The sequence below is a fragment of the Phoxinus phoxinus genome (genome assembly GCF_949152265.1).
Source record: "Phoxinus phoxinus genome assembly, chromosome: 14".
In the NCBI taxonomy this organism is placed as follows: domain Eukaryota; kingdom Metazoa; phylum Chordata; class Actinopteri; order Cypriniformes; family Leuciscidae; genus Phoxinus; species Phoxinus phoxinus.
Window position 1 is genome coordinate 11,995,969 of NC_136889.1, and position 144,179 is coordinate 12,140,147.

Consider the following 144,179-nt stretch of genomic DNA (forward strand, 5'->3'; position numbering starts at 1 on the left):
ACAGCCTAGTGGTCAATGCACTGACTTTAAGAGCTGATGATTTTTAGGTGAAACAGGTTCAAGTCCCGGCTTGATGACTTTTTTTTGATCCCATATTTTCCTATCACAATAAAAGGCAAAAACTCGAAAATATATTTATTTTACACTAGTGCCAGGTAAGCTCCATCCCACACAAAATAAAATAAGATTTTTTAGGCCACTACATAAACACCTCTCATAATGGAGTGGGGGAACGGATTCCGACAGCTGTTTTTTTTTACAGGGGGAACAGAATCCGACGGCAAAAAAACAGCCGTCGGAATCCGTTCCCCCTGTATTTCTTACACGAGGAGGATCTTCTAATATCTATCAAAGTGCTGAAAATGATTAGGCTTCCACAGCCTAGTGGTCAATGCACTGACTTTAAGAGTTGCCGATTTTTAGGTGAAACAAGTTCAAGTCCCGGCTAGCTGACTTTTTTTGATCCCATATTTTCCTATCACAATAAAAGGCAAAAACTCTAAAATATATTTATTTTACACTGGTGCCAGGTAAGCTTGATCCCCACACAAAATAAAATATGCATTTTTTAAGCCACTGCATCAACACCTCTCATGATGGGAGTGGGGGAACGGATTCCGAAAGCTGTTTTTTTTATAGGGGGAACAGAATCCGACGGCAAAAAAACAGCCGTCGGAATCCGTTCCCCCTGTATTTCTTACACGAGGAGGATCTTCTAATATCTATCAAAGTGCTGAAATTGATTAGGCTTCCACAGCCTAGTGGTCAATGCACTGACTTTAAGAGTTGACGATTTTTAGGTGAAACAAGTTCAAGTCCCGGCTCGCTGACTTTTTTTGATCCCATATTTTCCTATCACAATAAAAGGCAAAAACTCTAAAATATATTTATTTTACACTGGTGCCAGGTAAGCTCGATCCCCACACAAAATAAAATATGCATTTTTTAAGCCACTACATCAACACCTCTCATGATGGGAGTGGGGGAACGGATTCCGACAGCTGTTTTTTTTACAGGGGGAACAGAATCCGACGGCAAAAAACAGCCGTCGGAATCCGTTCCCCCTGTATTTCTTACACGAGGAGGATCTTCTAATATCTATCAAAGTGCTGAAAATAACTAGGCCTCCACAGCCTAGTGGTCAATGCACTGACTTTAAGAGCTGATGATTTTTAGGTGAAACAGGTTCAAGTCCCGGCTTGATGACTTTTTTTTGATCCCATATTTTCCTATCACAATAAAAGGCAAAAACTCTGAAATTTATTTATTTTACACTAGTGGCAGGTAAGCTCCATCCCCACACAAAATAAAATATGCATTTTTAAGCCACTACATCAACACTTATCATAATGGGAGTGGGGTAACAGATTCCAAAAGCTGTTTTTTTTATAGGGGGAACAGAATCCGACGGCAAAAAAACAGCCGTCGGAATCCGTTCCCCCTGTATTTCTTACACGAGGAGGATCTTCTAATATCTATCAAAGTGCTGAAAATAATTAGGCCTCCACAGCCTAGTGGTCAATGCACTGACTTTAAGAGCTGATGATTTTTAGGTGAAACAAGTTCAAATCCCTGCTCGCTGACTTTTTTTGATCCCATATTTTCCTATCACAATAAAAGGCAAAAACTCTAAAATGTATTTATTTTACACTGGTGCCAGGTAAGCCCCATCCCCACACAAAAAATATAATCAGCATTTTGTAAGCCACTAAACCAACACCTCTCATAGTTGGATTGGGGGAACAGATTGCGACAGCTGTTTTTTTGCCGTCGAATTCTGTTCCCCCTGTATTTAATACACAATGAGGTTCTAATATTTATTAAACTGTTGCTGATATATTGACCCCTATAGCCTAGTGGTCAGTGCACTGGTGTTAAGAAGTGTAGGGCTTTGGGTGACCTGAGTTCAAGTCCCAGTTTGTAATTTTTCTTGATCCTGTACTCTGCTATCATAATAAACAGCAAAAACTCCATTAAATTATTCCTTAAACTGATGCACTTATTTAAAGATCTTTCCTGTAGCTCAAACAGTAGAGCATTGGTACTTACAATGCCAAGGTCATAGGTTCGATTCCCAGGGAAAGCAGGAACTGATAAGAAAACACAATGTGTACCATGAAATTCAATCTACGTCGCTCTGGATCAAAAATATGCCAAATGCTTAAATGTAAACGATGACAGTAAACCTCCATACACAAACAAAATACTATCAACCTTTATTCAAGCCACTACATCAACACTTCTCATAATGGGAACGGATTCCAACATATGTTTTTTTGCCGTCGGATTCTTTTCCCCCTGTATTTCTTAAACAATGAGGATCTTCTAATATCTATCAAAGTGCTGTTAATTAATAAGCCCCCACAGCCTAGTGGTCAGTGCACTGACTTCAAGAGCGGATGATTTTTAGGTGAAAAATCTTAAGTTTTTTTTTTCTTAGGTTCAAGTCCTGGCTTGTGGACTTTTTTTGATCCCGTATTTTCCTATCACAATAAAAGGCAAAAACTCTAAAATATATTTATTTTACACTGGTGCCAGGTAAGCTCGATCCCCACACAAAATAAAATATGCATTTTTAAGCCACTACATCAACACCTCTCATGATGGGAGTGGGGGAACGGATTCCGACAGCTGTTTTTTTTACAGGGGGAACAGAATCCGACGGCAAAAAAACAGCCGTCGGAATCCGTTCCCCCTGTATTTCTTACACGAGGAGGATCTTCTAATATCTATCAAAGTGCTGAAAATGATTAGGCTTCCACAGCCTAGTGGTCAATGCACTGACTTTAAGAGTTGCCGATTTTTAGGTGAAACAAGTTCAAGTCCCGGCTAGCTGACTTTTTTTGATCCCATATTTTCCTATCACAATAAAAGGCAAAAACTCTAAAATATATTTATTTTACATTGGTGCCAGGTAAGCTCCATCCCACACAAAATAAAATAAGATTTTTTAGGCCACTACATAAACACCTCTCATAATGGAGTGGGGGAATGGATTCCGACAGCTGTTTTTTTTACAGGGTGAACAGAATCCGACGGCAAAAAAACAGCCTTCGGAATCCGTTCCCCCTGTATTTCTTACACGAGGAGGATCTTCTAATATCTATCAAAGTGCTGAAAATGATTAGGCTTCCACAGCCTAGTGGTCAATGCACTGACTTTAAGAGTTGCCGATTTTTAGGTGAAACAAGTTCAAGTCCCGGCTAGCTGACTTTTTTTGATCCCATATTTTCCTATCACAATAAAAGGCAAAAACTACTAAATATATTTCTATATATTGGTGCCAGGTAAGCTCCATCCACACACAAAATATAATATGCATTTTTTAAGCCACTACATCAACACTTATCATAATGGGAGTGGGGGAACGGATTCCGACAGCTGTTTTTTTTACAGGGGAACAGAATCCGACGGCAAAAAAACAGCCGTCGTAATCTGTTACCCCTGTATTTTTTACACAAGGAGGATCTTCTAATATCTATCAAAGTGCAGTTAATTAATAGGCCCCTACAGCCTAGTGGTCAGTGCACTGACTTTAAGAGCGGAATGATATTAGGTGACTAAAGTTCAAGTCCTGGCTCGTGGACTTTTTTTAATCCCATATTTTCCTATCATAATAAAAGTCAAAAACTCCTAAATATATTTCTATAGACTGGTGCCAGGTAAGCTCCATCCCCACACAAAATAAAATATGCATTTTTTAGGCCACTACATCAACACCTCTCATAATGGGAGTGGGGGAACGGATTCCGACAGATGTTTTTTTTTACAGGGGGAACAGAATCCGACGGCAAAAAAACAGTCGTCGAAATCCGTTCCCCCTGTAGTTTTTACAGAAGGAGGATCTTCTAATATCTATCAAAGTGCTTCTACTTCTTAGGCCCCCATAGCCTAGTGGTCAATTCACTGACATACAAAGCCAGTGATTTTAAGGTGAAACAAGTTCAAGTCCTGGCTCCTGAAGTTTGTTTAGGTAGGTTTGCCAGGTAAGTTCCATACCCACACAAAATAAAATATGTATTTTTAAACGCCACTACATCAACACCTATCACAATATCAGTCTGTCATCGTTTTTTCTAAGGATTCTTTGATGAATTTGATTGAATATAGCATTATTTCTATACTGTCACTTTTGATACATTTAATATAGATATATAGATATAGCCTATATATATATATATAGATCAATAAATTCACATTTATTTATATAGCACTTGTTACAATAAATACTTTTCTAAAGTTTTAGAAACAATTAGAGAGAATATTGCAGTGACATACATGTATATTTAAAACTACTTTCTCCTGACCTTTGTCACTGCAATATTCTCTCTAATTGTTTCTAACCCTTTAGAAAATTATTTATTGTAACAAGTGCTATATAAATAAATTTGAATTGAATTGAAAATACTTATCATAGGTTTATACTATAAAATGCAAAATAAATATGTACAGCAATACAAAAGTCAATTAAATAAATTTGCAAGTGACACATTTCTTCATGTAATAATCTGCTTAATATTTCTCACACAGTATAAACTTTGTTAATTACTTATTTTTTCATATTTGGATGTCCTTGGCATTAAGTTGGAAACCCTGAATAGAGTACAGTCATATTTATGTTTGTAGACCAATTAGAATGTACCACTAAATCATTAATCTGTTAGTCTCAGCAATTACATGGACACTTATTTCTTTTAAACAAAGCTGGATCAGTTGTCACATTAGTTAAACTCACATTGTCGTTTCTGAAATGTTCTGTTTAAAATCTGCAGTGACGTAGATAATTATAGAAGACTATGGAGTCCATGATGCACAAATGGGCTCACAGCACAATTCTGACACAATGAAATCAATAAATAAAAGTGAGAAGAAAGCTGTGAACGTTTCTGTAATCAGGGGTGCTAGCCTCTGCTAATGAAGTGTGTTGAAGCCTGTGTGCAGTATTGTAAATGAAAGGCATGATATTCATGGCAACTCTTTGCTAATTTGCATGTAAATAGCAGCGGGTGTTTGGCCTCCACCTACCATTGGCATGTGGTTAGCAGCTCTATGCATTTTCCCATCTGTCCTGTGTCAATACACTTGATGCGCACATGCACCCACGTGCACACACAAATCAATACACTCTCTTCTCTGCTATATGCTTTCAAGCATACTAAGCTATGATTAAATTCAAACACACCATTGCTCGCAGGACTGTTCAATGATTCATGCATATGCTACAAATGGTTAAACAGATAAATTGCCTCTGAAAACAAGACAAACATGCCTGCACTATGATTTGCCACATGCAATTTGTAAGGAATGTGCTGGTGAATAATATGCTGACACACTCTCAGCAGGTTCCTGGATGTCGGGCACTGCAGGAGCCTGACAGTCTCAGACAATGAGACTTCCTTCTGTGTGATACTCAAGCTACCATATATATCTCCCCTCATATCCAATCCAAATAAAGCAGCCAACGTCTTATTCCCACTATATCATCTGCTTCAATGGGAAACAGGATATAACCCTCTCAGCACAGTGGAAATTAGTCTAATCTATTCCTCCCACCCTCCATGTGGATCTATCTTTATAAATTAGACATCATCACCATTCTGACGTTTTCCTTTCTTCCATTCTTTCTTTCCACACACATGCACAAACAAAATGGAAACACATTAACAATGCATGATCCAATATTTTCACTGTCAGGTTTCAGCCTTGGCACGTAACTTTCACCAGTTCGCCAAGTAACAAAGTTGGGTTTACAAGGTTCACACAAAGTGCATTTGCCAAAGTTTTCCAGGTTAGTGTAATCAGATCTTTGAGTTTGGTTTGAAGTGTTTAGTAGTAGGTAGAGATACACTGATGTATCGGCCAATAATCAATATTGAATAATAAAAAAAAATGATATTTTATTATTTATATTTGTTGTTTTCTTGATTTACCATGAGTAACATCAGTTCAAGTGGCAATGCAGAGCTTGGGTCTTTTCTTCCACTTTAATACAAGTTATAGCACAAAAAACATGCATGAACATCAAAAGATGTTAAAACTTTAAGTTACAGTACAACTTACTGAAATGTATAATGTCACATATAATCGCTCAATCAGTGTTTCAACCACGGAAAGACACAGAAAGGTGGCGGTGTGTCCGTGTTGCTGTCCGTGCCAGTGTCCAAGGCGATGTCCGTGCCGGTTTGTCCGTGCCGGTGTGTCCGTTTTTCGTGCCAGTGTCCGTTTATGTGCCAGTATATCCATGCCGGTGTCCGTCTACGTGCCGGTGTTCGAACCGGTGTCCATCTATATGCCGATGTCCATGCCGGTGTGTTCATGTTGGTGCCGGTGTGTTCGTGCCGGTGTGTCAGCTTTTCGTGGCAGTGTCCCTCTGCCGATGTCGGTGTCAGTCTATGTAGTGTTTTATCTTTAGATATTTTTTTCATTTAATTTCTTTCTTAAATGCTACTGTTAAATACACCTACTGTAGCTAAAAAAATATAGCACTGTTTATTTCATTTGTATATTATATGTTGTGTATATGTAATGTGTATGTTTTCTGTCTTTGCCACTTTGGCCTAAATGTCAGCCATTCTTTTTTATTATATATTTTGTTACCTTGTAATGGTTTATTTTTAACATAGGGACATTAGTTTGCCGGTAATGCTCAGTCACTTGCAAAATAGTAAAACCAACATGAAAAAGAATCGTGATAAAATCGTGAATCACGATTTTTCTTTTAAAAAATTGTGATATGATATTTTGCCCTGTCGCCCTACTTTAGCATACTCGCTTTGAGCTACTAAGAGACAGTTAAAGAGCAAAAGAGCATGTGACAGGGAAGTAGCAGGGTAATAGAGATACGGACACCCTTGCAGTCTGAGCTTTGATTCATTCTCACAGAAGGAGCTTTAAGCTTTTATTCCTGCTACAATTCCTGCCACACTCTTTACAGAAGTAGCTGCATTCAGCCAGCTTTCGCCTGTCCAAAAATTAAACCAGGAATACAGTTTCTTAAGCAATTCATGGTGACAATTACAAAGATTTGAACTGGTGGTCTTTGACTACACTGTATACCTGAACAGTGAAGTTAACCAAATTAAATGTTTATTTCAATTAAATATTACTGAAAGTCCATTGTACTTTATATATTTTAGAAGATTATGTTTACAGCTTCAGCATATTGTGTACATGCAAATGCATAGTGATAGTCTCTTTTCTAAAAAGTAAAATATAGCTATAGCCAACATTTCAGTTAAATCGCAATTAACATGTTTGTGTAGTAGAAAACCTAAATGTTAAGTTCTACAAACTTACACTTAAAAGTGTAAGCCTGTAAATGTAGTGACTACTACAGTAAAAGAAAATCAGAGTTGATTCAATATGGTATTTGGCTAAAACATTTATATGAGAAAGTGTTCAGTTTTTTATATGCATTAATATTCACATCATGTTAAATATGATTATTAATATGTCTAGGTTTTGATTAAGATATCATCATTAAACCTGTATATATGAATCATGAAAAATCTATATATTATTACTTAAAAACAACAGTATCCATTCTTTTATCTATACTTTTTATCATAAATAAATAAAATCTCATCAAAAAATATATCAGTATACACTATTTATACAATTATTCTTCCTGGCTGTTAGTCAACAGAAGTGGCAAATGCCCTTGACTTGCATCGCTTATTTTTCGATATACATCTGAGAAGTGCAAAATTAGAATTGATCAGAACAATGAAGGGGAAACAATTACAGAACTGTCTTGAGTCATTTGAATATAAATGAAATACACAATCAATGAGTAGTAATTGCAATATACTTTTTCTGGCTGAGTCATACATGCATTGCATGACTGCTATTAGTACATTTCCAAAGCTACTAAGACTTTGCAGTCAAACGCTGTCTGCTTTAAATGCTTTTTTTCACATTCAACTTAACTGATTTTTTTTTTTTGTTCATGGTCTGACTGCTTATATTAATATATCCTTTATATGAACGTGTTAACACATTGCAACACATCCACTGCAGACTCATTCCAATCTAAAACAGAGAGGTGTTTACAAATATGACAAAATCAAAGACACATAAACAGTTTTAGAGATATTTAATATATTTGCAGATGATATAACTGAATTTGTGACTTACAGAGCTTTATAAACTTTGCAAGAACTAACTTTCCCATATGAGATGCTCTTAGTGTCACAATTTCCTCAGCTGTCTGTGCACAGCTGTGCTCTGGTGAAAACCAATGGGTTGGCTGAGAAGATAAGAAAACAAGTGTGCAATCTCTAAGTCCTCCAGCAATGGTCTTTAAATTGTTCTTAAGCGGAATCGGGTTATTTTGCTTCTTCCACTTGTTCAGCCAACCCAGACCAATCCTCCAGTTTAATTTTTGGAGTCTATATTGACGTTTTCTCGTAGATGGCATGAGCTAATTTCATGCTTCAATTGTTTCTTCTTCATAAGATCTGCCTTGAAGCGGTAATAACAAGGAATATATCAGAAACACATTACTTTATGTTTAAGAAGTACCAAGTAGCCATAGATTGTTTAAGGTCAGGAATTGTTACCAATAACAATAACAGACCTCAACTTTTAGTATTCGTTCTCATATTCAAACATAAATCTGTCGACCATGTCAACATTCAACAAATAACCAAGCACACCAAAACTGTTTAATATCTGCAGACAGAAATAAAAAGTTTTTAAAGAAATTACAAAAAAAAAAATATGGGGGGGGGGGGACTTCTCAAGCTATGTTTATCAGTCATTAACACATTTTTATAATTTACTTAATTTCTTGTTTGTTGTGAGACATAAACAGATTTTGTGTGTGTCAATGGAAGCATATAAAGTCAGATATTTGCTTCATTCCACCTGCCACAAAAAGATCAGTAAGATTTCAGAGGCTGATTTTCAGAGATTTCATTTCCAAGGAAACTAAGTAAGTGGGTGGACAGAATCTGCTAAATATGTTTTTAGATTATGAATTCTGTGCTTTTTGACATTGTATTAAGGCTACTATTCTCGGACCAGGTGAATTAATTAATTAATCATTAGGTATCTATTGAAGCCAAAAGAAAAGGGGACTCACATGACACAAAAATTCATTTATAAAAATGAATAATAACGTTAAAGCTAAACCTCAGCTCGACACCTGGCTTCAATGCCAAGGCATGCAGGCAAATCAGTACAAGTGAAAACTGTTCTCTCAAAAATCAACCACCCACAACAAACAAACGTTGTGTACCCACTACATGCACATATACTGTATCCATCCAAAGTGGTTGTTAATTAATGGAGAGCAACTCCCGTGGAACAAGGACATTAAAACTAAAGCTAATATTGGGCTATCTATAATTAGCAGAGATAAGTCAGTGAGAGGCAAAGTCATTTGTCTTATTATACATCACAGAACCCCATTAGCTCAGCCTCATCAAACAATGGCTGTGCTGGTGTCACCTGTTCTGTGAGAGACAAGCTCTTGTCAGAGTATTGAAGCCTGTTTCCTCATCCTACCACAATAAATAATAATATTAATCACTTAATAATATACTAAAAAGCTTAAAATATATAGTCTAAGTGACTAGAATTTACTACCCTGGACTGTAAGGGCCTGATTTAGAAACACAAAAACCCTTGCAAACTTGCACATTTAAGATTAGCAAAACAACAAATCTCTTAATTATTGAATTTGGGGAAATTGTTTCGGTTGCTCCCATAACATGATTTATCAAGTATGAAACTGTGTCTGCAAATGAAAACAACTGAAAGACAAGAATCAATCTGATTTGTGTTGTACACTATGGCTAATGTCACAGAGAATACAAAAAGATGTATCAATGCTGCTGGACTGCTGACATGCAATAATGATGTGAAATTATGAAAATCATCACAATAATGAGGAAAATATTTCTCATGAGCTTATGGTATGTTGCTCTATTTAATTGGTGAATATTTTGTTTTAAAAAAAGAAGAAAAAGACAAGAAAGAAGACTAGCCTACAATTAATACATGTGATCTTCTTGTCCTGAAATGGGTTAAGTGTCATACGTATTCATTTGGTACATTTGGTATTACGAATAATGTACATGCCAGAAGCGCATACGTAATTTGGACAAGCAAATTATTACTTTGTATTTGCTGGGATGTTAATAAATCAGGGCCCAAAACTGCTACACTCTTAGAAAAAAAGGTTAAATGGGGTTCTGTTCTACTCAATTTTAAAGGACCCTTTATGCCAAAAAGGTTCTTTTAGACATTGTATTGGTTCCAGATCAGTTTAGTCAGGTGCAATGCACAATGAGATGCAATATGTTTTTATGGAAAGGAAAATAAAAAAATTGTCTTTCTAAATTATTGATTTGAATAATTCTGATTCTGAACATGAGACAAACAAACTTGAAAAGATCTTCTTCTTGTCATTGTTCATTCAGAACGAAGTCTCGTTTTGCCAGAAGTAACCGAACACAGTTAAGAGACTGAGTGGGATGATTCAGAGTTCAAACAATCAAACCGGCTATTTGAGAAAGAGTATGAAAAATGAAGGACATGGATTTGCCTTGATGTTTCAAAGAACACACTGAACGCTGAGGATGAAGCTCGAACTAAAGCTTTTCATCATAATCACAGGGTGACACTTACTGTAGTGAAGCACACCTGGAAGGATCATAGTCTCTATACTTCATTTGGCTGTACAGTTTTCGACCATGAAATCCACATCCTGTGGGCAACATCTCACCTTGAGGGAATCAAAGGATTTATGGATGGAACCTTGAGGACCAAAGAAACAAGACACGTTCATCAAAGTCCTTTAAAGTTGCATTCAGACAAGATTTAAAAGTCCTCTCTTTTGAGTGAATGCCTGAGTGCTCTGTGGTTTCTGTTATTACTATGACAATTGTGAATAAATTAAAATCTAAATAATAATTATATTTATCCTCCAGCAAAATGGTACTGAATGGATGTCAAAAAATGAAAATAAAAGATTGATGCTTAAGTGAATGAAAGCATCACAACACTATGTACATTATGAATTTTGGATAACTGTTAATTTGGAGATTAATTATCAAACGCAAATCAAATAATTCCCTACTGTATAGTATGCAAAAAACATTATTCGGAAAACAGCTAGTCGAAGAGTCCTGATTACTTGCTACTGATTCGGAAGTGTGCATTCAATGGATACTTTACTATCCCACGAGGCCCCGGGAAGGGATTTATAAATGGAACTTTAAGCAATGCAACTGACTCTGGTGGTAGGTCACATGATGGCAAATGTAGTACATACAAATTTGATAAAATCTACCCATATTCATACTGCAAAGAGCGTAAATTCCAATTAAAATGTAGTACCTATTAGTATGCGATTTTGGACGCAGCAAAAGAGAAAGTTGAATTATTTATAAAGTTGCTATATAAATATAGGAATGCACTCTTCTAAAAAAAAATTGGAAATAAGTGTTAAATATTCAATATTGTCAAAACCGATAAATAAATAAAAATGAAAATAATAAAATTATACTGTTTCAACCAAAAACCGATATGCAAAAACCACTAACTCAGCACTTTGAATGTATGCTTGTGTGTGACTCTGACTCATTGCATCTTTTGCTTACCACTGCTCAGAGGAAGGCCATCCTTCAGGCCAGACGCAGAAGCACGTCAGAGCGGAGCCATCAATTGACCGATTTCCTGACAGTGAAACTCATCTAAAATCCTAAGTGCCATCCCCATTCTCCTTTTCCTGAATCACAGGATCAGCCATAGGATAACAGCAAAGAGAGACATAATGCACAGCGAGTGACAGGAATACAGAGCAGACTGAACGCGTAGAGACACGGAGGAGGAAACATCAAAAGCTTTTAAGCGAGAACTCGTTCCAGTTTTTGCCTTTTATTTTCGGGGCTGATTAATTTCTCATACTTCTGATTAAAACAGGTCCTTCCTGGAATGCAATCACCACACAAAAATCCATTGATCAAAGGCTCGTTTACAATCGCAGCTACAATCATTTACGACAGAGAAATGGGAGATGAAGTGCCATCTGAGAAGTGCCAAGGGTAGTGGAGCGGCTGCATGTGAAATTTACTGAAAATAATCAAACGGCTCTGACCTATTGAATTCTCAATTCTCTCTACACATTGAAGTCACAACTAGGAATAGTTATGTACTGTAGTGTAACCGTGTAGCTTGTGTTACTTGTATTCATGATTTGTAGCTGAATCTCATAGGAGACTAACTGAGAGAAATTCAGTACCTGTATTCATACATTCATATTTTAGATGGGACAACTACAACGCAAAGGCAACTGTTTATACGTCTTTAATACCTAAATTGTATAAAAGTGTAATATTTTCCCAAGAGCACTTACGTATGTCAACAAAGAGAGACCCTGTCCATGGTGTGATGCAAGATAAATGAAAGTTGTGTTAAAGTTACCGTATGAGCTGACTAATTTACAACGTTGCTATGGACAATGGGAAATATAAGGAAATAGCCCACTTTGGTGCAGGAAGTATTTTTCCCATTTAAAAGTTATAAAAAAGACAAAGGTACAAGACTGTACTTAACGACTTTAATGTGGGAAAGAACTTTAACCCCACAAAGCAAACCGCAAATTACAAATTAAATCAAATTAAAAACAATGGAAAATATAAAACTACATAATAATATCAAATATCTAGATTGACTATACATAATTCACAGTGCTTCATGCGAGTGACAGTGGGCAGACATTAAAAATATATTTTGGCGTGAATTGCTTGTCACGATTCTCTGATTAGTGGAGATTTTTTTGGTTGCAGAATCATGGATAATGTAGTTTTCCACCAGGAATTCCACTTTTAAACAAAATGATTTTAAGATAAGTTCAAATAACACAGGATTACGTGTATAGCTTCACTAAAAGCATATAACATCATTGATTTACAACCTCATAGCTCATAGTAGGTCTGTCTTTAAAAGTTTATAAGATATTGTTCAAAATCAATGGGATTTTTACTTCCACAACCTGACTTGGAAACAAGTATTCCAGAGAGCAATGTAACAAGTTCCTATAATCCAGTTTTTGCAATGTGGTTGCAAATGTTTGTTCAACATCTTGCATTTTGAGTTAGTGTGATTTAGTGTGTTGCTGCAGCTGGTAATTCAATAACGCTCATTACCATGCATCACCACATACTTTCGTTTATAGAACTAGCACCATTTTGTGATCTTCCTCCACGGTTCCAAGTCTGACTAATTATAAGTTCTCTTAAACTGAATTATTACATGATATGGCTGAGCCACTGTGCCTGCGGTGACAAGTAGGGGGTCTCTGCCCTCCCAGCGCCTCCACTGCCTCATTTTCCGCCTCTAATTATGAAGGTGGGAAGGAAGGTTGCTCATACACCCTGCTGCTCTCATGTGCTGATGTTCACATAATAACCTTCTCTCCAAAGAGTGCAGGTTTCCACACAGCAACAGGGTAAATAAAGATGTCCTCTTTTAGTAAGCACACTGTGGCATTCATGTTGGATACAGGCAGTTGGTGAGCCAACATAATTGGAAATCATTTTGAATCAACTTGAATCAACACAATTTTTACATGTTAAATCACTCATAATATCAGGTTGTTAGATGCAAACAGAGCCAGATATCACAAATGGCACTAGCTACCGCATAATTATGACAAAAAGGGCTACTTCAAGTCATATCAAGGAGCTAACTGTTCTGTGTCCTATCCAAGACATCAAGGTGGAACCAGTTTCTTTAAAACCTTTAAGAGGTCATACCATGAGGAATCTTTTTAAGCAAAAAAAACCTAATGCGCTATATTGTAACATTATTTAAATCTTCCTCCTCAATCCAAAAAGAGTATTTTTTGAAACCTCAAACGACTTATTCTGTACGTTGCAACTATAAGTAATACATTTTGTTGTTCGCTAGGTTTCAATTTCTACTTGTAACCCGTAGCCCGTCCACACAGGAAATCCACTGGAGCAAAATCCTGCTTTTAAAGTGTTCAAAATCAAACATGGATGTGAAGAGATTGTCGGGGAAAATGGATGTGAAGAAAGCTGCAACAATGTTAGGACATTGTGTAAAGGTCAAAGAAGTTGGAAAATGCTCAAAAAAATATGGAAAAAAATCACACAAAAAAAGGGACTTAATTTCTAAATTTCTAAATCTCATATATTTTTATAAATTGCATTCTATAAAAAGGGGAAAAAAACGTATGAAATGACCTCTTTAATATTCAAAGCATAATTCAGCTCTCCTCTCTGTTATCACCGTTTTATACGCAAGACATCAAAGGCTGTTGATCACAAGACAAAATGAAGGGAGCCTGATTTGAATACACAGAAATGAGTTCAAATGGACCGCAATTGTTGAATACTGCATGAGATTAAGAGGCTCAGTACAGAGTAAAACCCAGAGCGAAAGAGATCAGATTAAAGGTTGCCAGATCAGTTCATTACAGTCACTTTTCCATGTGAGTGGGAGGACACTCAAAATGCACATCAGCTCAACATGATGCCAGTGCATGTATTACTGGACCATCATCCCTCATCTACAGACAGAGAGAGAGAGAGAGTCAGTGTCCTGAAGATAAAGAGCGTTCGGGAGTGAGAAAAACAAGCATGCAGACATGTGGGGAACATTCAATTAAGTTTATTCACAACCACCAACAGGCTCGTTAATCAAGAGGAGATAAATATTACAGCACATTAGCTCCATTTATTCTACAAAATCAATTCTTCTCTAGACTGTTTTCCTTCCCTTTCTGCTCCAAGCTAAAAGAGAAGACAAATCACTACTTTTTAATACAAGCCCTTAATTCAGATGAATGGAAGTGTCCATCTTTACACAATTCTTCTGTCAGCCCGCTTCTCCATAAACCGCTAGCTGCACCAGAAACCTCCTATCTCTACAGAAATTCAATCTATCAAACACCACCACAAAAGCATACACACTAATGACTATTCGCACACATAACTACATATGCATACGGGGGGGAGACTAAAGGCTGGCCCACACGAAAAGATGTTTTACCTTATCAGATTTTCTAAATGTGAGAGACCATAAACATGACAATAAAAAAAATAGATTTTGTGAGTGCCTCGATGTAACCAAGAAAGCACACTATACACTAACAGATTCCATTCACAAACAACCAGATTCCCAAATGTGAACACAGGAAATCTAGCAAAATCTCTCACGGTCAAACATGACTTTAGAGAAAACAAACATGGCGGACGAGGGGCAAGAAGACACGGTGATAATAGTATTTGGACTGTTTTTTACAGAATATTCACAAAAAAAAGATCCATCAGCTCGATTTCAATCACTCTTAATAATCAGGACTTTACCTAGGGAAATTGGGCCCAAAATCAGCCCGATAATCCAGCATTGCGGGATAGGGGTAAATTGGGCCCAAAATCAGCCCGATTATCACCCGTGTGTGTGTGGGTTCCATAACCTTTAATGCTAACGCTACTCACTTAACTGCATTTGCATTACTGACGACTATATGCTACTTTTTTTTAATGAACATTTAACCTTTTTCCAAACTTATTCTTCTCCCTTTCCCATCACATATCAGCTTGGAAAGTTGTTTACTTTAAATAAAGGTTAAGAAAATATTTGAAAAGAGGAAATCAAAAGTGCCTAATAGGGTGAATAAAGTGTTTAACGGGTAGGGTTAGGGTTAGGGTTAAGGTTAGGGGTAGGGGTAGGGGTAGGGGTAGGGGTAGGTGTAAGGGTGGGCTTTACGAACAGGGGCAAGTTATGTCCCAATAAAGGCAGCATATGATTATATATTTCTTCATTGTATAATCAATACACTGAGGTGCAAATAGTATTTGCACTAAGTATAAATAACATCTAACTACTATTTCCAGTAAGTGCAAAGAAAATACTGCCATTTTCACTAAGTGTAAATACCATTTAACGTACTCTGTGCAAATAGCCACAGCCTATTTCAAACTGTAATAATATTTAATAATATTGCTGTTTTTACTGTAGTTTTGAACAAATAAATGTAGCCTGGGTGAGCATAAGAGCCTTTTTTTTAAAACATTCATGTTCACCATGTGACTACTAAAAATTTAGTTTGCATTCACTTATTTAATCTCATAATGTTTTCAAATTTAATTATTCCTAGCTGTTTTTTTCAAATGACAGAGCAGGGTCTTATGTTGGCTTCTCAGAAAGGAAGATGGGAACAGTAAGGCAAACAGAAGAAATGGTAATGACATAATAGACAGAGAGCTGATGTTCGAGTCTAATTCCCTGCCCCATTAGCCAGGTAATGGCTGATTAAAATGAAGAGGGGTTAGATGCATTGAGTTCTCCCTAGTCATCGGGGCACTGCACTCCCAAAGGTTTACAGCAACTATTGATGGAAAGTCATTACACTGGGATGTGGTGAAATCCATAGTCACCTGAAGGCTCATGAGATCATCTCATCATCAGGACTTAACCGAAGAGCATTTTCTAGTACCATTTTATTTTCAACAATCTGTCTCATTTATTTTGTGTTCCATAAAATAAAACAAAATAAACAATATGGGTTTGGAATTTTCATTTTTGGGTGAATAAACCCTTGTCTGTCTTCTGGCTTGGGACAAATTACGTAATATCTAAAATCTTACTATAAAAAAATAAAGAAAAACAGATCAGAGCAGAGCTTCTCATTACCAACAAAAACTTGTTCAACATTTGGTTCACCTTCTAGAAGCTTCTTTGAGGGAATTTCTGTATAAATCATAAACTCAATTCGAACAGTCACTCACTTTCATCAGTCAGAGAACTTTTAAATGAAGTGTAAAGGTGCTCAGCCTCAAAAAGAAGGTGCAGACACCCTGACGATTCCACATATTCAGTTATAACATCAACATCAAAGAGATTTCAGATAGTCTGCACCTCAAGCATGTTGCTTTTAAACGGCTCATTGAATCGAACACAGGTGGATTGAAAATGAAAAAGTTAGACATTTTATATTGATAAAAAAGAAAAGGAGAAAAAAAGACATAATTTACAAACCAAATGTAGATAATGTATATATATTCCATATGTGATTGTGCACCTTTGAAAGTGTATTAATTTATCCTTCAGCGTCTCGAGGACATCTTCTTCAGTTTTTCTATATAAAAATCCTTTCTATTACTGTCCCACTCTTTCAATGTGGGCTTTTTGTCTCAATTAAATTTACGGAAATTCATCAATGTTGAGCCTTCGAGAGTGATGATGTACACCTGCTTGATATTTGTAAACCTGACAGCACTCTGCTTTGGCAGTTTCACAGCAATCAACAGCAGATGTCATAATAACTAAAAGTGACTGTCTCTGCTGTACTAAATAAACTGTTCAATGTGCAGTTACGGAAAGATGTCATTATGCAGCTACTTTCATAATCCATCATCTTATTCATGATCCTTCATCTTAATCAACACTGGTTACAACAGATGAATGCATTTTAAATGTTGATACTAAAGCTACATTCAATAATATTTCACATGTTGACATTAACAGTAAAGAGTTATTGCAATGCACAAAATCAAAGATTATTGAATATGTTTGCAACGCTATCTCACGACCAATTCATACGAATTTGTACGAGTGATTCAAAGGTGGCAAATTCGTACGATTAGTCTAAACCCACGTGATGGGTAGGTTTAGGGGCGGGGGTCAGGGGTAGGTCATTCGTACGAATTCATACGAATTTGGCAACTCGTAAAATATGTACGATTTAGCAAAAAACGAGTGAGGTCGTATGAATTGGTACGAATTAGCCACCTCATAAAATTTGTATGAATTGCCATGAGATCGGGTTGGTACATGCTGTATATATATGTTTCCCATCACAATGTCTCTTTCCGTAAAAAAAAAAAACTAGGCATACCAGGAACCTTTTTGTTGTTGTTGTTGTTGTTGTTGTTGTTTATTTCATTTCATTATTTATGATAAGAGAACACTTTTAACTGACCATTCCATTTGACATTCAAATCAGTGCTCTCAGAAGGCTCGATGCTGAAATTTGTTTTATCGTGCTATGCATCGCATTTAGCTATGTCCACACTTCTTTAGTTCTGTTCTAGATAACAGAAGAGTATATGCTCAAGTAATATGTCAACCCGATCACACTAAATGTGTCTCTATAGCATGCAGTGTTTTAATCGTGCAATTTATACGCGAAAATTAGTTTTTACGTGCATAGGATACGCATGGGTTGGTTAGGGTAGGTTTAGAAGTGGTGTGGGGTGCGTGTGTATTATACGTTTGGGTAGAATTAGTGGTGTGGGGTGCGTGTGTAATACACGCAATGAAGTGCGTATCAAATGCACATGAAAACTGCGTGTCATATGCACGTAAAATTGCACTATAAACACAATGTGTGCTATAGAGACGCATTTACGTGAGAACAGGCTGGATATACTGACTTCACAGTTCACACCATACATGATCCATACTTGTGTGTTTTTATTTTTTCATTTACAAAAAGGTTATTAATCCAAAAAGTTTGATTCAGGATTTTCAAAGTTATAATAGAATTGCATTGTGCATTTGTGAATGTCTTTTTCTGTCCATAATACAAAATGATCAGAAACTAATATTATTAATTTATTGACTAATTAAGTAAAAATGACACAGATATGCAGACAAATGAATACCCAAATAACATAACTGGGCTACGTTTCCATTTCCAATGGTCTATACGATCAACTTTGGCTTACGATGCTTTTGGGAAATGCAATGCAGCCCTGGGGAGTAAAAATATATGTCTGGATATAGTGTATTGTGCCTGTTGAAATGTAAATCTGATAACTTTATTTTCCTCATTAACTTTCCTAATCTGCTGGCTAAAATATCCCCCATTATTTCAGCAGGGTGTCTGTTGTCTTTCAGTTAAATGGAAGGCTTGTCTGTAAGACTGTAATGCGAGCTATACGTCAACCATCTTTGAGTTCCATTATGGTCATAATCACACTTCAATGGCTTATTCTCTGTAACAGATGTTATTAAGTGTTGCATCTAAGTGTTGTAAGAGAGTTGATATCATCCCAATTATACTGTTAGGCCGTGTCATCATTTCAATCTGTTATTACGAATGAAACATGAGAACACAGAAAATTGCACTTGGAGTTCTCAAGCAAAGATATGAACGTCTCAACAAAAATCATCCCCAGCAGGAATTTCCAATAATGCTCTCAAGCTCCAAGTGGAAATAACAACAGAGATTTTGCTTGTCACAGTGCTGACAATATTAGTATTCGTTTTTCGTGGAGTCAAGTAAGTTACTTTCGAGTACTGTGATCATCCGAGTGAATGTTTCGCGTAAATTGATACTTTTAACTGAAGGGGCACACATCAGATGGATTCTCCCCCTTTATTCTCTCAGATGGCTTAATCAATAAAATTACCGCTGACAGTTAAGATGAAAAAAGTGTCTTGTGCAAGTTGAATAGGGCAAAAAAGCAATCAGTTAAAAACCAGCATAGACACTTAATCACAGACGTTTGCATCCTGTTAACATAAACATTCAACTATGCTTAATTAAGATGAATTGTGCGTTGCTACTTCATTTGAAAGATATTCTCTAATATGGTGGCTCTCAAAATCAGCTTTTTTGCTAAATTTATTCTTTCCTCTAATGAAACTGTCAATGCAGCACAAATCATTCTTTTCAAATATCTAATTAAAGATAAATACATAACTATAGATACAGTATACTGTTTAGAGAGAGAGAGAGAGAGAGAGAGAGAGAGAGAGAGAGAGAGAGAGAGAGAGAGAGAGAGAGAGAGAGAGAGAGAGAGAGAGAGAGAGAGAGAGACTCACAGTAAAACCGTCATGCTTGCAAGTCAACATCAAAAGATGTATTACTGCTCAGGTTGTAAATTAACATTGCAAAGGCAAAAGGTTTTTTGGGGGGTAATTGGAGTAATCTCTGAATGAATGCAGTGAATCTCTTGTTTATACACATTCTAGACATGCTTCGACTTAATGCTTTCTTTTCCTTTCATCTAACTGGAGCACGATTTACAATTTCTCCTTTTACTGAAGAAAGGAGAAAGACTCCGAAAGTGATCATGAAGGATTCAGAATTGGGGGTTTGGACAGACCAATAGTGTGTTGTTCATGTTTGACAATAATCAGCCTATTTCACTGGTCTGATTTACAGTGTATACAATGCATTATAAAGCAAAATATTAAACCATGTGGTATTTTAGAAAGCACAAGCTTAGTTTTCAATTGAAAGTAATAAAAAGATATGTAAAATTAAAAATGAATGTCAATAGAACAATTTGAAAAACATTTCAAAATGAAGATAAAACAATTTGGACACTGGTTGCAAACTTCAAATTTAACGTGTGAATTTGAGGGGAACTGACTTCGTACATCCACTAAATGTCACCTTGAGACTGAGCTTGGATTTGGTTAATCCTAATTGCAAAACTGTCAAAGAAAGGGGAAGTTAGTTCTGAGAAAAGGTCAAGCATCATTTGTTTGCAGATGGCACTTGGTTTGATATATTCAAGAGTGACTTAAGAGTCCAAATACATTTGTAGGGCCATATAAAGAAAGATAAAAAAACAAGTATTCTTGTTTGCTGTGTTCTTGAATATTCTGCAAGCATTTCAAAGTATCAGCAAAGCTCTTTTCAAGGAATGTCCGTATACTCAGCAGCCATATTTGCAACCCCTCCGGGCAACTATTTCGGGCATTCAAGACCAAGTCGAAAGGGGGAATCCTGAAATCTCACAATTAAATAACATATTTCAAATCAACAACAAAATCTGACCTAAATGTTGCTCAAATAAAGCTTATTTTCAGGCTAGACCAGCCAATGTGCATGTGCAGTCCTAAGCGCGATACAGGTTTTTACCTGTATTTATAACGGCAGTTGCAGTGACTTTATTAGTGATTGGCTCTTTTATTTAGAAGGCGGGACTTATTCCACCATATGGTCTCCCATTCATTCAGTCGTTGTATATCTATAGTCTTAGTATCAGCTAGAAAAACCCTTTAAAGTTTATGAACAAGAAGTCTATTTAGGAGAGCTCATTTTTGTAACTCTTTCCATTGAAGTTCCCTGCGGTTCAAAAACAGCAGGTTTAGAGTAGTTGTACAGAAAGCCAGCTCTGCCTGGGGTTTAAAACATACCTTTCTATATGGTCCCGCTCCAGTCCAGCTTCCACTAGCAAATGTGCAGCCACTGCAGTGGCACAGCTGGCACATTACTGCTGTTGGAAGAACACAGTGAACTACAACCAAATGTCCTCCAGCCAACCTGGTGCTCATATGACTGTTCTCGTATTATTCTGCATTTGTGTAAAATGGTTGAATGACCATTTCACTTGCCACCTGTCATGGTCTCTAAAAGGCTTCAATAACTATCTGCATTTGGTTGTGAAACCGGTGATCAAGTGCAGCGTTATTGTATATGTTTTTATTTACAGTGATCACAGGTAAATCATTCTGTGAGAAAACCAAACAAGTTTATTTACAAATTACAAGCTATATAGATTTATATATATGTTTTGTAGAAACTGGAACAGAAATATGTTTGGTTATGGTTTTGTGACTTTATGTGGACAAACACTATATCTGTATGTGCTTGTTGAACATTCAATTCCAAAACTATAAGCATTAATAGGGGGTTGGATTTCCCTTTTGTTGCTATCAAAGCTTCACTCTCTTAAGGGAAAGGTTTTCCACTAGGTACTGGAAAATAGATGTAGCGATTTGCTCCCATTCAGACACATAAGCATCATTGAGGTCAGACGTTAAGTTCTAGCTCCCAGTTAGTGTTTCAATTCATCCCAAAGGAGTTCAGTGAGGTTTAGGTTAGTGCTTTGTGCAGTCTAGTCAAGCACTTCCACACCATTTTACTTTCAAAACACTAAGCTCTTTCTAATGCGCTCCATTTTGCTAAAAAAAATAAAAAAAATAAGCCTAAGTAGAAAATGCCTAGTCTTTCATTAGAATACATTTTTGATCAGTTATTTTTGGGAGTTGTACCCACAAGTCTTCTCTATTTTTAAATAATGGTGTGGTTGCCATGTGGAAAAGAATGTTGGGCCCTATTGGAGTTCAGATTAGGAGAACTGTCCTTCCCTGTCAAGTCCAAGGACTCCACCAGAAGGGCCATCTCAGACAATTAATAAAAAAAAGTGAGTAAAAAAAAAAAAGAAGAGTGTGTACGAGAGAAAAAGAGGTTGAGAAAATCTTCAAAACACCACCTGATTCTGACATGCTGCACAACATGCATACACTCCTATCAAAACAGTATGCTCAGTTATGAGTTACGTTGCATGATGACACAATGTTAATTAATTATAGAACATTTACATTATACAAAATGCATGAGAATAGCATGGAATTAGCCACTAGCTGTAGCATGAACTCACCCCACACCTGCCAAAGCAGTGAAACAGTGACCTCTGGTGGCAAACACCTTGAACTGCGCAATTTTTCCGCTTGATGGTTCAAGGTTTTATCAATTGCACATCTACAGTGTACAGCAGTTGTTGACTATATTTAAATATTAATCATTTTTTATCCACATTTTTTGTCTAATCACAAAACAAATGTATATGTATAAGGATTACAAATGCCAATATTTGAACATAAAAAAGGCATTTGCAGCCTTCCCAGTCTACATCATTTTGTTTGATCACTTTATTGACACTCCCATGCTGATATACTTAAAATATTCATAGATCAAATTGATTATTTGTTCCAGTGTCTCATCTTTTAACTTTTTTCCCCCTTAAATGCTTTTTATATGGGTATCTTATAAATTAATCATATTTGCTGTTAATGTTGTATGCATTCTTATTTTTAAATGATTGAATCTACCAACATGCCCCTGTAACTATACAGGCAATATTATGAAAAGTATTTTTGTGTCTGTGAATGGAACAGGATAACATCCTTTAAATCTTCAATAGCTTTCTTCATTGCCAGTAGTTTTTGGTCTCGAATTTGAACTTGAACAATGGTTAAAGTTATGAGAGGGAGGATATGCGCAGGCTAAACAGATTCCATTTCCGTCATCCACCGCGGTTGCTAATTGCATGAGTCATTGTGACTGAGAGCCTCAAAGCATCCATTCAGCTTTCTGAAATGGTCTACCCAAACAAAAAGGACTCGTCTATATAAAACCTTCAGCAAAAAAAAAAACATACTGTCGAATCAGAAATTACGTAAACTTCTGACACTGTTCGCTTTGAAGCAAAATGATATCCAGCCACAGTCGTGGCAAAAATGCAGCATTCAGCAATCTGCCATTGGTGCCGTGCGTAAGTGATGCCTGAGATGTGAAGGGTAAATTCTTCCCCTCACAAAGCCACTAGAGCCCCATCCACTCCTACCACATCTTCTTGAAGATGATTGCCTGCATATCTCATGTGAGGTCTATTTTACATGTGTGAGCGCAGGATCAAGGATGTATTTTGTTGTTTCTATTTGAATGGAATACTCTTTAAACTATACTGTTAATGAGGCCAAGATGTGTGTTGATGATTATTAATCAGTTCTCCTACATTTAGCAAATAAAAAACAACTCATGGTAGGTGTAGAGATGTGTTAAACATATTTAAAATAACTATTTAACTTAAATATTTATTTTGGAAAAAGTTGAGCAACAAGAAGACTGGCAGTATGGCAATGTTTTAAAATAGTAAATGAAAGGTTTTAAAAAGCCAGTGGAATGTAATTATAATATAATATAATATATTATATTATATTATATTATATACTCACAGGCCACTTTATGTACACCTGTTCAACTGCTCGTTAATGCAAATATCTAATCAGCCAATCACATGGCAGCAAAGACATGATCAAGAAGACAATCTGCTGAAGTTCAAACTAAGCATCAGAATAGGGAATAAATGTGATTGAAGTCATGAAGTGACGTCGAACGTGGCACGGTTGTTGGTGACAGGCTGGTCTGAGTATTTTAGAATCTGATGATCTACTGGGATTTTCACACAACCATCTCTAGGGTTTAGAGAGAATGGCCCAAAAAAGAGAAGATATCCAATGAGCAGCAGTTCTGTGGGCGAAAATGCCTTGTTGATGCCAGAGGTCAGAAGAGAATGGCCAGACTGGATTGAGTCTGATACAGTAACTACTCAAATAACCACTCGTTACAACCGAGGTATATGCAGAAGTGCAATATTGAAGCAGATTGGCTACAGCAGAAGACCACATTGGGTGCCAATATTGACAGCAAAAAACAGGAGACTGAGGCTGCAATTTGCACAGGCTCTAAATGCGTCTCAATTTCTGCTGCGACATTCAGATATGGTCAGAGTTTGGCATAAACCACATGAAAGAATGGATCCATCCTGCCTATAAACGGTTCATGGCACAACAAAAACATTTGAATAGCAAAAATAATTTCATTCAAAGTCTTGGTATAGATGCACAGAGACACTAAACTACGTTATTCATATGTGTGACCATTCACTCATTCGCCATTAATTCTGCCTTTACCATTGTCCAGACAATTTCTCCACTTACAGCAGTTACATGAACGTCTTTTACCCTGGGTCACAATTACCACACAAGCCTTTGGTTCCAAGGCAGAGTCATATGTCAAGCCCATTATGAGGCCCGTGATTGAGGTTTTCATTTTTTGCATCAAATTCAAAAGTGTGCCTTGGAGAAGCGCTGGCAATTTGAGTTGTAATTGTAGTCAAGATCCGTTTAGTCACCAGAAAACTGCAATTACCCTCGAGATGTATCCATCTGTGTGAATCTGTCTGCTCTTTCTGAGGCATTCTGTGACCATAGGAGGCTTGTGTCAGAGCTGATGCACACGCCGTTATCACTCTCTGTTTAGTTGTAAACATACAAATACACATAATGACTGAAATATTTTATTGCCAAAAGTCATCAATCCTTCTTGTTCTTGTCTGTTTATCCAGCAGCTTTTTGTGGTAAATTTTGTTTGCTACGTGATGTTGTGAATGCACACACTAACAGCAAGAGTCAGTCTCTTGGTTCAGAAGTGCTTCTTTCCATTTTAAAAAGACAGAAAAAATTTTTTGTGAAATGAAAGCAGTAAAAAGAGGGACGCGAGAAAGAAAGAATACCATACAAAACCATCACAAACTACCTACAGAGCCTGTTTGTAAGTTTGTAAGACTTGATGGGACTTTGTGCTGCCCTGTCTGAAAGGGTGAAATTGCACTATTCCTCCCATAGTTCCTGCTTTCACAAATACATTTTTGTCGAGGGAAGATTAAACTCATTTTCACAATTGTTCCATTGAAAAAGTAACAAACAGACGTACTCAAGCGGCACTCCTTTTTAACATTTTATAAGACATCATAATGCGACGTGTTGGAAATTTGCTTGGCCCATAAATGAATGTAGTGTAACGCCATTAAAGTCATTAAAACAATAAACCACATAAAATAATGTATACATTAATGATTAAAATGATTGAATTCATAATGAACGTGTTAACGAACGCTGCCAGATGTCCATGCAAAGCTTCAGGACTGTACGCGTTATAAGCCGAGTAATTGAAGAATGTACTCCATACTTCATTTTTAAGATTTCATCATTTGCTTCAGAAACATAGACAAGCACTAATAGACATCTCGCAAGCCTTATAGAGAGCTGTCAGAAGAAATATGCCCCTTCATTACCCTCTTCCAATAATCCGTTCTACCACCTGTTAGGTGCCAGCCATGTACAGTACATTAATATTCCTTGTCTCGGTTTTAGTTACTGGCTGAATTATACACCAGACATCTCATCCAATGAAGTCCACCCACTGGCGGTCTGCCATGCTTATGAAATCAGTTCATTAAAAAAATGAATTAATTACAAAATGAATTAAAATAAAATAAAATAAACACTTGTAAATGGTGCTAGCCTGACCTCCTGAAACCATCATTTGATTCAAGCTGTTCCTTCGCTCATTTTGGTAGGAATAGTGCAACCAACATCTCTCAATCTCACAGAGTCTCTTGAACCTATAGTGGGATGCATACAACGAAGTGACCCCATACCATGTGTTTTGCTGAGCTGTCACTAACAGTAATGACTGAAAGTGCTTACTCAAAGAAAGTGATCCGGTGCTCTCAATCCACCTCAACGAAAGCTCCTGTGGAATCTGGAATTGTGGCTTTCCACCGGGGATATTCACTACCATTCAAAAGATTGGGGTCAGTAAGATGTGTTTTATGTTTTTGGAAGAAGTCTCTTATGCTTACCAAGGCTGCATTTATTTAAAACAAAAACAAAACAAAAACAGTAATATTGTGGATTATTACTGTCTATTTAAATAACTTTTCTATTTTCATATATTTTAAACATGATTCTTCAGAAAACATTTTAATATGCTGATTTGGTGCTCAAGAAACATTTATATGATTATCACTGTTGGAAAAAGAAGTGCTGCTTGGTATATTAGAAACTGTAATGCAGTTAAGTTTTTTAAGGATTCTTTCATGAATAGAAAGTTAAAAAGAACAGCATTTATTTGAAATAGAAATTTCATATATTCATATATTAACTGTCCTTTTCAATACATTTGTTAAACCCTTGTGGAATAAATATATTAATTACTTTAAAAATATTTTTGAACAGTAGTGTTATATTGCGTTATACTTCAGATTTATACTTAAATTGTAACAATTGCTGAAAATGATAGAAAAATCACAAGCAAAAGAAAAATGATTAGTGACAAAAAGTGAAAACAAATAGCACAAGCAGACACTGTACTGCAGTGCAAATGCAAAAATGTACACATTTAGTCAAAATTTTATTTTAGACTATAATCGTTTCTGTGTCAGAAGGGCTCAACTACAGAGAAAACGGAGTGTGGAAATTTATATCACTCGAATCGAAATTTGAAGCCATATCTCTTAGTTTAAATTGAAGTTATATGTTCTGCTCTATCTAAAAGTACTTTTTTTATTCCCCATAGATCTGTATTGAATGTAGTCAGAGGTCACTACCACTACTATAGATTTAAGCTGACCAATATTACTTTCTCTGATAGTAGCTTTGGTTATCCCAAGGTTTCCCTTGAACATTTAGCTAGTAACATTACATTAAACAGAGGTTCACCCTACTTAGGTTGGTCGATCAACATTTTGTTGTCCTAAATGGAAATTCCCCTTTTTAGTCTGTACAATTGAACCAGTGCCAAGTAATAGCCGGAGTTCTAAAATCTCAGTTGGCTTGCCCTATGCTCCACTCAAAACTGGACTTTAGTCCATTACTAACCTGAATGCAGATTTGTGGTAACCATGGATGCAACGTAATCTACTAGAGTTAATTATTTCAGAGAAAGTCAGAATAAATTCAAATTTAACTATTTATTTTAGATGGGTAAATGTATCATGCCAATTACATAATTAATTAAAAGAAAATCAATACAAAACATCAAAGATGCATACCTGACATCAGAAAAATTCATAATGCTAAGTGTCTGGAGGACTTGGAGGAGTGTCTTGTCATTTGGTGTTTTCTCTCTCGTGTGTCTGTCATCGGCCTAATTGTTCCTTTGGATTATCAGGCAGTTTGAATGTGCTTTACAAAGCATAAATATAAAAGTATACATTTTAGCAAAACAAGCTAACCAAATAGTATAAGACAAACAATATAAGAACAAACACAATATAAATAGACAAACCAACCGAGCCAGAGTTGACAGCAAAGGTATGAATCAGAGGTGTTGGGATCAGAATGTGTGCGACCCAACAGGCAGTCCAAATAGAATGAGAGCAATTGGAAAAACAAATGTCCAAATGACAGATTAAAGATAAACACAAACTGCCTCAAAACACAAAATTCCTCTGTCCGGGACAACCGTGACAGGGAGAGAGAGCCTGTGTCACTCCAGTCATGGTGCAATGAAGCAGAAGAATAAAATACTAGCAAAAAATCCTAGTCATTATGATTTTTTTTTTTTAAAATTAATCATTAAACAATGTGCAATTTATTATAGTGCATTCTTACGACAAAATCTCTTTCAAAAAGATTGGCGTATAGATTTCAGTGCTCATCCATAAATCACACATGATTTTTATTAAAGTGGTAAATTTCATTTCTCACCAAATATTAGCATATATGTATCATACGAAGAGGAGTTAGCTGCAGCATTATGCAGTTGATGTCTTTATACCCTTAGAATAAATATTTGTGCTTATTGCAAATTTGCAGATACGTGAGCACTGATCAATGACCAAGTGAAAATGTACATGCAGGTGAGAACCAGAATAAATGAGCACCATTATGAGCAGAATATTAAGGTGTCTGTTGCAGTCAGGCTGAATAAGGATGAGCAGTGAGTGCATTTGAAAGGACAGTGGCCCTGGGGGTGACCCTATTAAAATGGCAATCATGCAGACATGTCCTCAATTCCCTCTGCTGGTTTCTCCTCTGAGAAGATAACACTTCCAGTTCATATCAGTCAAGAGTGAGCAGGGACTGCGTCATATTAAATAATTATTCGTCTGTATAAGAATCAGTGTTATATAATAGCTTTTTAAATGGAGGAAGTAGTGCCTCTCTTAGTTTAAGATGGGTGGGAATTAATATCACCATTCTGCCATTTTTAGCTCTACTAAAAAAAAAATCTGTCTGTTTTAATGGTTATAAGCTCTCAGAGGATTATGGTCAATTGCCTGGAAATCTCTTCGAATGAGCTGACCTAGGTATATTTCACAACGGTGAAACGATGACGACCCGATCAATGACCTACTCGCACTTGCATAAGGCTGAAACCACTGTCAGTATTTTGGTCGATGACTTCTATAATGATTTTTTCATCATTTTGCCTCTCCAACTTGGGATTAAACTCCGGTGGATGTAAGTGAATCTTGACACAGTCTACCTTACTGACAAGTGGCAGTTCATGATGCCCCAGACTTGTGTGCCTGAGATGATGTAGTGAATACAGCAGAGTACCACAGGGTTCTGTCCTGGCCCCTTTTCCATTCACCCACTATGTGCCATCAACTCATGGTTTCTGCAGAAGTTCAACATCATCAGTACAATTTAATCAAAAGTAAAGCATTTCTGATACAATAAAAACACCACAAAGACCACAGTCTTCTCAAATGATTCTCATTATTTGATAAATGTAATGAAAGTATGCTACTTTTTATTAAAAAAACTTTTTATTTTTACATTTGGCAGATGCAAAGTATAAGTTTATGCAAATTAACTTACAGTACATACATTATCTTTTCAGTATTTGTTCCCTAGAAATTGAGTCCATAGTCTTAGCACTTTTAGATGTTGAACTACAGTAACACTGAGAGTATTGACCCAGAGCATTTATTTGCTTAAAAAGAGTCTCTAAACCATGTTTTTAATTTAAAAACAACAACAAAAAGTTTACGTGTGCATTACACGCTATTATGTAACTCTAGCATGTAGTTGAATAATTTGCAAGTGGCAAGCAGTGATAATTTGGTAGTGGCACAACTTTTCCTTTTGAAGGAAAAAATATGTCTATGTCTCACATTTTGGCTGGCCACAACCTTCTTCCTACGAGACAGACATTTCTATTGTGCCGACTACTGATGGTCAAGATAAGAACTGTCAAACAGAGCATCATAAGCACTAATTATCCTCCTGCATACTGGGGCTGTGATAACTGGCATGATAGTTACTCTTAACATACTAACTTTGTGCCCCAGATGGATTGTAATAACAGCTTTGATGTTGTTTATCTTTCTGCCTTTAAAACAGAGAGAATAAATAGTGTACTGTGGAGAGTTGCAGGCCTTGTCCTTTCCCTAATGTCTATTTTGTTAATTGAGCCAAATGACAAGAAAGAAGACAATAGGCTTTGCCTATTACATGCCACTTCAAGGTTTATAGAAGCCAGTAATATGGCATCCAGAGCATTTTATGTTCAGAATTAGGGCACCTCTGTGGTTTCATTAGAGGAGGGGACAAGATGAGCTGCTCTGGTGAGACTTCAAATAACAAAAATGAACAGAAGCCCAGTCGTACCATTATGAAAGCATGTCAAATCTCTGAAGCGTACTGCATTGCTATTCGAAGAGGAAATGTCAGGGATACAGCAATACATGAACGAAATTGTCTGAAGACAACAAGGTTTAGTTTGTATGTTATAGGTTAGCCCTCGTGTTCTTCAACTATTAAATTCACACACCAATTAGTATTTGGTTCAGTTTTCCTTCAAACTTCTTTCGGAAGAACACTAAAATTGACCTTCTGATACATCATTTATTTATATATTTTTAAAAAATGTGTGTGTGTGTGTGTGTGTGTGTGTGTGTGTGTGTGTGTGTGTGTGTGTGTGTGTGTGTGTGTGTGTGTGTGTGTGTGTGTGTGTGTGTGTGTGTGTGTGCGTGCGTGCGTGCGTGCGTGCGTGCGTGCGTGCGTGCGTGCGTGCGTGCGTGCGTGCGTGTGTGTGTGTGTGTGTGTGTGTTTTATTATTTCATACATAAAATAAAAAACAATGAAAAAGAAAAGACCGTATTAGCCAGAAAAAAAAAGAACAAAAAAAACAGAATATTTAAAAAATATAGATATTTAAAAAAATAAAAAATCTGTCCATGATTGAGAATATCTTTAATCATGCAGAGTTAAAGATCAGTCAACTTCATACGCCTTCTTTGACAATTAAAGCAAAATGTGCAGAGATTAAGATTTTCTACTGTTCATGTGTGGGTGTTTGGCAGCACACACACCTCTCAAAATGTACAGCAGCTGTACAGATTAATATAGAATTCATAAACTGTACAAACCTTACTGGAGCCTATAGTAATAGTTTATCTTGTGATCAACATTGAGAAGTAAGTACTGATATGATCAAACAAACACATTTCTGGGGCGAAAATTCAGACGCAGATTGCTATGATTGAGGAAAAACAACCTCCAGTAATGTGGCTTCTTGTACCACACAAACAGCAGGAGGACTTTTTTTTTTTTTTCTGTGGAAGGGAATTTACTTTGACTCAAATTACAGGCACCCCTGCTGTTTGGCTTGATCGTCTGAGGCTATATTTATGAACATTACATAAATGTGTGTGTGTATACACACATACCCCTCACAAATACATATCATTTTATGGTGAATATGGCGTCTGCTTAGAAAGATGTTTTAGCACTTCTCCACCCAAGGCAATGCATCTCTCTGACACTCACACAAATCTCAATGTCAATCCGCATGTCTCCACACATCCACTTAAGCTTCTGTAATAGAGCTATAATGCTGCATGGAGAAAGAGAAAGAGATCACACAACTGGGACACCTGTCATAATCCCAGCAAATCTATCTGGACCATTAAAGAGCGTTTTAAACAGCCAGATTGATTGCTGGCTTCCTATATCGCTGCATGTTTGATCCAGTGCTTAAATTCCCTCTACTTGTTGTATCTGATCCATACAGCCTTCATCTCTCTGCCCAGTGCGCAACAGATGCGCTCACTGAAGACGCTCGTTGTTGTGTTAATTTATGTGCTGCTGTGCGTAGCCCAAGGCAACGTGGGCATTGCAGGTGGGCTGTGTGTGTCTCTAAACATGGAGGAGATTGTGTCCATGAGACGGTCTGAGGGAGGATATATTTCTTCTGCACTTCACCATTGAGCTTTCCCACTCATCTCTAATTCCTTAATTACAAAAAAAGCTGGGATTTTATTACCATCGGTTACATAAATTAGCACTAGAAAGGAATAAAAATAGAAATTTAAGTAGGAAGACAGAGAGAGAGGTGGATGAAAATGTGCTTTCGGTGGTGGTAGGGTGACGAGTCACTGAAGGGAAGAAATGATGTTTTATAAACAAAGTTCGGGAGGAGCACGATCAGATAATCAATCCAATTACTTGTCATCAAACAATCACGTCTACCCTAATCAGCATGACAAGAAGCATATATATATCCATTCTGTCAACTCACCTAACATTCCTTGACAGTTTCCAGCATTTGGTCCCGCCCATTTGTTGCAATGTCAGAAATCGAAGTCGAACTCTTTCCGTCTGACGACGACGACGCCTTCGCTGCCCAGGACCCATCGCAGATTCCCAGCACGGCAACGAGCTCCCATGCTCAACAGGACAGCACAACCGAACCTCCAGCAAAATCACGAGGCCGCCGGCCCAGCCGAGCCGCTTCCCGTACCCCGAGGCGCCGCGGCTTGCCCTCACCCCCACCATCAAGGGTTCCACCGCCATCTCCAGCATCCTCCTACACTTCAGCACAACCCACCATTCCTGCGATTGAAAAATGGACAGTTCTGGGGTTGAGACAAGCGCTAATCAGCGCCGACGTTTATTTTTCCAGGAGAATGAATAAAGCACAGCTTTACAACCTGTACGTTTCTCTCCAGTCAGCTCTTCCGTCTCCAAAATCCACTCCGCCTGCAAAATCAGCAAAAAAGGCAAGTAACGTCAGAGCCCCGAACTCACGTTCCCAGAAAACTCCGACCTCCTCCTTCGCAGGGCCCAGTTCTTCCCAAGCGTCAGGCTGCAGCAGGCCTTCAGCTAGCCCGCGCCGCGCCCCAGTTTCCGCCGCTGCCGGCAGGCCCCAGCCTCCTCTCCGCTCCGCCGAGCTACAGACCGCGGCTTTCGCCAGCACCACGCCTCTCGTTCCAATGCCGTTTCTAAACGAAATAGGCCCCTCTTTTAGCGCGAGTAGGCCCCCACCAATGGCGCAGGCTCAGCTACCATATAACTATCCCGTCACTTTTTCCAACCCGTTCCCCTGTCCGTGGCCAGCTCCACCTCCAGACTCTAGCGCGAGGCTGCCTCAGCTAGAAGAGCAGGCCCGGACTCCCTTTCCGCCTACCCAGCTCCCTTCCTTTCCCACTTTTCCTGTTCCTCCACAAGCTCCAGGGGCCGGCCTAAGTGCGAGGTTGCCTCCACAAACGGTCTCGGCCCCGGGATTTTTTCCTCCTATTTTTCCCCAGAATCGTCCTCCGTTTACACTGTTTTCCGCAGCGCCGATGCCCATCCCGCCGAACGCTACAGCCATGGAACCGCCCCCCGTCGCCAGTAACATCAGAGCCCAGATCCTCACAGGTGCAGACATCGATTTATCTTCCCTTCTCTCTTTACTCCCTCCCTCCGTCTCAAATCGTCAAATCGACTGTGGCGATTTTGAAGTTACCCTAAAAAACCCAGTTAATAATTCATCTCGCATTCTTTCGTTCGCCGAATTTACTATTGCTTTCAGCCGGTATAGCGAAATTATTTGCGCCGAGCTACCCCACAGGAGAAGAGAGCTAAATGATTATCTCGCGATAATCGCAGAGCTCGCGCTATCATACGGAGGAACCCATTTCTATACTTACCATAAATTGTTCTCAGCAAAATGCGCAGTCCGCATAGCCCAGTGGAACCAGTGCCCATACTGGGGTGCCCTGGACACAGAATTGCACAATAGAGTGTTCCTAGGCTGCCGTAACATATCCTGCGCCGTTTGCAGATCCGTCTCCCACTCCACCACAGCCTGTCCCTTGATTAATCCTCCCCGCCCAGATTCAGCACCAGCTGGGAAATCAACTAGCTACGTTCCACGGCCAGCAAACGCACATTTCAACGACTCGGATTCCAAAAGGAGAAAGTTCCCATCCAACAGTCAAGTTTGCCACAACTTCAACACAGGTTTTTGCTCACGGCAACGCTGCCGTTTTTTACATATTTGCAGCTACTGTGGCGGTGCTCACGCCCACACCATATGCCCTGTCAAAAGGTCCGTGAATAAAGATTCAAAAAATTACTTGTCGACTCCTGTGAATATTTCTCGTCTGTCCACTGAATTGTCCCACCACCCTAACACCGACTTCACCGACTATTTACTGTCTGGTCTCGAGCACGGCTTCGAACCCGGCGTTGAAAGCCTCCCCACCCAAATCATCATATGCGATAATCTCCAGTCCGCGCTCGCTGAACCCGACACAGTCGACATCCTGATTAAAAAAGAAATCGATTCAGGCTTCATGATTGGTCCTTTCAAAAATCCTCCTTTCGAGTGTTTCCGCATCAGTCCCATCGGCGTGGCTACCAGAAAATTTTCAGGCAAAAAACGCTTGATAATCGATCTCTCAGCCCCACACAATTCCCCGTTTCCAAGCATAAACAGCCTTATCTCGCTCGAACAATTTTCTCTGAATTACCACACCATTGACCAGGCTATAACTTTGATTAAAGATGCAGGTTACGGCGCTTGGCTTGCTAAAGTTGACATCACTTCTGCTTTTAAAGTGATGCCCATTCACCCAGATTCATGGCATTTGTTCGGCGTACGCTGGCAAGGTTTATTTTATTTTGCCGTCCGTCTAACTTTTGGCTGCAAAAGCAGCCCCAAGATTTTCGACATGTTATCAGAAGCCATTTGTTGGATCCTTTCCAATAATTACTCAATACCATACTTAATCCACCTGCTAGACGATTTTCTAATCATCTCACCGCCCGACGCCATCCCAGCCGCACATCTCCTCACAGTCCAAAAAGTCTTCGCTGAGCTCGGGATTCCAATCGCTCAGGACAAAACCCTGGGCCCAGCCACATCCATCGAATTTCTAGGCATCAACGTGGACTCAGTTAACTTCCAAGCCTCTCTACCCAAGGAAAAAATCGACAGGATCATTCTGGTAGCTTCCAACCTCCTAGAAAATTCAAATTGTTCTAAACGAGAGTTACTATCTCTGCTCGGCCATTTAAACTTTGCGATGCGCATCATCCCGCAAGGCCGCCCTTTCATCTCGCATCTCCTCTTCCTCGCATCATCAGTTCACGCGCTGGAGGATCAAATCTCCCTGACTACTTCATGTCGCAACGAGCTCAGTTTATGGATAACTTTCCTTAAACAATGGAACGGCCTGTCTTTTTTCTATAACGACCTGATTTCTCTCCCCGAGGATATCCAACTGTTTACCGACGCAGCTCCCTCCATCGGTTTCGGGGGGTATTACCAAGGCCGTTGGTTCGCATCTACATGGCCCGCCCAGCTGTTAGACTCACCGCAGTCACTAACATCCTCAGCGCTGTTCGAATTGTATCCTTTAGTGGTAGCAGCTTTCCTGTGGGGTAAAGAATGGTCAACTAACAGCATCATGGTACACTGCGACAACGAAGCAACAGTGCAGTGCATCAATAAAGGCCGCTCAAATTCCCCCGCGCTAATGCCTCTCCTAAGACGCCTCATCTGGATTGCAGCTTGCGATCAGTTCATTCTAACTGCAAAGCACATTCCCGGTTCCAGAAATCAAATAGCTGACTCCCTCTCCCGCTTTGCTTTTCAGAAATTCAGGCTGCTGGCACCGGATGCGGACCCATTTCCAACTCCAGTACCTCACTATTCAGAGCTGATATTCCCATAAACCACCCATTGAAACCACTTCTCGACGCCTCCCTTAATTCCATTCTTCAAGCTGTTTCACCCAGCACCCTCCAATCCTACCTAACCGCATGGAAGTGCTTCAAGTCTTTTCACTCCACTTACATCCTGCCTTTTCCCAATTTTTCTCTGCTCACCATCACTTCATTCATTTCCTATCTCAACAGCACCAAGAACCTCAAAGCCTGCTCCATCAAAGGTTATCTAAGCGGAATCCAATTCTTCCACAAACTCCTTTTTGGTTCACCTTCCTCAAATATAGCAAATTCTCAGACTTCAATGCTCATCAAAGGTATCCAAAAAACCCAACCAACCCGCCCAGATGCCAGACAACCAATAACATTAGATATACTCACGAAATGCATCTCCACCCTCCGCAGAGGTTACCACTCCACCAATACTGCCCGCACACTGGACGCCATGTTCATATTGGCTTTTTTCGGTTTTCTAAGATGCTCAGAACTCACCGTCACTTCCAGCTTTAACCCAAAAATCCACCCCACAACCACAGATCTATCAGTGCTAGACAACGAAACCATCTCCTACTTCATCAAGAAAAGTAAAACAGACCAAATCAGGAAAGGCCATTTCATATATATTTTCAATCTCTTATCACCAATCCAACCATACCAAACTCTCTCAGCCTATTTGCTTTTCAGAAACTCACGGACTAAATCCCCTTCCGACCCACTCTTCGCAGATGACTCCAACCGCCCCGTCACACGTTTTTGGTTCCAAAAACACCTCAAATCCGTTTTGCACCTTTCAGGCATCCCAGCAGAACACTTTTCCAGCCATTCATTCCGCATAGGCGCAGCAACCACAGCTGCTCAAAAAGGCCTCTCCCAGCAGCAGATCCAATCTCTTGGCCGCTGGTCTTCGGAAGCTTTCAAGACTTACATCCGCTCAAACCGCTTCCATATCAAAGAAGCCCAACAAACCCTCATCAGTTAACTACTTTGCAACTCCTCTTCCACCCAACTTTACAGACCACCACTCCCGCAGGAGTTCCACTCCACATTCTACCTCGCTTCTCCGCCACAGCAACGCTTTTCAGTGCCAACCGGAGCTCAGATCTCCGTTACTCCATCCAAACTCATCCACTGCCGCAGCAGTGCCATTTACTCCGCTCCCGCAGGAGCTCCGTTACTCTGTCCAAACTCATCCACTGCCGCAGCAGTGTCAACTACTCCGCTCCCGCAGGAGCCACGTTACTCCGTTCAAACTCGCCCACTGCCGCAGCAGTATCATCTACGCCGCTCCCGCAGGAGCTCCGTTACTCCGTCCAAACTTGCCCACTGCCGCAGCAGTGTCATCTACTCCGCTCCCGCAGGAGCTCAGTTCTATGTCCAAATTGTTTGGATATTTAAAAGCAAGTTTGGTCCACTGCCGCAGCAGTGTCATCTACTCCGCTCCCGCAGGAGCTCCGTTACTCCGTCCAAACTTGCCCACTGCCGCAGCAGTGTCATCTACTCCGCTCCCGCAGGAGCTCAGCTCTATGTCCAAATTGTTTGGATATTTAAAAGCAAATTGAAAGCAAGTTTGGTCCACTGCCGCAGCAGTGTCATCTACTCCGCTCCCGCAGGAGCTCAACTCTATGTCCAAATTGTTTGGATATTCAAAAGCAATTGAAAGCAAGTTTGGTCCACTGCCGCAGCAGTGTCATCTACTCCGCTCCCGCAGGAGCTCCGTTACTCCGTCCAAACTTGCCCACTGCCGCAGCAGTGTCATCTACTCCGCTCCCGCAGGAGCTCAGCTCTATGTCCAAATTGTTTGGATATTTAAAAGCAAATTGAAAGCAAGTTTGGTCCACTGCCGCAGCAGTGTCATCTACTCCGCTCCCGCAGGAGCTCAACTCTATGTCCAAATTGTTTGGATATTCAAAGCAATTGAAAGCAAGTTTGGTCCACTGCCGCAGCAGTGTCATCTACTCCGCTCCCGCAGGAGCTCCGTTACTCCGTCCAAACTTGCCCACTGCCGCAGCAGTGTCATCTACTCCGCTCCCGCAGGAGCTCAGTCCTATGTCCAAATTGTTTGGATATTTAAAAGCAAGTTTGGTCCACTGCCGCAGCAGTGTCATCTACTCCGCTCCCGCAGGAGCTCCGTTACTCCGTCCAAACTTGCCCACTGCCACAGCAGTGTCATCTACTCCGCTCCCGCAGGAGCTCAGTTCTACGTCCAAATTGTTTGGATATTTAAAAGCAATTGAAAGCAAGTTTGTTCCACTGCCGCAGCAGTGTCATCTACTCCGCTCCCGCAGGAGCTCAGTTCTACGTCCAAATAGTTGGATTTTTAAAGTACACCATATCACCATCCCCAGTCTACCACCGCAGAGGCCCACCCATCTGACGTCATGACAATCAACTCCCATCCGATGTCACAAGGAGGCTTCCAGCGACTTACCCCTTCCTATTCCGATACCTCAAGCTGCACCCTGCAAGTTTTTGGGGGGGTCATCAACATCATGGCGGCTGTCCTGCATTTATTTTGCAGCTTTTTGGGGGGAGTACTCTGGGTTCGGGCCGAATACCGAGCCCGGAGCCCTCTCCTCGGACAGCACGCCAAATACGCATACTATTTATTCCATCTGACTTATTTGTGAGTGTGAACTCGTGAAATGATGTTTTATAAACAAAGTTCGGGAGGAGCACGATCAGATAATCAATCCAATTACTTGTCATCAAACAATCACGTCTACCCTAATCAGCATGACAAGAAGCATATATATATCCATTCTGTCAACTCACCTAACATTCCTTGACAGTTTCCAGCATCCCTCCACCACCCCGACTCCTCACCCTTGGCTCTCTTTTACAGCCAGGTATACGGGGGGAGTACTCTGGGTTCGGGCCGAATACCGAGCCCGGAGCCCTCTCCTCGGACAGCACGCCAAATACGCATACTATTTATTCCATCTGACTTATTTGTGAGTGTGAACTCGTGAAAGAAACATAAAGGAGAAAGAATAGAGTCAGGAAGGCAGTGTGAGAAAGAGAGAGCGTGAATACGAGACTGGCAGACACCATTAGTCAAAACCTGACAGCAGACTGTGACCGACAGGTAGACCAGTGCCAAGCAGGCTGCGACAGCCTTGGCTCTGATTGGTCCTTCTTGTTTGGAAGCCTTGTTCTTGATTAGTGTTGTTTTGAGAGACCAACTAATCTCTAACAGCCGTTCAACTTTAGCTCAACACTGCCCCCTGTCTGTATATATATATATATTTCACATAAATGTAGTGTGTTCAAAAGCATGAAGAAAATACTGAAGGGATGACGTATTTTTGTAGGCTAAAACCTAGAAACAATTTTAGCTCTTCCAGTTCCATTGTCCTGAAGTCATTGAGTTGTTTGAATGGATTTTTCGTTAAATGGGTCTGTGGTTAACACAAGCTCAAGATGTTTCCACGTTTTATTCTACAACATAAAATACATCAGAATATCTTAATCAATCAAAGCATTTCAATCTTCTGTTTATTCAGCTACAGCGATAGGGATTTCCTGGAATGTGCGTTATTGTACTTCTGCTTTATCGTGCCTGTGTGAGAGCGCCCTCTTGCGCTCAAATTGAGCAGTATTTACTACCGGTCAGCCGCACTGCACTGAAAAGCTGTGCATAAAATAATTGCAGCCTTTGCCAAATCGTGTGCGGTTTTATTGCGATTAATCGTGCAGCCCTAGTTGGGAACATTAAACAAGAAAATTCATCTACTCACTAGTTTGCTTTTACTGCCTTATTGTGTTTATAATCCCACTCATGCAAACTATTTTAACCCAAATAGAGACTTTGGGCCCTATTTTAACAATCTTAGACGCAAGTATCAAACAGGAAACGCAAGTAACTTTGTGGGCGGATCGACGCAAATCTAAAATGGGTTGGTCTGAAGTAGCTACATTACTCACTGGTGTGGTTGTTGGCGTAACGTGCAATAAACCAATCAGAGCGTCATCTCACATTCCCTTTAAGAGCAGGCGCGCTTGTTCCATGGCGGATTGCTATTATAACGGCGATTTGCCAGGCGCACACAATTTACATGAGGATAAAGGTGATTTCGCAGTCTTCAGAATTTTGTTTGACGGACAACCCACTTTGTCAGATGTCCTTATATACCTATGTGCCCTGCCACTATTGATCAAACAGGTTTGATCCGTCATTACTACAATTAGCCTGAATGATTTGGGTATATGTGTAAGCTAAATTTATGCCTATTTTTTTCACATCTTCATGGACACCACAATGATCTTCCTCGTGTGGTCATATTTTTCCTTGTATTTATGTATGGTTTGCAAAAATATGAACTGCTCCGTCTGTGTAGATAAGAGAAGCAAAGTGCATGCACGTTGTGCACACGCTAAATTATGGCCAAGCATGCGCCGTTAAAATAGCATCTGACTAAGCTCTGACTTTAGACTAGGTTTTTCCTGGTCTGTGGCGGAATTGTTTTCTCAAACTGCAAAATAGCACCAGGGAACGTTTGCGCCGGAACACGCCTCCTCTTTTCGCTGAACCGTGTATATAGTCTACATTTAGCTTTGTACGCGATTGTATTTACGCTTTAAAATTCTTAAACATTGTGTTCATTTGTGATTATAACAAGGAGCAAAACATAATCATAAACTACAGTGGCCCGGTAGTGCACAACACAACGAAATTTAAAAAGCAAACATAAGTTCACAACACATGAATCTAAAACACAATGAAAATGAGCCACAACACAACGGAAAATGTACAACACAACATAAATAAGCCACATCACAACGAAATAAAGCCACAACACAACGGAAATGCTCCCGACCACAAGAGGGCTCTAGGAGCGCAGTAAAGTTAGTTTCCCTTGTCATTGTTCTATAGAGTCGTCAGTCTTAAGATATCAATACCACGATTCGTTTTAACAGTATGTAACCATTGTATATCGACATAAAATAGTACATGAATTATAGCTGTGCATTTATACTCGAGAATGCTTGGACGCGCTAGCGCATGATCCCCAAGGGAACATCTGGCAATTCCACCAAGTGGCTAAAACATATAATTTATTAAAATATAATTTGATAAATAAAAATAAAACTGTTTGGTGAATTGCAGAGTTACAGGAAGATATTGGCACAATTTCACATGTAAGTCAGTCTGGTGGTCACTAGGAACCTACCACAAGCTTTGGATGGAACATGAAAAAAACCTTTAGGTGAATTACAGAAATGTTTTTTTTATTTAAAAGAAAAAAACAATTGTGTAGTGCAAACAGGGAGCTATTGGCACAATTTCCCCTGTAGTACATCAGTCTGGTTACTAGGACCATACTACAAACATACTACATACTTTGAAACATGATGAAAGAAAAAAAAACTTTTGTTATATTACAGAAATGTTGTTTTCTAAAAATAATTGTCTACTGTAAATACATGAAGGGAGATATTGGAAAGAAAAGTCACCTGTAGTAAGTCAGTCTAATACAATAAAGCTTTGGATTTTGGATCATGCGCTGTGGTAGCACGTCAAAGCATTCTAGATTATAAATATGTAAGGGTTAATGCCCGACGAGGTGTCCATTGTCAGGTTTTAATGGACGACGGCGAGGTGTGAACCGGCCGACGCGCAGCGGAGACGGTTGCCTCCGCCGAAGTCCATTAAAACCTGACAATGGACACCTCGAAGGGCATTAACCCGCTTATACCATGGTCACTTGCCAAATAACACATTTTTAAAACATTAGTTTATATTTTAATTCGTTTTACAATCGAAATCTAAAGTTACAAGTTACAAACAATAACTTGGTTTCCTTGGTTACGCCTGACGGTTTATTTAGGTGTATTCTATCACTTTTTAACGGACACCCTGCAGCCAATCAGAATCGAGTATTCACCCAGACCATGGTATAAGCAGCTATAATGCACACAACCTATAGGTTCTAAGCAGAAAGGGCTGGAGGAACTCTATCAGAATCAAATGCTAAGAAGGGTTGAATCTATCCTGCCAGACAGTTTGCATCCCTTGCAGCCTGAATTTCAGATGTTGCCATCTGGATCACGCTTTAAACTCCCAAAATCAAGAACAAATAGATACAAACACTCTTTTTTACCTGCAGCAATTCTATAAAGAAGCGTAGAACATATCAATTTACTATTTATGGATTGTTTATTGTGTTTTATTGTTTTTTAACTATGCCTGCAAGGTAGGCAATTGTGTTTGTGATTGTGTGTTTTGTATTATACTATTTGCTGCACAACAAATTGCCCCCATGGGAGACAATAAAGAATTTGAACTTGATAATGCATGAGAGTGATTTTGAATGGATAAATGTCGATATAAAATTGGTTAGCTATACTGTTAAAACTAATCGTGGTGTTAATATATTTTTTAGACTGCCGACTCTATAGAACAATGGCAAGGAAAACTAACTTTACCGCGTTCCGAGAGCCCTCTTTATTTCGTTGTGTTGTGGCTTATTTCCTATTTTTGTTTCAGATCAACCTACAGAATTAAACCCATCAATTCAGACAAGATACTGTAATAATGGGAGTTTCATGAAACCTCTCAAGGAGAAACAAGAAGGCTTAGACATAAATCCCTGAGTCCAAGGGGTCGTACTTGTACTGAGAACTTCTGGTGCCAGTGGCCCACAAGTCTAGTAGCACTTGATCGATTTTGTCCACTCCCATCTAGCGATACACACACATACACAATTACACAGATGGTGTAACACACTCACCCACACATTCAATTCTGCTAGTCCATATCTCATGTGTCATTATAGCTGAGCAAGGAGGTAAAACAATCTGTCTTAATGCCTGGGGCTTAAGCTTGCTGGGAGATAAATTGACTTTTTAAAAAGTACTGAAGTGGAAAGCGTTAGTGTGGAAGTCTGAATTTTTTTCGCCAGCCAGAAAGTATTGGTATTGTTTTAAAGTTGTCTGTATTTATAACACCCATAAAGATGAAAAAGGAAAAGTATGGAATGTACACATATATGATTCAAAATGTCATGACATTTCTGTTTATATGTACATTAACTAATAATAATCAATTGTTAGAATGTTTAATCCAATTAATTTGATTATAGCAGTCGGCCATTGCTTTGCCGAAAAAAAACTTGAAAGTAGACAGTCTGATTAAAATAAAATGTAATTCAATATTAATTCATTTAAAAAAAAATGTGAAATATTTTTATGTTAGGGGAGTTTCAAAGGAGAAATACACTTATATTGTTATCTGAATACAATAAAAATATAGATATTATTTGAAAAAAAATCAAAGCTAAATACTTGCATAAACATGCACAACACTATTTAACATTCACTGAGGCTGTACAAAAAAACTCTCAAGGTTCTTTTGAAATGGAACGATAACCTTGAGACAGAAAGAAAAAGGACAGAGAGAAAGAGAATTATGCACCATGTGGTTGTTTGTGGTGCCCAGCTGAGAACATTAAAACACTAAGACATAATTCAAATACACCATCACACCTGCATACATTCCCAGATTTACAGATATTAGCTTAAAGTCACAAGGATTTGCTTTGTTTGGTCTGTGTTTAAGGGGATTAAAGACAGAGAAAATATAACATAAAGATACAAATTACTAATTTATACCAAACAGATCATCTCAGTGAACTTAACAGCATTAAATTTGCTTAAATAGCTTAAAGAATAATTCAGTTCTCTCTAGCAAAAGCATTAGCATTGTACCACAGGAGGACAGACTTAATGAAGAGAGCAATGGGCTCAGATGAACCCTAGATAGGACAACAGAGAGGTTTCTAATTACATTAGCAGTATCTCTCTCTCTCTCTCTCTCTGTGTGTGTGTGTGTGTGTGTGTGTGTGTGTGTGTGTGTGTGTGTGTGTGTGTGTGTGTGTGTGTGTGTGTGTGTGTGTGTGTGTGTGTGTGTGTGTGTGTGTGTGTGTGTGTGTGTGTGTGTGTGTGTGTGTGTGTGTGTGTGTACCGAGGTGAGACCAAAAGAAAGCGAGCAAGGGAGATCTAGTTGCATTATAGGTTGACAACAGCCCTTGTCCATTCACCTGTGGGAAACTTCTGACCTTCAGTGCACACATCATAACAGAGACCCGTCACAACATAGATGCAACCATACAAACCCTCATCATGGATCTGATGGGACACAATACTGCACCGCTGTATTCATCAGCTATCACCTGCTTGTGCTCGACTCTTCAATGACACAGCGAGAAGCTCCATGCTGGCAGGACACCGAGCGATCTGAAGGAGCCAGAGCAGGTCAGTAAGATGAATAATGTAGAAAAGAGTGACCAAGGAACAGACAGCAGAGTGTTGATGAATGCTAGTTATGGCATTTTCTGTTAAGAGTTTATAACATGAGACAAACTTGTATTCGTTTTGGGGGTGCTTGTATTATAAGAGTGTGAGATACTTGTATTCTGATATTGAACAATTAAAAAAATAGAGTGGAATGAGCTCCTTAAAAATACACTACTGTTCAAAAGTTTGGAATCACTAAGACATAATGTAGGCCTATTTGAAGGAAACTGGTATGTTATTTTTAATTAATCGAAAACAGTAAAAAGTGGTAATGTTTTACAATTGTATATGTCAATATAACTTTTACAGCATTTATTAGAGTTTAACTTAAAATGAATTCATTTATTTTGAATTCATAAAATGTTCAAAATACACCTTATTTTTCACATATTTTACATTGTTGCAGCACCTGTGGGTTTTTTCATGCTGTGTAAGAATTTTTTTAGAATTCTAAGGGGGAAAAAAATTGTAGTCTACTATTTTAAGAAAGAAAGCCTCTTAAATATATCATGAAAGAAGAAAAGAAACTGGATCAAAGCAGAAAAGAACAAGAAGAGAATGGCCCAGATGCACATCAACAAGAGGACAAGCACATCGGACTCTCTAATTTGAGAAAGAGACCCCTGACTGGAGCTCAGCTGGCAGCCTCATTGAACAGACAATCTACAGACCAGCTTTATCTGCATTAGTGAAGAGAAGACTCTGAGAAATGGGCTTTTTAGAGTAAATACAACATCTGACAATGAGAAATAAAAATAAAAGGGTAGAATATGCGAAAGAACTGGGTGGCAAATGATGGTAAAATTAACCAATCAGATTTGAGGGACAAGTTTAAAGCTTTTGTCAAGTTTAGGCTTACAACCAAGGTGCTTCATCAGTGTTATTCACCTACACTCTAAAAAAAAGTGGTTCTTCAGCTGTTCTTCAGGGGTTCTTTGCAGTGCTAATGGTGCTATATAGCACCACTGCCATTTTAAGAACCTGTTAAGCCCAGTTTGGTTCTTCAGCGGTTCTTCAGCAGTTCTTCAGCGGTTCTTCACCGGTTCTTTGGGGTGGTTAAGGTGCTCTTATGGTTCTATATAGCACCATTTGACAAAGGTGAGGTGCTATATGGCACTTAAAGTGGTTCCCATATGATTACAAGCCAATGAACCACTTTTAGTGCTATATAGCACCATTTGTGTTTAGAGTGTATAATTTCCCACTAATTTTAGGGATAACTTATGGGTAGGGTTAGGTTTAGGACAACATTTTTGGACAGGAATGTTGTTCCACAATCACCAACATGTTTTGACCTTGAAATGTGTCTAACTCAAAAAATCAAGACGCGCAACGAAATAGTTAGGATTACATTTTCATACAGGAATGTTGTTCCAGGATCAACAAAATATGTTGTTTCAGGAATGTGTCTAATTCACATATAGAAACCGTCATCAGCCATAATTTTAAATGTCTTTACTTTCATTTGGATCAATTTTATTTCATTACATTTTATAGTGATTCCAAACTTTTGAACAGTATATTTGTGACTTGTATTCTGTACACAACCTCCAAAATGTTTTGCCACAACTACCTAAGAAATTCTTCTAAAACCAACAGTGCCTAACACATAAAAGTCAATATAAATAAGGTGGGAACTGTGTTACTGTCTCAGGGTATTTGCTGTTGAAGAATCAGTTGCATTTTATAGGTGTAAAACGTTGCAGGCTGTTCCAGGCAAGCATGCTGATAGTTAACGCTTCACCTTGTTTGACTCAAAGAATTCTGCTGCAAATATATCTGGCAGTTCTCCCAGCGTGTTCCTGGAGAGGAGATTCTGGCAGTTCAGAATGATGCAACAGATCTTGAGAGACATGTTTGTAGATCCAGAGCTTCTGGCTGAACTTAATGAGGAGCAGAGGCAGATTCTTTTCTACAAAATACGTCAGGAGCAGGTGCGACGATGGACGGAGTGTGAGGGCAAAGAGGGAAGCTGGGAAAGTCCCCTGACCGAGGAGAGAGACGGTGGGTCTGGCAAAGAAATCTTTCCTAGCCCTATACGTAATCATATTAAGTTTGACGTTTCCGGGTCCAAACACTCTATCAAATCCCAAAAACAAACAAGAAACGGTGCTAATACACACTCAGGGTGTGCTGTAGCTGAGAATTTGTGATTCTAATCTATATACATAATGAAATTTCAGTTACAGTGATGAATTTTAGTCCATATCGTTAAAACATTGGTGTCCGGGATAGTCCTGAGACTGGAGTGTATACCGTGAGGTTTTAAGGCTTATCTTAAATGTTTGCTATTCTCAATTGAAACGTAGAGGTTTGGACCGAAAACATTCACTACCTCACAACTTAACAGGTGGATAGTTTTGTTATATTTCATCATATTTCATCATCATTAGTTTTCAATATACTTTGTCAAATCCTTAGCGGAAAAGGCAATTTCAGTATGTACTGTGACATTATTTTTTCTTCATCATTATCCATAAAACTGATATCGTAAATATTATATAAATCAAGCGGTTTCATCAAGTCTTCTGAAAAGACACCTGTTTATCATATAAAGAGTCTTTTTTCCATATATAAACAGATTTCATTTACGCTTTAATTTACATATAACATTAACCAATAGCATCTTCATCTCTGGGTGAACTGTCTTTTGAAAGAGTTCATCTGGGCTGGTTTTCACATCTGCCTTTATCGCGGTTTCCAGAAAACAGGAAGAGTGTTCAGTGGCTGCAGGGCAAAGATGGTGAGGTGTGGGTCTGGGTTATGGGGGACGCCCCTGGAGACAAACCATACGAGGTGATTGTCAAAGAGCTGATGGAGGAGAGAGCCAGGCGACAGGCTCAGCTAGAAGCCCAGGAGCTGTGGTGAGGATTGTGAGCAATTGGATGATGTTTATCTGTATCTTTCGACTAGATTAGAAACTGATTTCATGTCCAAAGAAAATCTTTTGCTGTACATATTTAGAAATCAGGCATCCTGCTTTAGGATGCAACATGGAAACATAAGGTTTATTTTGTTTATACAGAAATGATTCTGAAAAAGATTTTGCACCTAATTTTGTGGCTTTTTCCAAGGCGAAAAAAAGAAGAAGAAATAAAGCAAAAGTTCAGAGATGCCATTGCAAAGGAAAAAGCACGTTTAGTTGCAGGAAAGTGGAAGGAAGAAGCCGAGGACAGAAAGGCAGCCAAACAGGAAGAGGAAGGTATACGAGAAAAACTAAAGGTGATTGATCAACAAACCCCTCAAACTTCTAACTGTGCTGCAAAATGAGAATGCACTAATTGGCTTCAGCAGGACGAAAATGGTTGCCCGTGTTCCACAAGGATCCAAACTATCTGCTAGAGAGTCAGGGGACTAACTTAGCAGTGGGAGTCACAAAACAATCCAAGTGATCAATTACTTGTTGGAGACCTGCACTGATGTACACCTTTAGGGCCCAACATTCGTTTGGTGGATGTTGTTTTCCACCAATCTCTCTGTAAATTATTTAGGTAAGTGTGTGGAACGACTGCTGAGGTTGGCCCTCTGTACTTCTATTCTCTGTATCTCCCTTTGAAAGACAGAGAACAATGAGGAAAACAACCAGGCAATCAATACTCAATCTGAAACCAACAGGAGAGCAACTTGCTGCATCAACGACAAAAACTAGGGCTGAGTGCTTTTCTAGTTCTCCAGAACAGTCCATGTATGTACTTTTGTTTGTCATGTTAGTCTTAGTTGCTTCCCACTTTTAGGCTAAATGGAACAGAAAATGTATTACACAGAGCTGATGCTGTTTTTAGTTGATGTTGTGAAAAGTAGAAGTCGTGTTATAGTGTAAAAGGGGTCAATGACAAATAAGAGTGCTTAGGAAAATGAAAATGTTGCCTATTGTTAATTCTTTTGCACTTTAATCTGTACTCTTAAAAATAAAGGTTCTAAAGGGTATTTTTCACAGCTGTGCTAGAGAACCTTTCAGTGAACAGTACTTAAAATAATGTTTTTCTTACATTTTAATAATCTAAAGATTGTTTTCCACTATAAAGAACCTTTTGTGAATTTTGAAAAGGTTATGTGGTTATTAAAGGTTCTTCATTGTGTTGACATCGATGCCAATAAAGAACCTTTATTTTTAAGAGTGCATTTGATTACTTTTATATATTTTTTATGCATTGTTTTATTGTATTTAAATGTTCAGGGCTGTTTTTGTTATAAGAAAAAAAATGTTAAATCTGTATTAGAATGACAACACTTTTTTGCAAATCGTGATAGTACTTTATATGAAAATTTGATACCATTACATGCCTGCCTATTGTATAAATGAATATGCATTTAAAATGATGTCATTGACCCAAAATCTAGATGCTTAATAATTCTACAAGCCAAAAAGCATGTCAACTTAATAAGAACGAGAATTTGTTTGGCTGCAAGAAAGTGAGAAGCAATTAATTTTAAAAAGAAGATTACATCCTAAAGGCATCTTTAATACTGCAAGGCTGGTTATACAGAAATTGCACTGATTGCATTATCTTTTCAAAGAGGAAGAAAAATAAAACGGCAGTACGTAGGAGGAGTCAGGGCAGACAAAGGTGGAGGCATGACCATTTTTCAAATTATTACAGCAGATTCCAAAAGAGGCCTTGATGGTTATCCTTGATTTGTGGCCTGGTAATGAGACCTTCTAAAGAAACTTGTCAAATATTAAAGAGCTCATTTATCATAGCCCACATATCATCCCTCTAACTGGAAAGTGCTGAGTCATTCAACTTTGAAGTGTTTCTCTCACAATACTCCTTAAGAAATCTTTTAAAAGACTGTCGAGGCACGACAGAAAAGTGGAGAAATGTGAAAAGAAAAGGGTAGTTGTCTAGCTTTTAGTAAGATGTGCTTCAGCTATATGAAAAGGCACTTTAATATAGAGTAACCATGTCAGCAAACTCAAAGAAAACAAACTCTGTAGGCCTACTAAACAGAATGAACAATAACTGCACTCAAGTTTTTGGACTCCAGTGGTCTAGTCAAGGGGTGTCTATTTTCTGATAACGCCTCATTGGTAATTACCTTATGTCAATAATTACACAGCTTAAGTATCTCAAACAACCATGCTGCAACATGTTATAGTGTCCTCGAGGATTAATTATTCAACCAAATGATTTCCATTTCAACACAGCTAATGAGCCACTGGTGCTAATTCATTAGTGCTGCAAGACTTAGAACAACACACTGAGGCTAAGTAAAGACTGAGGTGCATATGATTTGACAACACTCTCCCTCTCTCTCTATCTCACAAAAAAAACTTTCTATATTACTCTCATGCAGAAACAAGAGGAAGAGGAGAGGCAGAGGGAAGAGGAGGAGATACGACGTGCAGAGGAAAAAAGAGCGAAGGAGCTATATATGTCCCTTGAGCATGAACAAAAAAAAAATGAACAACGTGACAAAGAGTGGGAGGAACAATGTGAGTGAAGATGTTATTTCTTCATGTATGCATTTTCATCTGTCAAACCCTTTTTCTGTTTATTATTTATGTTTCTTCTTAGCATCTACAAAATTTGAATCTCTTTACCTCTCTGAGCTTCAGCCTGTTGTGTAAATGTGTAAAATAGATAGATAGATAGATAGATAGATAGATAGATAGATAGATAGATAGATAGATAGATAGATAGATAGATAGATAGATAGATAGATAGATAGATAGATAGATAGATAGAGATTAAATAAATAAGCTACCATGTTTAAAAAAAACTGTTTTGGTAAAACCAACGACAAGCTAATTTGTTGCTTACCTTAGACCAGCTAGAAACCAGCTACCATGTTTCCAAGCACACTTACCAGGATTATAAAAGCTGGATTTTGTATCCAATCTATCTGTCCTTTCTAATCTAACCATCTACTCTTTCTTCTTCATCCTCTTTAGTACGTCGCTCCAAAGCAGCTGATGAGGAGATGACAAGGAAGGCTCGCTGGGCAAGAGATGAGTATAAGCGTCAGTCACTACGGGCCATAGAGAAAGGCCACGTGGCTGGCCTGAGTGGCCACTTCCAGAAACAATCCCACCGGAGACACAGTACATTCATTGAACCATCTGCTAGTCCTGTCTCAAGCAATGAAGTCAAACCCAGGCCCGGCATTCAACGTGCAGAACCTCCTTTGTCCCGCCGCAGACAAAGCCGCAGGCATAGTACAACCACAACACAACCACTAATGGACAGGTAACCATTATGTAGAGAAATAACAGTATGTTACATTAAATATAGATTATACTATACTTTAAGGACATTCATTTTAAATTCTAAAAGTGAAATTAGGCATTAGAAATTATAATGGACAGCATTATTTTATTTATTTTGAGATTTGCAAAAGATTACATTTAACAGTATTTATAATCAACTGATATCAAAATGTAAAAAATGTCTGATCATACAACAACCGTTATGGTACCAATATAATCCATAACACGTGTGTGCAACACTTCCCTACCAAGGAAACACTTCAGACCAGCCAAGTTGGTTTAAGCTAGTCTAGCTGGCCAAGATGGTGCTCAGCTGGTTCAGCTGCTCTGTCAAAACCTGGCATTTTTAGGCAGGCTGGGAGACCAGGAAACCATCTTAGGCTGGATTAAGCTGTATTTTTAAAGGTTTATGCACCATATTAAGAACTGTGTGGTTCTGTAAATTAGCGCTCTCCTTTCCCATTAGCCCTGCATGGTTGCGGACACCACGACCCAGTTCCAGGGAGTTGGTTATTCTCTGGTTTACTGAAGAGCAGAAACCAAAACAGGCGGGACATGAAAGGAACGGCAATACTATCGCCCCATGGTTCCATGGTAAGGTTTCATAATGACCTCTCTGGTGTCTCCGGTTATACGATACATTAAAATCCATTATCACCTGATAAACTGTATGGAACATGAATAGCTTGCCAATGTCGACATTAATTGCAGAACATGGCTGAAGATTACTGTGCCGTAAGCAAGTGGGAAACATGAGTAGTTTTAGCAACCCAGACAGATGCTAGCACCACTCAAGCAGATAACAGAGCTCTGCCCTTTTACCCTCTTGTACACACTGTCACCCAGATCCACAAGGAGAGAGAAATGGAGTATGGAATATGCAGCCTTGTTTTGAAACCAGAAACTGGCAGGCCAACAGATGGAGAGCAGTTGTGTCTGCGTCTTCTTGTACACGGACAGACAGAGAGAAATTGAAGGGAGTACTCAATAATTCAAAGGTTTTGCTAGGCTAATTACTGGCGTTGTGAGTCCTGCAGCTTTGTCATGTTTGATTGGGTTACAGTGTGTGACTCCTGGTTAAATGACAAGAGAGCATATTATTAGGCTTGTGAGTGTCGGAAATTCCAACGGAATGTGGGCCGCACATCAGTCTGTGTGATTCTGAATAGATGCATATCTAGATAAGAGATCCCATGCACACTCATTCATACCCTTACTGACACACATACACAAGCCATGGTGTAGATTTACACCAACAATGCTGGTACAGATACATGGAAAAACATACTATACCACTTTCTACCTGGCACCTGGTGACTCTATTACAGAGATAACAAGATTACAATGGAAACAATGCTGAAATACCTAAACAACTCCTCTTTAAAAGTCATTACCTTTGTGAAAAAGAAGTGTGCTCATCGAATGTGCATTTGTGGTGCACACATGAAATAAAATAAAAAGGCCACTTAAAAATAGTACACTTTCATGGCTGTTTCTTAACACACTTGAGTACACTTTTGAAAAGTGCAATTTGTAATAATGTCAAGTGAAACGTTTTACTTTAACACATTTTAAATAATTGCTTTAGTAATTTTTTTATCATGCTTAAACAAGTACACTTAATTTGATGTGTTCACTAACATACTAAAGCACAAGTAGCCTACTTGGTTATAGATTATATATTTTAACTGTAGTGTGTCATTTAATATTACATTCAACGTCATTACAAATGTGTAATTACAATTAAAAACATGATTAGAAACTAGAAATTACATTAAATGTATTTTCCCATTAATGCTTTTCAGTACATTCGGCTGTACACTTTAACCATATTTCAAAGACAACAGAAGTAATGATGAAATTACATAAAAAGATGTAATACTCTTAAGATCAATTAGCATTAAATTAAAATGATAAATAATACATTTCAATTAATTGCAAATAACATGCAATTAAAACTCAGTTATCGGGTATATTATTTTAAAGTATATTATTTCCATAATAAGGTCTCTTTTTAAAAGTATGCTAAAGTGTATTTCTTTTACACAAGGGTAAACAAGCCAGGATCTTTGAGGTGCTTCAGTTGACAAAAAACTATGTGAATGTTTTGCGGAGTTTGAATTATAATTGACTCTACACTGACAGTTGACTGGTATGTTTATCCTGAAGGTATCATTTCTCGAGAGGACTCAGAAAGACTGCTTATGAATTCTGCTAAGGGCTCTTTCTTGGTACGGGTCAGTGAAAGGATATGGGGCTACACACTGTCCTATCGCACAGCCAGCGGTTTCAAGCATTTCCTTATCGATGCTTCTGGGGACTATTACAGCTTTCTGGGTGTGGACCAAAACCGTCATGCCACCCTTGCTGACCTCATTGACTTCCACAAGGTAAGAGAGCAGAATAGCAACTTTAGAACGCTATTGTGAGACATAAGGGTAAATGGAATTTTACTTCAAGAATGCAAAAGATTTAAAAAAAAATGTAGACCAACCAAAAGAATAGAAAAATAATTTTCATATTATTTGATAAATCATTCACAATAAGGCCTAGCAAGAGTTTAGAAAATAGAGCCAGTGTCCCAATTCAGAGGCTACATTCTTTGAAGGCAGAATTCGAAGGCAGACTGTGTCACAGCGGCGTGACAAAGGCTGTCCCAATTTGAAGGCTCCTTCAAATGCGGCCTAGAAATACATCCTTCGTTTCCTGGGCAATGAAGGATAAAACAGATGGATCCTTTGCAGCGTAGACTTCCCCAGAATTCATTGCGTGTCTGTGACAACAGGATTTTTTTGAGAGAAAATCCCAGATTACACTTTTAAATCTTAGTTTTTGGCTCTCAACATATATGATACAAATGTGAGTTTATACACTCTTAATTATGTACAGAAATGGACCTATGTCAACATATTTTGATAGGCTGTGAACCCTGTTTTGTTTTCAGACAGATGAATATAACTTTTTTTTAAAAAGTCCATTACAAACGTTACTGCCCCTTGTTAACAGTAGCTGTTACAGTTCCTGCTATAGTGACAAGAACAATTCTCCAGACTAGACCGTCTCATTTAACAATGCTCGATTTGACCTTCACAGCCTTTGAAGGTGTGTCCTTTCAAGGATGCGGCCTCTGAATAGAGTGGTGCAGGTATGACGTTACTTTGTAGGCAAACCCGCAATTAGCATCACACTGGTTCAATCGACAAAAACAGGGTTATTCCATAGGCTTTTGGATTATCGCAAAAAAACAAGCTATGTGATCAACAAAAATATATGATACTTGCACGTTTTGTCCATCAAGATCATTTTAACAGATGAACACAACTTTTATGAATTGTGAAGCCTAAATGCAGCTGCCAGAAGTAAAAAAAAAAAAAATTGGCTTTTGACAAATGTTTGTTGGTACTGCGGTAAATTAATGTTTGACATTACATTCTGAGCATTTCTTATAAACAAATGTCCTTTGATTTGCATACGGAATATTAAGAAAAAATTACATTTCATAGCATGACTCTGTTTAATGATAATTTTAAAATGTTAAATGTATGTAGCCTAATACATAGTCTAAATCTATTAAATTCAGGGACACTGAATAAGGTCTTCATCGAAAGACTGGAAACCGATGGAACCAGAAGTGTTCAAATGCAAACTCGTTTTTGCCTACAAAGTAGGCTAATGTCATAACTGCACGCTAGAGTGATTTTCATGCTGCTGCCACAAGTTTGTGCCTTCATCGCCCCATTTCCTAATCCTGATCTCTCCTCTTCACTTTTCGGGATAGTTCACCAAAAACTGAAAATTCTGTCATTATTTACTCACATGATGTTCCATGACTTCTTCTGTGGGACAGGAAAGATGTTTTGATGAATGTCCACACTTCTCTTATAATTGAATATGAATGGATGAATGTCTGTCTTTTGTTTAGATTCACAACTTGCGATGCTCGATTCGTGAATTAATGAACGAATCACTCTTTTAAATCGGTTCTTTTTTTAATGAATCGATCAAACGGATCTTTTTGTTTTGAAGCGCTCGAAACAATATATAAGAGCTCGAAACACATGCTGATGACACCTGCTGGTCAAAATGTGTTACATTACAACATTTCAGTAGTCATCTCATTAATTATGAAGTGTGTAATTTGAGTTTCAATGTCCAGTGCTTGTTTTATATGTTTTAGGAAGGACTTGACTAATACACATTAAACCATTATCACTCTCCCTTTTTTTGTAGCCTACACACGTTTTTAGGCCTAGCCTATATACAATTCATTCAATTTATTAGCCTAACACTGAACTGAACCTGCAAAACTTACCAGATATTACTTAAAGTCATTGGACACATGATTTCTCTACATCAGTGCCATATAGTGACAAACCATCGGAAATCTAAATGTTTCGAAGCTTTGAGTCTCGTTTGCAATTATTTACTTGACAAGTTCAGAATGCTCTCACTGATTCAAAACAAAAAAAACATCAATGTCTTGTTTCGAACAAAGCTTCAGCAGTGTTTCTAAAGCGCCCATCACAACACTATGCCAAATGTCTGTCATGCGCGTTTATAAGTTGTGAAGCGTGTGTGACAGTTTGAAAAAGTTACAAATATTAGTATTTTTATTCCCCAGAAGAATGTTTTCACTGAGTGAGGAGATGATGCCCAGATACATGACAGCATGTGCAGGATTAAAGTTTGGTCAGTCTTAAAGTCTCTAGATCTCTAAATGATGTTTTATTAACAAAGTTCGGGAGGAGCACGTTCAGATAAACACACAAGTGGAGAGCACTCAGCAATCAATGATAAGCGGTATATAGATTCAGCAGTCTTACCTCAATCCATTGACAGTTTAGCAGCATCCCTCCACCACCTCTTCTCCACACTTCTAGTCCTAACCACTTACATACGGGGGAGTAGGCCTACTCTGGGTTCGGGGGCCGAACTCGGAGCCCTTCCCCAGGACAGCACGCCAAATATGCATTAAACTTTACCCCTCTAATTGGATGTAAGTGTGAACTTGTGAAATGTGCTGTAACATCACAATATTTGAGAAATGGATTCTTAACCTAATCTGTAGGGGAACGTTCAGTAACTAAGAGCTTACCTTCACATATCTCTTCAGCTTACCCTCCCCTATGTAACCATGGATACATATTTCACTGTCTGGAATGCTGTCAAAGTTGGAGTCACAAGCTGTGAAATCTCTGACATTAGTTACATGCAAATGCAGGCGACGTTGTACAACTGTCAACAAGCGTTCCTGCTTCACGCCTCTGCAATATGGTAAAAATAAATTTAAAAACGCTGTAGCGAACCTGTCAACATATATATGAAAATTACAACGGGTTTAGCTCAGCTAGAAAAACAAGCAGAATTCAATAGCAATCACAGAATGAATACAAAAGCAACTCAGATTTATCCTGACCTGAAACATAGCAGTGCTGGAAACAAGGCTGCCCTCACTATTTCAGGACACATTTGACACATTTTTGAATATGTAAAATAAATGACACAGCATGCGATGATTTCAGGCATTAAGTGCATAAGAAATGTTGTACTCTCGCTAGAGTGCACAGCACTCTGGATAATGGCAACATCTGTCGATTCTCAGGAGGAAGTCATCACAACTACAGGGAAAGAGCTGCTGCTGGAGGCCTGCGTGCGGACCGGGCCCTCTGCGGACTTCGGAGGGCTTTTCCCTTGACTCCTCACACGATAAAGACTTCAAAGGCGAATCTCTGCAGGGCAGCTAATGTAGCAGTGTGTTCGTAGCATTTCAAAGAACACGGTCAAAAATAAACAAGACTTCTGGTCCTCATGTTCTGCCTCTGGTTTACAGTGTCTTATGAACGGGCCCCAGACTTTTTCTTTGCATTTTCTGTGCTTGATCTTTGAGGAAAAGATGTGGAATTCTTGTTTCAAACATGGTCAAATATGTTACATAAAGCTGAGAGTAGGCTACTGTACTCTTGTTGGTAGCTGACAGCTTTATCGAATATTTCAGAGATTTATGATAAGTCTCCATATGATCATGGCAATTGAAAGAGTTGACACTAATGTTGTGTTTTACATGTGGTCTTTGTGGTTGAAAAGCCATTATTGTTCCATTTTTTGTGTCTTTTTTGTGATTATTAATGTATGTAAGTCAAATGCATTCATGTAGTGCAACTGCAAGTAGCCTATAAATATATGTGAAACAGAACTATTATTTTCTGTTCTTTAGAATAGGATGTGATGCAAATAGCTATAGTGACCCATTGTAAGCACTGGAAGAGAAAGAAATCAAAAGAATACCTTACTGTGACTGGGGAAGGTCTGATTGAACAACAACAGGAAAAGACAGTTTCCTCTGTCCATCCTTTAGTCGTACTGTAGCTTTTTCCATGAGGGAGATAGTTGTTCTGTAACTTCCGGTGAAAGAAATCAGGTATTTTACACTTCTGACCCAGAAAAATATGTGCACATCACCCTACAGAGGGGTAATGGTCTTTTTTTATTTAATAATACATTTTATTTATAATGCGCTTTTCTAAAACCCAAAACACTACAGACAATAAAACAAGTAAAATACAGAAGTAAAAGAGTAATACAGCATAATCATTACAGTGCAACCCAGTAAAAATACTAATCATGACAGTCTATGTAAGCAATTTTAAAAAGATGTGTTTTTAACAACTTCTTGAAACTGGCTAATGTAGGAGCATCTCTAACAGTAAGAGGAAGTGCATTCCATAACCTGGGTGCCGCAACAGAGAAAGCTCTCTCCCCCATAGATTTTAATCTACAGGGAGGCTGCTGAAGAGTAAGAGAATCCGTAGACCGAAGGGAACGAGAAGGCCCGTACAGGCTGACTAAGTCACAGATATAATAAGGAGCTTTTCATGTGTAGCTTTGTATGTTAGTGTGAGAGTTTTAAAAGCAATATGTGACAGGTAGCCAATGCAAACTATAAAGCACACCTGTAATGTGCTGACGGGGTGAAGTGTATGTGAGCACACGTGCTGCTGAATTCTGAATGTACTGCAGGCGTTTTATAGATTTAGCAGGTAAACCAACAAAAAGTGCATTACAATAATCAATCCTGGAAGTAACAAATGCATGAATAAGCCTTTCAGCATCAGGTAGAGTAAAATAGGGCCTAATTCTTGCAATGTTTCTTAGATGATGGAATGCAGATTTTGTAATACTATATTAATATGAGAGTCTAGTGTTAGGTGGGCGTCAAAAATCACACCAAGGTTACGAGCACAAGAAGATGGAGATACACTATCATCCATGATCAAATTAAAATGTCTCCCTTTGTGAGTAGCCACAGGTGTGCCAATGAGTAGAATCTCTGTCTTAGAGGAGTTCAATTAAAAAAATGATGATGCATCCACATTTTTATTTCCTGCACACATTCCGAGAGAATTTTGGAGGTGACAGTAGGATCAGATTTATAGCTGATGTAAATTTGAGTATCATCAGCATAAAAATGATTTTTTTTAAATATATATTTGTTTTCAGTATGTTCCCACTCCATCTGCCCTGCCAGAAAAGCCAATAATGGGACTTTTTATCAGCACTGATTGTCAAAGGTGTTCAATCTAATGTAGAGGTGACTGTGAAAAGGCAAAACCCAGTCTTGCTTGATCACAAATTGAGCAAGACAATTGTGCTGTGCTATAAGTCATTTTGAAAATACCACTGCTACTATATAGTAAAGATGCTTTAGTTGTATGGGCAGAAAAAGTAACAAAAAAGTTCTAGAGTTGTGGCTAATGTACCGCACTGCAGGCTTGCTCAAGAAGTGAACCTTTCTGACCGGACCGCCTGGAGCTCAGATGTCATAACACACAGCAAAGTCTGAATTTTAAAGGCCTATTTTATGTTACATTGTTCAGGTTGTTTATTTGTTGTTTTTTCCCTGCTCCCCTGCCAAAGTCCATCCAGGATTAAAGGTATAGGCGATTTTCTGTAACTGAACCCTCGGGAAGTTTCTACTTTTAATTTGCTCCAGTCACAATGCAACAAACACTTTAATTAATTCTTTCTTTATGAAGACAACAAATCTTTATCAGAAGTTTTGTTACTTCCATATTCTGATTTCCAAAAATAAAAAAAATAAAAAATGGGTAGGACAGGTTTTTGAAAGTGGACATTACTAGAAAAAAAGAGGGATTCTCAGCCTCAAATGAATGTTGTTTCTGAAGTAGAAAAGTTATTACATTTCGATAAAAGTTGTTTTAAATTTTCACTGATTAACTGTTCACAAAAAGACCAAAATTACATTTTCAAATAAATTAAAATAGAACAGTTTATTTAAATTGTATTATTTCACAATATTACTGTTTACTGTATTTTTGGTGAGCATAAGACAGAATTAATTATTTTGTTTTTTACTGACAAGTCCTCACTTAGTTCCCTGTATAATGTGTTTTGCAAAAATAAGATCCTTATATAAAATCCAACTTTGAGATTTGCAGCATATGAACTTCATAAACCAGCGTATTTTCTTTAAAAGATAAACAGCAATGAGGCTGATAGCTAACAAACTTTTTATTGAATATAAAAACAATGAAAAGAAAATATTTACAAAGACAACACACATTCAAAAACAAACGACAAATCCAACAAAAAAAACATCCCTTCATTAAAAAGGAGGCTCTTGCAGTAAAACTGCATTTTAGTAAATACTAAATACTCAAATCAAGCTTTAACACTACACAGTGGCACAGACAGACACCCCAAAAAAAGACAAAATAGAGCTCTCTGAATTGAAAAGATGAACAATTTCTAAGTTATTAACATAAATTCCTTTTTGCATTATTGTAAATTTCAGGTCATATTACACAAGTATACTATCATAGAACTGTGAAAAGGACAAATAACAGTAAAAGTCTTTGGGCTAAGAGTGAAGTTAATGTTATGTTAATGTTATGGATTTTAGTTTGTGCTATAATGGCAGTTAAGTTTTCAATTGAAAATACAAAAAGTAAATATTATTCGATGTGTAGCACATGGTTAGACAGAACACTACATTTGATAAAACCTTCAACGCGAGAGAAAAGGCACAACCTGATTTTTTGAATAAAGTCACCAGGTAAGAATAGAAGGAGGTAATTGTTGGCATCTCAAAGGCAATGTTGACATCAGTATTAGAAACCATGTGGTGATTTGCATCAGACTCCAGTGACTCCTAAAGGTCTGCACAAGTCCAGGGTTGCACATTCAAATGCAAGACAATCAGATAAAATGATCATTAACGGAACAGAAATGTAAAAGCATAAATGCGTAAAAACACAGGACGCACACTGATGCTTAAAACCTGTGTGATGTAAGACCCTTCTCTTCTAGACTCGCAGGGATTTTATTTCTACCCAACTGCGCTCAATATGTTCTGTTTGTACGCGAGTCTAGTCAGATCTTGGTATATTTCTTCTGCACTCTTTGCAGTTAACATTAAATGCAGAGCCTCTGTCTGCATAAATATGAATAGTTGAACTCAATGAACTAAGAAAATGGAATGTATTTACTGCAGTTAAACAGAGTATGTGTAAGAGGATACCGATACATCGGTATAATTACATACCGATACATTTCAATTATTAAAACTTGGTTGACTAGGCTGCTTCTTCTCATGATTAGAATTACAATTCAGGTTGTTAGTTTAAAGGTTATGGTCCCACCCTGTGGTCAGTATGTATATCAAATGTTACAAATGTTAATGTTGGTCATATATAAAATAAAAAAAGAATAAAATACACAATGGGAGTGGGCTGCTGGAGGTAAACTTGAAGAAGAGAGAAGGCACACATGTGACAGTATCCAAATGAACTTAGGCAGCTGCATATTCAATATGTGGTCTTTAGAAATGCTGAAAATGTGGTCCAAGTGAATGGTCCAGAGTCCTCTTTTCCACAAATGGTCTTGTCCTCCATGAAAAAAAAGGATAACTGGAGGTCCACATATCGTTCCATACATTGCCCTTCGCTCGCTTCCAGTTACATGAGATCAGTAATAATTAAACTTTACTTTTTCTATGTCTCCAATCAGCGTCCTTGCCAAGAAGATTCCCACCATCTAATAGCAAAGTGACAAGACACAACATTAGATTCAGATTCACTTCAAAACTGAGTTTTAAAAAGACATACTTTACATGCAGAAGAGTATTTCTTTTCAGGGCCTACAATTTGTATTCATTCTGATGACAGAATCTGAAATTCTTCAACCATTTGTTATGTGTGGGTGACATCTAGCTGTAAAACATATTTTCCATGCAAACAGTTTTTTTTTTTTTTTCAAGCACATCCAATACCTGTAACAATGATATGACTATGAAGACTCCAGCCACAATGTACAGATTGCGTGGAAGCCACTCCTCTAAAGCCATCATACATCCTTTGACATAAATGGAGTTGCTCCATTGAGACTGAAAAATAAAACAGCGTGTTGTTTATTCACAAAAAAATAAGTGACAGTAAAATGTATGCAGTTAATTAAAAAGCATTTTATTACATCTACATAGCAGCATATGACACATAACTATAGGAGCAATATGATGTTTTTGACATATTACAGTACATAGCACAAAAAAAGTGTTTCATAAATTATGAAAAAATAAATGTTTTAGCAAATAACTCAGCACAGTTGATCAACGCAGTAATTTTGAACATTATGATTATTAATGTTTCCATAGCTAGGTGGCGACCGCCAGCGGTACACTCCATTTTAGAATGACTGCTCAGCACTCGTTAGGAGTTAAGAATTGATTTGTTTAATTCCATTCAGTGGTTGCTTAGTAATTTTATTATGAATTTGTTTCACTTGGTGTACCGTCGGTGTTACACTTCGGGTTTATAGGGTTAAAGCAGAACTTTTGTCAACAATGGCAAAGAACAAAATTGCCTAGTAAAACTGTACAATATGCACTCACCGCTGTGCCAGTTGATCTAACATCATATCCACACTGCGTGTTCAACACTGTATCCTGTAAAGAAAAGTCACAGGTTCATGAAAATGAGGCCTATAATTACTGTAAAGTCATTTACGATAGAAATAAATGACCATGCACTAAGTAATTTAAACCAAAGCCTGTGCCTAGAAGAAAAAAACTTTAGGGTCAGTATTCGGGGTGGGAAGAGATCTTGTGCCACAAGATCTTACGATATTAAAACATAATGATATTTCTCGTCAAGGTGAAAAGCTGTCTCGTGATATCAACACCTTTTACAGTGCTCACATTATATTGTTCTGTCTTTTACTGCATATGATAATTCATACCCAGAAAGTAGAACTGAAGTGACAATAATCATAAGATGATTAGTGTAGGGCTGTCACAATTCCTCAATTAAACCCTCGCTCTAAGTTAGCATGTTCTGATGTCCATATGTTCTTGTTCAAGAAATTACAATGACTTTAGCATTTCTATCGTGAAGTGGCCAAACATTAAAGATTAGGTGGACACTTGAAATAAAAGTTTTTGGCCAATATTAAACAAGGATTTGATTATGTTGCACAGTGTAACAACAATGAAACGGCCATCGCCGCCTTCTGCAGGCATTTGTTATAAATGTGCACAAGTTGATTGTTATAATGCATAATGTAATATGCATAATATAATAAAGTGTCCTTCAATAAAACCATAAAATTACTTGCTTTTAATACTTTTTTAAAAACAATATATTGTTATTATATATGAATTTTAAGTCATTATAACCGCTATTCTCCACAAAAATATTATCCAATTACTCTATTAAATCATGACTTTCTGACTTTCAGTTTTTCCCAGTCATATTTTGTCATTGAAGATTTCTTAAATATAGTGTTTCTAAAAAAATAAAAAGTCTTATCTCATTCTCGTGAACCCAATTTCGTATATCGTCTCGTCTTGTGAGCTAAGTGTATCATCACACCCCTAGTCAGTATCCTAAAAACAAATAAAACCTAGCCCTTCTAAGATGAATTCCCTACTAGCACAGTGAAAGTGAATTAAATTGGTTGCCATTTAAGGAGCATGTAATGATGTTTACAAAGTAACAGTAAGAGTAGTAGTAACCAACTAGGCATATTGGCTTGATGCACTAAGAAATAAAAATATGTTTTTTTGGGAAACAGTTTTCAGTTTCATTGGCTTTTCAAGGGATAGTTCACCCATAAATGTTGCTCTCCCTCATGTTGTTCCAAATCCACATTCCTTTTTTCCCCATAAAATGTGGAATAATGTTTTGAACCATGCAATTACAAAGTACATTCTGCAAAGTTTCTCAGACAAAGAAGTATGGGTTTGGAATGACATGACATGAGGTTAAACTATTCTTTGAAACATTTCAAGGCCACAGCAAGCAAAGGAAGTCTTCAACGTGCTTGGCCTTTGACTTGAAAGCACAATGTGTTCTTTTAAACAGTATTTTTTATGATGAAAAGAACTCTTTTTTTTCTGTGGAGTGCTGCTGTGAAGGAGAAAGGAACCTACAGCAGGGTCGCTGATGCAGCAGGAAAAGGGCACTCCACATTTCTCTCTGCTGTGCTGACTCTGTGAGCAGTTAAAATACACATTCAGATTCCAGTCATTGGGGTCTTTAGCTCCACAGCAATGGTTCTGTGAATAAAACAAAATGTACATTCAGGATGTTTTTAATCAAACCCTGCAATAGGCAAGGTGAGTAAGCACAGTCAAAATTGTGCTATCATAATTCCCCAAATTACATTAACAATAATGTTAAATATTATTTGAGAAAACAGATATAAATTCAAAACCAAGACATATGTGTTAAAGGAGAACTCCGGTCAATTTTAACATTGAGCTCAATTTTTAGTAAATTTGGAGTGCTGTCAATACAGAGAACAACGACAAAAATCGGTGTTGCCTACACCGTGTTATCCTCTTTTTAAAATTTGCACCCTATTGACTTGAATGGGGTCTAATTTTAAACCTGCTTTTATTTCTCTTATCATCCTTGATGTGTCATACAAGTGCCCAGCCATGTTGAGTGATTCCTTCAGAGTGAACACAAGTGAATCTGACTGCAGTAGATGTGAAAGATATGAATAAAAATGATGTTATATCAGCCAGCGCACATACCTGTATTTAGTTCCTGTTTTCGGTCTAAGTCCAAAGTAGTCGATTGTCGAATTCACGCACGTGATCATAGGTAACTAAACCTATCCGCGTGAACTCGACAATCGACTACTTCGGACTTTGACCGAAAACAGGAACTAAATACAGGTATGTGCACTGGCTGATATAACATCATTTTTATTCATATCTTTCACATCTACTGCAGTCAGATTCACTCGTGTTCACTCTGAAGGACTCACTCAACACTCAACACTCAACATGGATTCAGGTTCAATCAGGCTTGTTAATTTAGCATTGATTTAATTAAAGAAGAATTGGCGAAGACACAGAAGAGTGAATAGCGAAGCACAAAGTTTGTTTTTAACAGTTTCACCTCTAATAAGTATGTGGTGGTTAGCATGTTGAGTAAACAGAAAGCATTAATTTTTAATGTAAAAGCATTCATTTAGGATTGATTTTAAAGAATTATTATTGGTGTATAAATCACTCAATGGCCAAGGACCTCAATACATTGCAGATATGCTCACTAAATATAAACCTAACAGATCACTCAGATCATTAGGATCACATCAGCTAGAAATAGGGTTCACTCTAAGCATGGCGAGTCCGCTTTTAGCTACTATGCCAGCCGCAGCTGGAACCACAAGAGATCAGATGTGCTCCTACAGTAGTCACATTCAAATCCAGACTCAAAACACATCTGTTTAGCTGTGCATTTACTGAATGAGCACTGTGCCACTGCACGTCCAACTGATTACACTGTATTTTATTTTGCATCCTCCTTTTTATTCTAAACTGAACTCAAATGGCACTGAGAATTGGGTAAGAGAGATGAAACTATGCTGATGACCTGGGTCTGTGGTGGAGTAGTGAGTTTGATGAGATTAAACTCGAGGTTCTGTGGGGTGCTGACTGGATTGATTCCATTCCTAGAGTTTCCGAACAAATGGGTTTTTGGGGTGCAGACTGATGGGACAGGTTATCCCGTGAGTCAGTCCTAGAGCTCATCCTGTCCGATTTTAGGGGAAAATCGGGTCCATCGGAGACGTCCAATAGATTTCTTAGGCGTGCCGATAGAACACTACAGACACAGTGTAATCACCATGGGAGTAAAACTGGGAGTTGTGAAAAATATGATACACCGGTGTTTTGCCAGATGACAAGTGTATCTATGTACAGGCGTGCACATAACTGGTACGCTGGTACGCAGGTACGCATGCGTGACAATAATCAGGAATGCGTAATGCCACTTGTGTTACTACGCGCCTTTTTAGGGTAACTGTCGCCAAAATGCAACCTAGGCAGTGTTAATAAAAAAATTTCACAGACTAAAACAAAATAAAAACCCGTTTTAAATGACGACCACGTCAACGAATAAATACAAACTAGATGGAAATGTTAGGGAGGGACGATTGGGGAAGAGATCCGGTCAGAACTGATTTGTGTTTGTGGTAGATGCACACATTTGAATTGTAACGCCCTGATCTACCGACGGCACACGAGTTGGCATGCGCTTGATGCATATCTCAAATCGTTAAAAAATGTAAACATCTCGGAGAAAGAGAAGAGCAGACATATGGATAGATGAATAAGAGTGACGACGCGAAAGAGAGCTTTATTCGGTATGTTTTTCTGTGCGAACACACACACACACACACAAACACACGACCCGAAGCGTGCAACCCTGCACTGACAGCTAGGACGCAAGGACTGAATTGAGCTCTCTTTCGAGTCTGAATGGACAAAATAAATACACACAACATTATGTCTAAATGTCCGTTTTGGAGAGTATTCACGTAAACACAGTCGGTAACGGTTATGTCTTTACAGAACGTATAGTGCATCAGTGCAATTGGCTACACACTTGGTCTTAAAGTGACAGTGCGTAATAAACCTAATGCCCTCTGTACACTTAATATTGATCAAACAACAAAATAAAAAGAGAAAATGCACAGCTTTTTAATATCTTTAATAAGGATTCATTATATTTAATTTATACAAATAAATATATCTGAACAATCAAATAATACTTTTTTTCACGCTGAAGTAAATTTAAGTGTTCGTTTTTTTTTTATTCGTTTGGTTTTAGTTAGTTATTTTATGCTATAAAAACGGGAATGTGACGTCATGATTGACAGCTGTGGCCACGCTACATATGGGGTGAGTACCAAACACCATCTCCTGGTACTCACCTGAGTAACTCACTGAAAAAGTTATGTGCACCCCTGTCTATGTATCATCTTTATACTCTTTTAATTCATTTTATAACTATAGAATATATCTCTTTTAATTTCTGTTATAACCGTTTAAATTTTCCTTGCTTTTATTTTGTGATTATTTTAATTCCTTTCTGTAAAGCACTTTGAATTGCCATGGTGTATGAAAAGTTCTATATAAATAAACGTGCCTTGCCTAATGAATGCGAATTGGTATATATTTCAAAACTCTCTCAAACTTACCAGCTTCTGAAGAGAGTCGATCAGATTCTGCAGGTCAATGTCTTCCCTGTAGGCCTTCACATTGGCCAAGAAGAATTCGTTGATCCACTCCCTAACTTGGCCCTGGAACACAAATGCCAACACCGCAGCTGTCAGCTCCAGGAAGAAGATGAAGCCAATGACTCCAGAGAACTGAAAGAAAAAGTCAAGAAGCAAGGTGAAAATTCAAAGAGTAGCTTTTGACAGTGTAAATAATATTTGTAAATTTTTATGTCTGAGAAGTACATTTAACACATTATAAAGTGCCTATCTTATGCAGGTCAGGCACTGCAAGGCCACAATGATAACTTACAAATTTAAGGAGGCAGATGTTTTCCCGGAGTGCTCCTACACAACCAGCAAATCCCAAAACGAAAGTGACTGTGCCCACAACAAGCACCCCCCAAACTGGGTCGAAACCATGTAGACGTGTGACTTGCGTCAGATCTGATAAAACACCCTGTGGGAAAATCAAGGAATAAACCATTTTCACTAGTTGTTTTTCCCTGAGCCACTAAAACACATTTACAGCCATATAAACTCATTTTTAGAAAGTTATAATAAAAAGTTTTTAAGGGTGTGTTCACACTTGGCAGATTTGGTTTGATTAAAACGAACTCTGGAGCGATTGCTCTGTTAGTGCAGTTCATTTGAGTACCGTAAGTGTGAACGCTGGGTGTTTTTTCCACAACCTTTTCTAACCCTGGTGCACACCAAATAAGCGGTCCACTTTCAAACAAACTCTGGTATGGTAAGGCTGAAATATGAGTGCAACACAGACCAAAGACATGTAAACTAAACAAAAACAGGACATGATGTAACAAGATGCGACCCTAAAAAGGACAGAATGCTCAAGCATACCTGTTTTTTCTCATCATAGTCGCAATGTTGCCCATCACAGTTCGGTACAGGCATCAGAACCGTGTCTCCTAACATCAGATTTCCGTTTGTGTGTGTGACGGAAAGATTCTTGCCAGTGTTTTGACTCCTTCGCTCATTTTATAAACTCCTCACAAGTCAGCTCCATCATTTTCCATTTGTATGCACATAAAGCAACGCAGTCAGCCTGGCACACACTGCATTGTTTTGTGTGTAACTGTGTAAAGTTCAGTCACAAAATATATGTCATAAAAGCTTCTTCTTTTTTTTATTATTATTAGGTTCGGTGTTTGAAAATAACAGTGTGACTGTGAACACTAAGCAAACCAGGGCTAAATGGTTTTTTTTTTCTTTTTGGGTCCAGACCAAAAGATCCAAACTACAAGTGTGAACACCCCCTAAAAGAGTAGACAAAAAAAACCTTTCACAGACACATAACTCACCTTTTCACTCCAGGCCCAGAAGCCAATTGCAATGAATGCTGTTCCTGCTAGCTGAAAAGCAGAAGAGGTTTAGGAGACATTAAGACATGTTGCATTAGAATGGTCAAGTTCAGACAAAGATAAGACCTGAAATGACGTGTGTGGTTATAACATATGACGCATTAATATGACTAAACGTGACTAAACTCTAGAATACCAAGCAACTAGACACTTCTACTTGGAATTTTAAAAAAAAGTTTTAAAACAGTTCAAATGTTGAGGTCTGTAAGATGTTATTTATTTATTTCTTTTTAAAAGAAAGTCTCTTATACTTACAAGGCTGCATTTATTTGATCAAAAATACAGTCTGTACAAAAATACAAAATAGGAATATTGTGAAATATAATTAAGTTTAAAATAACTTTTCTGTTTTAATATATTTTAAAATGTAATTTATTCATGTGATGACAAAGCTGAACTTTTTTAGCATCATTACTCCAGTCCTCAGTGTCACATGATCCTTCAGAAATCATTCTAATATGCTGATTTGGTGAAAACCGTTGTTCTGCTTAGCAAATTTGTGAAATTGTTTTTCTATTTATTCTTGATGAATATAACATTCAAAAGAACAGCATTTATTTGATGTTGAAGTTTTTGTAACATTTTACTCTCACTTTTGATGAAATGAATAGGTCCTCTTTAATAAATACGTTTAAAAAATATATATATTACTGACCTGACCCCAAACTTTTAAACGGTAGAGTATAAAATGTATGAACATGCTAAAAATACAAATTATTTAGCTTTATTTAAAAGTATGGAAAATTAAGTGTCGATTAATGGTCACAAACGGCATGAAATATGCATAACAGGGTGCAGTAACAACAAAACTTGTTCTCTCAAAACTCTCAGGAGCCATGTTTTAAATTGAAAACAGGAAAACGGGTTAGAAGCTGTTATCTGGTATGAACTCCTCCCATGCTTCCTTATACAGGACACCACAAACTACTGCAATAGTATGTCAGTGTAAATCTGTTTCCTGTTGACGTATATGGAAACCTGACATCATTAGGCTGACTTTTTCTCTTGATATATAAAGGTTCAGCTGTGGGTGTTAACATGCTGTGATGAAAATGCAGTCAGAAAGTGTGAAACATCTGTGCACAATGTGTAAAATTAAGTGGAACGAATAAACATGAAATGTGGTGCTGGTCTGCAGATTATGTTATCTGAGCGAGAGTGGCATAAAAGATAGGCAGGGCAGACGCAGTACTAGATGTTATCTAATGTCAGAACTAGAAGGGCTGCCCATTTAAACACGATTTGCAGATGAGGGCATGTTTGTGTGTTTGTGTGTAATTGTGCATGGGTTTACACGGAAACAAAACATTGTCAATAACTTACCCAAAAGATAATGTTGTAGCTGAACATGAGGTATTTGTAGCAACAGCTGACCTCTGCATTTTCATATCTGTAATAGTGCATCTTCTTCTGTAGAATAAAGGAAAATGACATTTGAGATTACTAAAAGAAAAAAAAATGAGAGAGCTTTATCATATATTGTCAACTTAAAATGTACCCTACCAGAAGTTGAAATACACAGGAATGCATAGAAGTGTTAAAACTAATGCAAATCTGATAAATTCACCTAAATTATGTCACATCCTCAGGATTAATCAATTGCACAAGAATTGAATTACAAAATTCACCCTCAGCTGTTGGTAATACAGGGTATTGCATGGTATTGCATTTCATGTCATGACATTTCCAACAGAATGCATTTACAGAAAGAAAGAAAACTTCCCTTTTTTTAATGCAAGCAGACCCACCCTTGCTGACTTAAATGGATTTTTAACTAAATGATGTTCAAGATTAAATTAACTTTTCAATTCCAATCAAATTTAACATACTTTACTTTCTTGTAGACCCCAAATTGGGGATTTGTGAGTTGATAAAAAGCGATTAAGTAATTAAATCAAAACAAGTACAATTAAAATATATGATTTAAAAAATAAATAAAACAATACAAATAAATAAATAAAAAAAAGGGAGAAAATTATTTGTTTACCTGCATGTTATATGATGTGACCATTAATAGAGAACTGAGAAAACTCAAATGTGTTGTTAGATTGTTAAATAAATTATTTTTATTAAAATAATTATCTTGAGTGGCTGGATCAAGCTAATGTTTTAGGTCAAAGGGTTCTGCTGACAAAAATGTTTGGGAAATTCTGCATCTACCTTATACATTCACATCCAAAAATCGTCATCATTAAAAAAGTACTACTTAATGATCAATAAAACATTATTGTATTAACTGCCATGATACTAATCTGCAGTAAACAGACAAACTAAATGAGAATCTGCTTCAAAGATTTGTAAACACGTCTGACACATGACAACAACAACAAAAACTCTAACCATTTAAAAAAACAGCTGGATAAAAATCTCGGGTTAAAGTGTAATGTTATCATAATTATTCCAATTTGGATCAGCAGCAGACAGTTCATTGGAAAACCACTGACGATTTTCAGCTAACATTTCGTGTGTATGTTTGTGTTTTCTTTTTATTATCACATCAGATATGATCACAAAATATTTTAGTGCTCCAGAAGCAACTCATAAGTTAACATATCCGTCCAATAATCATAAATCAGTAATTACACACACAAAAGATGGCTCACAAACTCTTCCCCACTAACGTTACTTCCTCTTACTAGTTAGCTAAGTTGCTAACGTTAGTTGATTAGCAAAGTTGTCACAGTTCACACTTTAAAACCAGCTGCCAAGGCAAATCTCGGTCTTCCACAACAATTAATGTTGCCGTTTAGAATATTTTGTAAACGTAATGCAGTGAACACTGTCAGTACAATAAATATATAATATTTTTGTTTTGTTTCTGTGGTAAAAACAAGAACAATGCTAAGAGCTAGATATCTCAACATAGCTAACCAACTGTATCACCAAACCCTACTATTTACTCACATTTACATACTAAATATATAAACACTATAGGCTACCAAGATATAAAATCTTTACAACGACTGGCTAAAAATGCAGCCACAGTTTAATTTATTTACGTTAACTTACTTGGGAGAGTGCGCGAGCGCGCTGTGGGTGAAACGAAACGCTCGAGAGCTTATGTCTGTTTAAAGTATTTACAATTTAAACGTACAAAGCAGAGCGGTTTATTAGCGATTTTACAACAACAACAAAAACGTTATTCAATGTTAAGACATATAAGAAAATAAGAAGTTATAATATGTAATCTTAAAGCGCTCACCTCTTTGTTTATGTCACACAACGCCTCCGCCTGGTAGAGTTTGAAAACGAAAAAGAAAAGCTAACACCCACCCCACACATGAATGCAGGACTTTGTGAGTGAGTGTGAGAATATTACGGCCGCCCGAGTAATGATCACTCAAAAACACAACCAAATCTGCCACGGTGATTTACCAGAGATCCACTTATAATTTAATTATGCAACTATATAAAATAGAAGCGATCAGGCTAAGATCTAGGCTATTTTATTTATATTGTTTAGCCTAAATATGAATAATAATTATAACACACACACACACAGTATTTTCTAATATTTTTTATATATTTCATATTATTCATAGTTTAAACAATAAATTAAATATATTATAAATATTAAATTAATTAAGGTTCAGGCAAATTCTGCCACATCTGCTACTGTAGGCTACTATGAATTGTGTAAACAGGAAGAGATTTTCTTGGTTTGCTAGTGCTCATATATATATATATATAATGTATCACTCACACACATTCTCTCTATCACGTTTTATATATATATATATATATATATATATATATATCACTCACACACACACATTCTCTCTATCACGTTTTATCTATTTCCATATAAAACACACCTCTTTGCTATAATAACTGTTGACAGCAGTATGAGTCACATCCGCTGCATGTTTCATCCAATAGGGACAGAATAACCACTAGCTTCCTCCTTCTTGTTTTTTTTTTTTGTTTTTTGTTTTTTTGAAAGAAAATGTTGAGGAAAAAATGCCAAACATCCCCAAAATCAAACATCCTGCTGTATTGTGCATTGTAAGCACAACATAGCAAAAAATGAGATCCCAGAACACACAATGGAATAGAGAACAGACCAGTAGGCCTACATATTTAACTGGGTTCAAATACACTTTCAGTCCTTTATAAAAGCTCAGTCACACTGCAGACGCCGGCACATTCACTTCGGCAGATACCCTTGTCACCGTCTGTCTGGCATTGGTCAGATCATGTTCAATCACGGTTTGTCTGGTCGTGGAACGTCTAAGAAGTGACATAGGCCTACAGTAATTTGGTGATTTTCCGCATCTATTGGTGCAGTGTGAACTGCATGGCATTAAAAGATTAAGGGTTTAATGAACGTACACACACATACATAATTGGCCTACAAACAATTTGCAACAGCACATAAAACCCCCTACTAGTCCATTCTTACACATTGTGTATAAGAAGTGAGGATTTTAAGTTTGTAATGCTTGTGCACCAGACATTTGGAAAATACTTCTTGTCCAAAATGTCCACCTGGCCACCATCCAGTTGCACTGTGACTTATTTTGTTCTGAGAGAGGCAGGAATGCTTATAAAGAAGCGAGTAGAGTCATGAAGACCTATGGGAAGAGCACATGCTGTTGGCAGGCGTATAGATGGGAAAAGAGCGTGGAGACATTTCTAACAGATAGGAGACATATTTCAGTTACCACCAGCCCCAGGGTACCATGAAAGCACATCAAAAGCTTTTCATCATACTCCTGCAATCCAGATGTGAAACCATGGAGATTACCTTCACCTTGTCACCTTATATTGTTATTGGGTCATGTTGTATTGTATAGTTCCAGAGCTTTCTTATTTATAGTCTAACAATCCAAAAGTACAATATATTTCATGAAAGTTTCTACTAAAACCCATTAGTGCTGGTTCCACCACCCTTCTTCAAACGAATCGCTCCTGTTGATCAAAGGAGCTGCAAGCAGAAGGCCTTACAGTTTATGCAAACACTTATCTCCTCTTCCTGTTTCATCACTGTTTCTAAAAACACCCCCACCACACGCTCACAAAAAAAGTAACAATGTAAAAGCAGCTGGTGCAGGTAGATTACACCAGAAACATTTAAAAACTTGTATACCAACCCCAGACTTTTGAATGGTTGAGTATACTTTTTGATTCAGATCATAAAAGGGATGGAAAGTATCGTGCACAAATATTTCACCGTATGGATGACAGAAACACTGTGTTATGCATATTAATGATTATCATGTTTTTTTTGGCATTGAGGTTATCCATGCATTAAAGAATAAGTACAAAAAGCTATAGCAATATACAGAACAATTGTATAAAATCTGATATTTGAGAGAGCATTAGGGGGAAACACATCTTTATTTAAATACAAGTGCAGCAATTAAATGAAGTCGATAAAAAATGTCTGTACACACGGCTGCATGATTACACTTTTACAGAGACTATTAAATAAATAGCAAAAATGAAGATAAATAAGGTTAAAGCCCATTTAATTAGTCTGAAAACATCTGAAATCTCTCACGTTGTTACTTTCAGATCAGATAAATAATAAATTTTTGTTTAAGCATATCCTTATAGTCAATAAATACATTGAATAAATAGTCATAGATACATTGCACACAGCAAAATTCAGCCATACATATGGTTGTCCTCAGAGGACGAGTGGCTGTTTAGTCCTTCTCCCTGCCACCAGTCTCCTTGCAGTTCTCCCAGGATCTCCTGCAGCGACAGGGCCGGCAGCTCAGGCAGAGGCCCGTGGTGAATCCCGCTTTCCTGTTGGCTCTCCATCCTCGGAACTTCCGGGTTGTCTACACGAAAAGAGCTGGAAGCTGGAGGAGTGCCCTCCCAGCAACCCGAGTCTGGGGTAACAGGGGTCAGTGGCTGAAGGCTGTTGTGTTTTTCAGATGGAGAGTAAAAAAAGGTCTGGATGGAGCTTGTTTTGCAGGCATAGGCATCAAGATGATATGGACTCCACATGGAGGTTATAGGTGACCTCCTCTCGTACCTCGTAGCCCAGTTAGGGGGCATCTGATGCTCTGGGCTTAGAAGAGGAGGGCTGCAGTGAGCGTTCATGGCTCTGGCCTGATGGTGTCCGTATGAAGGGGTGCAGTAGCCGGAATCATCACCGATAGACATGGAAGATGGTGTGTGACATCCATAGTGGCCATCCCTTTCCATCTCTTCCTTAATATGATCTGGGTGCACAGTTGGCGAAGTGCATAAAGGCCCAGTGACCGCACCAGACTTGCCGCCCTCCCTGTTAGAAGAGTGAATCTGCACCGGTGAATTCTGCATGGCACTGTAGGCTGGCAATGGTGAGTCAGATCGCCACAATGGTTTCTTTCCGCCCTTGCATTTCAACGTGCGAGCCCTCCTATTCTGGAACCATACCTATTGCAAGTGGAGACATCAAGACATAGAGGGTCAGTCTCATAAGAATACAGTTGATAGATTAGACTCAACCATCTAGTGCATCCAGATAAGAGCTTCCCTGTCAAAAGATTCAGGTTAATCATTGTGAGATGACATCCAGCTATGGTGGCATAAAGTCAGGATGGTTATCTATGCCTGGTATGTCTATTGTTTACAGGCCGTATGGTCTCTAAACTAAACAGCAGATAAACACAAAGACGCTTACGTCATGTCAGATATTGATAGTGGTATCAAGACAGCAAACAGTATGTTTCACATAAGGCCTTATTAGCATATCACTTCACCTGTTTTTATGCGTAGCTGGTGAATTTGTAAATGCGTAAGAGATACAGAGAAAGAGAAGAAGAAGGGGTTGTTTCCTTATTTACATAATTAAAGAATTAGTTCACCCAAAAAGGGGTGTCCATAGAATGAAAGTCAATGGGGCCAAAAGTTGTTTTCGACCCTGCTGACTTTAATTATATAGATAAAAAATAATGGAAAAAAATCTGTTTCACATGCAGCGGAACGAAAGGTTTAGGTTTGGAACGACATGATGGTGATTAAATGATGACAGGATTTCATTTTTGGGGGGTGAGCAACCCCTTTAAATTTCAGTGAATTCAGTGTGCTATTGTACATAACGTGCCATACAACATCGTGACCCACCTGTATGCGAGACTCTGGTAGTCCAGTAGTTTGGGAGAGACTTTCTCTGAGGCTGATTCCTGGGTAAGGATCTGTCTCAAATGTGGCACGCAGAAGCTCAACGTGTTCCTTTGAGAAACTTGTCCTTTTCCTGCGGCTTGCACTTCTTGATACAGTACTGCCTCCAGATATTTTAGCAGATGCATCTGAAAAATAAGATAAAAATTAGTGCAAAGCCTAGTGTTATCATGAATGTCACAACCTTACAGTAAAAAAAAAATACTATATTACAAGCAAACAATATCAATGCAATGTATGCAGAAGAACAGTAACAGTATATGACTTTTGGATATGACTTTTGGTTTGAGATGGAGAAGATTGGCTTTTCTTATTACATCTTATATGTTGATATCTATCAATAATAAAAAAAAAAATCACCATTCAGTAGTGCTTACCAATACTGTTGTCTTTCCACATGTTGAGTCACCACTGGTTGAATCCTGAAGGGTCTGGAGAAGTATAAAGGTCTGTCTGGTTTGATACTCCTCAGGGATTTGATTTCTGACCCCTACAGCACTGTTTTATACCTGTACCTATCCCATGACCCCCCTTTCACCCACACCTCCCCCATTAGAAGTGCTTATTATGGGTGAAATAGGAATAAGATGAGGGACAAAGCCAGCCCAAGCCAGTACTTAAGTGTTTAAAAACGTCTTTCTCAATAATATAATGTTTTGTCTCTTTAAATTGGATTTTATAACATTTAAAAGTTTTCTTTGAGATCTTTAAAAAGCCAAATACATGAAGAGCATTAGTCGCTTTCATATTATGTTTATAAGCTTTTAGTCAGATCTTTGAATGTTATTTATCTATGTATATCTATGTATTTATTTTATTATTTGGTTGGTATGTATATTGCATTTTCTATTTTAAACATATATAAATATTCTTAAAAAAAATATATAAATATATAAAAAAAATATATATATTTATTCTTAATATACATCATAAAGATAGTTTGGATATTCTCGTAATGACCATTAGCTGTAAATCATTAAATAAATAAAAATACCACACACTTAAAACAGCAGAAAGTAATTTGAGAATTCAATGACATGTTAATTTGTTGTTTAAAAATCTATTTTTATATTGATATTATATTCCTGTATACAAATGCTAAAAATAAACACAGACTGTACCAAATAATATATTTATATTCTTAATATTTTTTTTAAATAAAAAAACGAATAAGGTTTTCAGCTTTAGATTTTATATATTCTAAAAATCCCCATTATCTTTAAGTCATTAAACAATATCACTTAAAACAGCTTTTAAAAAATTGAGAATGCAATAAAAATTTTACATGTCTGTTTCAAAACTATTTTTGTATTATGTTCCTATTTACAAAGGTTAAAAATAAACAGACTGTATGTTAATACAGAAGGCTTGTTGCACATTAATCAAACATATAGAATTACACTTCTGTAAGTGTGTAAATATGGTATCTTTTGCTGTAATTGCTCTTCATTCAAGCATTGTAATCAATAAAACAATAGACTCAATAAAATATTAACTAACAACGTGCTTAACATACGTTTAAGCAAAAGGCTGTGAATGGATATCTCTTGTGTCATCTGATCTCTTTTCAAAAGAAACATGTTTTGGAAGCCAAGGAAAACAAGGAGGGTGATTTGTGAAATGATTAATAGGAGAGTTTACATGTGTGAGGATTGTCACTCCCTCTCTCTCTCTCTGCTCCAGAGGATCCCGAGAGGATAACGGTCATTTCAAAGTCAAGGTTCTTGCCAAGCTTGTCAATGCAGATGAGCTGTTTAGATGTGCTGTTGAGACTAAAGCAAACTGAACACATGGACCTATCAGCCCAAGACATAAAATGGATAGGTAGGTAATGGATGGATAGAACGGATCAATAAATAATGTCCATATCTGACAAGATAAATATTTCCATTCAAACAAGTACAAATAAATGATGGTATCTGGTTAGCAACCATAAATTAAGTGATGTTTGGACTGATTTTTATGAAGTCCAGGTTCATCTTGTCATCTCATCTTAGTGCTTTTGTTATGATTATTAAATGAAATGACCATGTAAAGCATGTAGAACCTCAAAGTGTTTTATTAAGTAGTTTGGCAAGCATGCATTAAATAGGCTATAAAGTTATTTTTTCTTACAAAATGTAGAGCGTGACATCCCCCCATTCATCAAACATACTTGGCTGATACTGCAGTTTAAATCCAATCAGTTTGTTATTTTAAGATAAATGTGCAAATTACAGATAGTTTTCAATTATTTGTTTTGTAAATTACCTTGCAACATTACTATTGTATAGAAACAAATATAGAGAGTAACTTTAATTTCCCATCGTTTCTGTATAGCTTTTTTTTCATATTTGAAATTGTACCTTTTTGTCTTTAAAATTCCTAGTCCAGCTGTCCTATCGACATAACACTGGCAGTATTGAACTTTAACAGCTTTGAGATTATGGCACGATTTTCCCCTGATTCACAGCTCTAAAATCATCAGATGCATACAAACATGTTCAATGCAATAGTTGTTGATTTTAGGGGGATAAAATAATTATATACTTTTTTTGCCTGTACAATGAGGGTATTTTTGTACCTCTGATCTAACCAAATGAACCACTGAGATGTAATGAACATGTACATACTGGCAATTGAGCTGCAGGGATGTATTTTTTAGGCCGAAAAACCCAGAAACGAGTTAGCATATTAGTGCTTATGTCTAAGTCAATGGGTTTTAAGTTCAAAGCATGAAATACTGTATGTGGTTAAACAAGCTCAAGATATTTTAATGTTTTATTATACAATAAAATCCACTCGCAGTCATTTTTACTTGTCCTTAAAAAGGTGGCAAATTTGTTGGTGTTATGTTGGGGAAAGTAAAAGCAGTGGGGAATAACAGGCACTGAAGTATCTCTGTATCACACCACTGCTGTACCCTTGAGCAAGTCACTTAACCTCTGGTTCCAGCAGGGCGATGAGAAGTGTCACGTAAATGGCAAGTTACTGACTGTTCATGAAAAATGCTGGGGTTAATGCACGGCAGCTTAATTCCTAACCACATTTTTGCCTGCTAGGGGAGAAGAGCACCCAGAATATTCCAGAAAGTGTTTTTGCCATTAGTTATTACATATTAAAATCTCTGAAACTAAAGGATGTGATGAAGAAATCAGGTTTCTGAAGAGGCTTCCAGAGTGATATCCAAACACAAGATGATGCTATATCATCATAAAAAAAAGTGACTGGCCCAACTGAACAGATAATGAAAGGAAATTACATCAACCTTAAGGTTTATGTCTGTCAGAGCTGGAAATATGTAAAACTTCCTGTTCACAACTAAAGTATGTGTATGAATGCGTAAAATATTCCAGCTCAGCAAACCTGTCAGCTGACACCCTTTGTCCATGAAAAATTGAACAGAACATAAGACATAATAATACAGAAATAACTTTAATGACAATAAACAATCATAATTACTTCACATTGGCTAGGAACTTGTACAGACAATCAGGTAGAAAAGAAATTTACATTTGACACCTTCATTACATCACATTTCACTCCTTTATTAAAATATAGGAGTTGTAAACCTGTTACTTTGCTGTAAATGTTTTGTAAAGTAAACTAGTGCCACTATACATTCAACTTTACAATAAGTTCCTACAAACACAATGTTATCTCTAACATTAAGACAGTCATAAAATTTCTTTAAAACAAATCAAAATGTCCTTTAAGTGGAAATTTGCAAATACAGAAACTTTCAGTCTTAAAATAAAGTGAATCTAAAGGAACAGACAGGGGAAACCAGAGTACAGCGAGACAAAAAAAATAAAAAAAACATCTTGGACAGTAGCAGCAACATTTCAGAAATAAATTTGAATGCATATTTAGTCCCAAAGGCTTGTTCTCTACCAGTACATAATACACTTTTTTTTTTTTTTTTAAATGATCATAGGTGGAAACCTCATCATGGTAATTTCAGTGGAAAACCTAATTCCCCCACAACCATAAACTGAACAATCTCCCAAATGTGACCACGTGTGACGTACATGATAAATATATAAACGGTGCACTTTCCTAATGACTCAAGTAACAAACCATTATAGGGACAGCTAAAGTTTAAACGCTCTGTCAGACACCCAATTCAATACTCGCATACAGAAAACCAGAAAGGAACCATTTCATACTGACTCTACATGTGTCATTCAAGGGTGAATGAGTCTAGATCAATCATTCCTCAGCTAGTACATACTGCAACTTCAGTGCATGAGGGCTGCAGTGAACTAATGGCAGAAACATGCACAGAATGAGAGCGAGAACATGGGTGTTGTCCTTCTGGAGAATTCCAGCCTTAAAAATGCCCATTTTAATCTTCTAGGAACCTGTCCAACCAGTCAGCACAGATAATTCAAGTTTCTGTAACATCACGGAGAAACAGAACTATCATGCAGCAATACCAACACACCCAGAAGACCATACAAAAATGGATTACATTTTAATGGTGTGGCCATTTAAACTAGGTTCTACAAATATGCACATTTAACAAGGACTCTTTTGACAAATTCTTCACTTGTTCTCAAACTACAAACACAGATCTTGGATCTCAGCACACGCTACAACGTACACCATGTGTCTTAGCTGGGTTCAGGGCATGTTACCAAGTCTGCAAGGAGTAAACAAACATGGACTTTTGAAGATTAGAAACTGTGACCTGCGAGACAAAGCGGTCTTATAACACAGAAAATTCACAATCACCCTCCAAAAAAAATGTCTGGATGTTCTTCAAAATCATTGAAGTTCTCAACGACAACATAAAAAGCTGCTTTTGAATAATACCAGAATAGAACGAACAGACACAGCCCTGAAACAGCTTGAGGCACAGCCAGACTATAATAGCAGTTGACATCTTCATTGTTCACCTTGCTTTAAAAACATGAAATAAATAATATAACAATAATAATATTTTTTTTTTTATCAAGGTAAACTATCAAAAATAAAACCTGTATATAAATCTTAGTCCTGCAGATCACTCAGTTTTGATGCCCGTGGGTTTTGAACCCTTCATGTAAGACTGATAAAAGAAAGAAGAGAAGAGGAGCAGATAGCTGAGATACATGAGTGAAGCCCACACTATGTTATCCACATAAGAGGGACAATCGCCATCCTGCATCCACCGGTACACTAGTGCACTTACTGCCAGCCCCATGGCCATCTGCGCAATCTGGGTGCAAGTGATGATGATGGCACAGGGTTTCGGCACACGGAGTCCTGCAGCTCGAGCAGCGTAGTAGCTGTACATGAGCGCATGCACGGTGTAATTCATGGTCATGAACCAGCCACCACCAGCAACCTGGTCTTTGTAGGAATACCAGGAGTACACCAGCACGGTAATGTGATGATACCAGTGCAGGAAGATCAGCCGTTGCTTACGCAGGACGATGAATATGGTGTCCCCTGAAAAGATTACAAGTGCAAAATAAGCAATTAAAGAGAGAATTAACCAAGAAATTAAAATAATTTAGTCACAAAACATTTTTTTGGACATACAATGAAAGTCAATGGGGTCCAATGTTGTTGCGGACTTCACTGACTTTCATTACATATGCAAACCAATTGGAACATTCTTCAAAATATCTTCCGTTGTGTTCCACAGAGTAAGTTACAACAAAAGGGTATTTTCAATGAATTATCCCTTTAAAAAAAAATAAAAAATAAAACCTCACCTAGCTCTGGGGCTTTGCTCAGCACAAAAGCACAAGCCCAGAACTTGCTAATCGGCCCATTGTAGAAGCTCTGATCACAAACAGACTGTTTAAACCCATTGGTGCTGAGAATGTACAACATGAAGCAACCGGTTCTCACCGCTCCAATGATACTGAAAGAAAAAAAAAAAAGAAATGAATATTTGATATATGAAGATTTGTTTATGAATATTGTCTGCCATGGCTGCGAAACCATTGCATCCAAGATAAACAACTCAGGCCTCTTAACTTTAGGGGTGGGGGAGAAACCCCCCAGGAACATTGCTAGCAGGCAGTTTCTGTGTTAAACTGCAATCAATATCCAAACATTCATTATAGTGGTGAAAGTCCAGTTGCTAAGGGAGATCTAAAGAGCATGTGACCAGAGGTCACTGCTCCCATCCAATCACAATATTCCATTGTTCTTTCCACAAGCATGCACACAATTACTTTGTGCTTGCTGTCATTTTTTTGAGATGGGACCAAGACAAGTGAAATCCCCACCCAAGTGAAACCAAATCCAACTTTAAACAACAGCACTGAAGATTTAAAAGCCACACGAAGTGGTAAATATCACAAACATGTCACTCGCATGCATTTTGGCACTCTCACATTTCAAGCAGTAAGTATGCAGGGCAACAATATGTAACAATGTCCAAGAGTGAAAGTGAGAGTCTCGTTAAAAATACAATGAACAGTATCATTAAAATGTCAAAAGTTCAGGGCATTTGACATACTTTAAAATAGGCCTACTATGGAAGTCAATGGTGCCCCCACAACTGTTTGGTTATAAAAAAAAATTAAATAAAAACCTTCCCTTTGTGTTCAGCAGAAGGAAGACATTTAAACCGGCTTGGAACCACTTGAGGGGCAGTAAACAACATAATTTATTTTGGGGTACTATCCCTTTAAATAAACGTGTTAATTGCGGTTCCTCAAACATGTAAAAAATAAAATAAAAATCATTTTACCCAGAAGTGGGCTAAATATATCAAAACCTATTTTTAAGGATGTCTTAATGTGTAAAATAACGTGGTTATTTAGACAGCCAAGTAAGTGTGCACGCTATTAAACACTAGTTTTTAACTTACCTAAAGATGGCCAAACTGAGGGACCACAGCAGTAACACTCTTCTCAGATCAAGTCTTCGTCTTTCCTTCATGAAGTGCTGCCCACCAAACACGACCACTACATACACAGCACCAAACAAAAACGACTTTTTCCTGAAAGGGACAACATAGAACACCAGATAACTAAGTTATACTGGACCTCAAAGCAAAGATGGCAAGTGTATTCAATGAAATTCTTATTCAGTCAAAGACAGTTCTTACCAGTTGTCCTGCATCCATTCAATTGCAAACCTCTCATCAAAGTGTCGCTCGAAATCATACTCAGTGAGAGGCAGCGCAAATTCAGTGCCATTCATTTTGAGTCACCTTCAAAAAATTGCGCTATAAAAGTGAGGATAATTCGGGTAAAAATAAATAAAACGCTGTGGTTACTGTCCGCTCGGCAGGGCGGCCACCAGTTATACTAAGCAGCCTCAGACACACACCTGTGCACACACCTGGCCTATGCAAATCAGGGTGGAGTTTATAGTGGAGTTTAGGGAGTGACTCTCGGGCAAAAGTCTGGTTTTGTATTTCCTGAAACGAATACTAGTTTCTGCGAAGCAGCCAAAGAACACTTTATTATGTTAAAACGAATAGTTGTTTCTATCCACAATATAGCTACACAGATGGAGAAAGAAGTCGATTGAGAGTATTTTTAAATAACTCAGAGCTGTGATAAGACAATTACAGTTAAGTATGACTTATGCAAATAATAGTGACATTATCGCCAAAATGATCTCAGTAGTGTTTCATTTCTTAACTTCAAAATCGTATAGGCTATTTCATGAAAAATAGCCAATAATATTTATAAAAATATATATTTAAAAAACGGCCGCGACCCGGCCCCGGATAAGTGGAAGAAGATGGATGGATGGATGGATGGATGGATATATTTTTTAAAAAGTAGCCTTGTGATGTAATAAACCGGTAAAAAAAAGAAATAAAGAAGAAGAAAAAAGAACAGAGCGTTTCTGTTAAAGGTGACCGACGTAAAATACAATTAGCCTATCAGATCATGTTTAATTGATAGGCCTATGCCATTCATTTAGCCTATTTATTTAATTTGTTTATTTGTTTGGATTTTATGGATTATGGATAGGCTACATAAAAATTAATGTATTTTACTCTTAATTAGAATGCTCCAATTATGTATGATAATTAGGTTACAGGATCTTTTTAAACAAACAAACAAATGTTTTTAATAGGCCTATAACAACTGTTAAAATATTGTTGTAGCCAAGTTTATTATTTTTAGTGTAGGGCTATTAAATATGTAGGCTATAGCCTAATTGTAAGAAGGTCATTAAAGTCAATCAAAAGACAAAATTAAAATGTATAGGCCTATAATTATTATTATATTCTATCATTTATTTTTCTGATGTTTCTTGATGTTCTTTGAGTTATAATTCAACTCGAATTCCTGCCGTTCCTATTCAAATTCCATACGAACATTCTGTGAGTATGGCAAATTCCATTCTAGTGAACTGAACTGGCAACACGTGACGTAAAAGTGCGTTCTGTTTTTACTAATCAACTTTAAATGTTGACACGTGAGGGCGCCATTTCACGAAAATAATTCAGGAAATGTATTCAATGTTCAATGATGCAGCAACTGAAATCAGTAGAAATAAGATACTTAAAATAAAGGGTAATTGGAATCAGATTTACGTTACAAGACTTGTTAAAAATATGCTTTATTAACCCTTTTATTAAAGGAAAACTAGGGAAGAAACAAATTTATTTTGGCCCAAATTTCATTCATAATCCCACTCTCAGATATTTTAAACTCAAGCGTAAAAATAGTGAAAACTTTTCATAACGAGAATGAATTCATATAGAGTTTCGCAAAGTATTATCCCTACTAAAGATATGGCAGAGAATCTGGACCATGATCTGGACAGTTATGCGCTCTGTAGTTCCCTTGTCAATCCTGTAGGTGGCGATGATTGAGTTTCTTTCTGTACAGTCACTCGAAGCACAGAAGAAGTATGACATCTGTTGGAGAGTGATGTTTACTACAGTGTTTTAAATTTAATCGTTTAGAATTAGAAGCATTTAGTTGTACGATTTTTTTTTTTCACAAGCAGCGGTCTTAGTCTTGCAAATACATTCTACAATCAGACGAACCGAGTGGCCACGATGAGAATTTATCATTCTTTACTCAATGCTACCAAGTTTAGGAGAGTGTTTGACTTTGGTGAGCGAGATGTGGCGCATTGGTTCCCTGGACATATGGCTAAAGGTGTGTGCCACATACTAGAAATCACTATATCTGGCTTATCTGGCTAATTTGTTGCTACACGTGGGCCAAAAGTTAACATAGAACAGGGGCATTTCAATCATTCAGCATACTTTAGTTACTGATCTTATTTATGGCGATCAGATAAAAACCAGGTGTCTTAAAATTTCAAAATTGTCATGCCATTCCTTCAGAATTATGCTCAACGTTGTGACTTTTTCTTTTTAGGACTCAAGCAGATGAAAGCCAGTCTAAGGAAGGTTGACTGCATTATAGAGATCCATGATGCTAGAATATCCTTTTTATGGCAGATAATGTACATTTTGAATGATTAAACTTCAGTTAAACCCTCTTTAACTGGCCAACATACCCTTTTCTGGAAGAAATCCTTCATTTCAAGAAAGCCTTGATGTCCGGCCACATTTACTTGTACTGAACAAGATGGATTTGGCAGACACATCCAAAAAGCAGGTGTCATAATCGTATACATGTCATTATTGCTTTGAATTTAAACTGCCTTAATAGATGCAAGAACAGAAAGTACTTAAATAACGTGCAAATCAGATATAAAGTTTTTTTATTCCACTAGTGCATTGTGAAGCAGCTTGAGAGAGAAGGTGTGAGGAATGTTTTATTCACAGACTGCTTAAGACAGCGAGATGAAAACCTAAGAAAGGTGAGAGGTTTTACATTTTACATCAGAAATGTCTAAATTAAAGCTTGACTGGAGAACCTGACACCTTATAAATTTAAACATTCTGTCTTTCACTGACGTTCCAGATCATTCCTCTCGTGACAGAGTTGATAGAAAGTGGGTCACGTTTTCACAGAGAAGAGGTGGGTTTCAATTATTTCAGTGGCTTACATTTTGCTGTGAAGTTTTCTGACTTTGTTATTCATCTATGTGTAGGACAGAAGTTACTGTCTGATGGTCATTGGTGTGCCAAATGTGGGGAAATCATCACTGATTAATGCTGTAAGAAGAACATATTTGAAAAAAGGTATTTAGTTTATGTTTGGTAAATACTCTTCTGCTTGCTGTAAGAAATTCCAGTCTATTAATTAAGTCAGCATGAAACTGAAGTTGTTTGTTTGACTTTGAAACAAACCGGAGGCCTAGACATTTGATATTTGTATGTTCTTGCTTTCAGGGAAAGCTTCAAAAGTTGGAGGCGAACCAGGAATTACAAAAGCTGTCCTGACCAAAATTCAGGTTTGCTGTATTCATTAATAATTAATAGGCGGATAACAGATTCAATTGAGTTGATGTGTTCTCCCGTAGCACTAAATTCAATTTTGTTTTAATAGGTCTGTGACCGACCCATAATTCATTTACTGGACACCCCAGGAGTCCTGCCACCTAAAATAGAGAACGTAGAGACTGGAATGAAACTTGCTTTATGTGGTAAAGTCCACAAATTTCAGTTGAAAAATCATCAATTAGGATGATTATGGCTTACAGCTATGAAAACCTTTTCAAAATATTCTAATTTTGAATTTGGGGTTTTCATAACCTGTAAACCATAATAATCAAAATTATAACAAATAAATGCTTGAAATATCTCACTTTGTATGTAATGAGTCTATATAATATATTAGTTTCAACTTTTGTTTCGATATTATAATTTTTCGAGTTTCACCTGTAGTAGCTTTGTAGTTGTAATGTCACAATTGTAAGGTAATGAAGGCGTTTTCTTTTCAAACAGGTACCATTTTGGACCATTTAGTTGGTGAGGATATCATTGCAGATTATCTGCTTTTTTCACTGAACAGACTGGAAAGATTTAGGTAGGTTTTGCATTTATTCTCAGTGAGTTTTGAGCAAATCTACAATTTTATAGCAGTAAACAATCATCTGTTGCATATTTTATAAAGCAAGTAATCAATAATGATTGTGACAATTTCTTCTTTAGCTACGTTGAGAAGTATAAACTGGAAGAGCCTTGCGATGATATTCAGCACGTGCTGAAGTGTATAGCAGTAAAGCTCGGCAAGATAAAGCGTGTGAAGGCCATCACTGGAGTTGGTGAGCTAGTTCATTCAGGCCACTCAATTTTTTTAATTTTAGTGAATTAACACAATAAATCAACCTCACTTACACTTCTTTAATAATTGAAGCATTCGGTTGTTCGTGAAACAACTTATCCGATCTATTTAACCAATAACACATTAACTCTTTAGGCAACATCACTGTCCAAATGCCAGACTACAGTGCAGCAGCCTACGATTTCATCAGAGCATTCCGGAAAGGAGAACTTGGAAAGGTGATGCTCGACTAAGCTTGACTTGACTGTATTTACGTTCAAGACTGGACAGGACACTGAGCACATAAGTGAACCACTTATTACTTTTAATGTTTTAATTAAAAGGTGGTGCAAAGGGTATTTTGGACATGTCTTGTTTTTATTGTAGTTGTGAGGTCAAAGGTGCAGTGAATGCACTATTTTTCATCACTGCAATTGAAGCAATAAATTACTCTGTTTAATTTAACAGCATTGGTATCTTGAGTGCATAAGTTTGTATGTGAAAAGCAAAGATTACAACCAAACGTCAGTTGCCAACACAAAAGTACTTATAACAATTAGATTGTCTACTTTCACATCAGATGTTTTTCCTTATATGTCCCTCTTATAAAATATTTGCCATGTAATTGCTTTGATTTCTAAAAATTATATTCTATTAAATGTATCTAACAGCTGGCAAACAGTGCTTGTGTAGTGTTATATTACAAAAACATCTTTAATTTCACTGCCTTTTTTAAACACTTGTGTACTTAATACATACTGCATTATCAAAAATTTCTACTAGAAATAGCATGACTAAAGTAGAAATTTAAAAACAGGACATTTTGACACCCACAGCAATGGAAGTACAGATACAGATAGATAACAGTTTTCATATTCTAAACATGTTACAGCATACCTCTTCAATCTACACACAATTATTAGTTAAATGTGAACATAAATATTGATAAAGAGACAAAGGTTCGTAAAAAAAGGTTCACGTTTGTGTAAATCTCAAGTACAGTGGTGTTTCTCCAGCCGTTCAGCAGCACAACAATAACACAGTATTTTTGCCATCCAGTACATGATGTAACCAGCATAATTTAAGTAATCTATAGTTGTATAGTTACTAATGCTCCTGTTGAAGCAAACTATGCAGTCTAACTTCAGATCCTATTCCTAAAATGTCTACTAAACTAAATAAAATCTTTCTTTTGTTTTCATATCCTCATTGCTGTGCAACAGACACATTATTAAACATATGTGTTGCACAGTAACATACATAAGCAGCTTATTAAGCTGTGCTTCTGTGTCTTAAACTGCCTCAAGGGGCAAAGTACATGACAAGGTTTATTGGTAGGAGCAGAGCGGAAAGTTTAGTGGTAGTGGAGTCATACACTATTGCGCTTGATGTCCTGGCGAGATAAAGCTCCCAGTCTGTTCTGTTACTGTAGTAATCATCTCCATGCTCTGCGCTGTTATCCGGTCGGCGCTGGGCCGACGCGTACCATCCTCCGGCTCCCAGCGCCACCACAGCCCCGGCCGCCGCTGCCCCTGCCACCCGCACAGCGGGGGAGCCTCGGGTGCGGGACGTCCGGCCGCCTCGGGCGCTGCCCCGCGCTGAGCCCCTAGCACCTCCTCTGCCACCCTTGGACATCACCTGATCGCAGAGGAATGCTGAAAGCAGGAGAAATATCCAGCAGGTGGCGGCAGCCCTGTTCATTCTGGATCACCCTGGGGATGGAAGAAAAACATGAAGATGACTCTGAGAGAGAAAAAAAATTACAAAAGCTTCTAGCTATTTTCCCAATATTAGAGTGGCCTCTAATTGTATGTAGACACTTTCCCCCAGTTTTACAGACAAGGCTTAAGCCTAGTTTGAGCTGTTTTAACTGAAAGCAACATATCTTAAAATATGTCAGTGCCATTGTATTGTCTCAAGATTCTCAAACGGCTTCAGCAAGCCTCCAATAACTTAATTGCCAATGATTTTAAATGAGCCAAAGCAACTAAAAATCAATTGCCTGGTTTCACAGATTATGCCTTAGTTCAATTAGGACTTTTAAGTAGCATTTATAAACGTGCCTTAGAAAGAAAAAAAAACATTGTTGGTGTGCATCTTGAGACAAAACAATGGCACTGACATATTTTAAGATATCAGTGCAAGTTGCAAATGCTTTCTCCCACAGTATTTGGAGACTTTCTTGTTGTCAAACTTTGTGGAATGTGCATAGTTCATGTGATGAATTACACCTGCTAGGACACCAGTAAACTTGAGGGGAATGATCCAATGTAAAAAAAGATTTAGTCATTTTGACTGGGTTGAAATTTTTTTTTTTTTTAACTATAAGATAAAAACCTTAACTTGGTTAATTTTGATTGACCTTACTATTGCATTGCATGTTTTACTGTTTTTACTGTCTTACTGTTTTTATTGCATTTTCTTAAACTTGCATTGCATGTAATTTTAATGTAAAACATTGTTTACTTGTTTAAATCTGGTCATCACCAGAATTCCCTGTGCAAACTATCACATTTATTTTATATGTTGTTAATAATGTTGTTAAATGTAAAATGTGCATGGGAGTTTTTTTTTATTTTTATTTTTATTTTATTTCATGCATATTGCATTATGTTTGTCATATGTTTTATCCTGATGTGTTTTGCAGGGATAATTATTGCAGGGGTATTTATATTGTCATGTCACTGCATATATATATTTTTTATGATAAAGTTCTGGCAACCACATCTGCCAGTTTTTTTAACCATAAATGTAACAGTGGATCCAAGCTACTTCAGTGTCCAAATACGGTTGGGAACACTGCACCTGCAAAGTATGTAACTTTTTAAAAATGGTTTAAAATTTTGTTATGCCCGTTCAGATTAAGTTTGCTCGGTGATGTTGTCTCCATATGTGAATAGATTGCTTTAATATAGGCCTAATATAAAGAAAGACTAGAGAAAAGCATACTGATGGTGACTAATGGTCTCATATTCGTAACACATAATGCATTAAGCTGTCTTCGTTTTAATGCATTTGGCTTCAAATGTGGTAGGCTATTCACTGTCGTGTGTTTAATTAAGTGATGAATGGTAATAAATCTAATCTCCAATTAGGTCACTAGAAATTCAGTCATTTAGGCTACGGCTCACAATAACTGCTAGAGATAGCAGAAGACTAGGCTATATTATCCTAACCTTGTGTTATTCTGATAAAGTAATACAATTCATGACACTCAATACAATATATGAGGTGAAAAAATACGCTTTACACACATCGTTCGCCTGGTCACAAATTCAAAATGGTCACGATATTAATAATTCATTTATTTTTTTAGAACACGATAATGCGACCCATTATCATTGTCAGCCTCTATGAGAATAGGCAGATATGAGAATGCTATGCCTGATAATATGACATTATGCATGCGAAGTCGACTGATGTTCGCTCAAACCCAAGGCGTTTCTGTGGTCTCGACGGTGTCTATAGAATTGGTTAAATGGATGATACACCTCTGCAACAACCCTTCATTATACATATTCATTCATTTAAATCCTTTTATCTTTGGTCATATCGAGGCACTTACCTCCGTTTGTGTCCGTGTCCACAGAATAACCCGCGATATCTCACTATCATGTGTGAGATCAAATCAAATGCAGCGTTATGTAAGGCAGCACTGCTCGTGGATGCTGCTGCTGGAGATGATGAATTAACAAATGGCAGGTGTAGTCTGTGCAATAGAAGAGCAGCGGAATGTATAAATGCATAATTTTGCAACTGTACTTTAAAATACAATTTATAAATGCTTGAAGACAAGTGGAAATCCTGTCTATGGAAATTAGCAAATGTATTAACTGTCTGTGGCAATAACTCTTGGTGCATTTATTCATGTATGGATATTTATGTCATGGAAATGGCTAGACAATATTCTTGAATGGCCCATTACAACCATAGCTTTAAACCGTTTATGTCTATGCTTTAAACGCAATAACATCCAATAATATCTGTGCATCAGTGAATATGCTTGCTTTAAACACAATAACAAAATAACTACCAAATAATTCTGGAAAAAAGTGTACATAACTGTGTTTCAACATTGATGATGATAATAATAATACACTTTTCTTGAGCAGCAAATCAGCATATTATAATGATTTCTGAAGGATCATGTTACACTGAAGAGTGGAGTAATGATGCAGGAAGTTCAGCTTTGCATCACAGGAATAAATTACATATTAAAATATAATCTAATAGAATACAGTTATTTTAAATCTTAATATTTCACAATATTACTGTTGTTGTTGTGGGGTTGTTGTTTTTTCTTTAATCAAATAAATGCAGCCTTGGTGAGCATAAGAGACTTCTTTTAAAAAATATAAAAAATCTTTACCACTCCCAAACTTTTGAACGGCAGTGTATATATATTAATAGGCTACTATTATTCATTATTAATATAGGCCTACACAGAGTGCTACTCGTAGGAGTGAGTGTGAGTGTGGCAGGGCATCCTGCGTAAAACATGTGCCAAATCAAATGTGTGTGTGAAGTGGATGGATGGATGGATAAATTCATTAAAGTGATCCAAAGTGACCATAAGGACATTTAAAATGTAAAAATAATAATAATAATAATAAAATGATCATGATTTCCACAAAAATATTAATAATAATAAATTAATTTTTAGAACCAAATAAGGGTCATGTGACACTAAAGTCTGGAGTAATGGCAGCTGAAAATTCAGCTTTGCCATCACAGGAATAAGTTTAATTTTAAAATATAACAAAATAAGAAACATTTATTTTAAATACTGTTTTTACTGTATTTTTAATAAATAAATGCGGCCTTGGTGAGCAAAAGTGACTCTAAATTATCTTACAGACCCACAACTTTTGAATGGTAGTGTATTGTAAATAGTATTTTTCACTTTTAAAAGCAGTTACACATATTGTAAACAAATTGTGATACCATATCTTACTGTCATGCTTTGACCAGCAGGGAGCGCCACAGTTACTGTATTCTCTTACCTCCATCACAGTGCTGCCACAGAATTGAACAATAAAGGTTTTTAATTGAATGGACACGATTCAACATAGACTAATGCAAGACAGGAACATAGTCATAATCATTATGTTTTACTGATGGAAAGCATTCAAAGAGCAGTTAACTATTACAAAATAAAGTTTTTAATATACTGAGCAAATTACTACAGCAATTAAGTGAGGTGTTAAAAACTAAAGGAAGACATGATTTTATCTTTCTGAAATGTATTACGGTTGGCTGTCGCTATAGTACTGTTGCTAAAAAATACCCTATTTTGAACCTGTTCTTTACATGGCTGTCAAATCTATACCCAAGAAGAGTATTATAAATTTGGGGTCTCAGTCAGATTGGTTCTTTAGTCCACAGCACCAGTGGTGCGAGAACAGCATCCCGGGCGTCGCAGAGATCCCAATAACCCTTTTTTTCTTCTCTGGGTCGATCCTGAGCTGTGCTGGGATGTTGTCGTGTTCTGGCGCGAGAGCTTCGCCGCTATTCCCTTAGTCTCTTTGATCTGTATCTCCAGATGTTTCTGAATCGCAAGTCCGAGTTCCTCAGGGTCGGCCGAGGCCCCGTACACCTCCCAGGTCATGCCCTCGGCATCCCATTTCACCTCCTTCACAGGAGACTTTTGACTCTTTGACAGCGTTTTTACATTCGTCTTCTCCTCAACCAGACACACTTCTGGGAACACGTGCTGTTGATGTTCCTCAGAGTCCTGACCCACTTGCACTCCTACATCTCTCAGTTCATTTTGTGAAGTCATGGTCTCCGCTTCCCTTGTGGTCTTTTGATCCACCCACCGCTGGGCACCAACTGGACGCAACGGACCAGGCCAAGAGCAGTCCAGATTGCAGCAGTGGATGAGTCGCTTACCATCCAATCTGGTCTCGCTGATGGAGGAGATGAGCCGAGGAAGAGCAAGCAGGCTGCTTGCTGATACTCGACCCTTGTAATCCTCCTCCATTCCCACTAAGTGCGGAAGCAGCTGCGCTGGGGAAGGAATGGGCTGCGGGTGGCAATATGCCGCAAAAGTGTCTTCGACGGCTCCATGGTGGAAGTGTGAGTTACAACAAGCAGCCTCTTCGAATTTGGGGCAGGTGGATTCTGGAATGACTTCACAGATCTGAATGAAGCCATGTTTGGCTGGTTGAGTGGGGCTGCCTGACCCGCTACTTCCTGCTCTGGTGGACGTGGTCACCGTATTGCTCTGCTGAAGCGGCATGGCCTGTTTACACACTAAAGAAGGAAACGACTGCGCACAAACATCCTGGTCTCGTCTTTGGCAAAAAGAATCGCCCGTTTCACAGTAGAGAGGAGAAGCTGTGGCCTCTTTGAAAATCTGCAAGCTGTCTGAGTGGCTTCTCTGTATTGATAACAGACTGTGCTCATTTAAGTCCTTGTGAGGGGATAAGGCATGTTCCCTGTGTACTGTCCGTGAACATGAGTGTTTATTCTGATGTTGGTCATTCAAGCTGCTGTCTTTAAGGTCTTTTGAAGAGAATGATGGTTCATTGGAGCTCTTCAGGAGTACATCTTCAGGCGTCACCTCTGCTGAACTGCACTCAACAGTGATGACAGGCTCTGATTGGATGAGGCCCCCTGGTGGGAATGACACTGTGTGCCCAGTCTCCGCCATCTGATATATGCTGGAAATGAATGGAGAAAAAAGGTCTTTAATGTGAAAAGCCTTGAAAACAATATGGGTTTGATTAACTGAATAGCTACTCTAATCAGATTTGTATTTATTTTTTGTAAAGAAATTAAGAAAAAAAATGAACGCTTTGAATCGCAAATATAGCTTTCTATAGTAACCTCCTATCCCCCACACACCTGTCCCACCCACTTTTCCTCCACCACTCTTTTCCTGCCAATGACAAGTTTTTACGGCTTTCCGTGTTTTCACTGTAATAAGGTAGGGGGCGCTATTACACATATCCTGAACGAGTACAGTATCTCCAGATCAAAACACAAGCAAAAAAGAAACAGAAACGAGCGATCTCATGTAAGCAGATGCATATGAAAAATAATGGGATCATCAACAAAAAACACTTTTTACAGTTTTTTTATTGAATAAATTAAGCTTTGTGAGCATAAAATACTTTCAAATACTTTCAAATCCCAACCATTTGAAAAGCACTTAGAGTATGGCATTTGTCTTGTGGGAACTGGGAAGCCAGTTGTTTCTAAGGCTACATTCATCCGGAGACATTTGAAAATGGCGTTTTCGGTCTCAATCCAGTCGTTGTTTTCTCACTCTACAGTCCCTATGTGCATTAGAATAGCCTATATGCATGTTGTTATTAGACATTGCATAGACATTGTGAAAAACCAGCCAAAACAAGACTGTTTGGTACTTTTGTAGAGCTTTCTTAAAATGGTCCAAACGCTGTTTTTTTCCCATGCACTATTCCACACTTTGATTTGGTTTTCAGTGATATATCTTGTGATATATTAACAGATGAGGAAAAAAACATCTATAGTCTAGCAACAAATTATTTGCATTAAACATTTGAAATAACAATAAAATATGCTTAGTATTTATATTTAATTCCAATTATAACCCAAAACAAGTTTCTTTTTACTTTAAGAGTCTTTCATAAATTTCATAAATAAGTTGAATATCACACATGAAAAGAATGTGCTACTTGGGCACAGTGTGATGAAACAGCCTGACATTATCAATTCATTTAAGGCCCGAGTGCATTTCTCTTCCATTAAATCTGAAAATACCTGGCTGGCAAGGTGAGAACATCCTGTGCATCTAACCCCATCCACACACATATATCAAAAAATGACGGCAGACAGTTTTTTCAAAAGAAAAGCTTCCCTTGTGTCCCACTCACAGATGAAGCTTCCTTTTAATGACTTCTCTGCTCTGTCTTTACCTGTCCACTCTCTCTTTAATGGTCTCTGCGGTCATCCCAGACTCCCAAGGGTGCAACGTCAGTCCAGGTCCTTATAAAGGCAGAATCCGTCGCATAGATCTCTCCATCACACGTCACCCATCCTGGCCCTTGTCCTCTCCTTCAGCATCCCACTCCAGCAGTGAAAAAGATGGAGAGAGCTTCGGGATTATACTCGTCTTTCATCTGATTACAAACCAGCCTCAGTCACATCTTCAAATCCCCCAGCTCGGAGGGCGCGTACGTGTGTGTGTGTGTGTGTGTGTGTGTGTGTGTGTGTGTGTGTGTGTGTGTGTGTGTGTGTGTGTGTGTGTGTTTGTGTAAGAGAGAGAGAGAGAGAGAGAGAGAGAGAGAGAGAGAGAGAGAGAGAGAGAGAGAGAGAGAGAGAGAGAGAGAGAGAGAGAGAGAGAGAGAGAGATGTGTGGGTATTGTGGGGACAGACTGTGTGTGTGTGATGTGGTGGAGGGCTGAAGGAGATTGGATACTAGGAGGAGAATATGGAGATGAGGAGGTTCAGCAGTGGTTAAGCCGCTGCCACTTCATGCATCTGACAGAAAATAAAAGGGAAACACATGAATGAATGAAAAGGAAATCAATGGATGGACAGTTAAATGATCTCTCCCTCACTCACTCCCCCTCGTCTTCAAATGCCCTCACTATCTCTTATGAACAAGCGTACACGCACAAACACAGTGGAAATGTATTTTTGTCTTTCACCTCTTTCTTTAAAAAGAAGTGACACTCCCTCTCTAGGTCTCTGTGGCTTAACCATCATTCTCCCCCTGTTGCTATGGAAACAACATTTCTCAATGGGGCTGAGATGAATCTTGGTAATACTGTGATATTACATATTGTCTCTCTCTATGTACACAAACTATTATAGGATCACCAAAATGAAGTGTGTATAATGAACAATTTGTGCCTCAGAGTAATTTGTGAGCAAACAGGTCATTTAACAGTTCATTCACCAGTTTATTACTTGTGTGCTCTAGGCAACAAAGGAAATATTGGATAAATATTTATACCTTTTAAAAAAAAATCTCTCTCTCTCGCTCTCTCTCTCTCTCTCTCTCGTTGTTGCAGAGAGAGAGAAGCCCCAAGACTCAACATCTGGAGAGGAGTGTGATCAGAAGCGCACAGATTAAATAAACAGACGAAGAGAGAGAAAGCAAGCCACGATGCAGCCGACAACTATCATCAGTCTTGTATAAGGACTGATGCTTTCTTTTGTCAGTGTGTTAAAGATGAATGTGGCCACTTTTGATCTGGCCCCTTTTCAAAACGAAATTGAACTTTGCTTGTGCTGCTGACACAATTTTGGGTTTTTTTCTGACAGAAAAAAGATACAAAAAAAGTTTATAGAACAACATCACAATATTGTGACAAAATAGGTGATTTATCCTTATTTACATCCTTATAAAATGCAGGGGGGGAAACTGCTACGTGCTCAGAGAGTGCATTCTGAGCTGAATTGTTGATAAGAAAGCACTGCTGGCCATGCAGGCAATGGAGGGCAGCAGGAACAAGGTTAAGCAGCTGTGTATAATAAACACAAGAACTGCTGACACCCATTCAGTGACTCAGTATGAGGAAAGAAAATGACTTCTTAATGATAAAAACAAGACAGGAAGAGAAAGAGTAGCAAAAATACTTATATATTATTATATATTTTATTATTAGATAAAATTATATATATGGTGCAACAAAATTCTACAGTGTGTGGTGTCAAACATCTAGCAGGAGAAAACACAAAAAACCTCACTTCATCCATATTTTGCACAGTAAAATGACCTACCCCATCATTTTTATTTTACATGTGTGATCTTTGTACTTAAGTGCACATTTCACACAAATATGCAAATTAACAGAGAGTGTGCACTTAAATGCTTTTCTTTTGGCATCATACAGGCCAGATGTTTTTTAGAGAAACAATTTTTTTATTCAGCAAAGGTGCATTAAACTGATCAAACGTTAAAGAAAATATATTTTACAGTGTTACTGATTTCTATTTTAAATAAATGCTGTACATTTGAACCTTCTATTCTAAAATAATTCTGGGAAAAAAATATCAGTTTCCACAAAAATGTATAATAATGTAAATAAATACAGTCTTAAGCAATTTATAGCTCTAGCAGAAAGTATCAACATAATCAGAAACACTTCAAAATCACATTTATATTGAAACTATTATTCAGACTGGACCAATCACCAAAATTATTCGAACTAAAGCAGACCCAGCAGTAAAACAGTTAAATATGATACACATTGTCATTTTTTATTTTGGTGAATAATCATTTACGTCAACCTTGATAATTTTCTACTGACCTTGCATAGATGAGTTCAGTCCTTTGCTGGTCCTGGATCCTTTTGCCTTTCTCAGACTTCGTTTAATGGGACTCTGAACTTTCTCTTAAAGATAGTCCTTCAAGCATGAGTCATGGCTGTTCCAAAGGGCACTATTGTTCCATGTCTCTTCACCTGGAGCACTTTTCCCGTCCACTGTTCACACAACTACCTGAAGTCCAGCCACACCCACACCGGCATGTTTACATTCTCACCTTCAGATGTTAAAAGTGTAAATATCGACCTTTAGCTCAATTTATTCAGGACTGCCGCTCCCTACATATTCAGTTTCAGAAACATTAGGTTTTTTTACAATTGCTAAGACACATTTCTTAATAGCCTAAAGTCCCTTTTTCAAAACTCTTCAGTTCTCCTTACCAACTCTCAACTTGGCACAGCAGTTAATTTCACATTCAAAATGCATTAAATCTACTAAAACACTTCATACATGTCTAAAATCAAGCCATTTAACACCAGCTTCTCAGCACATAGCATTATACAATGTTTTCTTTTGTAACATTTCTTTACAAAACAAAATATGACAGTTCTCTACTCTTTAGAATTCACTGCAGTATATGTTACTGTCAGGGTTATGTTTCTGTTAGTTTTTGTGTGTTTTACTTTGGTATCCCTGTTCCAGATTTGCCTGTGTTCTCATTCATTTTTAGTGGTTGCTAATCAAGTTACACACCTGTCCTGTTCCATGCTAGGTTAATTAGCTCATTGTATATATAAGCCCTTAGATTTACCAGTTTTCTGTTATTTGTGTTGTTCCTCTGTTAAATCTCAGTGTTTATTAGTCTCTCCAGTATCCTGTTATTCCTGCGGTTTACTCCTCTTTGGATTTAACACAGCCTACATGTGATGTGACTGTTACATGGTTCACGATTACATTACAGTACAAATGTATTCCTAAATGGTCCCCTTCAGTATATGGTAATGACTAATTGAAAGACTAACATCTGTGTGGGAGTTAGCTACATCTAATTGCTTTGATAACATTTATTTTTTTAGCGTCTTTAATTAATTTCAGTATGGTATTACTTACGAAATTGCTATCCTATTCAGTTTTGTATTATGTTATTGTTTTGAACTTAACTTTAACATTTATGAAAAGAATATGTAAAGTGAAGAATGTGCAAAGTGGCCTGTTGCAATTTATAGTATGCTATAAAAGGTTAATGCAGAAATATGCCCTTTAAGAACAGGCACTTAAACTCTATTATAAAATAAACAGTAGGCCAATTGGATGGAAATAATGAGGACAGAAAAGTACACTGTATGTTAAGTATTGCAATTGTGAAATATTTTAACATTAATAGGCTGGTTGGGTTCAAATGTTTATTAAAATGGCACTGTATTTACTTTGGGCATTCTCTTGTTCTGATCAAATAAATACGATCAGATTTCCATCTTCAAATATATTCAAGTGTATGATGGCTACATGAAAATGTACTGCACAACAGGAATGACTCACTTGTGATTTCCTCCTGTGAGGTTATTGAGCTATTGCTGTTATGTAGGAGGTGGAGGTCCTCTCAGTGGATGATGGAGGGACACACTGATTTGGCTCGGCTGGGTGCTGTGGCTTGTGTAATGTGGACAGATGAGAGTGGATGAACTCTGGGCATGTGGCCTGTTGTACCAATCACCTGCAGAGACTACCCATATGTTTCACTCGGCACAGCTCCTGCATAACATGCCCACCGTTTGTTTAATGCAAACATGTACACAAAACTTCAAAGATAGTGGTTCCCTCAGCCGTCATAATAATTTGTCACGTGATTCAACAGCCTGACAGGTTGAGTAAACTGTCAGAATGTTCGTTACACAGATAATATATACATCAAACAGAGCTTCAACAAAGGGAAAAAAACAAAGGAACACAGTAACTGGGTAGCTACTCAGTTAATTAAAAATATTAGGTTACCATGAATGACAAATAATCCGATTGCAGATAGTAATTGCCATGAAATTAGACAGCAAATACTTACTGAACTGGTTTCTCAGCTTTTTCTTTATTAAGATAATGAAGGTTTGCTCCCTAAGGCCATTGAAAGAGCCATGCAGACAAACACTAAAATCTGCAATGAAAGCATGCCTTCTGGTCAAAGAAGTGTTTCAATTATCTCCATCTAGTGGTCATGTCCAACCAGTCATGCCTTTGTGGAAAAAAAAAAAAAAAACTAAATAAACGAATACAAATTTATTTTAAGTAGGCTATAATAAATAAAACATAAAAAGCAAAAGCAGATCAGAACATTTAATGAACAAAACCGGGTTCTGAAGAGATGAATTCTTGTTATCAAATTAATTAAGAATTATTTGCTTAATCTGGTGTTTTGTTTCTTTTCTGGATCAGGGAATTGAAGTGACCATCAGTTTTTTTCATTATATTTTTCATCATTATTTATCTTAATTTACAATAATTGTTACATCCTCTCCTACCCCTAGACAAATGGAGAGGTCACATATACACACACATACACACACATATACACACACACACACACACATATATAATCATGGTTGTTTCCTGTCTAAATATCATTATATAAATAAAACCAGGCATTCTCTGCTGTATTTCCACTTTATTGCCAGAAGCAAGCTGTTCTGGTAAACCGTACACTTTACACACAAAAATAGTCTATTTATTCAAAAAGGTAATCAACACCCATTAGCGCAGCAGCTATGAAGGACGGATGGATATTGTGCTATTTATCAAGCTGTGAAAAGCCTTGTGATCTTCAGTGCTGCATGAAGCCTTCTTGGCCATGTCGCAGCAGAGCAACCTCACATATTCAGCTTGTTAAATCTGAAAAGTCTGACGTTCCCCTTGGGCCATTTGTTTCCGGGAAATATACACACACACTCATAGACACAGTTCAAAACATTACATCCTCTGACACAGTAGTCACTAAGATTGTTCTGTTTTGTCGATTGTCTGACCTTGACCGAAACAGCGAGTTTTTAAGACATGGATACAAAGATGCAAACACAACAACAGCATTTACACAACACTGCTAGAGGTATCAATGACAATTGCTTTTTATTTAGACTTAGGAAGCTCAAGAACTGTTCTTGATATGTTTCTGGCTATTGCTTTCACGATATGGAGATTCAGTTTTGTGCTCATGGCTAGCTAGAAATAAATGATCAACATGATCAAAGAATCTGCATTAAAAAGCCCTACACAAGAAAACTTAAATAGTAAGGCCAGCTATGATATGAAAATAGACATTACAACCCGAGACATTCTATTTTCTAAACAATTTTGTTTCATTCCACATTTTATAACTTTAAGATGAAATATTAATCAGCTCTGTTAACATACTCTGATAAAAGAAACCACAAGACAAGTATAACAGTACTCATATAAACAGCAGTGTAGTACATTGGTACGCAACATAAAATGATATGTTTGTTATTAATTCATTTCCATGGACAGACAGCAAGCTTATAGATAGATACAGCTGCTTTGCTAGATCTAGTGCTCTTACAATGGAAGTCCATGGCGAATATAATTGCATGTTTGTATGCAGATATTTGCCAAGTTATTTTCCACTGAACACTCCTCATAAATTTAAAGAGTTGTTTCTGTTTCTTGTATAGTAGGGCAGAAGGCTCATTACTGATGTCTGATGGATAGTCTGTCTCCCAAGTGTTCCTGTCCCTGGGATAGCTGACAACAAATGACATCAATCATGGACAAACTGACTTCTTCCTACTATAGATGATTAAATCGCACGAAGTGTGCTGGGGTAAACTTATATTGCTTTGGTCTGACTATATGCCAAGCTGGGAGTAACTTTTTTGTTTTACTATCCTTATGGGGATGAACTGTCTGAAAATATGCCCACAAGGATGACTATGCAAGACGTGTTAGTCTAGGCAGTTTCAGAAAGAACAGCCATCACCGTGTCGGCCTGCTTAGCCAGCTTTGTGCTGGTGTGAGTGGACAGTTTGGACAGGGTATCCCTCAGGTTTAGAGATGTTATCTGATCCCTTAACATGCCTGTAAGAGAGAAAGAGAAGGCAAATGATGAGAAGAGGTAAATAGAAAGATATAGTTTAGTTCAAAACAAGGGCTTTCTATATTGTATATGCCTGTTGTTATACCCAATGAAAACATCAGTTAGGTAGACACATAAGTACCCCATAAGTAAGAGTAATGAGAGATAACAAGGTATATTGGAAGGACCATATTTATAGACAGTATATGTAAAAAGACAATGTGGAGAATATATGTGGAGCCGTCTCAGGTCTTTTGTGGCAAATTCAGCCGCCTGACGGAGAAAATGCATTTGGGTAATTTTTGGGCAACTTTTGATTGGCCATTTGGCTACTTTTATTGGCAACCCTGAGGTTGACTAATAATATTGTCTTAGAACAAAATCATGTACTGCATAATTAATCTGTATTCTTACCATCTATCGGCGGTATACGTTTTTGAGATATTATCAAGTCAGACTAAAGCATTCTTTTGTACATCAAGCTGTATTGAAACTGAATAAGGTACATAAGAAATCAAATGACACTAATTCTAAGTAACTCTTTGTCATGTTGTTTCTATGAGATTGTATTGTTGATTGTACTGTATTGTATTGTTGACTGGTGATTGTTAAGGTTTGGGGATTTATGGGTAATGATTGTGAATGAGTATACTGTCATGCAAGAAAAAATTATATTCATGCATCAGTATTTGCCCTTTCCATAGTGTGTTCATTTTGCGGTACTGACTGGAGTTGGCTAGGCTGCAAATGAGGCCTAAAGCACTGAATTTGACCTCCACAGCCACAACAGGGTCATCTAGCATCTTCTGCAAGGTGGGAAGTAGATCTGCATCCAGAAATGGTTCTTGGACTGCTTCTGCACAGAGAAAGTGGCACGCATATACCAAGATTAGTGATGGTATGAGCAGGAGTAACGCATTACAAAAGTAATGCCATTACAGTAATATATAATTTTTTGCTGTAACACAGTAATATAACGCATTACTAATAACATTTTAGTAATATTATCCCGGCTACAATCTCAGTGACGTACGTTACAACAACGCATTTTAACCCAAAATGAAGTGGTGTTTTTTTAAGAATTTACCAACACTGTGAGACATTCCAGCACCAGAGAAAAAAATTCTAATTCGATGGTTGAGATGACTGCAGAGACAGATTCTACATTTGTGATATGGACTTTATTTATTTTTAGTTCGTCAGAGAAAAGAACAAGAACATAATAGTCAAGTACAATATATAGACACCAATGGAACTCTCTACATAGAGAAAGTAACTTGAAGAAACACCTGGACCAGTGCCACGCTAGCACTAAACTAACCGAGAGAGAGAAGGGTCGGAGAAGAGAAAGAATGCGGCGGACGAGAGTGCGGGGCAAGACAAAGCAACAGAAATGAATTTTTTCTCGGTCAGCCATGCTACTTGAACCTCGAGAAGTGAAGAGACTTGTTGTGAAAGATATGCATGCCAGGTTTGTGCTATAAACTTGAAAGAAAAGAAAAGAATAGAAACTAAACGAAAAAGAGGTTGTGCGTCTTGCCATGTCATTAGGCTATATGTTGCATTATAGCGGGCTCTAGCTCTATTGTGTCTATGGTATCACTACCATAATTTACCAGACTTTGGTTGCTTGTCTACTTTTGTGATTCTGACAGTGGTTGTTACTTATTGTATTGTGCCATGAGCCTTCACTGTGCCTATTACATTATGGGCCAGATTTACTAAACCGGGCAAATTAGTGTGAGAGCGCAAATCCAAAAAAGCACAGATTGGAGTGGAAAGTTTAGTGCGTGAATACTGACGACGTGCAAATTAAAGAACACAGACGCAACCGTATCATTTCCATAATGACCAACGCAATCTACTGAGAGCAGCGCAAATTAGTGTCTGATTTAAGACATGCATTTTTTGGACGGTAAATAATGGCGCAAATACCAGTAAATTGACTAGCTTAAAAACCTTAGTAAATCACATTGCATGATCAATTTAAAGTCCCCCTGTGGTCAAAATCAAGGTTTTAATGTTGTTTTATGTCTATGTGGTGTTTTTAATATACTACCATGTGCAAATGCATAAGTCAACACCATTGCTGAGTGTTTCCCCCTAAAACTGCAGTAAATCTATGTTGTTAGGCTTGTGGCCTACACAGTCATCATACTACACCACATCGCCCTCCACTGGATGTATAATGAGCAGCAATAAACAACATTTTAACATTTGAGAATGCCTAGTCATATTTCTGTGGTTATTTTGGTAAAAGTAACTTAAAAGCCACGCAAAAGTAGTCTAATGCATTACAATTCAGAGACTGTAAAATTGTAATGTAACTAATTACTTTCAAATGATAGTAACTAGTATATATATCAGTTTATGTTGCAGTCTGTCGGTGCCATGTGAAATGGCCTAAAGACTGGGAAGACCTGTTCACTTCACATCAAGGTTGATAACTACAAAGATAAAGTTTTAAAAATCATTCTAAATTTAAAAGAATAGCAAAGCCCAAACCACAACTATAATGATATCACTGGACTCTCATTTTTAGAACGATTTGTATATTTCAGTATAAGTGTGGAATGTTGGACACATGCACTCAACTGTCTCGGCTTTCCTTTAGTAGTGGAGGGGGAGGGGCAATTAGACACAAATAACCTCTTAAAATTTATACACTAGTATGAATAGTGTGTATAGTATAAAGTGTATATTGTATAATTTGTCTTATGGGACACAACCATAATCTCACCTATGTCTATTGCAGAGGCAATGGCCAAAGCAACTAAAGCCTCATTCTGCATGATGACGTGCTCACTGGTTGCCATTGAGATGAGATGTTGGACTCCATCTGCTTTAATGACAGTTTGGATGACTTCCTTTAAAGACAAGAGAGGGTTCTATTTTAGACAGCCATAATGACAGCAGTTACACATATTGTGTGTGTCTAAAACTCACAGGGTTTCGGCTGTGCCGTATGAGAGCTGCTAAAAGGCGATTGGCCTCTCCTCTGACACCGGCGTGATCTTTAGCCTCGCACCACTCCATTACTCGTGCTAACAAAGCTGTATCCTTCCCTAAAACTGAAGCTGCTTCTTCTACGAGACGGGAAGTACAGTAGAAATGAAGAGAGAAAACATCCCAAAAATATATGTTGATACATATAATGATACATTACAAATGTCAAAGAGATACTGTGGCAGCACTTTATGGTTTGTTTACCTCTATTTAGTTACTCAGTTCACTTTTGTCAAGGGAAATAATCACTGGAGTGCAGACAATAATTTAGTGCGTCAAAGCCCTTGCAGGCCTATTGTCTGCATACTGATGTGTCTAAGGGCTCCCTCTAAAATAACACACTTTACTGAAGGGCTGGAAATTACAGCCTCTATGTTCCCTACATTTGAACAACAGTTTAAAGTTGTAAGGAGAAATGTTAATTCATCAGCCATTATAGTCATTTGGCAGGTAATTGTATAGTTTAACAAATCTTTTGTCTAAAAATTACAACCTGTCTATTGTCATGTCCTCCTTTTCAACGGCCAAATTCATATACTTTTTTCTACCACCAGGACTGTCACACTTATTCAGTTTTTTCATTGTATGCATTTAAGAGTAATTTTAAAAAGAGTAAAAAGTGACATTGCATTCAATATATTTTATCGGTTCATGCATTACCAGGGAATCAAACCCATGACTTTGGCGATGCTGGCACCCCAACTAACGGGGAACGTTCTCAGAACTTTGTCTAATGTTCTGGCAAGGTTCTCTCAAAGTTTTGAACAAACATTATTCCAGTAATGTTAATAGAACGTTTGTTCAAATATATATGGTCTTTAATAATGTTCTCAAAATGTTAGCACAAAAATATAATTTTTCTTGACCCGTTACCTTGGCCGTCCACCATCATGCGCAAAGTGCCCAGCAGTTTGAATTGGACAGGGGGCATGTCAGAGCGCAGAAGGGTCCTGATCCTTTCCGTGACTCCATCCTCCAACATACGCACCTTATTGGAGGCTACATCAGGGAAATAGAGAGAGTAAGACTACAGAGCAAAGCTGAAACTAAGAATGATTGTGGTAGCTGGTTATGGCAGGACATACTTCCCCAGTTGATTAATCACTGTACATTATGCCAATTCGTTTTATATTACAACAAGTTTATTACAAAACTTTGTTTAAATAAGCATTAAATAAAGCCAAGTTCAAAATTGTTTCATATTGTTGACATTAGTTAAAGGATTTTAGATATCTTTATTCATAAAATACTGTAAACAGCCAGAAAAAAAGAAGGCAGTTTGATGATATTGAATTATATGGAAAAGAAGAGAACCGAAGAACCTGGAATGGCGAGATTTCTAAGTGCACTGAGGCCAGCGTGCTGCACAGATACATCTCCCTCTGCTACATGTTGCTCCAACAGGTCCAGAATATGAGGAACAACTCCTAATTCCAACATCTTCACACAGTTGCTGTCTAAGAGCAAAAAAAGAGGAAACTTTTCTTATAAATCTGATATACTTGAGAAAGTTGGAGTGATTCAGACAAAACCTTCACTAAAAAAAACGATATTCATCTCCTCACCATTTCTGGCAAAGTTAGCAATGGCCAGAGCTCCTGACAACTGCAGCTCAGTGTTTGATGACTGCAGCCAGGAGAGAACATCCTGATACACCATCCCTGTCCCTTCCCCAAAACACTTCTGCATTGATTCATCTGTAATGGAAGGCAGATGCTAAAGGCCTTCATTAAATAAAGGATGCTGAATCTCTCATCCATCCATTTTGGTTAATAAAGCAAGCAATATAAAATAAAACAGAACAGTTCTTGCATATTTATTGACATATTCATGAGACTCTGTTGGTGATGGTCTACAAGTGGATTAAAACTCAAAGTTAGTGGTGGTAAGTACTGTTTATATACTACTATAGTTTTTTATTAATATTTTGAATGAGCTTTTATTTTTAGATTTTCGTTTGTTTCGTTTTAATTTTGGTAATGTTGTTTTAACATTTCTAATGTTCAAGTTTTTAGTTCAGTTTATTCCAACAAACAAATTTTTTAACAGTTTTAGTTTATGATAACAACCCAAGTGGTGAAGTACTGGAGAGCCATACCTCCCAATAGGAGGGACACTATGAGGTTTGAAGCCACTTTGATGCTGCAGAGGTCATGAGTGTCAGAGCCACCCTGAAGAGTTCGAATCATTTCAGAGAGAGCCTCAGGCACGCCTGCTTCCACAAACTGCAGCTTCAGAGCATCTAAGAGACATGAACATGCGGTCACACAGGGATTTGCAAGGACACGCACAAGTACATTTTTATTTCACTTCTAGACACAGTGACTGAGGTGCAAGACAGATCATATTTCAACCAAAGTACTCAATACAATTAATGTTTTGTACAATTCATGTTTTGTCTGGTTTAAATATTCGTCTCACCACTCTCTGCCAGTGAACCAAGAACCTCTAGTATGAGATGCCGGCGTTCAGCGTCCGGTGCCCGCTTCAACTGATATGTCAAAACCTCCGCCACACCCACTTCTGCCAGAGCCTCTCGTGCAGCATCTGAACACAGAGGCATACCTCAGAATAAATCACTAGATCTTGTAGAGATACAAGAGATACTATGAGTAAAAATACCTGAATATTTATGTAAATAAGAGTAACTGAGAATTGGATGGCTATTAAAAACAGTGTTATGGATGCACGATATATTGGTGGCATACTGGCATGCTAATTTTCCCTATTTTTACTTTTAAATTAACTTTGACCTCATCTAATAACACCTACTTATAGTTAATCTTAAATTAATATGAATAAAGTTATCAAAATGAATATCCATGTTTCATATATAAAAAAAATGCAATATTATATAAAATATTAAATATAATATTATATATAAACTCATATAATTATTTTATTAGAAATAATTTTTAGTTTATTCAAACAAAATTATATAAAATGTAAACATCGGTTATTTATCGGTTATGCAAAAAAAAGTAATTATAATTATAATAACATAAAAATTATTTTTTTTAAAAGTATATAAATAAATAATATCATATAAAAAATGATAGCCCAGAATATCAACCCTGGTCATATATTGGTTAAATAAATAAATACATCAATAAATAAATCACCCAGAATGTTAGCCCATAGTAGTCTAATGGTTATGGGAAGAAAGAAAGAATCAGTATTGCCAGAATAAAAAAAAAAACAGTGTATCCCTACCAAGTGTGACAATGTCCAGACAGCTAGTGTTTTCATTATATATGATTTTAGAGCTTCTCTGCTCTCTATTTTTGTCTTACCCACATCAGCAAGGTTGCAGAGTGCCAGCAGGCAGACATTTACCAGCGGGTCATTCTCAGGATACTGCTGCATTATGGCCACCAGCCTAGGGATTACTCCATTCTCCACCAGCTGCATCTGCTGAGCAGCTGAGAGAGAGAGACATGGGGCGGATGGGTGAGTGGGCACACAGGGACAGACAGCCAAGAGAGGGATGGGCATTGAGAGCTATAGAAGATGTGAGAATAATCATGGAGAGAAGAGCACAGAGAATGAATGGTGGTTTATTTTATTCTGAATGTGCGTAATGAATGCTCAGCATGAACAGGTTGTCGCAAACCAAGCCTCAACAAAACAAGAGCAGAATATACATTATACTTAAAGCATCTTTTTAGCTAGGAAGTTTTTACTTTTGGACTAATCACAAACTGCATAACCAACCTGAGGAACAGCAAGCAGCCTTTAGAATATGAAATTCAACATAGACCTGGACAGAAGTGCTGGTACTTTAGAAGAAACTTTTGTGTCAACACAAAGGCAGAGAAAACTAGGCCAGGATATGTTGACAAAACAGAAAGTCAATCCAAGGACTTAGAAAGGATCAAAGAATCACTCCACACACGTGTCAGGGTTCTGTCACTTCTGTCAAGTCTATTTCTTGGTTTTGTGACAGAGCCCTGACACTCCTGTTTTCCTTTGTCTGTGCCTTGTTTCATGTGCTTTCAAGTCATGTTTTGTCTTGTGCTGTGTAGCACACAGCTTGTGTTTTACACTAGCTGTGTGCTTTCAATTTGTCATGTTTTGTATGAACACGTGGCTTATGAGTTCTCATTGGCTGCGTGTTCATGTCTCGTTTTGTGTGGGCACATGGTTTGTGATTTATTTTACTGGCCATGTGCTTGTGTTTTTTGTCATGTTTGGTATGAGCACATGGCTTGTCATGTGTTTTCCTTGTGCCGTGTGCTCTCCTGTCGATTGTCTAGCTAACGTGGGCTTGAGCTTCTCGTTACACTGCCACCTACAGGTTTGGCATGCTCTTGACGGCATATACACAGGTTCGTGTAAACGAACACTTTTCTGAAAACTGACAGGTGTGCACAATGTTATTTTTGAAAACGGAGAGGCGTGAAATGCCCATTTATGAAAATAGCCACCACGTGTAAACGTAGCCTAAGGCTAAGGTACCCTCATGTTTCCTGTTCCGGCCCAGTCCATTTCATGTAAAGTCTAGCTGCCTGTCTTGTTTCCCCCACGGGGTAGTTTTTGTTTGTATTTTGTTTTATTTTATTATTATTAAAAGCCCATTAACTCTGCACTTGAGACCTCGCTCCTTTCGTCACCTGAAACCCTGACAGAAAGAACCAGCCATCAGAGGACTCAGCAGAAAGATGGGCATCTCCCTTTTCCCATCTCCCTGCCCCTCCGCTCAACAGATGGATCAACTCAGCAAACTCCTTTCTCTTCAACAAGGGGGAGCCAGTGTGAAGGAGTTTGCTCACCAGTTCGTGTTAGTAGCGGAGGGGCTCAACATCAGCGACGCAGTGCTCAATAACATTTTCAACAACAGCCTTAATGAGCCTGTCCTTGCCTGGGAGATGGAAATGCTGGGGATACTGTCATTTTGGCAGTTTGTGGAGCATGTGTACAACCGTGGAGAGGAGGGTGGCCTTCCCCCTCTTGGCCCACCTCCCATTCACCTCACAAACTCATCAGGTCCGCCTCATCTACCTCTTATCCAGAGTCGACCGAAGAGGCTGCAGCGCCCCCAGTGGCGGCCGAAGAGGCTGCAGCGCCCCCAGTGGCGGCCGAAGAGGCTGCAGCACCCCCAGGGGCAACCGAAGAGGCGGTAAGCTCCTTCCCGCTGCCTCACACTCGCAAGCGAAAGAGGAGGAAGAAGGATTTTTCACTTAGTCCGGTGGTCCAGGAGGACCTTACTTTGGTGGTCCCAAGTCCGGTGGTCCAGGAGAACCCAACTTTGGTGGTCTCAAGTCCGGTGGTCCAGGAGGACCAGACTTCTGGGGTCCCAAGCTCAGTAGTCCAGTAGGGACCGGCTTCAGTGGTGCCGGAGGACCCAACTGCGGTGCTCCCTAGCCTGGTGGTCCCAGAGTCGGCCACTGTTTCTGTCAAGTCCACAGAGGCTTACCCTGTCAGCCCTGCCATGGCCCAGAGAGCTGTATTTTTGTTTTATGTTTTGGCTGTCCTGCGTGCCTGGAAGATGCACAGGGCTACTTCTGACTCGGGACCAGCCTGCCACCCAGAGCAGCCCACTGTCATCCTGGAATCTGTCCCAGAGCCCGCTGCCAGTCCAGAGGCCATCACCGAACAGCCCGTTCTCCCTGATACGGCCAAGGAGGCCATTGAAGCCACTCTCTCCTGCTATGCCTTTGCCATTTTGTGTGTCTGGGCCACACACACATCCCTCCTGGCTTCCTCAGTTCCAGCCCCGCAGTTCCCTGATTCAGCCACAATCACAGAGGCCGTCCCAGAGCCGTCTGCTCTCTCTGCCAGAGACCATTGAGCCCAGTGCCCACTACCCTGGCCGTGCTTCCCTGGGAGCAGTCATCTTGGTGTCCAGCCTGCCCTGCCATGACGTGTCTGCCTCCCTTTCCCTGGCGGTGATCCTTCTGTCTAAGATCTCCCCCCTGGATCCATCGGTACCTCCTTGGTCTGTCCCGCCCTGGCCCTCAGCCAGGATTCCAGATACTGTATGGCGGTGCCTCCCTGGTCCGTTCCTCCGGTCCCACCCTGGCCGTCTGCTGGGGTTCCTGATTTGATCGGAGACCCCCTGGTCTGTCCCTCCGGTTCCACCCTGGTCTTCTGCCAGGACTCCAGACCCGCCTGAGTCTCCCTGGCTCAACCCTCCCGTCCCTCCCTGGACACTGTCTACGACTTCCTGGGCTGTCATGCTGGCTCTGACTTGGCTCCCCTCCCGCTCTCGTCTCTGTCTCTGTGTTTTGATCTTCCTGTCTTGTGTATTCTGTTGCCAGGTGGCGTCCCTTTAGAGGAGGGGTAGTGTCAGGGTTCTGTCACTTCTGTCTAGTCTATTTCTTGGTTTTGTGCCAGAGCCCCGACACTCCTGTTTTCCCTTGTCTGTGCCTTGTTTCATGTGCTTTCATGTCATGTTTTGTCTTGTGCTGTGTAGCACACAGCTTGTGTTTTACACTAGCTGTGTGCTTTCATGTTGTCATGTTTTGTATGAACACGTGGCTTATGAGTTCTCATTGGCTGTGTGTTCATGTCTCTTTGGTGTAAGCACATTGCTTGTCATGTGTTTTCCTTGTGCCATGTGCTCTCCTGTCGATTGTCTAGCCCCTCCCACCTTGTTACCCGATTATTGATTAATTTGCCCCACCTGTCCTCCCTCGTCACCTGCTTTGTTTGTTCTCCCTCTTTATTCCCCTTGTGTTTTCAGTCCTGCGCTGGTTCGTTGTCTAAGGTACCCTCATGTTTCCTGTTCCTGCCCAGTCCAGTTCATGTAAAGTCTTGCAGTCTTGTTTCCCCCACGGGGTAGTTTTTGTTTGTATTTTTTTTTAAATTATTATTATTAAAAGCCCATCAACTCTGCACTTGAGTCCTCACTCCTTTCATCACCCGAAACCCTGACAACACGTCTTTATAACAGATGCAGATGCCGAACCATAATATCAGGACAACTACAGGTGAAACTCCAAATGAAACTGTGGTAAGAAAACTGTGTTAGAACCGAAGCAAAGAAGCTGAATGGAACTGTGGGACCCAATTGGAGACGCATCAAGTCAAGGAGCTTCTCTGTCACTCCGAACGCACTCAGGCAGCCCTACCCTCAAACGTTAATTCAGAGACATCCAGGAATAGTTTTACTCACCATTTTCAAAGCAGATCCGTCCAATTGCACGGCCCGTGTGCAGCAGCTGGTCCTGGTCTGTGCTTTTCAGTAAAGGGACTAATACGGTCACCAGACCTGCTTCAATACAGCGCTCCCTCACACTAGCTAACACACACAAATGCACAAACGTCATGTTTTACATAATGGTGGAAACCTCACATTGCTTTCTATTGAACTTTGTATTCTATTAAGTTTTAAATAATTACCTGAGTTGGAAATTATTTTGCTAATCTTACCCATTACAAACACCTTTTTTGCCAAAGAACCATTTTGGGATCCAAAGAACATTTCAGTGAACAGTTCTTAGATGAACCTTTCTTTTTTTCTTAGTGAAGAACAATTCGAAGAACATTTTTCAACTATAAAGAATGTTTTGTGCAATATAAAGTTTCCGTGGATGTTAAAGGTTATTCATGCAACCACTGATGTTAATAAATAATCTTTATTTTTAAGATTGTGCATGTGAAAACAGACATTATTTAGTCCATCTATTGAGCTGTATAAGTTTTATTGTCATTGCGGGGACATTTGTCAATTGACATTTGGACATTATCATTTCATCATACATGGACAAATAAAAGGTTTTATCTACAGGAACTTTCGGCCCTTTTCTGAAATTTTTTACTGAAAGTCATGAAAATTCCCACCACAGTATAATTTCCAGCACATCTTAAATCAAATGTTTTTAATGACAGTAAATTATATTTGTAACTTTTTTGTAATAAAATGACAGACTTCTCTATCTTGCTAATGCTAATTTCATAGCTAGAATTTGATGTACCCTAAATACAATTAAACAGTATTCTCATACTCGTTACATAATTTGAAAAAATAGTGGCTTTGTGAGAAATAACACAAAAAATATTCAGTTCACAAGTGAAATTCATTGATAAGAATCATTTCACACAATGAATATTGAATTTGTTTATGTTTATTTCCCACTTTGTTTAGATTATCATAGTTTTTTAATGAAAATAATTAGTTGTATTTTAATGGCAGATGTCAGTTTTATAATGAGTCTGGGGCAAAAGTAAAACCTAATTAGTTATTAGTAAACATTAGTTATTAGTTTGTTATAGTTAACTAACTATAAGCAATACCCTTTTACAGCTTTTATTAATCATTGTTAGTGTTGTTAGTTGTTATTATGTTAGTGCATTAATGTTAACAGATACAACTTTCAATTTTAATAATGTATAAGTAAATGTAGAAATTAACTAAGATGAATAAATGCTGTAGAAGTAGTGTTTATCTTGACATGAACATAGTTCATGTTGTCTAATGTAGCCAAATAACGTTATCAAACGAAACCTAGTGTTACCATAAATAAAAGGCATTTGAAAAGTAGTAATAAATGAAGGGTAAAAAGCTTCTAAGAATGTGATGGCTAAAAGGCTGAAGTTGATGAAACACCCATGTAAGTAACAGACTCTAATATAAATCTCATTTACCTTCTCTGCCCATCTCTGCCACCAGTAAGGTGACCTGAGAGGTGAGGGGACTCTTCTTCCTCAGGACTTGAGCCAGAATGGGCAGAACACCACTGGACACTATTTTCTCTGCTGTTCCTTTCTCTGGGGATAGAAATAGATTTGATTATTTTCTTTGCATGTTTGTTATATCTATATCATGTCTAATACACACAAACATATGTGAATGGGTCATATATAAATATGCGTGTGTGTTTATTTTAGGTCATATATTTTACAGGCGTGTTTTCCATTTTTGTAGACTGGATATTGTCAGGGTTTATCTGTGTTTGGTTTGTTTTGCCTGTATTTAGTTCAGTTTCTTGTGTTTCTGTTAGTTACCTTGGTTATTCCTTGTTTAATAATCTTTTCCACATGATGTTCATTTGGTTAATTAGTTTGGTCTGTGTATTTAAGCCCTGTGTTTCTTTCTGTTCATTGTCAGTTATGGCGGTTGTTTTTTCAATACTACTGCAAATAGATCCTTTCTCACCTTTATTGCAACCGAACATGACAGATATCCCCATTGAATAAAACCAACTGAATATTTTAACAAAGCTTCCCTATTTTTTTTACTGATGTCAAATCAATTTCAAACCACCCTTTTTTCTTGATTGCTCATCCTGTTGCTTTACTTTTTCTTTTATCTCCTCCCTCAGGTTTTGTTCTGTGCACTTCAGAGATGCTCTGACAGCAAGGCTGAGTAATTCACAGTAGTTGACAAGGATCTGCCCTGGAGACAGAGATACTAACAGGAGGAAATCTGTCATTAAAGCATGTTCTCCTCAATAAAGATATCCACAAGAGCCACGGTGGCAGGTCAAGCTGTCAGAGGAAGCCTAGCTGCTATGGTAACATCTACTTTGTGTTCTTTTGCGGGGGCTGCTTTTACATTTTTAAATTTTAGCATTTGCGATCCGAAAGCACAAGGAATGTGCCAAGAAGGGCCAGCTGGTGCAAACTAATTTGTGAGAATGAGCAGAAGATGGGGAGTGAAGTGGTGAAAAGAAGAGAACGATTAATGAGATTAACCCTTTCTCTGCTTCGCCTTCCCTCTCTCAAATGTAAATGCGGATTACTTGTCTACTTGTGCCCCAAATCTGCTAGCAGGAAGATAAGCTGACCCTCTGCTGCCCCCTACATTGGATTGTCTTCCCACACACACACACACACACACACACACACAACTTCAATGAGGCAGAGGCAAATAGCAGCTCACAGCAGGGTGAGTATGTAATGAGTGTGACGCTAAATGATGCCCTCACTCAGTAGGGCATCTGGCAAAAACACACGTCACTTTCACATGTGATCATGGCTTTTTAGTCTCTTGTATGGATCATGGCACCAGGACTGGATGTTGCAATAAATATACATACAAATATGGATGAAAAGACGGATCTATGGATTGATGTGCTGATATATACACAGAGATTTATAAATAGTATTTAATTAGCACATTGGTGTAAACTCACTCTTCTCTAATAGGAGGGTAAGCAGAACATCCAGATGAGGCTTCAGCTCCTCCTCCACCAGCTCTGTGCTCACAGTGATGGCTTTCAGGGCCTCGCTGAGAGATTCTGAAACACAATCATGAGCGTCACCACATCACGATCCCTACCGCACAACATTTCAAAATAACAAGCAGATTTAAGTGTCTCTGAGACATTTTTCATGATGATTCGTAACCATCTCAGTGATATAGATATAGTTGAGTTTATCCATGCATTCGGTGAATTTCCCACGTACATTATCATAAAAAATTATAATGAAGTAAACTAAATATATGTATAATGATGTTAAAAAAAATTATGTTATTGGTTATTTATTTGTGCATGCCCACATGCTTCATTTAGATTACCTTTAATGCTCACTTAAATGTAATCTTTAAAAACACTAATAATTGAATAACACTGTTACATTAACTTGTAATAAAAATAAACTGCATCTTCAAAACTAAATGTGATTTTAGCTAAATTAATTATTTAGCATAAATAAATAAATATTACATTTTCATTCTGTACATCAAATTTTTACTAAATGATGTGCATGGATACACTATTTCAAGAAAATACACAGCAATGAATGAAGATGCCTGTGGACAAACATGTCAATGTGATTTAATTTCAATCTGCTGTGACATTCTTCACACCATGAACATGTATACATGTATGTGTGCCTATATTATATCACTAATATATTAATTAAAGGTCGAACACTATGCATTTGCACACTTTGATGATCAGGAAGCAAACAGGACCAGAAAGAGAAACAGAGACGATTCTGTATCTCTTCTGTAAGTAATCACCCTGATAATCCCTGGTAAGCAGAGTGAAAATAGACACAGAGGAGGTCTATCATACCTTTCCCTTCCCCAAACTCCCTGTGATCCATTCATAGACACAATAGAAATGTTCTGCGATACTAGCCCTCTCCATTATAGGTGTAAAGGGCAGGGATGGAAAGCAGCAGTGCGTATGAGAGCTGGGCGGGGTTGAGGATACCCTGGGGCTCTCATTAACTCTGGGTGTCTGCTCCCAGCATGCCCTTATTTTAACACCCACACGCTGAGGATACACCTCACAAACAATGGGGTTCGGCTCACCAGGAGGGTTAATCACAATTCGATTTCACCGCACCTATAGAAAGTGTGACCTTTAGAGGCAGAAAGTGTGTATGTTCAAAGTTAAACCACATATTGGGGTTAAAAAACTTGGAGAATAACGTAAATAGGATTTACAGAGAACATATCTGAATCACTCACCTATGTCTGCCATGACCACGGGTCCTCTGAATCTCCCTCTGAGCCTCCGTGCGTGTCTCGGCGGCGTGTGGTTAGAGACAGCCCTCCTCAAGGCAGGATGGAAGGCTCCAGCCCTGAGAATGCCTGAAGTCAGTAAAGCAACCTAGCCTCTCCTCTGCTCGGCTCCTCACCCTTCCCGTTTGTGCTGATCACACATGCGTATTCCTTCGGTCCCGCTGTCATTCGCTCCCTCACTTTCACTCTGTGCCTCTAGTCTCAGTGACGCTGCATCCACTTTGGCTAATTCACATGCCCTATTATTTCAGTGTGTGTGTGTGTGTGTCTCTCTCTCGCCGATGCAATCCTCCCCACCCTGGTCCTCGGCTCTCTGGCAGTATTCTTGCTGCCTCTCCCTCCCTCCCTCCTCATAATACACCCTAAATCCTAAAGCTGCTCAAAGCTCATCAGTTGACAATTAGCCTGAGGAAGACGCTGAGGCTAACACACAACACTCAGTGCTTTGCACTGCAGTTCTACCCCTCCATCTTTGGGTAGCCTATTATTGCAGAGCAAACGTGAAATTTGAACACTGGGATCTGTGGTCCAGGGGGTCTGGCAGCTATTTATTATCAATATATTAGTAGAGCTGTCTCAGTGGGGGAGACTCATTTAAAGGGACAGTTCACACACAAAATATTTTTTTTTTCCTGGTCACTAAGCAAAATGTCCAAGCTGCTGTCTTTCTTTATAATGAAAGTGGATGAGGACCAGCAGAGACTGCAATGCAGCTTGAACCACGCAAAAAAGAAAAAGAAAAAAAAAGAGTGAGGGAGGGTAAAGGATGTTCTCACAGAGAACAATGTGTCCACACCAATGGACCATAACATTATGTTTATTATAAGCACACTACAGTTATGTCATCTGCTGCTCTAAATGCTTGAGTGCTTTAAAATGGGATAGATTCTGATTGGATGTCAGTCATTTAGCAGAAAATTGTGATCCCAGAAAAAAAAACATTTCTGTCCAAAGAGTCCTAACCCTACCCACAACTAAGCCTATGCCTAAAATCAGAGGGAAGTTATAGGTGAAGAATGGTGTAGAAGCTCCTAACCCTTGTTGTAAGCCTAAACTTGAGATTAACTCTCAAATCTGATTGGTTGATTGAAACATTGAAACATGTTCTACTTGTTGAATGAAGTTCCCCATTGTACCTCTGCGTCGTTATCATTATAGTTGTGGTAAACTTCCATATTCTTATAATGATTAGTATTATAGCATGTAACTTTAAAAACTACAAGTTACTTGAGGAGGAACATTATTTTGGTAATTCCATGAGTTGTACTGACCTAAATTCTTTTATTTATGGATGTGATGTAAACTCACATGGACAAATGATAGAAGTATAAAATCTCTAAAAAATAAATAATTATTATAGGCTTAATTGCTATGAATGAATGAATGAATGAATGAATGAATGAATGAATGAATGAATGAATGAATGAATGAATGAATGAATGAGGCGCTTTTCATATGTACTACTACACCCATCACTTTATTACAATCATGTTGGGATCTCTCCTCAACCACCACCAGTGTGATTTATAGCTATAGTGATTTAAGGTATAAGGCAATAACATGTTTTTTTTTATTTTTTATTATGTACTCATTTATTATTTATTTATTTTATTTATTTATTTATTTATTTGGGGGGGGGGGGGAATAACAGTGTAGCTTTTTTTAAATGTTTCACTAAAATGTTATTTATATTGTCCTCTAGGCTATATGAACAGCCCTTACGTAAATTATGGCAGAATATTAATTTTCTGGTAAATAGTCTCTTTAAATCTAGTCATGGACCTGTGAAATGTATGTGTGAGTGTTAATTGACAGTAATACAATATTATTACAAAGGGAAATAACATCTGAATTAAAATTGATGACCCTTAGGACAAATGATGCAAATGTTGCTAAGACTACAAGGAGAGGGTTTACATTTAATTACGAAGCTTCAACCCTTATAGAAAAGTTTTTTCTGAATATAACAATTATTTCCTTATTTTAATGTACAGGCCCAACCTGCAGTGCCATGACTTGCATGGGAATGTAACAATAGAATAGCAAGCATCAGAGTGCAGCAACAACCATCAGAAAAAATAGCAATTTAGCAGTAATATAGAAACAAAAAAATACAGAAAATCAAAATAACACATTAAAACATTACAAAACCAAGTCTAATAGTCTGCTATGTTCCATGGTCTGTTATGTTTTAGATTTTAGATGCCATAATACTTTGATTTACCATGTCGATTACCATATCCGTGGTGTATGCAAATAATATCATGCTAGCATGTTACATGTTCAATAACATGTCAGTTCCATGGTACTTAAAAAAAATATATTTACTTAAAAATTTAAAAACCAAAACAACCTATATATTTTGCATATGTGTGGCAGCAGCACCTAAGTGAGCGCTTCAATTCAGACCAACAAAGACTCACAAAGTCATTTGTTCTGTCATTTCCATCTAATGGTTTGTAGCAGCAGGTGGCAGTATTGGGCCGTCATTCAGTTGAGAAGAAATTGTAGCTCTGTCTATATATATATAGGCCTACTGTATACAATAGAGTAGGCCACTAAAACGAAACTGCAGGTTGTCATGAGGGGAGTGAAAAAAGTGCAGCCAAGACGGACAGTTCTCTCTATAGTGGATCAGACATCTGCCAGATCAAAGGCGGATATCGCAGGATTCACACCCACGACGTTGCTAATAAACTGGATTTAAGTTCTGATGCCTTTATATGAAAATAAATATTATGAACAAGACACCCAAAGTACTTAATTCCTTTCGAAAGACGTGCTTATTAATCATTTTTACTTTAATGCAGACATGTTTTAGCATATATATATTCAGAAATAGGCCTACAACAACAATCACATTTACCTGTAGAGAGATCGCACTGCTAGAGTGGGAATATTCACACATAATTTGTACACTTATAAAAACATGAAATCAGAGTTACAATACATTAATACATTGAACAACATCACTGTTGTTTAAACTAATGAGCCTTAAACTGTGTCTAGCCTACTCAGTGGTCAACCAGTGGTCTCTCTGGTTTACACCATAGACAGTATATAAGAGGTTTACACTGGTAAACATTAAACTTTGCTGAAATTAAGCGTCTCACTTTGGTCTACACCGGAAGTGTTCTGTTTGCTCTGCTAAACTATAATTACTAAACTGAAACTAAATAAAATAAAAACTAAATAGAAAAAAAATATTGTGAATATTTATTTTATAAAAAAATAAATAAAGTGTTTGCAAAATAAAAACTAAAACAAAACCATTAATGAAAGTAACTAAAACTGATACTTAAAGCAAAATTGAAAACGATATTAAAATAAAACTACCGGTAATTTAAAAAAAGCAAAACTAGAACAAGCACTCGGTTTGTATGAGAAAGAAAAAAAGCATGTCGATCGCCCCCTGGAGGAGAAAGAAAGAATGACCAGGCTGAGCTGTCCTTTGCCACACCGAAAGCAGACAGAAGCAGAGAGAAAACAAAATGAAAGAAAAATAAACGAGGCAATTGAATATAAAAGTATAAAGGAACAACCGTCAGAGCCGAGCCATAAAGTGTATTAGTGAAAATAAAGCAAAAGCTTACAGCACCTGGTATTCCAAGGCGGTCTCTCATTCAAGTAGGCCTACTCCAGGCCCGACCCTGCTTAGCTTCCGAGATCGGACGTGCTTTTTTTCATTTTATTATTTTATTTTTTATTAAGAAATTTCAATCAATAAAATACAATAAAAATAAATACAATAAAAAAATACAGATTTTCTTCTACAAACCATCTCTACATCACACATCTTTAATTTACATAGGCTACATCATTTAAAAAATCTCCTTCACTTCCCTGCAGCTTCCACATTAAATCTTTTAAAACACAACTAACTTTTGGGGTAAAAACAAACAGCATAAAAAGCATCCAACATATTTTAACCTTTAAAATACACATACAATATTTCAATATATAATTCCGCTTTCCTTTTACTCTTTAGACTTTAGTATGCATTTAAATTGACCATAGTGAACATTTTTAGACATTTTAGAACATTTCAACCCCGTTTTTTAAGGTCTCATGCCTGGACCCACCAGGACCTCCTGCTCAGCTCAATAAAAGTCTACAGAAAAATGTTTTCTTCATATCTGTTTTATGTACTGTTAATATTAACTTTTATTTAGTTTTTCTTATCTTAAACATAACTTAGCTATCTTGTAAATAGTTGTAAAAAGTACTGTAAGTAAAAATGTATAGAACTATTTATTTTGTATCAAATGTACACATTAATTGACATGACAAATATAAATGTACCGAATCATTTCTTTATTACATTTAGTTATAACTTGCATTACAAAAATAAACAATGCACAGAAATAATTTTTTGTTTCATTTACAAATTATGACTTTGTAACAAAGTTATTACCTTATAACAAAAAAAAATTGATTGGGATGATGAGCTCGTAATCACGACATCAGAAGTGGGAAGTACATTTCTGATAGCATGTGAAGGCAGCATCAGAACATGGAATGGCTGGAAAATGCTCTCAGCCAATCATATCATATCATGTGTAAAATTATAAAAAAAAATTATATTTATAACATTATATATAGGCCTACGTATATATAGTATATATTTTCAAAAGTATTATTATTACTATTTCACTAAACAAGATGAAACTCGGGCCTCATGATGTTGGCATTCAATGCACTGGAATATCATTAGTGTCAAAGGCCTCTACAGACTTGTTTGTGCCCAGTGAATGATTTGATATTGCTCTTATTTCAGCCTCTAACCCGAAACCAACCAGACAAAACGACAGCAGAAAATAAGGTTCACATCTGCTTAAACAAAGGGTCTACTGACACTCCTGAGACCTTTCCTGCTAACAAATCTGAGTCAGGAGATCAAGGGTTGGGGCAAAAAGTCAAATGTCACTATATACATCCATTCTGAGTGACCATTCACTTCTTGTGCTGTTTAACCACTATTGGCCAGTTCAAGAAGAAACCTTCTCCAGTATATGAAGACTTCAGATGCAAAAGCCTCTAAGTGCCATCTGAAATGTTCTTCTAAAATTAGCATTTTTATCAGTAATTTCACTTTAATGACAATTAATAGGTCATTTTCATTGCCATTCATGTAAAATAACTGAACATGAACATACAAGCTTGATAAAAATTATCATTTCAGAAATTGAAATTCAAAATTTCAGATGGCACGTAGAGGCTTTTGCATCTGAAGTCTTCATAAAACCATTTAAAGTTTAGGGTCAGTCAGATTTTTTATTTGTATTCAACAGGAACACATTAAATTGATCAAAAGTGACAATGAAGACCTTTGTTTGTCATTTAAAATGACAAAAGTTTTCTATTTTAAATAAATGCCGTTCCTTTGAACTTTCTATACATTAAAGATTTCAAAAAAATTATCACAGTTTCCACAAAAATGTTAAGCGGCACAACTGTTTTCAACCTAATAACAAGAAATGTTTCTTGAGCAGCAAATCATCATATTAGAATGATTTCTAAAGGCTGGAGTAATGGCTGTTGAAAATTCCGCTTTCCGATCAAATAAACTACCTTTTAAAATACATTTAAAAAGAAAAGTTTCACAAAATTACTGTCTTTACTGTATTTGATCAAATAAATGCAGCCTTGGTGAGCAGAAGAGACCTGTTTTAAAAACATAAAAAATGTAGTAATGTAATGTATAGAAGTAGGCCTATAGAAATATATGGAAATATAAATAAAAAAAAGTCAAAAAGTTCTTCCTCTAAACAAATTTACACAAACTAATACTTTACGACAACACTTAGTTACCCACCAGACTATCATCATAGTAAATTAAAGCAATCATATGGGGAACACAATTACTGCCTTCCTGGAACAGCTGGCACCCCGTTTACAGAAGTTTGCTATATTTACGTATACGTCACATTTATAAACACATTTGCAATGCATCAACCTGCTTTCTCTTCTCACAGTAATGGAAGTTCATGTAAAATCTTACAGGCTATTGGCCATAATGATATCCAATAGCAATCATTTAATAATTAATTAAAACAAATAAATAATACCAATCACTGATGCAAGAGCCTTGCAATACACCGTGACGGAACAAAGTCAAAAGACGCATGACAGAGGTGAAGTAATTGCTCTACAGAATGCACTGTTGACCAGACAGACTTCATTAGCTAATGGATCTGCCTTGCATTAATCAATTCACAATTCCAGACAGTCCTCGGAGAGACCAGACTGTCTCTCCTTTCTGTTTCTCTCTCTCTCTATTACAAACACAGACACGCTTTTGTCCTATTTCATTTTTGTCTATTCCCCATGGACAAACCCTCAATATCTTCTCAGCCACATATTGTCTCACAAAGTCTGTCTACTGTGCAAGTGTGAAATTAAATGCAGGGGATAATTAAATTAATGAATCATATAGGGACAATAAGAACACACATAGGAGACCGTTGAATTAATACCTCAGAGATGCTAAACAGTCCTCTTTATGTATAGTGTATTTGAATAATAGTGTATATTTACATGTAGTTTTCAGTATACATTTGTGTGCATGTCTCTGAGCCTCTGAATGTCCTGTTTTTGGCAGATGGGGTGTCATGACTGTGTTCTACAGGGGGTCTGGACAGAGAACCCCCGTGTCTGTGCCACTATGTGCCATCTGAGGAAAAAGGCCAGCACCATGACATCTCATCAAAAATTCATCATATTCATACACTCACAAGGCTCCTTCTACTCCCCCGGGGATGTCTCCCATTATCATAACATTGAATATAAAAGACTTAAGGAGAAGACTATGAAACCCATTTTACAAAAAAAAAAGGTAGGGATAAATAAAATCAGATTATAATAAATTAAGAATTAACAGCAGGCCGGAGGAACTGTCACGCTATGGGTCCGAAGACGAAGGAGGATGATGAAGATCAAAATAGTTTATTTAAACAAAGATAACTTGATAACTAAGGCAGGCAAAACTGAATCACAATGAAAAAGAAATCAAAACTGAGCATAACGGTCACAGGTCACTAAGAGGAATTAAAATAAATCAGTAAAAATAATTAAGAGAAAGACAGATAAAAATATTATCAGACTTAATTAGTAAACTATTACACGTTGGTCACAATTTTTTTTTTTAATCAAAATTCTATAAAGCAGAAAATGATTACTTAACTTTGCTTCATTCCTCTATGGGCAAATAAAACTTAAGCCTTAAAGTGTTCGTTAATTCCTTTTCCCCTGACTGTAAGTTATACAGAGTTTAATGATATATTAAGCCTTCCATTCTTCCTTCACATCACGTTACACAACCGCTGACAAAACTCGTTCTAAAATGAGAGTGAGGGATTATTATCGAATTATAGCCAAGAAACTTTAATAGCAAGAATCCCACAGTAACCTTGATATTCTTTTTCATATTATCACTGAATATATGAGAAAATGTGTTACATTATCACTTTGACTTGACTTATGGGCTTAGGTTAAACAATTAAGTTCATTCTTCAAATATGCCAATATGTTTGAACTAATGTGGTAGTTCAGATTTTTGGTGGGATCATGTGATGAAAGAGGGTCTCAAAGGAGATCTAGCTGCATTCTTACAGGTTACAGGGTCACCTTACCAAGCAGTGAGCTACAGGCACAAACACTCAGTGCAACAATGAGGGAGCAGAATGTCATGACTTCAGTTGGTCTGGTATGTTTGTGCAGTGTATGCAACTCATTGGGCAAGCACAGCTGACTAAAAAGAGGAAAATAGATAAGGGAAACATGGTAATGTGAGACAAATATGGTTAAATTGAATTCTTGGTTGAGAAAAGTAGAGAAATATTCTAATATAAATTTGAAAACAGATTCATGTGGTCAAAGATTATCCTTTTAGTTTTAAAAGGGCCCCATTTGTATTTACAGTTTAGATTTTAGTATTTAATGGTGCAAAAACATAATTCTTCCAGGGTCTACATTTATAGACTAACTCACTAACTTTTTCTAAAAGCAATTCGATGAGACGGATTTTCCTGAAAGAGCAAAAGACAATCCTGATTCAAAACCGACTAGTCCAATAGCTCTATAGTCTAAGAGAAAAAAAGCTACATTGTCAGGCTTGTTGAATGAAGTTTGAAATATATTGTTTCGGGGAATGATTTATAATTGAGAGCAGAGAAAACCCAACCTCACCAAAAAGAAGAAGAAGAAAAAACTTTGGCAAAACTTCGTTGTACAGGCCATTGAATTTAGCTCAGTCAAGCAAACAAGCAGGAGAGGTCAGAGTTCATGGAGGGGTAGTCTTTGTTTCTTAGGTATTGTCCATGTCAACCTATTCTGCTGGCGCATGAAAACCCGATATAAAAAACACAACGGCTGAAATCAGCTTGGAGCTACACTTACATGCACTGCGCTGCAATTTTATTTAATAAAAACCAAATTTTCTACAGTCCACACGTGTCAGCTCATAATATGTAACTTACCATGGAGTTGAACTTTGCTAATATAAAATTCTGAAATGGAATTTACTCATAAACAGTCCTGAACATTCCAGAAACACTTCCCAATCTAAGCATATATGCAGAAATTGTAATAAGTGGTTTATGGTTCTGATAGTTGTTCCAGCTGGCTGAAAACTAGTAGTAGGAAGCCCTGATATAAACAAGCAGAGACACAGTCTGAATACCAGAACAGATCTGAGTACAAGCTGCCATTTCATGGAATGCATGCAGTTCATCGTCTGTTTATACCCTGAAGGAAACGTGGTGGGGAAAGACAGGTGAAAAACTATCCAAATAGTGAGAAAATATTTGCCTTATCTTACTATTCAATGTAATTTGAATTATTTACATTTGGACAGAAACCTTGCCACACAAATCTTATCTAATCTCTCCACGGCATGACTTGTAGTTATCCAACGCATAAAAAAATAATTCAGAGCTTCCTGGTATGATTTTACAAGGAAGAGCAAAAAACAACATCACTGAAACTTTGTCTCTTCATGTTTAGGATATAACTGAGCTGCATATGAAGGAAGTTTCTGTTTGATAGGCCTCATTTATTAAGAGTAAAGTACTTTTCATGTAAGCAGCTATTAACAGGATCAGGATGGGAAGCATTTTTATGGTGTTACATTAGGTAAAATCCATGTGAAAATGTTTCTGAATCAGCTTAATATAAAATCTGCATGCCCTGTTTTCTGGTGATGAAAGAAAAACTTTGGTTTGTCTTAAATAGATAAATAGAGATTTTGTTTAAAAAATATATATTTGAAATGTATTTAATTGTTTATTAAAGTACTAGGAATTTAAATATATAAACATTGTTAGGCCTATATTGAGAACACTGAGTTTTAACTTCATTTAAAAAAAGTTATTTAAAAGTAAAAAATCAAGTTTGTTGGTTTGTCTTGTGCTCTCACAGGACCCTGCTGTCATAATATGTCCTGAGTAAAACTTTTATTGGAAAACCTGCATCACCTAAAGGCATCCTGTCCTGATGTTTACAATTAAGCACATGTCCAGTTCTTGTTAAAAGGAGAGTTAATCCTTACATTTAATTAATTCGATTCATGGGTTGAACCCTAACCCAAATTCCAGGTGAACAAGCCAGAACACCTAAAAATCTCTGAACTGCACTAGATTTTAGGCTACCACGGCTACCTGCATTCCCCAGTGTAATTAATTGGCCATGGATTATTGATTAAATTCGTTTTTCGAATATTACAAAAATCAACTGATGAAAAAAAAATATATATAACTTTATGTGCATCCAAATAATGTCTGAACAGTGAACAATGAACAATATGTGGTTGTATGACAGCCATAGATGACAGGCATGAAAAGAATCAGCTCATGATACTTTTACGACAGTGTCAGCAGCGGTAACCATGAAAACAAGCCGAGAACGCTTTCCGACACAAAATGGCGACTTACATATGAAGACGAAAAGCAAGAAGTTGTCGGCAATGACATTTAAGTTATTAGTAGGTTAATGTTGTATTGTTAGACTACGTTTCAGTCTTATTTTGAATTTAAATTGTTTACCGTATCGAGAGGAGACATTATAGAAAGGCCATGAGTGGATCTGCGATTCAAGAGAAGGTTGCTAGATTGTTGAGCAGGCAGAATGGGAAACCCGCCATGAAAGCCGTCAAACCTCTGGCTCTCAAGAATGAGGTCGCTAATCGCAAGCCGAAGAAAGGAGGTTAGGACTTTTTCATTTAACATATGTGTACATAAACTCTTAGATGTCTATTTTTAGTCTAATTCTGTTTGTCCTTTAGGCTAGTTCAATGGGTGTGTGCACTAAAGTGTGACTGTCCTCTTCTCACGTTGTGTTTATTCGCTTGCATGTAACGTTATTAATTTATCCTTTGTCGAAGTTAATACTTGTTGTGAATAATACTTGTAAATATACATATGAAAGAATAATAATAATCATCTAATCTTTTTAAATGGAACAGTTATTTACCCTTTATACAAAATCTAAATGAAAATCAAAAAGTTTGCATAATTGTTCTATGTCTTGTATCATATTTGATACATCAGGCTTTATCTCCCATATAGCCTAGGCCTAGTGATAGTGAGAATATGGAGCACACGTTTGAAGAGGGAAAAAAATATATCCCAAATCAACAAGATTTTGTGTTGCGGACTACTTTCATAAAATGAATAAATATCAGTTATCACTTTCTCCCAATAGTATGTCATAGTAATATTGTATTTAAATGCTTAGTTTGATGATAAAATCTCTTTAGTTAGTGAAATGTAGTAGTAGTAGTAGTAGTAGTAGTAGTAGTAGTAGTAGTAGTAGTAGTAGTAGTAGCCTTTATTGTCACTTAGTCACAAGTACCAGTGAAATTAGCCATCAACCTGTCCATACACAAACATACATACAATATGACAATGGGGTAGACAAGACAGGAAGACAGAGCATTGAGGAAAATAATACAGCATGACATGAGGATAGGTGAGGAAAAAAAGGCAACTCCCAGACTATGCTCCTGTGAGGAGTACAGTCTGGGAACAGGAAAAAAAACACCTCAGCAACATTAGCACATAATCAGTACGACATGAATCCACAAGACTTGCAACAGTGGAGGGGAGTGGGGGATGGAGGTCACCCAGCACAGGCAAGCAGCCATCCGGTCCTGCAGCCATATTCGGCGCTGGTCACAGACCCGCCCGCCAGGCTGGGGGGTACAAAGCGGCGAAGGCGAGGGATGTGGGGTGGGGGGTGATTGCATATCTGTATATATATATGTAAGAGTTTGTGTATGTGTAGGCCTGGAGATTCGCTCCGCCTGGCATCCAAATCTCGGTGCCTCTGTCCGCAGGATGTTATAGCGTTAACACAGCAAGTTGCCATGGAGACAACCTTGATTAGGTCCCAAACAGAGTCAACAATCAGCAGGTGTCTGTGAGAAATGGGGGAAGGAGCAAGAGCGGCTCACTGCAGTGCTCTTCCGGGGGAGTTGTTGTTCCAACAGCGGCCTTGGCCGAGGCCAGTGCTGGTTGAGGGGGGCCGAAAGCAGATAAGATTGGGATTATTTGGTCTTGGGGCGAGTAGCCGCATTCCTTTGCGCGACTACTCTCTTAGTCCATTCTGGTCCATCAGCTTTTGCAAAGGCGTGAGCTTCTCCATGATGTTATCCATATTTCGGGTCACCTCCCTGTTGTTATCCATAATGCGGTTAATAGTCCCAGCCTGAGTGCTGACCGCTCTGCCCACTCCTTCAATCATGCCGGGCAGCATTGTGGGGCTTTGGACAGCTGTCACCGTCTTCTTAATTTCTTGATAAACCAGGGCAATGCCTAATCCAGTCAGCAAAAGACCTGTTATCATGGTTCCGAATAGATAGATATCTTCAATGTCCTCCACGGAAAGAGCCGCCAGACACACGACCCGCCACCTCTCCCACGCGTCCATCGTGTAGCCAGCTGCGAACGTTCCGGCAGGGCAGTCAGGTTCCCCCGAACCCAAGCTTCTCGTCAAGAAGATGGTGTCAATTGCGTTGAGAGACCAGTTGATCAAATCCATGATTTTTAGTTTGTAGAGCAGTGCGGAGAGAGTCTCTCAAAGTTAAGACATAAGACTAGACGAGAGGAGCGAAGCAGGGAAGGTCAGGGGGAGGAGAGGGAGAGAAAATGCGACCGCCTTCGTTGAGAGCCAGAAGAGAAGATACTATATAGTATATAGCTAATGGTAATTAAGAAATATGTTAAATGTTCAGTCAAGTAATTTGAGTCCAGATGTTCATCTTAAAATATTAATACAAATATAGTTATTCATACGTTTACTTAATAGGAATCATTAAAGATTTCAAGATGTTAATATTTTAATATCAACTTAAAGCTGCAGTCCGGCACTTTTTTTGGGTTTAAAAATATCAAAAAAGACATTTTTGAAAAAAAACGTAACCAGCCAGTGTTCAAAACGATCTGCTTGCCTTACCTCGATTCAAAACGGTAAGCTTGTAATAATGATTTTAATTCCAGTGGTACTGGTGGATTTCCGCGGGAATTTCGAGCATGTCTTTGCGTCATTACGTCACTTCTGTACACATAGAGAAGGAGTCTCGGCTAGCGTGTGTGGATGATGGAGGTGGAGATTTAGCTTAGCACTTGGTATGGCGGATCCCGAAAGTTTAAAGCGACAATCACCAGGGACAACTGGAGATTCACCAGTTGTAAAACCCAAAGACTTCGGACTTCAGAGTGGCTACAGAAAAAATATATTTTTCACGTTTTGACGTGATATAAGCAATCGTTAGATTTAATCAGCATGATATAGCTCCTGCAATGCTTCCCCCCACCCCCCGAATTTGGTCAGAATAAAAGTGAACGTTACTTACTTGTTCAGATGACATTTTCCGATGAAAATTCTAATGTTGACACTTTCAAAAAGTATACTCTGAGATTGCTGATGACAGTAGCGACGCGGCAGCCTCAATACATTGTGTTCATCCGCGCTGTTTCATGCCAATTTACTACCCACGCACAGTTAATAATTCCGCGAATAACTGCAATTGCAGATTTCTAACAGAGATGGCGACAAAGAGGAAAAACGACGGACTGCAGCTTTAAATCAGCTGTAGTTCAATTCAAAAAGTGTTTTGTATTATTTGAAGGGGTGCTCAAGTATGATTTCTCTTTTTTAACTATAGTTCAACTTAAAACTTAGTAAGGTGTTTAGTTAGTGTGTAATGTTGCTGTTTAATCATAAAATCATCTGCAAAGTTACGATGCTCAAAGTTCAATGCATAGGGAGATATTTTCCTTTACACAAATCGCTTTTTAAGGACTACAACAAACGGCTGGTAGGGACTACAACAAACTTCTTCCTGGGTTGGTGACAACTCAAACCCTTAAATGTACATAAAATGTACACCGGGAACATGCAACAAAGGTAGTGAGGCCATGTTGGGCTGCTTTAGAGAAGAGGAGGAGTGTTGTCACTGTTTTTTACACCCCGGGAAAAGGGAAAAGCTGACTAACTTAGAGAAGTTAATTTATTTTTAACACATTTTCCTGAACATTATAACCATAACGTTTATCTGTCCTTCACATTTTACGGAGAACAGCCTCCAGAAGAGGCCATGCAGGCTATACCAACAAACTCTTGTCCTAAAAAGACGTATCCATTCCCATTTTGTTGGGACAATCTGTTGTTTATGGATCACAACCTGTCTTATTATTTGTAGTTGTGTTTTCTATTAAAAGCTTTTTGTAGTTGCTATGATAGCTATGATGTAGACGAAGGGCAATGCTTTGCCTCTGCTAGCCTGCTAACTAACATTACAGTATTGATGTAGTGTTTACTTTAGCTTTTGTAAGCTCTTGCTTTTGTAACTGTTCACCGCCTATTAGGAAAATTATCCATGATTTTGTGATCGATTACGGTTTGTATTAACATATTTTTCCTACAAAAATTATTAAATGGTGGAAAACATTGTATCTATAAGAAAATTACCACACAAAAAAACATACCACTCGGAAACGTCTTGTGAAATCTGTGTTGAAATCCGTTCAACACAATCCTGTTGTTCGTTAACATTTTCAGGGTCTGAATAGAGCTTGAAATGTTTCGCAATTGACGGCATCGTTATTATTTATTATAATAAAAATATTAGTTATTATCAATAAATCTGAGTAGAGCTTGCGGTTAGAAAGGGATGTGACATTTCCCAAACACGCGCGACATGCTGTCAATCACAACACACCAGCTAACCAATCACAACACATTTCGTAAGCAGGGGCTTCATCGTAAACTACGCATTCCCAGGAGCTGTATTAATGTAAAATATGTGAAAAATAATGCGTTTTTTTAACAATCAAGCACAAAACCATATTCAAGTACACGCCAAACAAAATCAAGACTTTGTAAAAAGGCATAATAGGACACCTTTAAATCTTTCTAAGCATATACATTTAGCTATTATAAGTAACTTGGTCTCCATATTAAAAGAAACATTATCTGATTGGCTAAACCAAAATGACATGCATGCACTAAACATTATTTTTGCTTTCCTAAATGGGACAGGAAATACACGTGTTGCTAGTTTGCCTTTTTTTTAAGGCAACATCGAAGGCCTGTTGTAATGCATTGTTTTGCTAAACCCTTACATGGTGATATAATCTTTGTTACAGAGGCCACCTGCGTTACGGAGATGACGTTTCTGATGGCTTGCTGGAAACAGAACGACTTTAACAATGCTCTTTGCTCTAAAGAAGTCTCATCCTTCTACACATGTATTGAAAAGGTATTGCAGGCATGCAACTCACACAATCCTCAGGAAATCCTCCGTATAACACCCTACTGAGAGCTGACAGCAATTTAATGGCGTTAATAACATGGTTTTATATGGGAATGGCTAATTGGGATGAACGAAGAACTAGATTTTCTTAGTTTGCTGTGCAGTTTCCTGCTAGAAGTTTAGTTTAGTTTTTTTACCTTGCTCGTTTCCATGTTTTTGGCGTCCTCACGCATCTAGCGAGATAACATTTCTGCTAGCATCTACCCTCTAGTCTACAGCTTGAATGTTAGCTAGAATTAATTATCTTAATGCCTTTGTTGAGGAGGAATAATAATTAAAATGTTATTGACATTGTTTTCTAATTTCGTTTCTCACAGGTGCAGACCAAGGCCAAAGGACAGCAGGGAACTCAGGGTCGACTTTTGCCTAAGGAAGCCAACACCTTATTAAAACGATTTCCCAACCTGGCCAGTGAGATTTAGGACCAGTAACACAGATTAGTCACGGAATTGACACTTTTATTATCTGAGCTGTATAGATGGGGACTTTAGTCTGAGTGCATTACTGCGCCAGCCATTTGATGAGAACGGGGTGTGGAAAAGTTTTCTAAAAAACAGCAATGAAGCTGTCACTGGGATGCTCGCCAAGCAGAGCTGCATTCACAAGGTTTTGAAGGTACTTTTGGTGATTACTACATTTTACTTACTGCACTAGGTCGTCCCATTTTAACAGTACAAAAGAAGCTCAGTTCCCTTCACATACTTAAAGGGATAGTTCAACCCAAAATGAAAATCTGTCACCATTTACTGACCCTCATGTCATCTTTTGTGCACAACAGAAGGAAAAAAGTCGTACAGGTTTGAAATGAAATGAGGGTGAGTAAATTATGATAGACTTTTAATTTTTTTGTGGTGAAATGCCCCCTTTAATTATTTTTCTGAGTAATTTGTGTTATTAATGTTAGTTTGACCATACCAACATTACTTCCTCATATAATCTGAATGTTATTGTATTGCTTTTTAAAATCTCCCCTGCACAACTAAGCTGTGTCCTTTGAAACCAGAAGATTTATTTATTTTACAATTTCTCTTCCTGTTTCGTGCTGTGTCCACAATATAATTAGTCTCAGCCATTTTCAATTATCAGAAAATGGAGATCAAGGGAGAAGTACTCCGTGCCGGATAATGTTACATGCCATGACAAAGTGTATTGGTATTGACCATTAAAGCTCTGCAATAAAGATTTAAATAACTAATTTGTAAACGTATTAACTTCTAAATAATTCACTTTCTATTTAAATGATGGATTTCATGTTTTGATTCATTTGGTTTGAAACTTTGTTCAACTTTGTGACCATGAATTGGTTTAGTTCCCGTAATGCAATTTAACCATGGCCATCCTGTGATAACACTGCCCACCATTTCCTTAGGCTGATTATCTACAGTTGTCTGCAGCGTAATGTGTTTAGACCCCAAAGGAAATGCTGTCTGCTGTTAGACTAAACCTTACTCAATTACGACATAGTAAATCTGCTGCTGTTAAACAGCTGTCAACTGGACAAACTTTAATCAAGCAATAATGAACAGCCCAAAATACATTAAGATCTAAGACTGCAACAGCTACAGCTCTGCTGAATGGCGTTACCAATGTAAATGCCCCTCAGATTTTATTTGAAATACAACAAGTAATGATTACCTGAACCTGTTATATTTACTAGGCATTTGATGTTATGAACAGTAATCCATGCAGTCTACAGTTCCTTACGCGTGTATATAAACCATATTAACACCCCCAGAGAAGAGTGTGGAAGAATGCCAAGCAATGCAGCCACACCTCTGGGCATCAGATAAGAGCAAACCAAATATTATAATTTGTTTTTTAGCTCATTGATACCTGATAAAAATTACTTTTTAGCTTTGATCAAATTTACAAATTCTTACATGTTAAGTAACGATATTATTTCAGTGTTCTTTGGCAAGAAACAAATGTTATTTTATCTGTGTGTAAAAGACCAACTCAAATCCGGACACAAGTAAACTGATACTACAGATGAATGAGTTTAAGTATAGTGGAATATGAATAACGTGTAATTGTGGTGTGGTTAAAAGGAGCCTTTGATCTTTTATTAAATTATGATTAAGTGATTCAGGTATTGCTAACTTCTATTGAAGCTGTATGAATGGTGAACAATGTGGAATGAGGTCTATTCAAGTGCCTGTGTACACAGGTGAACAATGCAAGACATGGTGAGCTCAACCACCTGTGTGTATTGAGGCTCTTGTTTTTAATATATTTAAAACCCGGGAGATTTAAAAGATCATTTTTTCCCAAGTGGTTAATAATAGCCACCTTATCAACAAAAGCCCTTTGCCCTTTGTTAAGAAGGCTTCAGGAGTTATGGAAAAGAACAGGAATTCCTTGTCTGTCTGTTTCATATTTGCCATGTGACCGCAAAAGGCCTGTGTTTTCTGTTTCTAAGCTTTAGGCGCATTTTTCGGGGGTGCTGTACAGGATCTGCTGAGTTATTAAAAAATCCATTCCAAAAACACATTCAGATAACTTGGAGAAATGTTTTTTATATAATGAACATATTTTACATTTCTTAAAGAAAATATCTTGTAATGATTTTACGTTTTGGTGAATTGATGCCTATATTTGGATAAATTAGTACAATCTTGTTACATTTTTGTACAACCTGTTTACGCCCCACTGATAATGCTTACTTTTTTCTTAAAACCGTACATTTCTGTATGAATCGCAATGTACACTGTACATTTTTTTTTTATATATATATATAGTAAAAAGTTTAACTACTAAAATGCGACAATAATAGAAACCTTAGTTGGTTAAGAGTAAGTTTCCTTAATGTATACGGTGAATAACTAATAGATAACCTTACATACAATACATTTACAGTTTTTGGAAGTCATTGTTTTTACAGTGGAAAAAAAATGAATATTGCCAGAATTTCATACTTCACATTTAATGTATTTTCATACATTTGATGATGTTTAACTTTCTTCTTAGTTTTTTCCAATCAGTTCAGTTATGTAGCTACATTAGGTTTTTCTGTTACATTAATGTTTATTCCATTTCTTAAGTGTCATATGTGTTACCATGATGGTGTTTACTATTTGTGTGAATGACACTGCGCCTTTTATATATTAGTATTTACCTTCTCAGCTTGTGGTGATCTTTGATTCATCGTGTGACTTTCTCATCACCACCTAGTTTTATTGGTTCTCATTGTACAAAGGCCCAAAACAGATATTATTATAGGTTGATATATTTACTGTAAATCTAAGTTAAATCTGTTGCTACCATATTTTTTTTACTGTAGCCTAGGTTCCTGGCAAGAGCTGCTGGGTTTTTACCGTAAATTTCATGGCTTTTAAAAAAATACTTTATTTTCATTTCATGTCGATTTTAAAGATATTTTTTCTTTAAATGTTTTTTTTTCATATTTGTTCACTATTCAAAGCAATCAGCAACATAGCAATTTAAATATTTTATATATTATTCAATTTATTTAATCTTTGTCTACCAAATAAAAGTCAGCTATTGGCATAAGCAGGCCTATCTGATGATTAGTTAGGCGGGCTTCTAGTAAAATTGCAAAAGATAGTCACCATTGGATTACTAATTAAAGCCAAGTAGTCTACTAGTAATATAAAAATAAATGATAGTTAGTTTAAAGGAATAATTGTTAAAACGGCTTGCCATAGCCTCACTGCTCTGTGCTCCATAAATGTTTATGTCCTATAATCATCTGTAGTAGCCTACTGAAGGCTGCAGGAGCGGCGTCTCTTCTTTCTTCACCTCAGTCAACGCAAACCTCAGTCAGACCTCAACACGGGAGGGGTGTCAGTCGTGTCTTTGGACTTTTAGAAGTTTACACAATATTGTTTTGTTCTATCTAATCATTTTCCATGTTTCTTCTTCTGGAACATACATTTATAAACATTTTGAGGAGGGAAGGCGTCCCACTTTCCCCGTAGCCTATGTCCGCGGAGAGCGGTGATGGGACAGTTGTGCTGGATGTATGGTCAATGACAGGATGGATATCACTGGGATCCTCTCTATCGCTGTTGTATTTCGTTTCTCTGTCGGTGTCTACGGCGAGGTATGTAAACACAGTTTGCTATGACTAATAAGTTCTTAGTCAGCTCACTAACAGTCAAACTGACTGTGATTTATTTATTGACGTGTTCCTTTGGATTTAGAGAGGAGTTCAGACCGCGACAAAAATCAGTTTTTTTAGGCTAGCCTAAATACGTGTACAGTATAATGTTTTTTGTTTTTTTTTACTAGTCTGTAAAATGAGAGTACATTTTTCTTCTGGTAAATGAGTAGTTAGAATGGAAGTCGACACGCGAAAGATTTAAAATTGTGATCCTGCATGTTATTATGACTACTTTTGACGTCGTCACTGTGACATTAAACGCTGTGTGTCACGTGAAAGTGTGTGGTGATTGTTACAGAAGGAATTATGCAGTCTTTGTTCGTTTTTTTTGTGTGTGTGTGGCTGAGGTGTACTTTGCCCCGAATACATTTAATCTATTTAAAGTATCTAAATAATAATCACGAGATAATGATTGCCGTGCATATGCATATTTACACGTCCCTTATGATGCCATATGTTTCCATAGCCTATGATGCGTTATAAGTTTTTATTTTGTTTAGGCCTATATGGTTTTTTATTAATATCATTATGTCCCTACTTAATAAAAAAAAACAAAAAAAACATGGTTGCACTATTTTAATGTGTCCTTGTTACAGTTTAAGTATAGCCTACATTTAATTACTGAGTAATATTAATGAACACCATGCACTTATAGGGTTGGGAATAGAGTTTGGTTTAGAGTTAGTTGCATGCAATTATGCATCATTTACTGCTTTTACTACAGTAAGTAGCCTACATGTAACAAATGTAACATAAAATAAAATAAAACTGTAAAATAAAACATTAAACCAATCTAAGTGGGCTTGGTTTCAGATGCATAAGATGATCTTCAGCTGGTCTGCTGTGTGGCGGGTCAACACTTGAAAGGCACACTGTTAAGATGTTTTAGCAGGGATATATGACTAAACAAAGCATTCATGAAAATAATGAAAACAGAACATAATGACTTTGAAGAATACACCAAAGCCATGCATATCCTGTGCAAGCTGAGCACATCAGTCAACCTAAGCTCAACCCTTCTATTGTCTTCGGGTCATATAGGTTTTGTTATTGAAGTCAGTTTTTGCAGCATTTTCAAGAACATCTAAACTAAAACATTTAGAGCAAATGTTCAGTTATATATAGTTTTTACTGTTTAATATTTTATATTAAGGCCTGGTTTCACAGACAGGGCTTTGACCAAGCCAGTATTAGGCCTTAGTTTAATTAGAACATTTAAATAGCTTTTGTAAACATGCCTTAGAAAAAAATACTGGTGTGCATCTTGAGACAAAACAGTTTCTTAGGACAATAGGACAGTTAACGTATACTTGCTGTTGTTTTTTGTCTTAGTTGTTCCTAAAGTCTGAAGATTTGAGAAACTTGCATCTTATATGTACTTACACCCTCTAGTACACTGCAAGCGTCCTGTCCCATCGTTTGCTTGCAGTTTAGTGAGTAATGAGGAGAGAAAAGTGTTATGCTCATTCCCTTCATCACACCCAGCTCACACAGTAGCAGTCACATAATGGCTTGATGTTCATGAAAGTGTTCTTTGATCTCAGCTGAAGTAGGCTACTGCTAGTTCTGCTCCACACTATTAACTCATGTCTTTCTGACATTTTCCTGTCGTAAAGCAACGGATACCTTTAATAGCCTTCCTCTGGGGAGAAAACCTCTGACTAAGGCTGACAGCTTGTTTTTGGGATCAAAACAACACGTAACTCAAACAAAACAAATAAAATGGTATAAACTACAAATAAGGCTGTATGTGTTTAAGTCGTAATTCATGTCTAATTATTGTCTAGCCATTATTATTATTCACTTAAATGTACTGTATTTGTCAGGCCCTTACAAAAGCATCATGACATGCACATAAAAAAAATGTTTTTTATTGGCATCTATGGTTCCATGAAGAATCCATTTCCATTTTAAGAACTCTTCACTGAAAGCATGGTTCTTCTATCTATGGCATCGCTTCAAACCCCCCTTTTGGAACCTTTATTTTTAAGAGTGTGGTACGGTGAAGGTATCAGATTTGGGTACCATGATACTTTTGTATGTTAAACAAAATACCAATACCAAAATTGATACCAAATGATTACCCATTAATTTCACAAGGTAATTCAAAGAATATGGTACAGAACGTGTCCAAAATAACTACATGTCCTTGTTACTTTTTATTTATTTTGTAACTTTTTTGTTAGTGAAAGAGGTAAACTGACTGTTGTTGTTTTGTCTTCATAGGCAAGACAGAGCGCTGTGTACCTAAATACCCTGCAGAGCTCAGGTAGGCACTCGCATGCATTTACGAGTCTATCTTTTTCACTATTTCTTAAAGGTTAAATAAAGGTGCAAACTGGAATCCTATTTTGTTTCTTTACGAGATTTGGTGAAATACCAGCATCTCTTTTGTGAGAACATTTGCTTGGGAAATTAAATGATGCCACCTAATCCAGGCACACACTCATTGGTAGCACCTGAAATGTCACTGTATTTTGTTCTCGTAAAGAGCATCTCTTTCAGTGCCAATAACCACATCCCTGCTTGGCACTGTATTTAATACAACATTAACCGATGTAACAACACTCGACTGTCTAGAGATATATTTGTCAATCTTTCCCTACGGCAAGAAATACTCAACCACAACAATCGCTTCTCAGACAAGATTGCCATGGAGAGAAACACAATATTCAATGTGCTTGTAATATGAGTAAAGCTCAAACACTTACTGATGACAGTGAATGGATGTGAAGCAACTGTGGCATTGATGGGCTTTGAGGAGTCGCTAATTTGAGACTGAATGCCCCACTGTTTTTGCATATTACACGTGTCATATTCATATTCTGTGAACTTTCCTTACCTTCCAAGTCTGGACAGGTTTGTGCGCTGACATCCTTAGGGCAGGATGCTGAAATATACTCAACCTTCCCACAGAACCGTCAACCTACTCCCAGTTCATGCTGGGGCAGTGTGAGATTCCTCTATGATTGCCTCATCTGTAGACTTATTTTACACAGGCCAGCAGCCTCTGCTGTTAAACCACTTATATTTAGTCTCTTCTGATACCACCAGGAGTCTTGTTGGTGGTCTTTATCGTGGTCTATAACTGTAACACCATGATAAATATGACTGGAACTCAACCCTGATGCTATTTCAGCAAATTGGTTTACTGTATGTACAGACCGACATACAGCGTGGAACCTGAGCTCTCACGAGACGAGACGCGAGTGTGTGCAAGAAAATATTTTAGACTGTTGAACTATTAACCTACCAATGTGCACATATTTATAATGTCGAAAATATTTTTAAATTGGAAACATCAACGATTTATTTTGCTCATGTACTATACTAACACAGTGTATGGTGTCAGAGATGTCAGATAGCCATGTCATCCTCCTCTGTTGCCTCTGCCTAAATGAGATAATCATAATGGATGGACTGGAAGTTTAAAAATGGCTCACATTGGAAATCTAATACTGTTCCTTGAAACATGTTTTAATAATGATACTGTGTGCGTTTTTTTTTCAGTACTTTGTTTACAGTTATATTTGGAATAATGTAGATAGAAGAGAGAGGACGACGTAATAGAGTTTCAGTGATGCTTTAGCTCTAATATGCTTATCTTGGCCATCGGGCTTTAAGTGCATTTGTCTCAGATCAATAAGTCTAAAGTAATCTACGCAAGCAGGGTTATTAGGCGATGTGTGCGCTGGGTGTAGATTTGTATATACGCATACAGGTGTAAATACTTTTCTGGCGTAACATCTGCTAGCATTTTGGCCCATAATATTCAGAGTATGAGATTGTCTCATCTCTCTCTCCCTAAGGGTTTAGCACCTGCTTCTAAAGAGAGACTAGGGCACAACGTCCTCTGTTTGATCCTGCACAACAGGCCCATAAATTCTTAGCACATTTTTTTTCTTTTTTCTCAGAGCTGATCAATTCTATGGAAGCCTGTTTCCGCCACAGAATAAAGAAATAAAAAAGGTAATTGTGACTATTTATCTCACAATTCCAACTTTTTGGATCGAATCTACATCTCGCAATTCTGACCATTTCAAAACTGTGTGATATTAAGTCGCAATTATGAGTTATAAAGTCAGAATGGCGTGATATAAAGTCTCAATTGTGTGTTATAAAGTCAGAATCGTGTGATATAAAGTCGCAATTGCGAGAAATAAACTCGCAATTCTGACTTTTTTCTCAGAATTGCATGTTTATATCTCGCATTTCTGACTTTATAAGATGTAATTGGGAGATACAAAGTCAGAATTGCATGATATAAAGTCAAAATTGCGTGTTATAATGTCAGAATTGCGAGATATAAGTCGCAATTGTGTGTTAAGTCAGAATTGCGAGATATAAACAGAATCATAATATAAGCAATTACATTTCTCGCGATTGTGTTTATATCTCGCAATTCTCACTTTATAACACACAATTGCGACTTTTATATCATGCAATTCTGATTTTATATCCTCGGAGATGTAAACTCGCAATTGTGATACAAAAAGTTGCAATTATCTTTTAAAATGTTTTATTCTGTTGTGGAAACAAGCCACCAAACGATTCTGACATTTATTTGTAGTGGATAAGTTTCCCTTTGTTTAAACTATTGTTACTTGCCTAAACAAATGTTTGATCTAATCTGAAATTATGTGTGTTATGCTTTCAGAAAATCTCTAATTGCATTAAAGAGCATCTTGAATAGAATTAATCCTTATTTAAATCTCTTTTATAAATGCCCCAAAGCACCCAATGAAGTGACTACTACTTTTTAAATACCCTTCTCTTGTGGTGGATGGATTTAATGTCTGTCTCTTGTCTGAAAAGACGTCAAGACTCTAGTTAAGCTTGCATTTGGACAGTGGGCACAAAGCCCAGGACTTTCTCCCTTTCTAGTCACATTTCCAGAAAAGCGTTAGAGAACAGACTGGCAGTGAATAGGGAACTGCTTAAGAATGTAAATGATTGTTTAAATTCTCACAAATTAATTTAACAACCCACACTAAAGCATGAAATTAAATTGTTGTTTCTGGCTGCTTGCTACACAGTAAATATGTTAGAGGATGCTCTCTCACATGAGACTTGTCTAGAATAGATCACATAATTTGGTCACAACAATGCTCCAAAGGCACAATATTTGTGTTTACTTTAATGGTTTTGATTAGAATAATTTGAAAAAAAGAGTTTCTGTGATTAACGGATGCAAAATATTTTAATTATAGGATAATTCCTACACACACACACACACACACACACACACACACACACACACACACACACACACACACACACACACACACACACACACACACACACACACACACACAAACACACACTCTCTCTCTCTCTCTCTCTCTCTCTCTCTCTCTCTCTCTCTCTCTCAGGTCTGAATCTGTGACTCATCATAGTGGGTCTTCACAGGTCTTGCTGTTCCTCACCCTCTGCACCCAGGGAGGACTGTAGGGGTTTTCACTCATAGAAAAAAAAAGTTACAAGATAAGAAAGCTCATAGACCACCTTAGGTTTGCAACACTGCTGCTTTGACATAACACAACAAGGTCATATCATTTTAGGTCATGCTCATTTTTTTTCATACCAAGGATTTTAAAATGAGTTGAGCTTTATGTGCCACTGCATTAAAATATTATGTTATGCTCCACCAAGGGCATTATTCAAGTTTGAATGCTGAATTTAACTTTAAATTGTGTGCACATTTCCCATAGGTCCTCTGTTCTGCTCTGAGGGCTTCACTGAGCTGGGTTATTACAATGGGTCTGTGTCTCAGACAGACTCTGGCACTTCCTGTCTAAAATGGACTGACTTTCCAGACTACATGCTGCAGTACCCTGATCGTGGGCTGGGTGACCACAACCACTGTAGAAATCCTGACCGTGCATCCAACCCCTGGTGCTTTTTCAGACAGAAGTCAGGGGCAATCGGATGGGCCTACTGCGACTGCCACCAGGGTGAGCATTCCTTGTTGTTTGAGCTTTGTTGAGCTTTATTGTTATATTTAATATATTTTTGTACCTTGAGTTTTGAGGAAGAGTAAGGGACCATTCAGTGGAATGTAAAAAAAACATGCTCTTGAGAAGCGTTGTCAACTTCGTCAACTTGAGCACTGTGTTTTCAGAAGACAGGAGTGCAACGGTCAAACATGTCAATCTAGCGTATGTTTATATAGAAAAACAATGGAAAAGCAGAGCAATGGAATGCAAAAAAAATATATATATTTTGTGTGGACAGACCCTAAGTGTAAAAGTGACAAAAGTCATTTACAAACCAACCAACACATGTGTAAAACTATTTCTGATCTGAAGCTTGAAACAGATTACAGATATTATATCAGTCTAGCATGACTCTCCCAGATATACTGTGACCAGCTAAGTTATAGTTAGGTCAATTATGCACTAAATATGTTTTAGACATGAAATTTACCCACAGACTGGTGTATCTGACAAACGTGTGTGCTAATTCTGATTAATCTTTATTATGCTCAAATTAATTACCGTTATGATCAACACATGCTTTTCTGGAGTCTAACTGTATGTATAGGTTTATTTACATCTTTATTTATTTATTCATTCATTCATTCATTCATTTACAGTTTTATTTATTTATTTTAGGTCTATTTGCATAGAGGCAGTACAAAAGCATAAACAAAATACATTGAATCACAAGCTAATGTGTATAAGTTTCCTTTTTGAGTCCTTTACATACAAATGGGTTATTGGAATACACTCATTCCATATTAAATCAGTTGTCTTCACAATTCAAATAGCCGCAGTACATGCATACAGTAAATAAGAGAAACAACTAGAATATTAAAAAATGCAGAAAATAAAATAACATTTGGGGCTGTGTAGCAGCGCATGGTTGCAGGTGGCTTTGGCTACATTTGACATTGAAAAGTTCTTACTGTACCGTGCTGTCTGTGTTTATTAAGTGAATGTGTCCTGGTGAGTATTTGTGTCATAGCTGTCATATTAGCGTGGGTGTTGTTGTACAGAAATCGAGTGACGTTTATTATGGCAGTCAAAGCACACAGCCACAGTCAAGGATACTCTCTGTCCTCTCTTTTTATTATACTCTATTCGTCTTCCCCTGTCTATGCATTTATTGTCTAATAATCAATCAGATTCATGTCCCTCATGTGTATTTGTTACTCTGTTTTACTCCCATTCTGAAAGTGTCTGTTCGCTCTTTGAATCTCTTTGTGCCGGTCTGTCATCATCGCCTGCCTGTGTCTGTGGTTCAGTCCTGAGCCGGTGTTAAAATCTTATCTGCCTTATCTCTGTCTGCCTCTCTCATTTATTTTCAATGTAATAACATTAAACACGGTTACAGACTCAAACAATTAGTGTGTATTTAAATTCATGTCTGTGAGCATGGCGTGTAGCAGCAAGATGATAATTTGCAAGACAGCGTCTCTAATGTGATCATTCTGTACTAATTAAAGAGAGTTGATTCACAGAGTCTGTAGATGTAAATGGGTGATAGTGGAGTAAGCTGTGCCACTTTTACTTAAGTTGTCCTCTAGACTAGTCAAGGAGAAAGAAGACGGAGGTAAAAGCTAATTATATTTCAGGATGTCTGCTCTCCACTGAATAGAAAGAAGACAGTATCTGCAACAATAAGTAAATGGAGAATTGGATTTCTTAAAACATAAGAAGCATTTGATAAGCATATACGGTATATATATATATATATATATAGTAACGGGTGCGTAGGGACGAGGCAGAGAGAGAATCCTAGTGACCAAAGACAAAAACACAGATAATCCAGACCGGGAAATGTTTGTTCCACACGATGTTCCACACGAACACAAAGATTTCACATTGTCACATTGAATTGAACGTGATAATCTTGTACCATATATTGAAAAAAAATACAAAGAGAAAGAAAATGTATTCAATTCTTTATCAACAATATGAAGTGCATTACATATTACATCACGTCAGGGTTTCCCAAACTGGGTTTCTTGAAGGAACTGCAGGGGGTTTGTGAGTTTAATGAAAAGCTAATACAATTTTAAATATTTTATTTGTTTACCTGTTTTATTACTTATTATTATTAGTATTATTATAATTGACTTTATTTTAATATTGACCTAACTATATAGTATATAGATATTCAAGAGAAAGTTAAAGTGTGTATGTCAGGTTACATTTTTAATTTTGATTAACACAAAATAGTGAGGGGAAATACACGTTTGACAAGTTGATGTATTGTTTTGTATGTTTTTCGATTCCTAAAGGCAGAATATAAGATGAAAAAGTTCGTTATTTTCAGTCCTCCCTTAAAACTGCTCCTCATTCCAAACGAATCGTTTGACGTCATAACAGGGAGACGTCTCCCCAGCTCGCTGAGCTGTGTTGATAGAGTGAGAGAATTAGTGATTAGGACATTTATTTAGTTATTTATTTAAGTTAGGTCGTTAGTATACGCAGGCGTATTTTCACGATGGTGAATTACTGCGTTTGTGCTGGGTGCAAAAACACCGTTAAACCGGTCACAGAGTCCACTGTGTTCCATGCCTGGGTCAACTTTATTCGGAGCAAACGCGCCGACTTCAGTTCTGCTTCGGTATCCAAGACTTCGGTCATTTGCAGCGCCCATTTCACTGAGAAGGACTACGCGGTTGGAGATATCATGAGTTATAAAATGGGATTTAAAACCCGAGTGAGACTGGCAGCTGATGCGGTGCCTACGGTGTATGCTACTGTAGTAGAAGCACGTCGATCGCGCCCCTCTCTCTCCCTCTCCCTCTCTCTCTCACACTCACACACACACACACACACACACACACACACACACACACACACCAACCAACCAACATATTCCAGCATTGCAATATTGACATCGATCGCAGCCTGTTCATTATAGCCACGGAGCTTCAGAGCTAAGGCGGAGCTACAGATTAGGTGTCCCTAAATAACCCGCGTATCTAACAGTAGTTCCGCATTAATTAATTTGCACGCGAGTTAAAAAAAATTTTTTTTATATACTGTGTATTCTCCGTGTATATTCATGCACTGAACCCTGACACCCGTACCGTTTCGGTTCAATACGAATACATACCGTTACGCCTATACTTACCAGACACCTGACCAACTATCCACTGGTTCTTCTTCACACCAGATATTTATGTTTCTTCGATATGAATTATTTACATTTCTGTTTGGCTCCTCATCAGTCTCCCGCCTGGGAGGCTCAAAATTGTATGGCTGTGGGCCATCGTATAGGTTTGAGGGGGATTTTGCATCTCCTCAGACTCAAAACTCTCCATACTTGAATAGAACTTTTTTTTTTTTTTTTTTTTTTTTTTTTTTTTTATTGCAAACTTTTACATAACAACAAGCTCAGGGATGTTAAGCAAGGATGTATCATTTACAATGAACAAACAATGATACACTACAGAAAACATGAATATCTTGGATTTGCATACATCAAATTATGTAAATATACATATACAAAAAAAAAGAAAAGAAAAGCATAACAATAATAATGTTAAATCATATCTTTGAATAAATCATCATAATGCATCAAAAATTTTGCACTTTTTTTGTTATTTATAAGTTTAAGGGATGAAATAAAAGAGTTAAGTTCAGCAAGAAAAAGAGGAAAACTTAAAGGAGACTTGAGCCATTTTTGCTTGTGGATGAAGAATTTTGCATACAAGATAAAGAAATTGACAATATATTCAAGGGACCGCAACTTCGGGTTTTCATAATAAAAGATAACCTCTTTGAGAGTGAAGGTATGGGTCACATTTGTAGGGCTAAAAAGAAGAGAGCTTAATTCAACCCAAAATCTATTGGTTACATTACAATTACAAAATAAATGGGCGGCTGTTTCTTCAACAAAACCACAAAAAGAGCAAGTTTCATCAATATCAAAATATTTAGAGATGGATAAGTTAACAGGATAGATTTTATGAAGGATTTTATAATGAATTTCCTTAACTTTGTTGGATACACAAAATTTAGAAGGCAAAAGCCAGGCCTTTTTCCAATTTACGTTTGTTACAAGGGATCCCCAATAGAATTTACCCCTTGGAGTAATCTTTCTCTTCATTTGAAAAATTTGAATACTTGAATAGAACTTTGTCGGCACGTCTCCCTTGTATGACGTCACAGCTCAGCTGCGTTTTAAAAATATGATCTTGACAGAAATGGCTATAAAGCTTATTGTAGGGCAGTTACAGTAATAATTTTAATGATAATTACATTTTCACTCAGACATCTAAACCTTATTTAATATATCTAAAAAAAAAATTTAACCTGACATACACACTTTAAATGTTTTGTTATATATCAAAATCTCTGAATGTGTTATATTCTGCACCTGTTCCTCCAGGTGAGGCTCGGTTGGTGGGGGCTTCGTCTAATAAAAGCGGTCGTCTTGAGGTTTACCTGAATGGCCGTTGGGGAGCAGTGTGTGACATTCACCTGACTGATCGAGATGCCAGTGTGATCTGTAGACAACTGAGGCTCGGGTATAAGCTGCAAACTCTATTCATTATCAGCTAGAGGCTCTGTACCGATTAACGCTCAGTACGTGCTCTCATTTAATTACCTGCTAACTCCCCAACAGTGAAATCGGCACTGCGCTTCGGCACTCTTACTTTGGACCTGGATCGGGTCTCTTCCACTTTGAACGTCTTGGCTGCCATGGCAATGAAGATTCTCTGCTGAAGTGCCGGAGCCGGAAATATGTCTCCGGCGACTGTAACCATGGCAATGAGGCCGGAGTGGTGTGTGCTGTTCCAGAGGGTACATTTTTTTTTTTTTTTTTTTTGAGTGGGGTATATACTTTCAATTTTGATCCATTTAATGCATCAAAAAAAGTATTCATTTTCTTTCACTTTAATTTACTTTAACTTTTGAAAAGTATATAAATATAAATGTACATATATATATAGGGCCTATATAGATGTAGATAGAGAGAACAAATGCAAGTTAGGAAACAATAGGCCTCATTCACCAATATCTTCCGAAGAATTTTCTTAGGAAGATTACTTACTAAACTTCCTCAGAAAAGTCTACGTCGGATTCATGACTTGTTCGTACTTGTGTTCTTAGGATTGATGAATCCCACGTAAATTGCAGTGTTAGTGTTTCTTTGCATGCTATGAGGCTTTTTTTCAACAAATGATCAGAAATACATTACAGTAAAATACTATCTGTGTAAACGACTGTAGCATTAAATAAAATGCAGTATCCAATTATTTGGACTAAACTGTCATCACTCAAATGTGCGTAAGACTGCCCTTGAGTGTGTGTAGATTTTGTTCTTAGCTAAGAACAAATCCAAGATAAGAAAACATTAGTGAATGTCAGAATCTTCGTAAAAAGTGCGTAAGTGGGGTTTATGAACACATTTCTTCGTAAGAACGGTTGATGACTTGAGGCCCATTATCTTTGTCACATGCTGTCAATTAAATTTGTCAGATTCACAGTTTAATAAAGCAATAGCTGAGCTTCCTGCATCTGCTGATCCTCTAAGATATATTTTCAACAGGGGTTTAGGTTGGAAAGGCCTTCTGTGGAGCTAAATGAAGACAGAATTCATGACAGACAGAAGCAGAGTCATAAACCGTGTGCCTGTTGTAATGGGACAGTTTGCTAGAACAA

General features: G+C 37.7%; 9 protein-coding genes across 14 annotated transcripts in view; 4 read left to right on the top strand and 5 right to left on the bottom strand.

The window, feature by feature from the left end:
- The first annotated feature begins 43,393 nt into the window (after positions 1-43,393).
- sh2d4ba (SH2 domain containing 4Ba) lies at positions 43,394-55,992 on the top strand. 3 transcript variants are annotated; one of them, XM_079635383.1, is made up of 9 exons: positions 43,394-43,554; positions 45,460-45,600; positions 46,301-46,460; positions 46,671-46,818; positions 48,895-49,033; positions 49,493-49,787; positions 50,274-50,401; positions 51,977-52,197; positions 55,410-55,992. In XM_079635383.1, the coding sequence occupies exons 1-9, from the start codon at positions 43,494-43,496 to the stop codon at positions 55,500-55,502; spliced, it is 1,386 nt and encodes a 461-aa protein (XP_079491509.1). In that variant the 5' UTR covers positions 43,394-43,493; the 3' UTR covers positions 55,503-55,992. The 3 variants fall into 3 exon arrangements, with proteins under 3 accessions (XP_079491509.1, XP_079491510.1, XP_079491511.1); XM_079635384.1 differs by having other exon boundaries at positions 43,430-43,554; positions 45,357-45,600; XM_079635385.1 differs by having other exon boundaries at positions 43,490-43,554; positions 45,383-45,600.
- Positions 55,993-58,318: 2,326 nt separating this feature from the next.
- Positions 58,319-70,080, bottom strand: tspan14 (tetraspanin 14). 2 transcript variants are annotated; one of them, XM_079634390.1, is made up of 9 exons: positions 69,920-70,080; positions 68,041-68,127; positions 66,658-66,708; positions 65,649-65,795; positions 65,318-65,488; positions 62,253-62,378; positions 60,714-60,767; positions 60,096-60,209; positions 58,319-59,860 (listed from the first exon to the last, which is right to left on the bottom strand). In XM_079634390.1, the coding sequence occupies exons 2-9, from the start codon at positions 68,119-68,121 to the stop codon at positions 59,792-59,794; spliced, it is 813 nt and encodes a 270-aa protein (XP_079490516.1). In that variant the 5' UTR covers positions 68,122-68,127; positions 69,920-70,080; the 3' UTR covers positions 58,319-59,791. The 2 variants fall into 2 exon arrangements, with proteins under 2 accessions (XP_079490516.1, XP_079490517.1); XM_079634391.1 differs by having other exon boundaries at positions 69,727-69,934.
- A 2,247-nt stretch (positions 70,081-72,327) lies between these two features.
- mxtx1 (mix-type homeobox gene 1) lies at positions 72,328-74,235 on the bottom strand (the record flags this gene model as incomplete). Its single annotated transcript, XM_079635360.1, has 3 exons — positions 72,328-73,089; positions 73,780-73,964; positions 74,214-74,235. 3 exons carry the CDS (start codon positions 74,233-74,235, stop codon positions 72,328-72,330), a joined length of 969 nt encoding a protein of 322 aa, XP_079491486.1.
- A 2,994-nt stretch (positions 74,236-77,229) lies between these two features.
- Positions 77,230-81,107, bottom strand: elovl6l (ELOVL family member 6, elongation of long chain fatty acids like). The gene is made up of 4 exons (XM_079634954.1): positions 80,870-81,107; positions 80,630-80,761; positions 79,521-79,672; positions 77,230-79,251 (listed from the first exon to the last, which is right to left on the bottom strand). The coding sequence occupies exons 1-4, from the start codon at positions 80,962-80,964 to the stop codon at positions 78,824-78,826; spliced, it is 807 nt and encodes a 268-aa protein (XP_079491080.1). The 5' UTR covers positions 80,965-81,107; the 3' UTR covers positions 77,230-78,823.
- Positions 81,108-82,540: 1,433 nt separating this feature from the next.
- On the top strand, positions 82,541-85,271 carry mtg1 (mitochondrial ribosome-associated GTPase 1). 2 transcript variants are annotated; one of them, XM_079634928.1, is made up of 11 exons: positions 82,541-82,892; positions 83,118-83,182; positions 83,256-83,360; positions 83,479-83,565; positions 83,670-83,726; positions 83,800-83,890; positions 84,041-84,102; positions 84,198-84,294; positions 84,596-84,677; positions 84,803-84,915; positions 85,071-85,271. In XM_079634928.1, exons 1-11 carry the CDS (start codon positions 82,790-82,792, stop codon positions 85,166-85,168), a joined length of 960 nt encoding a protein of 319 aa, XP_079491054.1. In that variant the 5' UTR covers positions 82,541-82,789; the 3' UTR covers positions 85,169-85,271. The 2 variants fall into 2 exon arrangements, with proteins under 2 accessions (XP_079491054.1, XP_079491055.1); XM_079634929.1 differs by having other exon boundaries at positions 82,634-82,892; positions 83,260-83,360; positions 85,071-85,208.
- Positions 85,272-89,800: 4,529 nt separating this feature from the next.
- On the bottom strand, positions 89,801-95,394 carry LOC307010774 (uncharacterized protein). Its single transcript, XM_079635761.1, has 3 exons — positions 95,162-95,394; positions 92,819-93,383; positions 89,801-91,579 (listed from the first exon to the last, which is right to left on the bottom strand). The coding sequence occupies exons 2-3, from the start codon at positions 92,851-92,853 to the stop codon at positions 90,289-90,291; spliced, it is 1,326 nt and encodes a 441-aa protein (XP_079491887.1). The 5' UTR covers positions 92,854-93,383; positions 95,162-95,394; the 3' UTR covers positions 89,801-90,288.
- A 2,358-nt stretch (positions 95,395-97,752) lies between these two features.
- Positions 97,753-113,915, bottom strand: LOC307010731 (rap1 GTPase-GDP dissociation stimulator 1). 2 transcript variants are annotated; one of them, XM_079635677.1, is made up of 14 exons: positions 113,567-113,915; positions 112,278-112,382; positions 110,788-110,910; positions 109,316-109,441; positions 105,492-105,620; positions 104,620-104,745; positions 104,297-104,440; positions 103,764-103,895; positions 103,521-103,655; positions 103,072-103,197; positions 102,139-102,278; positions 101,933-102,059; positions 99,920-100,048; positions 97,753-99,194 (listed from the first exon to the last, which is right to left on the bottom strand). In XM_079635677.1, exons 1-14 carry the CDS (start codon positions 113,577-113,579, stop codon positions 99,067-99,069), a joined length of 1,683 nt encoding a protein of 560 aa, XP_079491803.1. In that variant the 5' UTR covers positions 113,580-113,915; the 3' UTR covers positions 97,753-99,066. The 2 variants fall into 2 exon arrangements, with proteins under 2 accessions (XP_079491803.1, XP_079491804.1); XM_079635678.1 differs by having other exon boundaries at positions 105,492-105,699; positions 113,567-113,874.
- A 9,516-nt stretch (positions 113,916-123,431) lies between these two features.
- Positions 123,432-131,205, top strand: chchd1 (coiled-coil-helix-coiled-coil-helix domain containing 1). Its single transcript, XM_079635673.1, has 3 exons — positions 123,432-123,820; positions 128,266-128,378; positions 128,750-131,205. Exons 1-3 carry the CDS (start codon positions 123,691-123,693, stop codon positions 128,852-128,854), a joined length of 348 nt encoding a protein of 115 aa, XP_079491799.1. The 5' UTR covers positions 123,432-123,690; the 3' UTR covers positions 128,855-131,205.
- A 989-nt stretch (positions 131,206-132,194) lies between these two features.
- Positions 132,195-144,179, top strand: part of LOC307011062 (neurotrypsin) — a 21,287-nt gene continuing 9,302 nt past the window's right edge. Inside the window, exons 1-5 of the mRNA XM_079636363.1 lie at positions 132,195-132,495; positions 134,782-134,824; positions 138,267-138,509; positions 142,903-143,041; positions 143,140-143,318. Coding sequence (XP_079492489.1) covers positions 132,415-132,495; positions 134,782-134,824; positions 138,267-138,509; positions 142,903-143,041; positions 143,140-143,318 — 685 coding nt within the window. The 5' untranslated portion in view covers positions 132,195-132,414. The remainder of the gene's footprint in view (positions 132,496-134,781; positions 134,825-138,266; positions 138,510-142,902; positions 143,042-143,139; positions 143,319-144,179) is intronic.

Excerpts from the sequence above, each read along its gene's own strand:
- sh2d4ba (XM_079635383.1), top strand. The coding sequence starts at position 43,494 with ATGACACAGCGAGAAGCTCCATGCTGGCAGGACACCGAGCGATCTGAA. Across the intron at positions 46,461-46,670 it reads CTAGAAGCCCAGGAGCTGTG|GCGAAAAAAAGAAGAAGAAA; the intron begins GTGAGGATTGTG and ends GCTTTTTCCAAG. Across the intron at positions 49,788-50,273 it reads ACACAACCACTAATGGACAG|CCCTGCATGGTTGCGGACAC; the intron begins GTAACCATTATG and ends CTTTCCCATTAG.
- tspan14 (XM_079634390.1), bottom strand. The coding sequence starts at position 68,121 with ATGCACTATTACAGATATGAAAATGCAGAGGTCAGCTGTTGCTACAAA. Across the intron at positions 65,489-65,648 it reads ACATCTGCCTCCTTAAATTT|TTCTCTGGAGTCATTGGCTT; the intron begins GTAAGTTATCAT and ends TTTTTCTTTCAG. Across the intron at positions 60,210-60,713 it reads TTAGATCAACTGGCACAGCG|TCTCAATGGAGCAACTCCAT; the intron begins GTGAGTGCATAT and ends TTTATTTTTCAG.
- elovl6l (XM_079634954.1), bottom strand. The coding sequence starts at position 80,964 with ATGAATGGCACTGAATTTGCGCTGCCTCTCACTGAGTATGATTTCGAG. Across the intron at positions 79,673-80,629 it reads CTCAGTTTGGCCATCTTTAG|TATCATTGGAGCGGTGAGAA; the intron begins GTAAGTTAAAAA and ends TTTTTCTTTCAG. Across the intron at positions 79,252-79,520 it reads GAGCAAAGCCCCAGAGCTAG|GGGACACCATATTCATCGTC; the intron begins GTGAGGTTTTAT and ends TAATCTTTTCAG.
- mtg1 (XM_079634928.1), top strand. The coding sequence starts at position 82,790 with ATGAGAATTTATCATTCTTTACTCAATGCTACCAAGTTTAGGAGAGTG. Across the intron at positions 83,361-83,478 it reads CAGACACATCCAAAAAGCAG|TGCATTGTGAAGCAGCTTGA; the intron begins GTGTCATAATCG and ends TTATTCCACTAG. Across the intron at positions 83,727-83,799 it reads CACGTTTTCACAGAGAAGAG|GACAGAAGTTACTGTCTGAT; the intron begins GTGGGTTTCAAT and ends ATCTATGTGTAG.
- LOC307010774 (XM_079635761.1), bottom strand. The coding sequence starts at position 92,853 with ATGACCGCAGAGACCATTAAAGAGAGAGTGGACAG. Across the intron at positions 91,580-92,818 it reads ATTAAAGAGAGAGTGGACAG|CATATATCAGATGGCGGAGA; the intron begins GTAAAGACAGAG and ends ATTCATTTCCAG.
- LOC307010731 (XM_079635677.1), bottom strand. Across the intron at positions 103,896-104,296 it reads AGTGTCCCTCCTATTGGGAG|ATGAATCAATGCAGAAGTGT; the intron begins GTATGGCTCTCC and ends CTTCCATTACAG. Across the intron at positions 99,195-99,919 it reads TTGCAGCCTAGCCAACTCCA|GCATGTTAAGGGATCAGATA; the intron begins GTCAGTACCGCA and ends TCTCTCTTACAG.
- chchd1 (XM_079635673.1), top strand. The coding sequence starts at position 123,691 with ATGAGTGGATCTGCGATTCAAGAGAAGGTTGCTAGATTGTTGAGCAGG. Across the intron at positions 123,821-128,265 it reads TCGCAAGCCGAAGAAAGGAG|AGGCCACCTGCGTTACGGAG; the intron begins GTTAGGACTTTT and ends TCTTTGTTACAG. Across the intron at positions 128,379-128,749 it reads TCTACACATGTATTGAAAAG|GTGCAGACCAAGGCCAAAGG; the intron begins GTATTGCAGGCA and ends CGTTTCTCACAG.